The sequence below is a fragment of the Notolabrus celidotus genome, chromosome 6 (assembly GCF_009762535.1).
Source record: "Notolabrus celidotus isolate fNotCel1 chromosome 6, fNotCel1.pri, whole genome shotgun sequence".
NCBI classification, from domain to species: domain Eukaryota; kingdom Metazoa; phylum Chordata; class Actinopteri; order Labriformes; family Labridae; genus Notolabrus; species Notolabrus celidotus.
In genome coordinates this window covers 31,458,212-31,569,831 of record NC_048277.1, presented here as the reverse complement: position 1 = coordinate 31,569,831, position 111,620 = coordinate 31,458,212, and the positions used below count along the sequence as shown (strand labels likewise).

The 111,620-nt window shown below is 39.1% G+C and overlaps 9 protein-coding genes across 15 annotated transcripts; all 9 read right to left on the bottom strand.

The window, feature by feature from the left end:
• Positions 1-29,634: 29,634 nt before the first annotated feature.
• LOC117814721 (uncharacterized oxidoreductase YjmC-like) lies at positions 29,635-40,610 on the bottom strand. Its single transcript, XM_034686201.1, has 11 exons — positions 40,505-40,610; positions 35,205-35,353; positions 34,772-34,960; positions 33,875-33,936; positions 33,664-33,717; positions 33,484-33,582; positions 33,198-33,333; positions 32,372-32,490; positions 31,477-31,572; positions 31,254-31,364; positions 29,635-29,861 (listed from the first exon to the last, which is right to left on the bottom strand). Exons 1-11 carry the CDS (start codon positions 40,510-40,512, stop codon positions 29,796-29,798), a joined length of 1,089 nt encoding a protein of 362 aa, XP_034542092.1. The 5' UTR covers positions 40,513-40,610; the 3' UTR covers positions 29,635-29,795.
• Positions 40,611-46,816: 6,206 nt separating this feature from the next.
• On the bottom strand, positions 46,817-53,774 carry LOC117814573 (interferon-induced transmembrane protein 5-like). 5 transcript variants are annotated; one of them, XM_034685978.1, is made up of 4 exons: positions 53,141-53,154; positions 51,547-51,626; positions 50,403-51,093; positions 46,817-48,985 (listed from the first exon to the last, which is right to left on the bottom strand). In XM_034685978.1, the coding sequence occupies exons 3-4, from the start codon at positions 50,607-50,609 to the stop codon at positions 48,764-48,766; spliced, it is 429 nt and encodes a 142-aa protein (XP_034541869.1). In that variant the 5' UTR covers positions 50,610-51,093; positions 51,547-51,626; positions 53,141-53,154; the 3' UTR covers positions 46,817-48,763. The 5 variants fall into 5 exon arrangements, with proteins under 5 accessions (XP_034541869.1, XP_034541873.1, XP_034541874.1 ...); XM_034685982.1 differs by lacking the exons at positions 51,547-51,626; positions 53,141-53,154 and adding an exon at positions 53,685-53,774; XM_034685983.1 differs by lacking the exon at positions 51,547-51,626 and having other exon boundaries at positions 50,403-50,820; positions 53,141-53,214.
• A 1,487-nt stretch (positions 53,775-55,261) lies between these two features.
• Positions 55,262-57,599, bottom strand: LOC117814286 (pulmonary surfactant-associated protein D-like). Its single transcript, XM_034685519.1, has 5 exons — positions 57,353-57,599; positions 56,855-57,053; positions 56,611-56,679; positions 56,406-56,471; positions 55,262-56,191 (listed from the first exon to the last, which is right to left on the bottom strand). Exons 2-5 carry the CDS (start codon positions 57,036-57,038, stop codon positions 55,809-55,811), a joined length of 702 nt encoding a protein of 233 aa, XP_034541410.1. The 5' UTR covers positions 57,039-57,053; positions 57,353-57,599; the 3' UTR covers positions 55,262-55,808.
• Positions 57,600-62,495: 4,896 nt separating this feature from the next.
• On the bottom strand, positions 62,496-64,800 carry LOC117814285 (pulmonary surfactant-associated protein D-like). Its single transcript, XM_034685517.1, has 5 exons — positions 64,620-64,800; positions 64,125-64,323; positions 63,881-63,949; positions 63,676-63,741; positions 62,496-63,461 (listed from the first exon to the last, which is right to left on the bottom strand). The coding sequence occupies exons 2-5, from the start codon at positions 64,306-64,308 to the stop codon at positions 63,079-63,081; spliced, it is 702 nt and encodes a 233-aa protein (XP_034541408.1). The 5' UTR covers positions 64,309-64,323; positions 64,620-64,800; the 3' UTR covers positions 62,496-63,078.
• Positions 64,801-66,377: 1,577 nt separating this feature from the next.
• On the bottom strand, positions 66,378-68,814 carry LOC117814287 (collectin-11-like). Of its 2 annotated transcripts, XM_034685520.1 has the most exons (5): positions 68,610-68,814; positions 68,075-68,273; positions 67,807-67,875; positions 67,533-67,598; positions 66,378-67,222 (listed from the first exon to the last, which is right to left on the bottom strand). In XM_034685520.1, the coding sequence occupies exons 2-5, from the start codon at positions 68,256-68,258 to the stop codon at positions 66,840-66,842; spliced, it is 702 nt and encodes a 233-aa protein (XP_034541411.1). In that variant the 5' UTR covers positions 68,259-68,273; positions 68,610-68,814; the 3' UTR covers positions 66,378-66,839. The 2 variants fall into 2 exon arrangements, with proteins under 2 accessions (XP_034541411.1, XP_034541412.1); XM_034685521.1 differs by lacking the exon at positions 68,610-68,814 and having other exon boundaries at positions 68,075-68,543.
• Positions 68,815-69,205: 391 nt separating this feature from the next.
• Positions 69,206-71,043, bottom strand: LOC117814131 (dispanin subfamily A member 2b-like). The gene is made up of 2 exons (XM_034685260.1): positions 70,712-71,043; positions 69,206-70,044 (listed from the first exon to the last, which is right to left on the bottom strand). Exons 1-2 carry the CDS (start codon positions 70,910-70,912, stop codon positions 69,865-69,867), a joined length of 381 nt encoding a protein of 126 aa, XP_034541151.1. The 5' UTR covers positions 70,913-71,043; the 3' UTR covers positions 69,206-69,864.
• Positions 71,044-71,188: 145 nt separating this feature from the next.
• Positions 71,189-96,330, bottom strand: cat (catalase). 2 transcript variants are annotated; one of them, XM_034685258.1, is made up of 13 exons: positions 96,139-96,330; positions 94,092-94,263; positions 92,908-93,018; positions 92,555-92,685; positions 92,275-92,379; positions 92,016-92,141; positions 91,739-91,930; positions 91,250-91,402; positions 90,003-90,141; positions 89,397-89,527; positions 87,164-87,271; positions 84,104-84,187; positions 71,189-72,451 (listed from the first exon to the last, which is right to left on the bottom strand). In XM_034685258.1, the coding sequence occupies exons 1-13, from the start codon at positions 96,202-96,204 to the stop codon at positions 72,386-72,388; spliced, it is 1,584 nt and encodes a 527-aa protein (XP_034541149.1). In that variant the 5' UTR covers positions 96,205-96,330; the 3' UTR covers positions 71,189-72,385. The 2 variants fall into 2 exon arrangements, with proteins under 2 accessions (XP_034541149.1, XP_034541148.1); XM_034685257.1 differs by lacking the exon at positions 71,189-72,451 and adding an exon at positions 79,303-82,699.
• Positions 73,928-76,087, bottom strand: LOC117814130 (interferon-induced transmembrane protein 3-like). Its single transcript, XM_034685259.1, has 2 exons — positions 75,431-76,087; positions 73,928-74,766 (listed from the first exon to the last, which is right to left on the bottom strand). Exons 1-2 carry the CDS (start codon positions 75,797-75,799, stop codon positions 74,587-74,589), a joined length of 549 nt encoding a protein of 182 aa, XP_034541150.1. The 5' UTR covers positions 75,800-76,087; the 3' UTR covers positions 73,928-74,586.
• A 1,975-nt stretch (positions 96,331-98,305) lies between the features above and the next one.
• On the bottom strand, positions 98,306-111,295 carry syt12 (synaptotagmin XII; the record flags this gene model as incomplete). Its single annotated transcript, XM_034686656.1, has 7 exons — positions 98,306-99,879; positions 100,651-100,784; positions 101,189-101,309; positions 102,286-102,501; positions 108,913-109,314; positions 110,289-110,482; positions 111,226-111,295. Coding segments are annotated over 7 exons (1,311 nt in total), but the record flags the coding sequence as incomplete, so codon positions are not given.
• Between the last annotated feature and the right edge of the window lie 325 nt (positions 111,296-111,620).

Sequence of the window (111,620 nt, the reverse complement as noted above, 5' to 3'; positions counted from 1 at the left end):
CATGGAGGCCACGGATCAGGATTGTAGTTTGATGCCAATGCAGGTGTACCAGGGACAAACACCAACAGTGACAGCTTGGCAGGAGGCCCCAAGGACAGGGTGCATATTTCACACGTGTGTGTGTACATGGCAGTGAGAGTAGAGTGTTTGCATGTGTTTTTTAACCATTCATGAGTGCTGAAGGAAAGTGAGACCTTAGGCTATTGCTCCAAAAAACGAAACTTGATTATAAGAGAAGCACCAGTTTGTTTGTATAATGTAACAGTGAATAAAGGTGGTGTTATACTTTAAAATAAAAATGATGTTACATATATTTTTAACAACTTTTGATTCCTTGTAGAAAGGAGGACATCAGCTTCTTCATGCTGAAGTGAGTTCATTGAGATGGGTTGACAACTCAGGCTAGGCACACGCTACCCGACTTTTAAACAGTGGGAGACCACACACACAAGGTTAGTTCTGACCTATTTTGAACATCACAATCCTCTGAGCACACACACTAGATGATACCTCAAGACCGCTAGACCACACACTTAACATTTGTGGTAATGATACCACAGACATGAGCTCTCACAGAAGCTTGTGTGACTTCAGACGAGAATCAAACAATGAGGGCGATTGACATTGTCACCCGGTTGTCATTGTATACTGTCGTGCAGGAACAAAACAACAAGGAAAACAATCTGGGTAATGCCAGTAATGCCACAAGCAGGTCAATATTACACTTAACTCTGGGCATCGTTGTGTTTACATTCGTTGTCATGGTTGTGAGCTGCAAAAGTATGCAACATCTGGTACAGTCATACTGACATCACACACTTGAGGATCATTTGGACAAATAATTGGTTAGGATGAGTCCTGAATCAGGTCCTGCCCCCTCTTAAGCGCAGAAGGAGGCAAAACAGGCCCTAAATCTGGTGTAAAATCATCTAGGGTGTTGCCAGCCCAAGGCGGTGTTTCTCTGCTGCCTGGGTGAATAATAAGCTGATGACATGTAGAAACTTAAAAGGGAATGGTGCTATTTCTAGACCTGTACCTTATTATGATGTATTTCAAGGTTCAAAAAGACAAAAACTTGGGTTCAATCATTTTTGAATTGCTTCAATCAGCAGATGCTAGGCAGGCTTTAATGGCAGCAATATAAACTTTCAGCATAAATGCTCCTGATCCAAGTACATCAAATCAAATTTGGCCTGAAACATAACCACACGGATTAGAGATAATTCATCTCTTTATTGAAGTTAGAGCCTTTAAAAACCAGGAACAGCTGTTATCACATTCTCTGTTTAAAGCTACCAGACGTCTTTCATAAAAGCAGTAACTTTACAATGCAGAGCACAGGAGGTGCTGGTCTACCACAGATTCAACAGGTTAGTTTGTGCTATTGTGTTTGATACAGCTTAGCCTACAAAAGACCAAATTCACACCACAACTTAAACAAACTGCAGAAACAGACAAGTACAAAGAGTAGGACTAAGACAACAAGGGACTCTTGTTTTTGTTTGGTAAAATTGCCATTTTTGTCAATGTAGTCTGGTGGCTTTTAATAGAGGAATGACGGCTTGTATTTTTAAAAAAAGGGTCTGACAAAAACAGTTTTTGATAGTGATTGGAGTCAGTCAGTGCCTAAGGAAAAGTAGTTTAATCTGCCTTATTTGCACTGAAAGATGATGCATCCAGCTGCCAGCTGAAGTGATCTACGGAGGTGATTACATCATTTTTTCTCCCAATTAGTCATGCAGACCACAAAATGCATATATAAAGAAATAGGGCAGAGGTTTAAAAGAACCAGAACTTCCCTGATATTGTTTCCATATGGTAGAAAGGAAAGTCTGAGTTTAAAGACCAGAAAAAGGAGTGATCCTAAAAGCATACGTTGTTAAAGTGTGTGACTGACTGAGGCAAAAAGACTTACCCAAAGGCCCAACGGGACATATTTACAGTATACACACTGCATTTTAACATATGTATCATCAAAACAAGCAACTTCATTTGTGCTCACTCTCCAGTTTTCTCATGTGTGTGTTGACATGAAGCAGCGATAACTCACTGTAGCACAGATGAATGTAGTACATGTGGGTGTCTTACAATAGTTCATCTGTAATTACGGCTAAATGATGACTGAGATGTATGGGACAACAAATTACTGTTGTGATGTATAGATGTCAGGATCCGTCTGCTCTCCAGACATGCTGCGGTTGAGACAAGATGGCGAGTGAATCCCACACTGACACTTCATCATGTTTAACCGAGCGAGGAATGTTCGCCTTGAATACTGTGATATCTGTTTTTTACACTTAATCTTACCAAGGGTGTTTACGTTTTCTTCTTGAGCACTACCCTGAGTCACATGTTCACACATCACTGCTGCATGTCTTGCAGTTACTCTGGTGATTCGCAAACTGATGCTGTGTATTTTAAGGCTGAAGAAATCTGCTTATTGTGCTGTATTCTTTAGTCATGCATTAATGCTTACTTAAAATGCACCATGTGACATCAAAATGGAGCTTCAGTAACCTCAACACTTAAAGGTCAGTCATATAATTCTACTGAAGAAGCTTAAAGTCTCTTCAAATCCACTCTACATATGAAGCATTTTCTAAAATATGTCATTAACCTGCTTTCTTACTTATCTTCTGCCTGGGTAAGATGTTGGATTCTGAATGGTCAAAACCCCTTGACTACGGTTATTAACTTTCCCTAACATGAACAACCAGAGGCAAACTAATCCCACATCGTGTCACATAAAACCTCGGAGAAGAGTTCCAGCCAATCTAGCCTCTGCTTGTTAACACTGTAGACCACAATGTGAGGTAAAACCGTTGGTTTTCGTTAGCATCATATATCCTTCAGGGTGAGACAACACCCCTCCGCTTCACATCAGGGTTTTATCTCATCCTGCAGGGATTCTATTCAACATAACCGCCTGCTAACCATACATTATCCCTTACTTGAAGTTTGACCGTTATAAGCTTAAGAAATGATAGGGTGACCGATAACACCCTGGTGATGTCTTTAGGGTTTAGGCAACTTTGGAGGAACCAGTGAAGCTTGATATTGAATGCATACGACCTTCAGGACACTCCTATGACGTGATAATGTAATAATGATTAAATGAATGCCTTTGTATTGTTGTCTCATCTCTTAGAGACAGTATTTGTTAGTTCATATATAACCATAGATTGTGCCTCCACACTTAACGACATAAAGTTCCTATGTGCATATGTATGTGTTGTTCTTTAGGTCAATCCCAAACATCAGCTGTTGTCATCACATTTAAAGGATTTTCTGCAGGTGAACTGTTCTAATGGTTGCAGCATGAACACCAATTATAACATCTGCAGCGATTTCAATTTTCTCATGACCAACGTGGTTAAAAGGTCATGAAATATTTTAAGCAACAAGAGAGTACTTCACAGTTTCCAGAGGAAGTGAAAGTAGTGTGGAGAATGAGTGTCTTAAACCCACTTAGCTGAGTATATAATAATTTGTGAGGGACACACATGCTCACAAAAAAATGTGTGTCAGCGAAACAGCTCAACTCTGCAAATTCAACATTTTGAAAGATATTTGTGTTCAGATCCTCTCTTGGCTGAATTCCGTCACGTGTCTCCAAGCAGGTGTGGTTTGTGAGCTTAAGTTCAAATAGGTCATCGTATGGACATCTGTGTGTGTGTGTGTGTGTGTGTGTGTGTGTGTGTGTGTGTGAGAGTGTGAGAGAGAGAGTGCTTGTGAGTGCTTGTGTGTGTATGAGGGAGAGAGAGTGATTTCCCTCTCTTTTTCTGACAGATCTCAGTTTTTCTAGAAAAGTGACATGTTTCAGATGTTTGTCCACAGGTGAAATAGCCTTTCTGTCTTATCTCTGTGATCAATCATTGCAGGCCTCAGGTCGGATCAGTCACCAGCTGGCCCCGCCCCCCCTGAAATCTCAAAACATATTTATCATTCTCTTTGGTAACGGCTGCCTCGGGGGCTGCTTTCACTCTCAACTTTTACTCAGCTTTTATGTTTTCACCATTTTTTCACACCTTTGCAAACTCATTTGGCCTTTCCTCTCTCTCTCTTCCTCTTAGACGTGCGCACACACACACACACACACACACACACACACGCACACACACACACACACACACACATACTTACTTACTTTCACTTTTTCCTCTTTCATTGCCCATTTTTAAACTGTCACTGCACTACCTGCACTGTGTACAAAGGCTGTTTTTATAAAACTGTATTTTATTATATTTTATTGTATTTTAGATATTTAAAAGCTGGAAGAGAGAAACAGCATCTTGTTTTTCCTGTATGTCTCGTATATACAGTGAAAATTGACAATAAAAACCTCTGAACCTTTGAACCTCTTTGAAAATGAGGGGAAAAAATGGAAATAGCAGAACCAACTCTCCTAATCTCCTTAATTTTAAACCTATTCTTAGTTAACTAACTGAACAGCCTGATATTGTCCTGATATTTTCCTCCCAACACTTCAGGTCACACAAAAATCCACACACACACACACGCACACACACACACACACACACACACGCACACACACACACACACACACACACACACACACACACACACACACACACACACACACACACACTCACATACATGCACACACTCAAGCTAGAGTGCTGGTTTCTGCTGGAGCATGCCATTAGCGCAGCTGTGACACAATGTGCACACATTTGACCTTTGACTCGTGGAGGGGAAGGTACTCAGATTTGTGCAGCAGCAACTTCTCCTTAAATCTACTGAATACATCTCTACATTATTCATTTTGACAATCTTTTTGGCCCGGGTCCAAGTTTTAGAGGCCCTGTTAGCTTCAAAGTTGTTGATTTGCTTGTTTTGACTGGTTTCAGAACAATAGGTGGAAGAAATTAGAGACCGTAACCACCCCCACCCTCACCCCTTGTTTCCACTTGGTGTCTGTAGGTCCATAAACATACACATGATGCCTCTAGTGTCCAACGAAGGAAGTGTGTCACTTCATAGATGGATAGAAACCTGATTTAAACTACCCGGAGCAATGGAGGAGAAGCTCATTTAAATACTTCATATCAATCTGATAAAGACAACAGCTGAATAAGATAACTCAGTATCATGATGTGTGAAAACAAGATTAACAAGTTCTACTGAATCAAACAAACTCACTTGACAATCAACATCAGCAGCTGAATTGAAGGAGACAGCTTTTGAGCTAGTTTGCAACCTACTAGGCAAGCTAGCTCCAAAAACCACCACAAATGTTTAATTTATTTAATGTACTCAAGAGTTATTGAAGGGAGGAGATTAACTGGCACTTCAGGTAACAAAGAGTCTGATAGGAATGGATGGACTTTGATGGACTAAGTAGAAACAAGGTCTCAAGATTATCCCAACATTACCAAATGAGTAATGACTCCTCCTAACCCGACTCCTATCTGACACTCAATCAGGTGCATACTGAATATTTAACGGGATTATAGGAATGTCTCCCTCAACTTCTCACTCCTCTTTCGGACTATCAGTTCATCCTCAGTGTGTGTTTGTGTGTGTGTGTTTCACATAGAGATAGACGCACATCTTCCCTCAAAGTCAGGGAGGAAATAGATCTCTACTGCCCCCTTCTGGTGTCAGTTGAGAACAAGAGCAAAAGAGCTTTTTTTTAAGTTTTGATGATTTTTAGTCAGTCTTTTGCCCATAAGAAAAGAAAACTGCCCTGGCACAAAATAATCTATTTCCACAAATGAATAGCTTTAATGAAAGGTTCCTCAGACTGTGCACAGTAAGGTAACTTATCTGAGAAAGAAATAAGAAAGCACGTCTTCAGGCAGGCACACAATTAAGCCTACAAAAGGGTAAATGTGTCAGTGATAAAGCAATGATGGATGATGACTTGTTTGAATGAAGCCGCACTTTTCAATGTCTTTTTTATAACCATGAGAATACTTCCTATCTGAACTCAGATCATATCTTAACCATCATTTTAAAAGATGTCCTCATTCAAGTTCAAAACCTGGTCCTGATAAGTATAGAAACACAAGCACACACACACACACACACAGGTACACACATTGAGCTAATCTGTTTAAGCAGCTGAGCACCGGTCACTATGCATCTTGTATTTGAAGTGACACACACACATACACACGCACACACACACACACACACACACACACACACACACACACACACACACACACACACACACACACACACACACACACACATACATACACACACCGAACACTCCACACTCCAGCAAATGAACCCCATTACCTCCACATGGACTAAGAAAAGTGCTACCAAAACAGCACAGTCACCATTTTACACAGAGTGGCCTTTCACCGACACAATCCATACACACTTATGTGCACTCACACTCGCAGACACACTCAGACAAAGAGGCAGTTCTCTCCAACACGGGTGTGGCTGACCTGAGTGGGCTGCTGGTCTGAGGTGGCTCTGTTTCTGTGGGTGTATATATGTGTGTGTGTGTGTCCGTGTCCTGCTAACACACATTCAGACACACTAGGCTAAGAGGGGAAATGTTGTACAGACACAGAGATCACAAGACGCCAGATGGAGCTTTTCCCCAAAAAGGTTGAGCTGGCTCTGTTTATTCTGCAACATGAATATTATATGTGGAAATAAATTTGATTTGACCAAAAATAAACAACAAAAACACTCAAATCCCACAGAAATATTGTAGAGTTCTTCAGCACTATTTCAACAGAAACACATAAGACAGTTTTGAAAGTTGGAACATGTTTGTGTTTCTGCTGTCAGAGGGCCAATCAAGGAAACATAAAACAACACACACACCCTGACCTCTTGATGAGCAGAGGCTAATTTCCCTTGGGTTTGGCTGAGCAGGCTGAACAATTTGGACACTTAAAGAGCAGGTTTCAATGGATGGAGACAGGAATGGCTAATTCCAGCAAAGTTCTCCTGCAGGCTAGCATCGCCCTCTACTGGTGGGAAACAGCTTTACAGTACACTTCTACAGGACGTTTAAATACCAAAAAACATTGACTGCAACATTTAACTGTTGAATTTTCTTCAAGTAACTAAATTATTTTTCAAAAGAGGCATAAAAGAACAGAATTTTGTGAATAGCAGTAAAGTCAAGAAATGTGAATAATAAAAATGTTAAAAATCATTTAACAATTACGTAATTTACTTTAAACAGAAGGAGCATCTTTTTAATGTTTATATAATAAAACATTGTTTCTTTTTGTGACATATGTTAGACTTTAAATGCAGTATGCCTCCAGATTAATGTTATTTATATATTGTTCATGTAGCGAAAATATACACTGAGATTATAAATAGTTCTCCATATCCATTGTGCATTTAATACAGTTGTAGATTCTTCAGATTTGGCAGCTAAGATAGTTAAAATAGACAGATTAGGGGCTTTATGACCATGCATACAGTAATTATACTGAAGGGTCACCAATGATTTCAATCAGATTAGAGTGAGAACTGTTTTAAGATCATCGCCTTTTCATTAGGAGACATTCCTGTAAAGGTGACACATTATTTCTTAACCAAACAAAGCACATGTTCTTCCAAAATAAAATACCTGCAGTAACAAACAAACATCTCTGATTGTACTAGATATACTGAGAAAGGAAATTGCCCTAATGGAGTATAACAGATGTTTAGATTAGAGCTTAATGAGGCCTAATGGTAGTGAGAATAGATACAGTACACACTGCATTTCTTGGACATAAAACAGAGTCAGTCTTTAATCAAATACAGGAAAGTCTGATAAGCCATCAGCTCTGCTTCAAGATAGAGAGTGATTAAACTCACCACTTACACACAAACACACACCACATCATGCAGTCTCTCACGCACACACACTCAGCAGACTGTAGGACTTTCTCGCGGCTCAGGAGGGCTGATAGTCAAGGCCTGTATTTGATAACAAACAAGAAGGGACTCAAACGTCACCAAACACGCAGATTAAACAACAGTTAGCAGGAAAGAAGTGACACCTGACACAACCACACACACACACTCACGCACACACACACACACACACACACACACTCACGCACACTGGGGGAAGGTGGGGGTCTTGTGATGGTCTCGCTGTGTGGATCGAAAAGATCCAACAATCTTATATATGGGTTTTCAGATAAAACCTTGCAGAATAAACAGGTGGTTTAACTGTAGCACTATATTATGTTTATGGTATTCTGCAGCCTTATAATGGAAAAATGCAACTTTTTAAATATCATTGTAGTATTCCATTTATCCTTCACTCCCTGAGGCCTCATTTACAAATAAACTCCTGACAATCTCTGGATCATTTCAGGACATTCAGCTTTTAAAACTTAAAGAAAAGGCTTTCAAAGATCAATCAGGTGTCACAAAAATAACCCAGAGTCAGCACAAATTACCCTGAAAGAGAAGAGGAAGATTAAAATGATTATACAGGAAGTCCTTCATTATGAAAGCATCCTTTCAATGAGACCACGTTGTCAGAACAGCAGGTTACCAACACTAAGAGGGAAAAGGCTAAGCTGTCCAACAAACAGTTGAATCATGCTAAAATTTCGCTGCGTCATGCTTACATGCATATTTCCTTGTGGGTTGCTTTACAATGTGAACACTGTATTTGGATTGTTTCATTTGAAATAGTGCTGGTTAATTTAAACTAATATGTACCTGCCTAATTTACTAATCAGACGGCTCAAATACATGATTAGGATTGGTCAAAATCCCCTTTGCAGAGGTGATGCCAGGGACAACCAATACACTCAAGTTTTATCAAATTGATCTGCACAAAGGAGTCCAACACATTTCTAAAGTTTATGATGTTATCATGTACATCTATTGTTAATTGTTGTCCAGTTAACAGCAGAGAAAAGAAAACAAGTTGAGGTAAAAACTGGTGAGGGATATTAAATTACATGACAGCCAAGACAGACATGAAGAAACCACAAAACACAACAAAGAATGAGCGTTAGCATTGTAACAGGACTGGTTGGGCAGAAAGAAAATCCCAACTTGAAAATTGAATTCCAATGGAAAATTGCTAATGTTTTTCTAATTGACTCTACCATGAATGAAAATATTACGATTAACTTCAATTCGACCTGCAAGTATGCAGGCTAAAAAATATCATAGTCATAGAAGCGCTTCCAACCATCTAATCTGAGGGACTTTTTTTGGCTGTGCAAATAAATAATCTTCAAATTGATACTTACAATCAACTTAATTTGTATATTAAGTTGGTAGCTGGGTAATAAGCAGGGGATTGTATAGTGAGCTGGTGGTTATATGTAATAGAATTATATCAGGGTTAAACACCACCCGCTCACTATACATTATTCCCTACATCATGAGTTAAAGGTGACATATCATGCAAAATTGACTTTTTAATGGTTCTTTACCTGAAATATGTGTCCCTGGCATGTCTACAAACCCCCCAAGAATGAAAAAAATCCATTCTGCCCCTGTTTTGATTTCTACACCTTTCTGTAAATGTGTGTGAAACGAGCCGTTTCAGACTTCCGTGTTTTTGTTACGTAACAACAATATCCGGTCTGTCACGGAGTCAGAGCTCGGAGCTTGTTCAGCCCATAGACTGTATAAAATAATACTGAATCCCTCCCCCGTTTTTCATTACCTGCACAAATATGTGCTAACAAGGAGCTTAGGAGGGAGGCATGCTAGTTGTAGGCTTTCTTAATAAACGCAAAGGTCGGTTTTACTCCCCACGTCTGCAGATTTGAAGATATAGTGGATGATTTTTATTTGTCATGGATAAGTGCTAGCGCTAATTAGCATAGCCACATAGCTATATGTTCATAGCTGTAGCTGTAGCTGTAGCTGTGTACCAAGACACACGTCGACATACTGACAAATAAAACAACAAGAAACACTAAATCTGTGACCAATCCTTCATAAAAGGTCCCGCTGCCTTTCTGGCAGAGGTCGGGTTTACTCCCCACGTCTGCAGATTTGAAGATCTAGTGGATGATTTATCATGGATAAGTGCTAGCGCTAGTTAGCATAGCCACATAGCTACATGCTCGTAGCTGTGTACCAAGACACACGTCTACATACTGATAAATAAAACAACAAGAAACACTAAATCTATGACCAATCCTTCAGAAAGGTCCTGCTACAGGCGCCTCTCCGTCAGGATCAGATTCAGAGGGTTGAAGTAACGCGATCTCTGAGCAGCCGTGTATATTCAGCCAACATGTAAACATTAGATCAACGTGCTGGAGAGCCGAGGCACATCCACTTCCGGAGGGGGCGTGGTCAGAGGGAAAACAGAGTGTTCTGATGAGGAATGAAGAAAAGGACTTTTCAGGCATGCCAAAATCTGATTTCAAAGTGTTTTTTTGAGCATAAACTTTAAATACATGTTTTTGGGACCTCTTAGACCAATATATATTGATGAAAAAAGCATGATATGTCCCCTTTAAGATCCCTCCTTAAAAACTTGTGTAGACTCTATGCGGATCTAATTCTTCATTCAAACTTGTTGATTCTTGAACTCAAATATGCCTGCCTGGATTGCCTTTTATGATCTGATTGGTAGCTCTAACAGTAAGACCCGAACCATGTAGCCCACTGATTTAAACACAGAGTGGATTTTATTTGAATGCCCTCCTGTAATTAAAAACAATGTTCAAAACAAATGCAGTGAATGTTGTTACATCCACAACAACCTTCCTTCAGTAAAGATAAGTGCAACAAAGGCAGTTAAAAAAACACAATTGTATTGTAATCAATGGACGCATTAAAAAAGAAAACAACATGAAAAATGTGAATTTCTTACTAATGAATTCAAACCTGATGTGCATTGTCTCTGATGATATAGCTCCAGTCTCACATCTTAAGTCCATTAAAACTGAACTTCATAACCTTTAAGTCTTTGTTCTGTAACAGGCTTGACCTCACAAAAATAACAATAAATTGTACAATATGTTCATGTGGCAGTCTGGAATAAATTATGCCAATATGCTCAGTTCAGCGGGTCCAATAACACAATACGCTCATTCAGATTTACAACACAAACATCAGCACAGCTTTCCAAAGCCACTCAGTTTTCTGTCAGTCATCTGTCATCCATTGTTGTGCTCTTAATCCCACCATTGACAGTGAGGTTCATTTCCACTGCCGGGGACCCATAATTAATCAGCAGGCTTAAATTAGCCCAGGGCAATTAAAACACCCAGCAAATGGTTAATGAATTGACCTTGGTGGTCATTAAACAATTCATGGAATCAATAAGGGATCAATGGGCACCAGCGACCTCTCATGCTCACAGCAGATGGGCTTTGGCCACTTAGAGGAAACCGTAGCTGGATGACAGTAGAGATGAACTGATCGTGTTTTATTTACTAGACAGATGGATATGTATGAACTCCTCCACCCCCACCTTTATCCTCCTTCCTTATCCTCATCCTCAACTCTCCCCAAAGGTTTTATTTTTAAACCCTGAGGACACAGTGAAGTTTTAGTGTCTAATCTGTGGTTTCTCCCAACTCATCCCAAATCACTATCATCACAGCTTTTAGGCTTTTTAAAGAATTTTAAAAACGGTCATTGTTGTTATTTTTATGGCTTTGCAAGTTATGGTTGTCTAATACAATATTCAATATGGAGAATATTTTACCTGATTTTACTTATTTGGTCTAAATGTCTTGAAAAAAACTTGTCAACCCTAAATGTCGTGTGTTTGTATACTGAATGTCAGAAATTGTAAAAAACAGACCAAAAAAAAAAAAAAAACAACAACAACATTGCAATTGTATTTAAAATCGGCACAAATGATTAATTGATATTCAAAATTTCAATTAATTTGACTGTAAATTGACTTATCTTTTATCAGATCATAGTTTCATCTTCATCTTTATCATTAAGTTATTTTATTGTTTCTATACCATCTATATGTATAAATCATAATAAACCTTAAGAGACTTAAAGCTTGTGTAAAAACCACCCTTATCATGTCTTCCTAATCTCTATAAAGAACATATTAGAGACATTAAACTGTTTATCTATTCCTGACTGTCATCGATCACTTTTATACCTTTCATATCCTCCAACACTCTTCTGTTTATGTATAATTTAAGATAAAATAAAACGTAGAAAACATTTTTTGCTAATTGTTAATGTAAAATGTGTTTTCAAATTAACCCCAACATTAAATTAGTATTCAAACGCTTAGTTTTTTTTATTCACTCATGGTGTTTTAAAAAACATTAAAGGTCCTGTGAGGAACTTTCTGTTTGTGTCGGTTTTGGTGCCCCCTGTGGACAAATTAATACCTCTTTTCACTTTGCTCATCTTGTGTTGTACATATGCACGTCATGTTTTGTGACAAAAAAATTAAGTCATCCTGCTTTTTTTTAACACTCATGAATATTTGCAGAGAAGTTTTTAAAAAAAATCACAATTCTGTAGATTTCCTAACCTGACAGCTACCTCTTCGCAGCAGTTCTAGCTATTAAAATAGCGGATATAGAAACTGTCAGTCTTTTTGATAATGGTCTTGTTTACTTTTGTAGCTCATAAAGATAAATCACTGTTAAATTCAGTCTGTTTCATAACCAGCTAAAAACTCCTCATAGGAGCTTTAACAACACAGCATCAATTTTCTTCAATATTCTCTCCTCTGTCTGAACCATGGCTCCCTCCTGACCCTTGAATGTCCAGCTCTATGAGGACAAAGGAACTCTGCTTTCTAGTACACCCACCTCCCTCTCCCTCTCCCCTCCTTCTCCCCCCTCCTCCTCCTTCCCTCTCCAACTTCGACTTCTGCTCATTTAAAACTCCCCAGACTCCCCCCTCCCCCCAAACACACACAACAATACAACCTCCACCGCCCCACCCCCGCACCCTGCAGGTCCATCTTCTACAATGTCTTCTGTTTATGGTCAGCAAGTGATGATTTCTGTCCTGGACTGGCATGTGGCCAAAAAGATTTGGATGCCAAAACTTGAAACTGGGGCTTTGATCCACTTACTGTGCAGAATAAAAGAGGATGAGGAAAAAGACATACCTCCAATCATACAAGATGTTTTGTATTTTATACTTTAACATGATATATGTCCACAGTTTAATTGATTATTATCCATTTTAAATGCCTTCAAATATATTCAAACTCTTACTGATCAAGACAGATAATACATTTAGAAGACTGACTTATAAAAAATGTCAGTATCACATATAACTTTCATGAAATTGTCAAATAGTTTTCCACATTTTGTTTTAACATCACAAAAGCTTGTCCAAACGTATTAAATTTTATATATGAAAATAATACGATTATTATGTTATAGAATAAGATGAGGACCTGCTAGTTTGGCCAATATTTTATGCTTTTTTTAGACTGTTTAAAATCTTAATTATGTATTTAACTGAAAAACAACATTCACCACATTTATACCAAAAAGCATAGTCAAGTATCAAAGTTAAAAACAAACTCTAAAAGTTAGTGGAATAGAAGTATAACTGGGCAGAAAAATGAGCATACAGACGTAAGGTTAAAAACTAAATAATGTACCTAGTTAGGTTACGCTGTTGCATGCTGTAATTGAGGACTGCATCAGGTACGCCCTTCTTGGAACCTTGAAATCTTTTGTTTCTGGTGTTCCTAGGTAGATGACATAAATCAAACAGTGTGGCCAACTCCAGATTCTCACTGCCTATAAGATGTGGCTATAAATATATATATATTTTTTATCATGGCACCTGTGACAACAAAAAGAAAGATCTCAAGATTTATCCTATTATCCCAAAAATTGTTGATTTCATGCAAAAACCACAGTGCTACAGCCAATTTACAATATCCAATCAGTGTTTGTATACATGCACATGTGTTTAAATGCATCACTTGCACAGTGATGTCATTACTGCTTGGTCCACCCCCACCCAGCTCAATACACACACATAAACACACCCTCGCCCTCCTCGCCCCCCGGCAGCACCGGCCAGCTGTCTCCCCTGCTGCTCTCAGCTGACGGAGTAGAGGGTTGAGGGGTGGGGGTGGGCGGCTCGACAGCTGAGCAGATGCAGGAGCCCCTCCTGGGTTTGCAGGGGACGGGATCTTTCCCAGCCACCCCGCAGTCGTGCAGCTGCCCCGGCACCAGCTGTCCCGATGATCGCAGCAAACAGAGCAGGGATGTCCTCGCTGAGAGAGGAGAGTAGAGGAGAGAAGAGGAGGTGGTGGAGAGTAGGTACCCTGAATGGACCAGCTGACATGATCTGAACTCCACCAGCCCCAACTGACCACCACCCTCCACCAAAACTATCCCAGACAAAACATGCCTGCAAATGCACAATCTCCTGTTTGACCTCTGACCTCTGGCTAACACTCAACCACATACACAAAGCTTAAACTTACTGCCTGCAAATAAGATATTAGAAGATTAATCAGTACATTCATATGGAAACATACCTCTATAAAATCCAAGTCACAGGTCTCAGTGTATCTCAAACTCAATATATAATCCATATATTCAGTGTCTGTAAATGCAGCATATTATGTTGCTGAGGTTATACTCCCGTGTCATTTCTAGTTGGCCTCTTTTCCATTAGCTTTGGCCAGACAGGGTTTTAAATATCATCTAATCTAAAAGGTTGAAACATGATACTTTGGTTATCTGTCCATATTTCAGTTAAATCTGTTTCTCAAACTGCGCTGGAAAGTGAAATATAAGCACCTTGTGACTTTAAATTTTGGCTACATTGAGCTATACCAGGCTTTGACTGCAAACGATGAAGATACAGTCTTGTTTTGTTTTGGTCATCTTTGTTACAGAGATAAGTTTCTTAAATTCTGCTGTCCAGATAAGCAAAAACTCAAGTACGTAAAACCCAAGTATGATACTTTAGCTTCTTACAGAGAGAGGTAAAGGGTACCTTGGAGAAAAACTGGCAGATATTTAAAACAGTTTCAGTTTAGGCGAGTCTAATTTACACAGTGCATACAAGCATAGAGATGCAGATTTACCTATGGGCTCTACAAAACTGTTAGTTAACTTAAGAAATCTGCATGTTATGCCGATTTTTACAATGGAAGCAGGCCTCAGTTCCAAAGGTAGGATAACTACTATTTTTGGTAAGCTCACTAAGTGTACAACACTCATGTTGCAAATTAATATAAGGGTAGAAATACATTCTGAGGGTGGATGCGCCCTATTCTATGCTGGAAATATTTGATAATGATGCTAAATGACAGCCAGTACTCTTGCTGGAGAAAGTATTAAGTGTCTTTTATTAAGACAGTTATGTCAATAATAATAATAAAGATTTATTTCAGATGTTACATGAGTTTATTTGCCCCTGCTTCAAACTCAGTCAAGTCTTATGTGGCCGAAAACTGACAATCTACAAGAGATCATCACTATCTAAAGAGCAGTCTATCATTTATTTATTAAAAGACATTTTAGATCAACACTTAGTTACATAGTTTCCCATACAACCCTTCTGAGTAATGACAAAGATAGCAAATATGCTATTTAACAAGTCTTTTGAAGATTGAGTCAAACGCATTTTTGCAAGATTTGTTTTTACAGGTGTCCATTAGTGTCCAACATTTTCACCCTCTCTTTGGTGCCTAACACACAGTTCCCTCAGACCACAATACACTTCAAGTTATAACAACATGAGATAAGTTTATTTGTTCAGGCTGGTATAACAGCCTGACAGTTGTGCTGCTGAGGATTTTATGCCCTTTTAGAAAATATCACCGCATTTATTACAGCAGATGTTCTCATATTTTTTAAGTGCCCCTGTCAGTCATGAGCCCTTTCGTCCTTTGTCTCCTGTGCCGGGGTGCATAAGACGATATTTAACAATGTTTGAAGAGGGCAGATTCTTTCTTTCTTTATAAAAGGAGAGACACGTTCCACAGCCTGACCTTTGCTTTGGTCATGTCCACTTTAGTCACACTGAGCGTGTCCAGAACAGCTGAAGTAACAAGAACGACATATCAGTGTGCAGAGACATGATACCTCTCTCACAGCCTGAGTCATACACTTTTATTCCCCCTCCTAATTAGAGTACTCAACATCTATCACTCAGCTTTCTTACTAATCAGCTAGCTGAGTTTAATACTTGATTCTGATTGGTCGAAACAACTTCACAACAGAAATTAATTCTGGTCACAAACTTCACACATCTAATCAATCTGCAGAAAGGAGATACAGCCCGTCTAGAGAACTGTTTCTTCGTCAGGGTCTGGTCTCACCCAGTGGGGACTCTATTCAGCATAACCCCCAACTAGCTATACATAATCCCTCACTTAATTTGAATAAAAGTGGTTATAATAACTTTTTTTTAAATCTTAAAACATGGTTGAAAGGTGCAAAAACAGATGCAGGTTCTATGGGACACATTATGTATTGATGTTACTTTCACTACCTTAGATTTCTTGGCATTCTTGATGTCATTTTATCAAAATATGCAATGATATGTCACAAAACAAAAGAAAGGATTGCATACACTGCAAACAATTAGATGCAGGATTGTATTTTATTTGATGTTACTGTGGCCACAAGCTGCTTGTATACATTCATAAAACTATATCCTTTTTGTGGTACATGCTTTACCTAAACATTTTAGTCCTAAAGTCAGACAACAAAAGTCTTAAAATATAGAAAAAATGAAACTTTAACAGATGAATACCAACAAAGAATTGCAATAAGATAGAAGTTTACTGTACTGAGAGTAATGTACACACAGCAGAGTGCCAGAATATGAATCAGTTCTCGGATAACTAGAAGTTTCTGTCTTTCTGTCTCCTCATGTGCGTGTGTGTGTGTGTGTGTGAGGAGGGGAGGAGGGAGTGACCGGGTGACCAAGCAGAGCGGAGTGTGTGTGAGAGAGAGATGGAGCGGGTGAGGGCCCCAGATGGATAATGGATGGGAAGTCATGCTACTGTTGGGGGACTGGGGGGTCAGTGCTGCTGACACAACCGCCCATCCAGCTGACACCAAATGAAATTACTCTCTAATTTCATGTAATGAAACTGTAAATGAAATGACAGCCTGCTTTTAATGGAATGAAGTCAGACATGAAGAAATTAGAGGCTAATTTCATTTTCATGCTAACATTATTACGACAGAGTCCTTTTGGAAATGGAAAGCTGTCTATTATAGAACAATGGAGCTAAATAAGTAAATAAAGGAGGAACAAGAAATGAAACCCTGTATGTTAGGACTGTTGTGAGTGCAAAATTACTCTCCATCTCTGCTCATCAGAGGCGTCTCTTTCTTATCTAATCCATCATTCAGTTTAATCCAGGAACCGAGCAGGACAGGAAAACTGTTTTCCAAACCACATGCATATAAAAATAATTAAGTAATTAAAATACCAACATTTATAATTCCCAACAACTAAAATTCTAAAGGTTTTATTTTCATATTTATTATATTATTTTTGCAATAGCAGGTCAACCATTATTTGGTGTATGATAACGACAACACTATCCCACTCAAAATGTTCGGGAACAAATTTTGCTTCCTGATACCGATAAGACACCTGAACTATGTCTAACTCCTCCCATTCTATAATCATCAAAAACTACTAATAATATTATTAGAAAAACACTAATTTGCTGACGATATGCAAGCTATGTTTAGCATTATACTCTCTGTCAACGCCACACAATTGTTGTTTGTTATTATGGCATGATGATTTACCTGAAACCAGTGTTGTTGTTTTTTGCAGAAAATATTATTACCATTACTTGAATATCTCAGGTGAGAATTTCGACCTGTTTTACAGCAATAATAAATGCAAACCAGACAGCATCCTCCTGATTTGAAAATTAAAGTGAGGGCGAAAGTGCAAAAAAGCTGCAGTCCCTCAAGTGTCCACTAGAGGCTGGCTCCAAAAGTCAAGAAAACCCCATTAAAGTCCATTTTAAAATGCCTTCTTTTTCCTTTTCTTTCCTTTTTGGGGTTTTTAGCTGAATTTAAAATCATTGCAGCTTGCTGCAAAAAATGAACAAAGAAATTAGTGTATGTACAGCAGGTCACTGGTTCTACTCCCGGTCATGATCATTTGCTGCGTGTCTCTCCCCACACTCTACTCCCCACATGTCCTGTCTCCTTTTAGCTGTCCAATCTTTTTAAAGGCAAACCCATTCAAAAATATCTTTCATGACAAGGCTGTAACTACCTAACCTCTTTGATGGTTTCTAGCTCTGCTGAAAGTTGGTTAGAGTCAGCTTTTCCAATATGGCGACCGCTGTCTTTGGGCTCCATAACACTTCATCAGACACCAATAAGTGACATCATTGAGATTAAGGCTGATGACTCATTCACTCTATGATTCAGATATATTTTCAGCCATCTCATTTCCAGTTAATTTCATTTACAATTATATTGAAGCTATGTAGGTGACTTATTGTGCAGAGTTATATCAACTTTATAGGATTTCTCATGAAAATTCTCACCTGGATTGTGCGTAAACAAGTCTTGATGTTAATTTACATGTGCCCATAGAAGTGCTCACATAAACTGAGTTGTCAAAGTCCATTTAAAAGTCTGGAACCAGACCAAAGACACTCTGAGGTGTATCAAACTGGATCTAATTCTATGAAAATAAAATCAGAGAACCATAAAGAACTAAAATGTTGATCAAGTTTCACTGCTGCTGTCACAGACCGTACCCATAAACACTGACCTGCTGAAACCTGATATCCTATAAAAGATCTACTTTACAGTGAGTAAATACAAGTATTAGAGGATTCAGAGGAGGCTGCAGGTCAGGGGAGTCCTCGGGGTCAGGATGTGCCCCCTTTCAACCCTCATTATATCAGTTCCCCCAGACCAGGAGGGTTTCAGCTGTACCCATCCATCACAGAGGCCCTGGGCCTCGTTCTGGGAGCCCCTAAACTAACACCGAGTGACCGACCATGGAGAAAGGTGAGCTGCTGTCTCTGTCCCTCCTCCGTCCTGCGTCCTCCGTCACCTGTCACCTGTTACCATCGTCACACACCAGCAGCTCACAGCCGCCTGAGTGCACACACTAACAGTGGGGTGGGGGTGGGGTGGCCTTCAAAAGTGTGTTTGGGGTTTGGTTTGTTGCCTGAATCCGGATCCTAATCCTCTCTACTGTAAATGAAGACTTCTTATAGCCTGAGGGGAGGAATAAACTAAATCACAATACAGCTCCTTGTTCTAAGAGAAGAAGAGGTCTGAAGGCCTCGGAGTGTAAAGGAAAATAGCCGTCATTTTATAGGAAGGGGCGGAAATATGACCCCTTGTTTGGCTCAGTGTCAGTGATCAAAAGCTTCTTCATGCTTTGAAGTTTTATCCCATTGACCCACTCACTGATGGGATCTGTTGTGGACAGCATTATATGTAGGACAGTTTTTCATGATGATTCTTTGTTTGTTGCTCTGAAATGTCATGTGGACCAAAAAGACTCATAGAGTGAGTCATTTTCCAAAAGTAACAGAGATTGACCGTTTACGACACGATACAAGTTTTATATGAAAAGGACACAACATGTTATCAAGGGGGAATTTATTAATGAAAAACGATTTATAAAGACTCCAGACCTCTTAACTTATGCGTTACCAGAAGAAAAAATACAAAACAAATACTTTGTCCTTCAAAATAAAAGCCCTGTTGTTAGATTATTCCCTTTTTTTTTTTACATAAGCAAGTAAGTGTGCAAATCAATAAATCCAATCAAATCAAACTCAAAGCTCATGTGAGGAACTTTCAGATTGTGTTTATTTTGGTGACTCCTGTAGACACATGGAACATCTAAGGCCCACCAGCGCCTCTACTTTCTTAGGAAGCTGAGGCGCACAGGACTTGGGAGCTCAGCTCTGAACTCCTTCTACAGATGTGTGGTGGAGAGCGTCTTGTGCTCCTGCATCACTGTGTGGCATGGCAGCTGCTCTGCTGCAGAGAAGAAGACTCTGCAGAGGGTGGTGAAGGCCGCACAGAGGATTGTAGGGAACAGCTTAGCTTACCACCAACCACTGACATTTACACCAGCAGATGCAGAAATAGGGCCTCTGGCATCATGAAGGACACCTCCCACCCTGCACACAAACTGTTTGCTCCTCTCCCCTCAGGCAGGAGGCTGCGGAGCATCAAGAGCAGAACCACCAGAATGAGGAACAGCTTCTTTCCTGAGGCTGTAAGACTGCTGAACTCTGGTGGTGCTCTGTAGGTGGTGCTCTCGGCCGCTCCCAGCCATACAGACTCTGACATGAACAGTACAATAAAACAGACTACCTCAAAACTTGCACACTGTACATTTGCACATTCAATTGCACTATGCACAATATTTATATTTGTATTTATATTTTTACATTCATTGCTAATATCTTCCCTTAATTGTATGTTCTTTTTTTTGGCTTAATAAAAAACAGCATGTATTGGTATGACAATAAAAAACCTTGAATCCTTGAATCCTTGAATCCTTATCTTTATCTCTGTTGATTTTGTCCTGCACATGCACAAGAAGTGTTTCCTTGTGTTTTCAATGATTATTCAATTGTATCACTCATAAAGAATCTTAGCTCTGGAGATAGGTTCAGAAAAAGCTACCCCAAGGTAGCAGATTTTAAAATTGAATCATAATATAGCAATTCACTTGTAACAAGACCTGCTGTACGCTTAAGAAAACAATAGTCTGTCTGAGTATTAACACAATATAGCAAGAACTGAGACGCAAAAGAGTGAATGAGTTGGGCAGGCTTTAATACAAGGGTGCTGACAACTGCACAGGTGAAAGTGATAATGAGCTGCAGGTGATTAGATTGGGTTTTGGAGGCGTGGTCCTGTTCCTGAACTTGCGTTATACTAACTTCATTAATCAGACTTGAAGTGCTCATTTTGCTCAGTTGGTTGAGAAGGTGCCCCATGTACACAGGCTACAGTCTCTAGATGTGGTTCTGCAACCCTTGAACGGGGTTCCTCCATTGCTACGCAATTGTACTTACACATTCAACCCTGCAACAACATAATACTGATGTCCCAGTGTGTGATTTCACATCAAATTACAGCATTGCAAGAGTACAAGAGGCACAGCTTGTAAATACACAGTGTGAGCTCCACATCCCCAACACACAGACATGCACACACACACAGCACTGTTCTGCTCTGCTGACGCTGCACATTGCTACCGTATTCCCCCAGTCTGCCCTTTTTTGCTACCTAAATCAGAGCTAGGATGACTTTGCCCACCATTATGGCTTTGTGTTCAGACAAAGCATAACCAGGACTTACTATCCAACCTTTAAATGGCAGTATTAAGAGCCTCTAGTGGCACTGGTAGTGAGAGTAAATCCAAGTTTCAGCAGTATTTGGTGCATTTCACACCCCGCTCTCTGTCCATATTCCCTGTCTCTTCCTGTCTCTTCCAGTAAAAACTCACAGGAGCGTCTACGACAGAGTTGTTAAACATGTTAGTTTTAAAGGGAAGCACTCCAACAATTCATTGGTACACCAGAAAAATAGCCAAAAAAGAAAAGACAGATGATTTTTGATGTTGTGAAAATAACTCCAACGATGTAGACCAGACTTATTTTGAGTTTACTTAGGCTCAAAAAAGTTCTCAAAAAAATCTGTTAGCCTGGATGTGTGGTGTTGATTGAAGAAGTTTCAACTTGGTCTCAAAATGTGATCTGTATCCACTAATTTTACCTTGAACAGAAGGAATTGAGCTTCTGACATAAGGTTTCACCACTCAAAAGCAGAGATTACATCTCAGTGGAGATAACGAGAACACATTAAGAATACAGGTGTGAATGCAAAAGTAAGGTCACACTGTATGTTATCCAGATAACGAGCACGGAAACACTTTGCATTTTAAGAGCAGGTGAAAATGAGGTGTGAGACTCTGCAGGAAGCTGTGTTAGAGCTGAGGAGAATCCTTTAAAACAAAAGGAAAGCTATATCATGCTTTCCTTTACTTGGAGTTTCAGATACAGCCACTTGGGGGCACAAAAGTTGTTAGCAGGCTTGATCATGTGGTTTTTTGGGATGCATGTTTCAACCTAAAGACAAGGTAGTGACGCAAATGATCTTATACTTAGAGTAAAAGCAATCGATTAGCAGCTGGTTAGCAGTGGTCGAGGCTCATCCTCTCCCCTCTCTGTTATCACCTCCTCTTAACCCCCACCTCCAGCACAGCTCAGTCAAGGCTGCTGCTGATGGTGTTGAAACATTTGCTGAGTAATAACCACCGTCAAAGAGCTCAGATTATGACTCTTTGTTGCCTCGTGTCGTACCTGTCGCCTTCTAACAGGACACGGCAGGATGTGCGTGTAACCTGAAGTAACATGCTGCTCTGTGACGCTTCTGTTTCAGGACACCGGCGTTGCTTCCTGTGGTTGTGAGGTGGGATTGGAGTTGGCTTTGGCGCCTGAAAGTGACAAACTCTCCACAGCTCACAGGAGCTGAGACCTCACAGGAAGTGTCAGATGAGGGATTGAACTGTAGCTGCTGCTTGAGAGGAAATCTGTGAGAGAATTTACAGAGAGCAAATACAGGAAGAGTGAGGAAAGCAGGCCACCTGTTTTACAGCAACATATGACAGCACTGTCATGCACAGAGATTAGTAAAACACTTAGGTACTAATAGATGCAGTTTGGCTGATGCTTTTCCATTTCTACTTGTGCATACAAAGGACTTTTGTATGCATATCAATCCTGTGTGTGTAACTAAACTCCTCCATGATTCTAAGGTTCTCCTGAAAGACAGAAGAAAGGAACAAATTCTTCCTCCAGAGATACTCCTGCATCCTATTGTGTGAATAAATGAAGGTGATGATGGGAAATAAAGAGAAAGCGACAGGTTAAATGGACACATGATTATCCTAAGCAGAAACATGTAAGAACAAAAGTTACAGTTCAGTGTCATTAGGAGCTCAGACACAAACAATGACCGAAAACACCTCAGCTGTCTGCTGTCACATGGGTGTGAGAGTCCTGACCTCCAGAGGTGAGCAAACCACACAGAGGAGATTAAATCCTCTCTCCTGCACAGAGCGATCCAGATGTGAGAGGCAGGGAGGAAAAGAGGAGTGTTTGAAGCCGTCTTCCTGCCGGATATATGTTTGCTCTTCACTTATTTCAGTTTGACTGCAAACAGTCACACGTGGACCACCTGGTTTACAAGAGGACAGAGAGAAGCCGGTTTCACACTCAGAGTCCAGACGGGCAGTTTTCCGGCTGTGAAAGTAGTTTCCTTTTTCACTGTATAACTTTGTGACGGATAGGTGAGAAGAGACCTGAAAGACAGATGTTGTAGTCACTGCAGATGACATTATTTTTTGTTTTTTTTCATCCAACGGTAACCAAAGTGGGTAAAAGTTTGTGCTTGAGTCTGGTTGTAACAGACTACACAGGAGCGACTATGATGGTTCTTTCAGTGAATGAAGGGAGCTTTGGGTGCCTTTGTCCTTCTCATGGTCTAAAACAAGACCAAATATTTAAATCTAAAAATGTCTACTTCAGCATGTCTATTTTTACACAAGCTGATGGCATTTCTACAGACTGCACAACAAAGAAATCCTAAGGGGACTCCTAATTGTACAAAACATATGTCAGGAAATGACATAAAGGGGTGTAGGGACAAAAATTTCAACTTTTGTAAACATTTATTCATCTATGTATTTAATTATTCATTTATGCATGTACTTATTTTATGTATTCATTTATTTACTTATCTATTTATTTAAACAATATTTAAAGATATATAAAATGTATAATTTATCATTTGTAATAAAGCCTTGCTAAAATACTAAATTTTTCAAGTCTTTTTATTTTTTTATTTTTTTATGTATTTACATATTCATTTATATAATTATTTCTATTTCTTTATCTAATCATTCATATATTCACTTATTTATTTGTCTAATTACTTATTTATTTATTTACTTATTTATTCATTTTTAGTTTTAACTATATCTAAAGTTATATAAAATGTGTAATTTATCGTTTGTAATAAAGCCTTGCTAAAATACTAAATTTTTCAAGTCCTTTTATTTATTTATTTATGTATTTATTTATTTATATATTTATTCATGTATTTATTTGTTTATTTACTTATATATTTGTTTGTTTGTTTACTTATTTATTTACTCATTCATAAATGTATTAATTTTTTGTTTTAACTATATCTATAGTTTTGTAATACATATTATTTATTTTTATTGAAATACTTAATTTATCTGCTGTTGTTTTTTCTTCTCTTTTATTTGATATAGTATTTTCTTTTCTTTTTCAGTTTGTTTAATTTTATAAGGTGTGTTAGGATGTAGTTTCCTGTTTTTTAGTCTAATCTTTAAAGCTCTCATGAGGCACTTTTGGCATGCATTGTTTTTGGCGCCCTCTGTGTAACATGTTTCTTTGCTGATCATGTCAGGTACATATAGTTAGTGCTATCAGATTAAAAACATGTCATCCCACTGTCTTAAGAAGATTGTTGTCAGGCTGAGGCAAGAGGGAGGCCAGAGAAACATTTTTAGAATCCGGTATTTATGGTCTTTTTGTGGAAACTAAATATTCATGGCATTTTGATTTTGGGCCAGCATTATCAACATGCAGCCAAAACATAAGTAAGAGCTGCAACAGATGGAGGGACGTTTGCATTCCCCAGCAGTTGGTGAGATGAAGACAGCAGATGCTTTCCTTCATTTTTTTTTAACGTGGTCGGCCTTTGGAGGTATGGTAGCCCGGTCAGGACAAAGAGCCAAGGCCAAATATGTTGGCTTTGAAAGGGCAACAGCTGGGAGGAACAAACCAGGAAGTGGCTCCACTTCATTAAAGACCCAGCAGGAGATCAGAGGAGCTTTTCTAGCTCTCCTCCCACTCTCTCCATCACTGCACTCCTCCCTTCTGTCTGTCAGTGCATCAATGATACACGCCCTCTCTCAGAAGTCTTTAGCATTTCCTGAAAACATGAAGGGAGCAATATGACAGCAAGCAGAGTCTGTTTTTGTTCATCTAATCAGAAATTATTCCACCTTTAGTGAAACCAGTGCTTTAAGTTGGCCGGTACGCTCCTGAATGCAGCACCGCCAACACTTCAGATCAAGACTTCTTATCAGCTGCCAGTCCCCTTTCCTGCCCTCTCCATGCTACAGTTTCTCTTGGCGGCTCATACTAGCATCTAAATACACTACCCATAGTGCACTACATGATGCTTATGTCCTTTCATGTGTGTATCATGACTCTCACTTGTCTGTTTTTGCATTAATCAAGGTTCAGTTTAATGTGAACTAGCAAGTCTCTATAAGTCCTGCAAGTCTCTCAAATTCTGATAGGAGCATGATGATGCAGAGCTGAAGAGGGTCTTTGTTTGTGTGACACACTGAAGAAGTATTTTCAACAAATGTATGATGTGAAAATCAGCATTATCTTCTGGTATCTTTTATTAACTGGGTAATACTAAAGATTTACTGACACTGGCCCCACGACACTCATGACAAGTGAATCAGGAGAGTAGAAACATTAATTTTTTAGAGCTCTGAATAAAACACTGAAGTTAAAATCTCAGTATGCATAACATTTGTGTGACATCACTGTCTGATATTCTTATCCTGGTGTCTTAATGTCAGCAGTGTTCTATCTTTCAGTGCTATAATGTTTTAGATTGCTGAGATGAGGTTCAGTCTCAAACAGTCTCTCTCACGATCGTCACATTTCTTGTGCTTCAACAGTGTTTTCTGTGTGTACTGTGATCGCTGGATGTGTCTTGTCTCGAGTTAAACAAATACAACCATGTAGTTTATTTTGACCTTGTACCGTTCTTATATTCTATATATATATATAATATCATTATATTCTCTTTTTTTGAGTTATGTTTTTGGGCATTTTTTCCTTTCTTGATAGGATAGCTGTAGAGAGACAGGAAATGTGGGGAGTAGAGAGCAGGGTAAGTCATGCAGCAAATGGTCTCAACCGGGAGTCGAACCGGCGACCTCTGCGTCGAGGACTATAGCCTCTGTATGTGGGACGCTTAGACCGTTAGACCACCAGCACCCCAATACCATTATAGTCTATGTATTTCTTCACTTTTTATGAGAGGTACGAGAGTAATTCAGGAAAACTATTATTTTATTTGTCATAAAGTTCAGAGCCGCAGAGCTGTGAACCCTGTTTGGTGAATTAGAAACGATCAACTTTAGGTCTAAGCCCGGGGCCCCATACCTGAATTCCTTTGACTTTCATTGTCTTTGAAAGGCCTCATTGGTGGCCTTAAGGCATTAGATTTTTTCATGACATTTTTCTTTTTTTTTGATGTTGAGAACTTTTATTTGTGTTTTTCAAATATATACAGTATATAAAAAATACAACAAACATAATATGTGAATTGTAAAATCTAGTCTGAGGCGCACTTATATACTTTTTTCTGTCATCTAAAAGTGATCTGTGTCTTATACCAGTGCGACCAGTACACCAGTGTAAAATGCTGCTGTGTGGAGAGCAGAGAGACAGTGATTTGAAATCAATCATATGCCGTACTCATTATAAAATTTCATCCATATTTACATCCCAACAACCATCCTCTCAGTGTAGTGTCAGGTTCAGTACCATACATCTCTTTGTTGAGCTGTGAGTTTCTGATTCTCAGCTAAAGCTCTGTGACTTCTAAGCTCCTCTGATCTGATCCTCCTACAGTGTGAAAGTGTTCTCCACAGCTCCCTAGAAGCAGCTCTAATCTCCTGCACAGTGAATCCCTGCGGCTCTGCGGACTGACTGACCGGCTGCACCAGGATGTAAACTTCTATATCAATAGAGTTTTCCTGTTAAATGAGTCTTACTCTTTGTTACTAGTTCAGTTGCATCTTCTCTGCGTCTTCCCTCATCTGACTTGTGTCCCTCAAACAGGCTTTGTGTGTTAGAAATGATACCACGACATTCAACACTATAAGGAGCAAGTTAGTGTCCACAAGTCCAAAAACAAATACCGACCCACACACAGAAATGTCGTGCCCTTTAGCATCACTGGCTTCATCAGTAATAGTCACTTCATGATTTGCTCATTCACTGAGTGACGGACAGATCTCCCCTCAGCCCCACAAAAGAAAACACCTGTTAGAATCTGCTTAATCCTAGCCAGCGGACCCAGCTCTTGGGGCTCTTTGGGGCCCCATCTAATCCTCACAAGGGCACCAGGCCAAGGCCAGAACAGATTAGACCCCCAAAATCCATCTATCCATCCAAGCACACACACCTCCAAGTCTGCCCCCTATAACGAGCGCTTGAAACGGCCCCTTAATCCTCGGACTCGGAGGAGCCCTCTGCCCAGCGCACAGCCTCCTTCCCCCCTCAGACCAAACCATGCATCTCCTTCATACCCACTTGCAGACCCGGTCCAGGCCAGTGCAGCAACCACTTACACACCCCCACCCCAAACACCAGCACCTCCTTTCCCCTCCCCCGATGGAGCTGAAAGCCCATTGATTTGTTGATTTCTCCTTTTGTCTGCAGCCGGCCAAGTGTTAAGGGGACATCCAGGATCCAGGGCCCAGTGCCAGGACTTTTGGCATGGGAGATTAAGGTCCTGATCTGGGCATCTGTCACTGCCCAGTCTCCCTTCTCTCTTGTTCCTCTGGGCCTATCCTTCAGTCATTTTTTACTTATGTGTGCTGCTGAAGATGCGGACCAAATTATATGCAGCATACCTGTTGAACTTAAAAAAAAACCATTGTGAAATTAATTAAATATAACACTAAAACATATGCAGGCAATATCAATATACACACAGCTGTTTATTTCTGAGAGCAGATATCTAAACTCTCATAGGAATTACAACCCAGACTGTGCATAGGCAAAAACTGTCATATTATGTCCTTATGTAGCTTTTAGTCATTTTTAATTATTTTCTTCTCTTTTTTGTTTGTTTGTTTGTTTGTTTGTTTGTTTTTTGTTTGTGTTTTGGTTTCTCCTCTACCTTCTTATTTTGATTTGATTTTACTCTATTTTATCTTTGTTTAATCTTGATCTTTTTAGGGAGCCTTTTTAACATCTGGCAAGGGACTACGGATGTAAACTAGCCTTTTGGCTAACTCTGGCATATTTACAGAAGTCTTAATTAATATGCATGGTCCTTTTAAATAACAAATCATAATAGATAATAAATAATAAGGCAAAACAAGCCAGTGCATAACAGTGATGGATGGTTACCTGCAAATTTAGCAGAATATGTAGAGAATTGCTGATTATATCCCGTAATGTATGAGTGGGACAAGAAGATGAGGTAGTAAGTAGATCATTTATTAGTTTGTGGTTTAATATGCTGCTTTAATAATTAAAAAAACGTAACATCCAAATAGTACCAGTTGACACCAAACAGATAAATCAAATGTTTATAGCTTTTGAAAGCGTGACGTCTGTCTCATTTGAATAGATCTCAGAGTTGGCTTGTTTGTTCACTAACATGTACAATTTTTGTTTTACCATTCATATATCATTTATTTATTCATTGTTTTCTCTATAACTAAGCAGCAAGTACCAAACAGTTTATTCACTAATGTTAAATCTACCTGAAAATACAGCTTACTTTGTATTTGGGGGTCATGGTGAAATGCTTTACCCCTTTCCACAGCAAATGTAACACATACGATCTTCTTATCAAATATTGGGATTAATATTCAAACAAAGTGCCAATTTAAAGTCACCTAACTAACTTACAAAAACACATGAAGTGTGAATGAAAAATCCAGAAAGCCATCCATGAGAAGACCTGAGTTTATACGAACTATGTCTCCCTCTAGTGGTGAAAACTTTAAATGCAGGCTGTAGAAAGGATCTCCTCAGGTCAGTAAGGTCAAAGTATGTGAGATGTTTAAACATCAATTCTAGTCTTGATTTGTGTTATTGCTTTCTTATGAGACTTTTACTTACATTATATTCCATATAATTACATTATTCTTTTTTAGTAAGGAGGTATTGTTTATAAATGCATAAAGAACACCAACTGCTGACACGTGCACCTTCTGATGGTTCAGTGCCTGTGATTGTTTTCTAAATAATACTAATAAACTTTATATGAATAACATATATAGCTATAATAGTGTAAAAATAATTTGTTTTGTAGTTAGACGTGACGGTATAAAACATAACCATGAATAAAATCAGACATGCATTAATATAATCATAAAATAATAAGGATCTATTTCAGACTGCAGGGGGCATCTGTTATTTAAAAAACGAGTCAATCACAGCAGTCATTGGTTTAAAGGCTTTTATTTCTTTATAATACAAATGTGCTTTTGGAGTCCCTTTCAGTTAAACAGAGTTTAAACTCTGCAGCCAAACATTCTCGTGGTCAATTTAAAATGCTATTACGCATTAAAATAAGTATTTATGTGCATCATACTTTGGATTTATTTTGCTGTTATAAAAATTGCACTTGACTTGAACTTCTTCTTTACAAATAAGACACGCAAACTTCAACTCATTCACATCCTCATCCACCAGCTTTCAACAATGAATGTGCGTGCCAGTTCTCAGAGATACAGCATTTAAAAAACATTTAGAGTAATATTGATGCAGTATCTTAAGACAAAATGTATATATTGTATATATACTATATATTTTTATATAAATGTATATTTTCAGGGGCTCACATAAAAGAGAAAATATTCAATATTTTACTTTGTGTGTAAAAATTTGATAAAATCTAAATCTTCATTAAAACTTTGAGAAGGTTCAAAACATTCAAAACACCTGAAATGTGTCGGTAAAAACTTTAACACGTGATTGTCATCACATATAACGATCATGAACAGATCTGCTCATTGTGAATACAAGCAGAGGTCCAGAATCTTGATTGAGGTGACTAGTTAGAGATGATATTGCTACATGGCAGCAGCTCGGTGACACCGATCTTCTGAGCACATTCATTCTGTGGAAATAAAAAACAAACATGGAGTCGTTAGCTCAGTCTCAAAGATTCTACTCTTACTGCAAAAGTAAGACATTTTGGGAAACATGAATATATGATTTCCTGTTAAGGCCAGTCCGGAAGTTTGAATGCTCTGTTATGTTTGACGTTTAAAAGAAGCTAACCCTCACAGCCAATTAGCTTTGATTAGTATAAATAAGGAAAGCAAGTCTTTCATGGCTTTGTCATAACATTGCACATTGAGGCCGAAAACACTCTTGTATGCCGGGCCGGCCCGTGGCACAGGCAGTACAGGCAAATGCTACGGGCGCCGGCCATCCATAGGGGGCGCCGCTAAATGAGTGAGGAAGAAAATGTGAAGACAACAGGAAAAACTATATTGTTTTATCTAATTTAATTTTGGATTAAATTGCGGAATGAAGCCGGTAAACATTTAAAAGCTTGTGATTCACTTTTGATTTAAAAAATAATGGCATGCAAAGCCGTTTTTGAAGTCTTTAAGTGTTCATGATTAACTTGTTTTTGTTTTGTTGTTGTTGTTTTCCTTACACTTTGGAAGCTGGTAGCTTAATTAGATAGGAGATGTAGGCTAGGCTTAAATAAACATTTTGCTTCTGCCTTCTCAGTCATCACTTAATACATTACTGTTGCTTTGTTGAAAGTGTCTGCACTGTGAAAATTATTGTTATGTAATGACTGAATATATTCTACTACTATTACATTATGCATTTTTAAATTGTATAATTATTTTCCTGTTAAATATCACTGTTATTAACATTTTATTAATGTTCTTTTAGAGGTCATTGTTATTTTAAAACAAAGGAAACCTGTAAAACATAAAGCTGTATGTCAGTTGTCTTTCAGTGTATACGTGATGTGATTGTTGGAGTTGGTTATAATACAAGGGGCACCAGTTAAAATCTTGCCTAGGGCAACAAGTGTGTATCAATGTGTATCCCCTTAATTCACGAGTAAAGATACTGTAGAGACATCTTTGGAATGGGGATTAGATGTCAGACTTTTTCTGGTTGAGTCCCAGGAAGTTCTTCAAGACTTGGTGCTCTTTTGGTGGAATTTATTGCCCCAAAACTAAGAACAATTTGGCACAAAAATCCACCACAACATGTCTCTACACTTTGGTTTTCCTCTCAAAAGTCTAACAAAAGTGATATAGCTGAACAACTTTAGGATGCTCAAGAAGTTTAGGTAGCTAGCTTTGTACAGAGGTAATTTACTTAATTGTGGTATCAGTTTTGTCATCTAAGTGTTTCTAAGAAAGTAAGTGAGCTTATAACTTCAAAAGTACTGTTAAAATGCACATGAGTGAAATGATAGTCAACAAAACTAACACTTCTTTATTCACCTCTTTATAAGACTAATTATAGCTCTTACCATGTAGTTGACAACATTCATGTGATAAGGTATCCCGCCCATCTCATCACACTTCTTCATGTTCATCCTCTCTGGATCTCCAGCCGCCAGAACAGGCATGTGAGGGTCAGCCTACAAAGAAAAAGCAACAACCGCCCAATGAAGCTCAATGCAGTAACCATGCATTGTTTCATAAATGATAACACTGAGTGGTTGTTTCATTTCAGCAGCAGCGTGAACTCACAGGTTCCATCCCTCTTTGGATGGACAGCAGGTCGGACATCCTGTCACTGAACCCTGGAGCAAAGTTTTCTGGGTTGATTGCAACAAAACACTGACCCTGAAAACACAGAACGAGTGATGTCAACACGGTGAGCTGATCCAAAACTAACAGTGAACAGAGCCACGACATGACGTATGACAGCCTACGTCTGCCTTATTGATTAGGCTTATCTTGTAGATAAGAGCGGCTGTCAAAAACCTGCTTCAACATGTAAAACTTGGCTCCATTCACCTGTCGTGTTTCTTTGGTGTTTTTGACAAAAAGCTAACATACATTGTAGTTTCTGACAACGTAAACATGACCATATTGTAAAGAATTCACTTATTAATGTAATTAAATGAAGTGTTGTATTTCTATCATCAATATGGAGACTTCTCCTAAATGACCCTACTGCTAAGTTACTTTTTTATTGCAAAAATAAGATGATTGTTTAGGGAAACACAAGCTTATACTTAGTTCTTCAGCCACTTTGACGATGGAAACCTGACATATCTTCAATATTTAGACAATATCTTTGATTTTTAGCCGGTAGCAGCCATTATTCTAAGGCTTTGTCAACACGTGTACAAATATTTCCCCTCCGTTTTCAAACAAAATCCTGTCCACATTTGTTTGAATATTTCCTAGATGTACTTTAGATCATAGAAAGTTACTGTTATATCTCATGAGTTACAGGTAGGTCATTTTAAAATACTTACTAATTGTGTTACTTTAAGTAAGAGAAAAAGAAGCTATCATATGTGCAATGACATCATTTGCTTTTGGGAAGAAACCACCATGTGCACATTTGTGATAGTTTGTCTTCTATAAAACACATTATGCAGAAAAGGCCAAGAGAAAAAAAGATAAAACGTACCAGGTCAGCAACACGGTCTGTGACTTTCCATGTGCGAACATTGTTACTGTAATGAGCCCCCGCCAATATGCCACAAAACACTTCGACCATCATCCCCAGACCGTAGCCTTTGTAACCTCCTGAGGGTGACAACACACACATGCAGAAACTTCAGCTGATTTATGTAGAGAGAGGATGGATGCAACAAATTTACTTTAGCATACATGACATGACAAACAATCAGCACATCCAGAAACAACAGCAGTGCATCCTCCAAAGACTTCTGTCACTTATTTTTCTTACTTCTATCAAAGACTTAAAAGTCTTTGCAATGAAAAAATGTCTTTTCCTTTCTTGAATGGATCTTTGTTTCCCTAGATATTATAATCAAAACAGTAGTCACATGTGGACAAAAATGTGTAAAAAAGAACGTGATCCCTAAACTGAGAGCACGCAATTGTTTGCTGGAAAGGACAAACATTTAGAATCAAGAAGAGCCCCTTCAAAATAAGAGCTTGGACAAAAGATAAACTTTCCAGATGATTCAGAACGGGATTTTTTAGTCTGTTGCAGTTTTCTAGTGAATGAGAGACCAGATCTAACATGTATGTCATAAAAATATTGAAACACTCTTCTAAACTTGTCACTTGCAATAGAAGCTGCTTAAATTCAACAATGCAATTATGTGTCTAAGTATGGCATGACTTCACACACTTCTACATGTGAGAGAACTGTCTCAAACTGGCAGGGGCTGGCAGTGTAACTTTAATAACATGAACTTGTAGACATGTAAACTGGAGCTAGCTCTTTCCCTCCCAGTGCAGACTTTTATCAGTTGCTGTCCGACCTGTTGCTTCACTGCCTCCAATCGGCACCAGTCCTCCTCCGTTCAGAACTTTTTTGGGGTCTGGGGTCAGCTTCCCCGCAGCGTCACAGCCCCAGCCCTCAGGTATGGGGTCTCCTCTGCGATCATGGAGCTCCACCTGTGCATAAAGAATAGTGACACATTATAGCTATAACTGTGGTGTTCAAAGAAACTCCAGTGATGCATGTTATACATCGTGACACTGAGGAAAGTTATGTTCTGAATGAAAGGCATCCCTGATGGCTTATCAGTGCAAACCTGTTCTTACCTTTCCAAGAGCGACTGCTGATGTGGCCATGTCCAGAACAAAGCTGTCTCCGTCTTTAGCAGGAGCTGCCACACTGATGGGGTTGGTGCCCAAAGTGCACTACAAACAGCAGACTGACATTAGATTGAGACAGAGAAGCTCTTTAAGGTATAGACTGACTTTGAATATAAAGAAAAGTACCTCTTTTCCTCGTGTGGGAACCACCAGCGGGGATGTGTTGGTAAATGACATGCCCTGTTGTGATCAAATTATTCTTATTAGACACTTCAATCATTCAGGAAATACGTTCATATAAGCTCATGGAAGTCTACATTAAGTAATAATCAAAAATGTTTCAGTACCAGTGCAACAAATCAAAGTTAGCTGAGCTGTAGATGAATGTTTCACTCACAATCATGTTCTCTTTCAGAGCTTGCAAGGCGTAATAACCAGCAATACCGTAGTGGTTGGAGCCTAAGAGAAAAGAGACATATAGTAAATACATAGAAAGCGATAGCTGTGCAATTTTATTGTTTCATGTGTTGACATTTGTGAACCATTTTTTGAGGTAATCCAAATTCTTCAGTGGGCATTAAAGAATATTTCTGTCAGACTTTATTATGACAGAATTTTTTTATCAAATCAAATTCATTGAATTTGTTTGGATTACTCGGTCACTTTGGCACTCCTCTTCAAAACTTTTCCAAAACCTGTTTCATCAGCCCTCCTTTAATATCAATGACAGTAAACACAAAGATATTCGGTTTCACATCAGTGAGCATAGTCACGGAACTTCTTTGTTGGTGGTGTTTTCTGGGTTGTTTGGCTCATTGTGTTAAATTAAGTTGCACTGCACGCAAGAAAAAATTCCCCTCAGTGAGAGTAAAGAATATCTCATCATCATTATTTAAAATAGTATTGATGCCTTTATGAATGCTGAATAAAGCCAAACCTGCACCTGCAGCCATATCTTATTCCATGTGTGAACCTGTGTTCAATCAAAATTCATCAAGCATATAGTTTCTCTGATTTTGCCTCCATAAATAATTATGGCCACTCTGTTTCTGTTCCATCATACTCTTAGAATCATATGAAATGCATGGAGATGACAAAAAGTGCACAAAAAGCCAAACAGGATTGCAGTTACAGACAAATTGGGTGTGAACATCCCTCATCCCTCTGTTGGAGTAGTGTTCGATATGTTAATGTGTTGCAGAAAAATAGACAAATGCATGCATGTCCTTATCCAGGTGCCAAGAGGGCCTGTGTATCAGAGCTTTATATTGGGTTTTAAGAAAACAGGACTCACCATGTGCCACCACCCAGCCAACGCCGGCCTCTTTGGCTTTCTTTATGGCCAGATTCATGCAGAAGTTTCCCACCACAGGACCCAGCAGGTTCTTCCCATCCACAAGTGCTGTGGCTGCGCTCTCTTTCTCCAACACCGGCTCACCATCTTTGGCACAGATTCCTGTCTTAATGTCCTTTACGTACATGTCTGTTGAAAGAATAGAGCGACAGCAAAGACACATTAAACTACAAATGCAGAAAGAAGCCTGCAAAGATGTTGATTACAAACTGATTAAAGTAAAGATTAAATTCCTCCCTCTTTAAAAAACATAGCTACACTTTCCTGTCAATGTCAGAGTGTGATAAATTACAAGTCACAGTTTCCATTTTTTTCTCAGACAACATTACACATGCAGAGACAGAATTTGAAAAGCTTCCAGCTCCACACTGACCCATCCTGTTGAGTCCATGGCTGTAGTGGCCCCTGTGGTCCCCCTCCACCAGCACTTTGGCCAGACTGGTTGCATGATGCTGCTTGGTGCCAACAGCCATCATACACCTCTCAATGAAGCTCTGCACCTCCTCCTTCTTGATCAGACATCTGCAGAGAGAAAAAGTCCTTACTCGGATGACTTGAATTTTAGTGCTGCTGCGTGCACTAAAATAACAAAGACTTTTTAAAAGTGGAAGTTTGACTCTTAAAGTATTTAGTGTATACATGATCAGAACACGCTTTTTAAATATGACCGTTTGAAATACTCTCTCTCAGGTAGCGCTGCCTTTAGCTGCTTATCAGGTGTTCCTGCAGTGTAAATAAGTGTTATTTGCTCAAGCCGTGTGTCTGCAGTGCAGTAACACTCTCAGAAGTGAAGAAAATGTTAATTTAATCTAGTGAATGCATCCAAAATTGCATGACTAATTTTTGCTACAGTGTTTGTTTAATGCCACTCAACAACGTTGAACAGAGTTGCTAAACAAATTTGACTTTGCTAACAGAGCCCAAAAAAACCTATTAAGTAAACAGAGTAGTGTTTTGGACGATGTCCTGAAGAGGAACAGAACAGGCTGTCTGACTTTTGGCCTACAAAGCAAAGGTAACACAGAGGAACGGGTTCCCTATTTCATCCTGAACCTTTTAGTTTTGTCTCAAAAGATCTTTAAAGATCTTTATGTATACAAATACACACTACCAGTCAAAAGTTTGGAAACACCTTCTCATTCAAGGGTTTGTATTTATTTTAATTATTTGAAACACTGTAGATTAATACCAAAGACATCAAAACTATGAAAGAACATATATGGAAATATTTAATTAACAAAAAAGTGTTAAACAAAGCAGAATATATTTCATATTTTAGATTCTGTAAAGTAGCCCCCTTTTTCCTTCATGACAGCTTTGCACACTCTTGGTATTCTCTCAGTCGGCTTCCTGAAGTGGTCTCCTGGAATGATTTCTAATTAACATGAGCCTTGTCAAGAGTTCATTTGTAGAATGACTTGCCTTCTTAATGTGTTTGAGACCATCAGTTGTGTTGTTCAGAGGTAGGGTTAGTACACAATGGATAGACCTATTTGACTACTGTTGTAATCCAGATTATGGGAAAACCAGATTATGTCATAGTTTTGATGTCTTCAGTATTAAACTACAATGTTGAAAATAACTAAAATAAATTAAAAAAACATTGAATGAGAAGGTGTGTCCAAACTTTTGATAAATAAATTTAAAAAACTTCTTTATATTGCACTTATTAAGTGCTATACATCGTAAAAAACCCAACCATATAATGAACGAAGCAAGACAGGGAGACATTAAACTAGCAAGCCAATATAAGAGGAACAACTTAAAGGAACAGCTCAGTAAAAGAGAACCTACTAAAAGCAATTAAAATAATAGAACAATTTGAAATCAGTTTAAAAAATAAGAAGGAAAGGAGTGGATAAAAGAAAAGCATTAATAATGGAATGTAATATCTGTATATTATGTACACTGATGGATATGCCAAAAAAGGATATATTTTTTTAGTCTTCCCCAGTGTCGTACTCAGGCTGATTTTATTCACATATCTCAATTCATGATATTTATCTCCCTCCTCTAAATTATGGCCAGTGGAGCCAGTTTACTTTCATATAATAATTTTCATGTTGATATTTTGTAATTGAATGTCATCGTCTTGCTGCTAGACAAATCAACCTACGGGTATAAATAAAGTAACTTGAACCTGAACCTGTTTGAGGTGCAGAGCCGAGAAAGGTGGATACCTCCTGTATGCCATGGAGCACTTGTGCACAGAAAGTACTTTGAAGACAATCTGCTTAACTCCTCAGTTTCCTGTCTGTCAGATAAGGGCTAACAAATTAAGGTGGGTAAAATGGCATTAAGAAGCCCACAGGTTGCAGAATTGAAGAAGTGTTTGAGGCTTCTGATACCCGCAATGGAGGGTTCTTTTGAAGGCACAAGTGGGACATCTGCTGCAATCAGCACTAAGTGTGAAGTGTCGTCACCACAGTGGGAGAGTGAAGAGGGTTGCATGGAAGATAGTCTTTGCTTAAAATGAGATGTTTAACAAGTATGTGAATGTCTTTAAACATGGAACAGTGACTTTTTGTGAACATTCAATGCCAGCTGCTGCAGAAATAACAGAATTATTAAGTTGCATGTCTTAAACATGTATCATCCGGGGCGCCGTTGATCTAGCGGTCTCAGTGTGCACCCCAGATACAGAGATACACTCTCTGCTCTCTGCATTTCCTGTCTCTCTTCAGCTAATGTGATGATAAGCAAATTTTGTTCTACTTTCTCTCTTCCTTCTCTCCATTGTCCTTCTCTTCTCTACTTATTCCCTTGTTTCTCTTCATGGACAGTCTACGTCTGTTCAAAAAGAGGGAACAACAACCTCGTAAATTTTTGGAATCCAGCATAATTGAGTCCAGATACGGGCTGCGGGCGAGCTGGCTCTGTCTGCTAATTGGAAAAGTCTCAGTTTCTCTCCAAAATAACATGGTGTTCTGTACAAACAGCTACGCTCAAAGAAACAAAACGAAACAAACAAACAAACAAAAACATGATACGAGTTATTGAATCTCAAGTAAAACCTCGGCCCAAACTGTAGGATTCATAAATCGGCGGCTGTTAGCAGATCTTTCTCACAAGTTCTGCTTTAACTCTTGAAGTCTTGAATGGGAGTTCTTGTTTACGCAAATCAGCTGAAATCATCAGATGCAACATGTTGTTTCAGACATCAACAGCACTGTCATTTCGGTCCCCATCGCTTTGCCGTGCAACAGTTTGTATAGTTTGCTCCTCAGCTGTTTTTCATGAAAGCTTCTACATAACAGCTCAAATAGGAACACCATGTACACCCACAGACCAGATCTGCCCTCCCCTCCATTCCACCCATCACTAAATAAAACCAAGATCTGTCTCCTTCATTTTGAATCCTGCTAAACGAGTTCATCTGTGCCCTAAACTGCCTTCCAGCTTTTTCATGGTCTTGCATGCAAATATGCTCTCACTTTTTTCCCCTTTTTGCTGAGAGGAGATCAATATCTTATTAAAGATCCTGTGAGGAGATTTTAGCTGGTATGAAACAGAGTGAATTGAACAGTTATGTCTTTTCATGACCTACAGAAGGGAACAAGACCATCACAAACTGAAAGTTCCTCACAGGAGCTTTAAAGATTCATACTCCACATGTTGCCTGTACTCTTCGGCTGCTCAGTGAACTGCATTTCATCATCACTGCAACATGAATAATCACAATAAACATACTATGAAAAAAATTGCCTGAAATGTTGTACATAATAAGAATAACATTTTAGACCAACATGCTAACTTGTGGACAATTTCATAAAGCCTCAGTCAGAACAATTAGTGTGGGTGGCTGTGAGGTTAGCTAGTGTGGTGACAAGGGACGGAAATGTGGTTTATGCAACCTTGTGGTAATGAAGATCTTTTCTTCACACTATTTGAAATTGCAACTTTTTGATTCAGGAGTTATGAGATGAACAATCAAAGGTGCTGTGTTAAACATGCTGAATAGCAAAACCCCATGCATGTGGATTTGCAAACCGTGCACACTGATTACAAATACAATCCATGTGCACGGTTTGCAAAGTCACGCCCATGGATTACAAATCTATTCCCAGACGTTCACGAATCTGTCGCTATGATTCATGAATCTGTACCCACAGTTTTGCACATAGCTTGTTTTTTCTTGACCTGGCCCCTAGCGGGCTCCATACCACCCCTTTCTGAACAATGCTATCACACATTGCAGATTGTCTCATATTGTGCCGAACTACTGTGCTCAAAGTGAAGCTATGGCTAGATGTAAGTCAGCATAGCTTAGCATAAAGACTGGAAACAAGTGGTAACAGCTGGCCACATATTTGCCATGATGTAAGAGTGGAATTATTAAAGACATCAAACCCTGTTCAAGATATCATAATGTGCACTTTCCAATATGATGAAATATATAATATACACCTTCGTGAGGCATTTCCTCGTGTATATGATTCACTTTGGTATTTCATTAATTTCCCTTCTATTCTACCACTGGTATTCCTTCAACATACCACGCATCTCCATTGATAATATGAGAGGATGTAAAGCACACTTCTAGTTATGCAAAGCTTTGGTGGCTCTTGAATGTCATCAGGTCCAATGTTAGTTTTTCTCCACTCTGGAACAAAAACCAAACATAGTGTTTGAACTTTACCCTGATTAGTAATCTCCTGCAGCTGAAACTCTTTGGGTCAAATGTTCTGTACATGCGGAAAAGAATTACAAATCAAATAAATCTTCATCCAGGGTTTCACAATGGAAGAGAGACACCTTCCAGTCCTGTCCCAAAGTTGCAATGAGGCTTACATAGGCTGAGTTTGCGTTTTAGTGCTGTAATAAAAGCCAGTGGATATGGGAATGGACAGGGGCTTGACTGGTCTTGTCGCATTAACATGAAAACTTTAAAGGTGTTTAAAGAAACTGCATAGTTTTAGTTGGACGGATCTGCAATGAAACACTCAGAATTCCAGGTTCTCAAATGTAAACCGACATCAGGACACAGATGTAAACTCTCATCAAGCTGTGCAGGTTGGTGTGACTATTACTGCTTGGTGAGAGTAATTGTGATATCAAGCCATTTAACCTAAAGCAATACAGCTCATTACATTTTACTGACACAAAATGAAACAAAATGAATGAAAGCACATAAAGGGAAACATTTAAATCAGCACATTTAAGCCATTTTAAACATTATAAGGAAAGTTTATGTTGGTATGAACATTGAAATCAGACAATTGGGTCATTTAGTTTCCAAAAAGCACGCTCTACTGTTGCTGCAGAAACCACAGAGTCTCCGAACTTGCAGAGCGACTGTACTTTACTCTGTCACTGCTCTTATGTAATGTTGATTGATAACATCATCACACAGAAAAGTGAGAATGAGATCAATGAAGTTAACTCTTCAAACAGAACTGTTCAATCAAAATGCATCCACAGTTGGAGGAGTAATTCAATCACTGTGTCTTTTTTAGTGTCGAGGAGTACAAACAAAATGCAAACACTTAGAAAAGGCCACTCTGTTGTGTTTTCCTCTACTGTAAGTTTTCAAAGTCTTATCCATCATATCATCATATCATCACATTAAGTTATGTTTTTCAGTGGCTGCTCTTGCAATGCTGCTCATTCATTCTCTCCTTGACTCAATTATATCCTCATCTTCTTTATTTGGAGGCCAGTTTAGACTCTTACCTGCTCATGTTGGCTGTCCTGTTCTGTTCCTGATCTGTGCTTCCTCAGCTTGATGTCGTTACGGCTCTTTGCTCTTGTGCCAGTGATCTGCCGAACTGTCCGTGATCCACTCAGTCAACTCGCTCTTCAAGACGAGCAATGTTTGGAAACGCCCAGTGTTGACGATTCAACCAGGTATCCTGTTTGTCTGTGTGTGTCTGTGGGCTGGCTGCAGGAGGGAGGGAGGAGACGGGAGGGAGGAGACGCCGGGAGTGCTTCACACAGGCCTGCTCTGGCTTGGTAAGGTCTAGGGGCTCCAGGCTTTATGGAAACTTTGCATATGGCTGCTTTAGTGTGTCGAAAAAAGGGTGTTCCTCTGCAGAGAGTGTGTTGTACAGGCAGAGAGTGCACAGTGGATCAACAGCACCGTAATCAAATAGTCCCTATCATTATCCAGTTATTGTCCCTGCAAACAATTTTGACAAAAATATGCATGCACATAGTATTGCATTGGTTTGGCTTGGCTTTGCATTATCTATAAATTTGTTTTAAATGATAATTCCCTGATGCTTTTTGGTTACAGAGAGAAGCTTTGGGACACACTTTGCAGGAAGTATTGGGCCTATAGATGTATACATATATGAGATTAGCTGATAAAATGTCAAAGTAGAACAAAATAGAACACTTTGCTTCTTCAAATACGAGAGAGAGAGACAGAGAGAGGGCGAGCAGAGGTTGTAAAACAGGTAAGATCTCATTTTTTAGGGTTTGGACTCCCATGGTGAAACGGGAAACAGCTTTACATCAGGCCTACAAAAAGGTTTTTCCATGCCTGGAGGGTTATGGGGGAAAAAAAGCACAGCTCCATACCAGAACAACTTACAACCCATTTAGACTTAAATGTGTTCAGTTCGACAATAAGCAGGAATAAAACAACAGATAGACATGACTATAAATCTAAGTGCATATAGGGCCTGGTTGAAGTTCTTTGTCAGGTTATTTATCATTCATTACGTCACAATTCAGAACTACAACAGATGCAGTTAAAGGGATCCAATTATCAAATTTCCTTCTCTCCTCTGATTGGTGCATCTTGCTTGGGGTTACATTAAACACTGAAATGACCACATTGAAAATGACAGTTTAAATCTTGACATAATTCCAATTTAGAATTTTTTTTTATATGTTCTTAACTCACACATAATCACAAATTGCATAAAAGCATTAGCATGAAGCAGATGAAGTGTTTTGTTGAAACATATACGCCCTTGACCGTGATATTCATACATGGACTTGTATTGATTAGCTACAGTAAAGGTTACTCAGCTTATTAACTAATATTTGTTCGCTCTACTTTGTTGCTCCACTTTTGTGCTTATCTTAAGACGAACTGTGTTTGAGTTGCCTTTTGTGCTCCCAAGTTTTTTCAACCTAAAAAAATGAATGCCTTTGTTTGTGATTCTAGAGACGACACCCTCTAAAAAAAATTCCTAAAGTCGCATTGAGCAACTTTTTATCCTGCAGATTATTGTGATTATCTACGTGACTCATTCTCAGCAGTAACTCAGTCTGCAGGGACTTGTCTTGGGTACTGGAGGGCCACCAGTTCAAGTCCTGATGTGGACCACACTGTGTGAATTGGACTTGGAACTGGAAGATATTGAAACTGAATTTTCCCATCAGGGATTAATAATGTAGGTCTTCTGTTTCTTCACAAGTATATTAACGTTATCATATCTGTTTTCTGGAGAATTTGAGTGAAAACCCGCAAAAAAATTTGATTCCTGCAGAATACATACAGTAAGAAGAATGAAATTTGCCTCTGTGGATGGAGCTTTGGTCGTAGTCTTTTCAGTACATCTGGTTGTCTCTCTGTGAAGCAACCAAAGTCACTTGTATTAAAACCAACTGGGAATTTACAGACCTACAGATTTCACTGTCATAAGGGAAGAATTTAAAAAAGATGTGTGGAAACAAAGGACTCATTGCTCCCTCAAGTGGTGCTGTTCTGTCTTTAATTACTTCATCTACAATGAAAGTGGAAGTTGCTCATTTATGTCCTACCATGCAGGCTGTCTGCCTTTGTCTTTCAAATTGGCAGCAAGAAAGATACATAAAACTGAAAACAGAGGGTTATTTAATATCTAAATGTTTGAAACTGGATTTCTTTTCCTCCAGCTTTTTTTTTATTCCTGTACTAATTTATCCTTTATGTCTCTGCCTGTCTGCTCTGTCTACATGCTGTGTGAGAGGTCAGAAATGAATAACTTGACCAGACCAGTGGAGGAGGATGTGCTCTGTGCTACTTATTATACTTTTGGTGTGTACTGTCTGTGCTTTGATTCCAGAAGAAAAATGAATGAGTATGAAACCAACTGAAATTGATACTGATGCGTCTATATGAGCTAAAAAGCAAATAAGCCCATCAAGAAGAGGACTGATTATTCATATATAGTTATTTTGAATGCATGAAACTGCTGTCAGTGGGTGACGGACTAAATAACAAACATCCTACTGCAGAAACAGCCTTTTTTTTTTTTTTACATTTCCAGCAGCAAAGTTATATGATGAGTGATACATTTTAATGTTAAAATCAAGCATGATGAGATGTTTAAAAATACCACTTACTCATGTAAAGGGCAGGATTACCAAAGAGATAGGATGTACCACTTTAAATACAGAGGTACCAATCAAATGACTCAAACCAAAAGTTCCCGTACAGCAGCATAAGAAAAGGATCTCAGTACCTCTTCCATGCTGATATTTCGTGCACATTAAACACCATAAAAGTGCAAAAAGTAGTGCTGTTCAATAATATTTTTTTAATAAGGACTGATTGCTGAATTTCAAAAGTTAATCATGAATGTAATTTTACTTGCATGTTTAAAATTTCAATATATTGCATTTAAAAACATTTTTGACGTCCTTATTGACACTGGAAGACAGTTCTTACCAGTTTCTCGATTCGGGGATCAGATGAAATGTGCTTTATGATCTTGACTCTTCTATTTATTATTCAAATAAATGCTGCACTGAATAAATGCTGATCAGCAAACCCAATGTTGACTGGCCTGCAGTCATCTAATGAGTGTTATGGTCAACACTCTCAGTTTTGTTTCATGCAGGTCAGCCGCAATTTGCACACTCCAAAATATTGCTCTGCTGGCTTTTATGATGTTGTTGCCTGCTTACATCAGTCTGATTAGCTGCACCTGTATGCTTAGATCGTAGGCAGTAGCTGCTCTTTGAAGTACTTCAGTGATATGTTAAATCTCTTTGACAAAAAGTGTATATACATTTGACAGCTGAGCCAACCGGGGTTCAATGCTTGAGGTGGAATGTGCTTTTTAAAAGCACGGCTGCAGGAAGCAGCAAGGCACTGCAGGGTCTGAAACTACAGTGTGCTAAAAGGGACAAAACAGCACTCAATTAGAAAAACGTGTTAAATTTTTTCCCCTTAACTGCATTGCAGTTAACACATTAACACTCGCAGTCTTCACAAAAATACAAACATATATTTTCTAGAGACTTATAGGAGTCACATTTTGCAACAAAGCTGCTAAATGTTTTGTTAGAGAAAGAGCTGACTCCAAACTTAGCTCTCATGTGTTTCTTATCTTGAACTATGTGAGCAGGCGAGGAGCTAATGAGATGCTTATGCCCTGTTTTGTTCTGTAGAACTGCTTTTAAAAACGTTACTATCCACTAAGGAAAGAAAGAATATGCAGGGGAGGAGGAGCTTGTTGTGTGTAGATAGATGTAGGCCTGTTTTTGATAATGTGTCAACTTGGCCAAGCAGGGACAAAAGTTTGAGAACAAAGGGCGTGGAAACGAGTTTAACTCCCAAACCGCACACTCATGACCAGAATAATTAAAATCCCACAGGAGCTTCCTCTTTACTGTTTCATAGGTCAGTGTGTAAATTACTTCATGACACAGTGAATCTGCAGCCTTCTCACTGAATCAAGATAAAGTAAGTCATTATAAATGCTTCACCTTCGGCAGGGTATCAGATGTCTTCTTTTGTGTAAAAGCTCAGTAACTCAACCTGTTCTGATTCAATATGCAAATCTGGGAACATGGGAAAAGTGGCAGAATATGCAAGAGATGACTTGTGTCTTGATGGTGGAGTAATGTCGTCCATGATGTTGGATGAGTTTAGACATGAAACGCAGCTGAGCTTCATACCTGCTGAGGAGATCTGTGAACCCGGGTTGTATGGCCTGAAGATGGTTAATCTTAACCTATGTACCAGTTCATTTGGTAATAAATAGAAAAGAAAAGCTCCAACTTAACCACGTTTCATCCATGCATACAACAAACACTGTTGTAATCATCAGCATGTCTAAACAGTGGCTGCTCTAACACACTAACAGTCCTGCTATTAATGTGTCAGTGAAGATTACTGTCTCTGTTTCTCTTTGGGTGTGTGTGTGTGTGTGTGTGTTTGCGTATTATGTCCCCTGTATACACTAGCATGCAGCTAAGCCTGCATGAACAAATGCTTGTATGTATATTCATGTGTTTTCCTGATTATGTATGCTTCATGGTGATGGTGTTGGTACAATCAGGAAAAAATTACATACAAGAACACATAAAAACACATAAATATTAATACACATCTCAGCTGGAGGATATAACACGCAAACTGTACTTTTTACCTGATTGTGCAAACACCACTGCCACGAAACATGCGTTCAATGGTCTTAGAGCTCAAAGGTAGACCCTTGAACCTTACGTAGGTCAACTTTTGTATCTTTCTTTGTAAGGAATGAAAATATCTAACCCTGTAGTTTGCCATGAAGCCCATCAAGCACATTAACGTCTCACCCAGATTTCTACTCTCTGTGCTTCATGAGCTTTCCTTTTGTACCACAGCACCATCTGGTGTACAATGTGAGCTTTGCAGATACAGTTCACTGAATCTCAGGCAACAGAAGAAAGGTTTAAAAAGACAGGAGTATGCTCTGTAAAACAAGTATTTTGAAGCAATTTCATTAAAGGTAAGCCGACTGCCTGAAGAATTTTTCATAAACCTCCTTTATTTAGTTATTTTTACTCTGTTTGCTTCTTTCATTTATTCATTAATTTTGCCTTTTTAATACAGTTTTAAATGAGCTTTTATTACATTTTTGTTGGCCCTGTCTGATCATGTTTTATCATGCACTTTGGTGTTAATCTCTGCTTGAAAGATCTGTGAATTACTAAAGTTACTACAAACTCAAGATACAGAAAATGTCCTGCATTGACTACAGTTAAGTTTAAGAAGGTAAAGAGTGTTTGATGGACCCAACTCAAACAACAGGTAGTGTTTGTCTTTCCTGAACATCCTCCGTCCTCTTCTGCCCCCCAGCTTTAGCCAGCAGCTTCCAGGAAGAGCGGCCATGTTAGCACCCCCTCCATGTGCGCTGCAGGCTCCTACCCTGTAATTCTCCTCGACTCAGACATCTGTAAGCATTTCTATCCGACCACAGGACACAAAATAGAAAGTTTGTAGACGAAGGCTGTGATTTGGATGTATATAAATAAAGTTGCGAGCATAGGAGAGGCTGCTAATATGAAAGGAGGACAGAATGTGGGAGGTCCAGAGGAGCGGGACACCCAGGTCATCAAAGACGAGGGACAAGAAGCAAAAAGGGACATTGAGATGTAGTCTGTATTATTATTTAAATGACGCCTCCCTGCCTCTTGTCTGCAGAAGATGTGCAGCAACTTTGGGGAGTTGTGTAAAACAGATTTCATTTGCAGTTCAAATCTTGAAATCTCAAGGAGTTTCATCTCTTTCTGGTCTGTTCGTCTGTGTGTTGGCACATCACTCAAAAACACTGATGGCAGGGAGGAGCATTCAGGGAGGGGAACTTCAGGAGCTGTATGTTTTACATCTATAAATGTTGTTTCTGTAGTTACATGTTCCACTCTGTAATTTAACCAAAGAACAAGCTTTCTGTCCACCAGTACATTCAATGACAAAGATCTGTCTTGCCTGGAGGGTGGTTGTATGAGTATGTCTACATGATTCAGCATCAGAAGCTGAACTTTTGGTTTTTTCATTTAGTTCCAATGTATATTGCTGTCTTTTTTTGTTGCATGAACCACATCTGCACTGATGAGATGGGACCAACCTGCGCAAATATGAAGAACAAACTACAAAAATACAATAACATTATCTTAAAAGTGCATGTCATCTGGATTTTTGGATTTATGTGTCACAAATTGTGTCTTTGGTAAACATTTTCACACTTCTTTAGTGACTTCAGATCTGTTTCTGTACAAACCATAGCTTCCTCAAGCACCAAATTGATTTATTTTACATTTGGCATCTTATTCTTTCATATTCATATCACTTTTTTTTATGGTGCTCAACTGTACAAGTGCTTCTTTTAACACTGTTTCCTATTTTTTATGTTTACTGTAATGCACCATATATCACAAGATGAACTAATAGTACAGACGACAAAGTCCCAGATTCAGATTCTGAACAACAAAAGTCCCTTGATTTGATCAGTTCAAGGTAACCAGTAAAGATCTTATAAATAAAGTATTTCACAAACATGCACAATTTAATCTGCAGACTGACAGCATATGGAGTGGAAATAAACAGCAGGCCTCCTCTGTAGTGGTCTGTCTGGGCGGCCCTGCCTCACAGCTGAGGGCAACCATCCTAAAAAGGGATGATCTGTATATAGTTGGTGCAGCAGGAGGATCACAGCTGGGGTTTAAACAACCATGCCTTGTCTGTTCCCTCAAAACTGGCCTCAAACTCAAACTTATGAGGCCCAAAATAATCAAAAGTTGGGGGCAGGTGCAGCAGAAGATGTGTAAGACACATTTAGAGTAAATCATGGCTGAGAAGAGAAAGGCCCTGAACAATTCAAGTCAACTTTAAGAAAGTAAGTGAAAGTTAAGACTGAACGTCTTTCAATAAAATACTGAATGAACAGTATCTGGTTTATTAAGCTCACTCACAAGAGGTCAGTATTAAGATTACGTAAAATTCTTGACACAATAAAAACACATGAATAATGACAAAAAATAGACGTATGTGGAAATCGTAGTAAAATCAAAAATATCTGTTGAAGGAAGGAAAATAAGTGACTGCGGGTGGGAGGTGAAGGTTGATTGTCCTTTGTCAAGTGGCTTCTCATCATCGTGGCGTTCAGACTCTGGCTCCTCTGCTCTTTCTCTCTCTCTTTGTCTAACCTGACCACAGATCATTTAAGCTGTCATTGAAATCTCTATCCAACATAAATATAACAATAAATACGATCAAAATGACCCAGAGTAGCTGCTTGCTTTGTCTCTCAGCCTGGATTCAGCCCCTTGTCTTTCTGTTAGAAACTTTCTGTTTGTTGTTTCAGTCTGTGATCAATGTCACATATTAACTGACTGCGTGTGGAAAACTGTCGACTTCCTTTTACACTGATGTAGCCATTAGGGATGCACTAATACTGATGCCATACAAACTCATGGTGCTCCCAAAGAGTTTGTTTTTATACATAGTGAACATTTCTATATGTGGTTTAATGCAGGTGGTGACTTCCAGTTCTGAAAAATGAAGCCAAAATGGAAGTGGAAAAAAATGCAGTTCCTCAAAGTCCACTTGAGGCTGGCTCCAAAAGCCATGGGAACCCCTTCAGAGCCTGTGTTAAAATACCAATGAATCATATCTACAGCCTGGTCTCAAAACATATCTGTTATGATTACAGAGTTTGAAGGCTAAGAGTTATGATAAGTCATAATTAGGGGCATGGATGATTTGATTGACAGGTGGTCACGTTATGGCTGTTTGCAATGAGGCTAAGCTATGGCCTTAGCTCCACTTCTATGCTGGTCTCTGGCTGAGGAAAAAGATAGTTGAACTCAGCATTTCCAAAATGTCAGCCGTCATCTTTGGACTTCATAAAGCTTCTTCAGAAACCAATGGTTGATGTCACAGAGACCGTGTCCACATTTTATACAATCTACCGTTTAATGTCCTGTTTCATTTTTTATTTTTGGCCACATTTTGAGATTAACTTTAGTATTAATGCATCCCTAAAATGAGATTCTTCTAGTGATTAAACCAAGGCTTACATTTATAACCAGTGAATATGGTGATTTTAGTGAATCCCAGCACACATTGATTCTAGTTTCCATGTGGAAAATACTCAGTTTAAACTGGATTCAATTATTTAGGCTTTTCAACAACTCCTGAATCCAGTCAAATACCCTCTCCCCATTAGTGCCAATTGGTTGACTTTGAGACTATTTATTTCGTCCTTTGTTACCCTTTATATCCATCTACCAGCTGAACAGTTTCATGAAGTTTTGCAAGCCGTCCTCTCCCAAGAAATCATAGGACCCCTGGGACGTTCCCAGGTGGACAAGCAGGAGAACGAGTAGGACGACGGCCAGGAGAGGGATCAGAAGGTTCCAGCCGGCTGCCAGGATGTTGTACCACTTGGCTTTATCCGAGCACTCCTGGGCCAGCTGAAGGTTTCCTTGAGTCTTCTGATCCCTGGCCTTTACAGACACACACAGACACACTCACATTATTGTGCCTAAAGCAAACGGAAAGCAGACAATTTTCTATACTTATGAACAAGATGCCCTGTTAGCGTCTATGCCCATGTACACAGTAAATAGTGAGAGTAGGAGAGCAAACTAAGGCATATGATAATGTTCCATTGTGTGTTTGTTTACAACATGTTATTCCCTTGTCTCTTTATTTCCCGTTTTTCCTCATGGACTGCAGACTCAAGGTTGTGGGAGGGCAGCGTGCGCTATGAAATCCTTGAGCAACTTCTATCTGTGTATTTTGGAACGACTCAGGCTGAGTCTTTCCCCGGCACTCTCTAATTTCCCAGGAGTACTTGCCCATTAGAGGATGCCAATTATGCCGTTTTTAACTCCCTAGACGAGCAGCCAGTCACTGTCTTTAATTTGAGTGCAAAGCCTGCACTGGGCCTTTGATTCAGAGCTGCGCCCTGTGCAGGCAGATGAAAGATTAAAAAAAGGAGTATACACACCCTTTCTGCGGTGAGTTTTCTAAGTAACCTTTTTCAGGTAGTCACAGTTTGTCCAATCCTGCAATAAGACATTTTCAAGGATCTCTAAGTGGTCTTTAAGTTTTTGTAAGGTTTTGTTTTGGTTTGCGTTCCTGTTTCTACACAGCCTCATTCCTGTGGTGAAGGGCGCACCGACTTTCTACAGTGTGTACCATCTGATCAGGGACAATAACAAGTCCAACAATGACTTAAATACAATGCTTTGTCATTTTAGAACAAATGTCTTCCTCACAGAGCATACACATTGGGGATCTCATGATACACACTCTTGTTAATATTTCCAAATGCTCTTATTTCTCAGATTAATCACAGATTTCCAGCTTGTTCTTCTAGATACGCTGTCGTTGAGCTTTATTTCAAAATGCGGCACTGGCCACGACATGCCCAACATTACAAAGCTCTCCCCACCAGTTCAGCCCACTTGTTGTGTATTTCTGCCAGTTTTAACTATCATGGAGTCGCTGTCTCATCGGTTCAGGTTGCACAAGACTGGCATCATAAAAATCTAATTTTATATTGTATAATGAAAACATTTTTTTCTCTGCTGTCTATTATAAGCCTGTGTTTCAACCTTTTGTGTTTCCCCAAATAATATTCCCTTGTTATTAGTAAATGTCACAGATTAGTAGCTGAAATCAACGATCAAACGGTCAAACTGAGGTATTTTCCCATTAATATGACTTAGTTATTGCTCCCTTTCTCATTGGATTATCCTGTGAAACAGAGGGGAAAATAAAACATTGCAATCCTACCGTGTTTTTCTTACTACTTTCTTTACTTCAGTTAAGTTGATGGATTGTGTATCCCACATTTTAATGGTAAAACAAGTTAAAAGTTGCACTCAATTTAATAAAAAGAGCAAAATGTCTGACCTTGATGGAGTAGATGAGCGCCATGAATCCCAGACAGCAGAAGTTCACGTACAGGGTGTTGCACAGCGACCAGACCAGATAGTCTTTGGGAGGATTCTTGCCGATGTTACCCATGTTCACCACCGTGGATCCAGCCTGCTTACGGGCAGACTTACAGTTGGTGAGCGGGGTGCAGTCTGAGGGGAAGTTGTAAGAATGGTTATCCATGGTTAGCCTTTTGGATGGATAGTTGTTGTTGCCCACTAGCTACAGCCTCCAAGATGCCAGTGCACTGTCCCTCCTTGGAAAGTAGTGCCCCCCTCCTTGTTTGAGAGGCTTATAAAGGCCCATGGAAAGGGAGGTGACCGGGTGAGGACTCAAGGGCAGGGTCCTTTAATATACAGCAGGTCTGTCATTATGTGGTCAGGCCTGAGAGAGACTGAAATAGAGATGCAGAAAGTCAGAAAGCTGCATGAGAGAGAAGACAGAAAATACACAGGGAATAGATGCATAAGGGTGGTGCAAAGTCTCTTCCAGCTGAACACCCATCACTTCAGGGTTCTTAGATGTTATTCAGGTGGTTGAGTCAGAAAGCAGAGGACAGCTGAGGCAAGGCTGAGCTAATAGGATCCCCTGAAGATGACGGAGAGGAGTTCATCTGAAGCCATGTCTACCAGAGGCCTCAGGGAGTCTGTAAAGTGGTGTCAGAGACCTCAGTGGATACAAAAAAAATGTCAGTTTTAATGACACATTTTAAAATGAAGGACAATTCCCTCCCAAGATATGAGAAATAATCCAAACTGGATGTAGCTTTCATTCCAAATAAGTTGATATTTGTTAAGGAAAAGACCAAACAAATGTTCCCTCTTTAAAACAGTGTATGGACAAATCAAACACACCTAACACTGTAGATGGTGGCATCAGAACAAGGCAGCATCTCTTTTTAAAAAAGCGTACTGTCCACAACAAAGATGACAAATGTTTCACTAGAGAAGGTGGTTTCATTATTTGTATGTAACACATCTTTTTTTTATTTTCTTACACATTACTTAAACACAAATCTACTTCTGCTCCTGAAGCGCTTTAACACATGGCAAGAGCCTGGTCTTGCTCCTCAGTTTTATATTTTTCAGCTCAACAAAATGTAGCTTATTCACTAACTCACAGGATAAATTCAAATTATAACCCCAGTTTTTTGCAGATTTCCACTTTGGTAGGCCACTACAAGGGAATAAGAGCACCAATCTAAAAAGTGAGGCAGGACAGAGAAAAGTTTTAAAATACAGTGATAACATTTTACATTATTCATCATTTGATTTGGTTCAATTTAAGAGTGTTGACATTTGGAACAACAATGCCCTCTGCTGGATGTTCACTGAAGTCTTTAGTAATTTGGCTCCCTGTATCCTGTGCTCAAAAAGCGACCAAGATATTTCTATCAACAAAACTTGAACAAAAAAATCTTACCAGCACAAACACTGAAGAGTCAAAACAACTGACGTAAACGTAAACGCAAACCTTATGTTTTCAGTCTGGCTTTTGTGTGGGGTTTAAAAATGTATACCTTTAATGTTTTATATTGCTTTTAATGTTGTTTTATTGTTTTATTAACGTTAACTATTTTTCTTTCATTATTTATCTACTCAATTTTATTGATTGTTTTAGCCACTTCATTTCTTATCCTTGCCCTTTTTTATTTTTCATTTTAACGATTTATATTCTTAATGTTGACATGATGATTTAACTTATTTTAATCATACATTTTTTATTGTTGTTGGTGTATTAGTCTCTATTTTAAATTCATATATTTTTTTAATATGTTTTGCTATTATTTTATTTCTGCCTCTTTTTGATTTCAATCGCTGGAAAGCACTTTGGATTGCATTTGACTTGTGTCCCGTTAATCATCTGTTCTCATCTTTCATTCCGTTACATGGAAGTTACTATGTGACTTGGCACATTCACAAATAACTACTGTATCCATCTGAATCGCACTGTTCTTCATACTGTTTGCTTTTAAATAACCTGGTGCAATTTTTGTTGTACAATAACTTACCTTATCTATCAGATAGAAGTGTACATAGTGTATATACATCTGTGATAGTTGCCATATTTTATTTTATTATATTTTATTTTATTTTATTTTATTTTATTTTATTATATTTTATTTTATTTTATTTTATTTTATTTTACCTTTGTCATTGCTATTATTATTGTTATTATACTTTTGAACTATGTCAGTACATTGTTGTATTCCCCTGTCCCGTGTCGTAAGCTGCTGTAACAAAAGAATTTCCCCCAATGGGGGACAAATAAAGTATATCTTATCTTATCTTACCTTACGCTATATAAATTACTGAGCGAGGCTGAGAGGATTTTACCTGCATACACGCACAAACACACTCACACATTCACACACACACGCACAAACATGCACACACACTCACACAGTTAAAAGTTTGATTTAGGTGACTATCAAGGGTTGAGAATGTAGTTTAAAATGATATGTTAATGTTCTGATGTGTTCCCAACATACAAGTGTTTTAATGTTTATGGAAAGACCAGAAATCTTAACAGAAATACACAAATCCATGAAATAATATAATTACATTCTGGGACTTATCAAGACCTGATGTCCGCTACAAGGGACAGATGATACAAATTAAATAAAAAATATTATTGGATTTGTTTTTTTTCTGTAATATGTTTCTTTCAACCACAATACTTAAATTATCTAGAAAAAATAATAATATCACAACCTTTTTTCTTCTGGGTCTCAGGAGGATATCAGGAACGATATCTCCAACAAATCTCTAAAATAAATTAGCTTTCACTTTCGATTGCCCTTAAAGTGACTTGAAGAATTGTTACCCAAATTTACCCTCAATACAACAGATACAGGAAATGACATGCAGGATGAAAAAAATAAAACACATAGCAGAGGATGGTTTCGATCCATCGACCTCTGGGTTATGGGCCCAGCACGCTTCCGCTGCGCCACTCTGCTTCACGAGAACAGCACCTGCGAGCCTACCTCTTTATATTTTACCTTTTATCACTCCTTGAAAAATCCCTTTATTTATACGAAATCATTAAATTAGTGTCCCTCAAATGCATCACAGATATCATAAGCTTCCATGTCTTTTTTTTACCCTCCAAAATAAGAAGTAAACTTTCATGTATTTGACCACAATGACCCAATCAACACGAAAACAGTAAACCAAGCTGCAAAAAGATGAATCTACATTATGATTACATCCAGTAAAAACAATAAGGAACAGCGTTACATTTATTTAAGACAACCTCACACACTGCCAAGCAGACAACTTGAAGTTTGAAGACTTTTCTCTTGAAATGGGAAGTTAGGGAAGTTAGGCATCCGTGCCCAAAGACACTACTTTGATAAGTTTTGCAGTTCCGGTGAAATCTGCCGCTTCGTCCGAATCAACCCTTCGAGCTTGACAGTTATTTTAAGCACACAAAAAAAAAAAAGAAGTACCAATTGTCTCTTTCATATGCAGCTCCCATTTAAAGTTGACTTCAATGTTTTGTTTTTTCCATAACTTTTGGGTATAAACCAGGGAAGCCCAAGCAGACATGCATCCATACTTTTAAATTTACTCCCCGTGATAATGAGTCATATTTGAACATCACTCTGTGATATTGATACCAATTCATATGGAGTAAATGGGGCGAGGAGTTATAGTTAAGTCCAGTCAGGGTCAATGTATCACTATCAATATCAAAGAAATAATACTTAAAAATTATTCAAAAAAATATATAGTTTAGTTTCGTTTAGTTAAATTTATTTATTATTCATCGTGTCGTGCACCTTAAGGTGCCCAGCCCATATGGACTTACAAGACACTACGAAAACAAAACAAAATAGGAGCAACAACATAAGAAGAAAAAGAAAAATAGAAGAAAGAAGAGCAGTTACAATAGTGCACATGTCCAGCAATGACCTAAAGTAATTAAAAAGCACAGTGGTACACTTCAGACATTTAGCAGTGACAATATATAAAATAATATATAATATAAGATAAAAATATGAGTCCAATGCAGAAGTGCTAAAAACTGCAGTTCATTGAGGATCCGCTTGAGGCTGGCTCCGGAAGTACCAGGAACCACATACACACCAATTCAAAAAAGCCGATCTTTACAGCAGAAATAAACATGTTTACAGCCTGGTGCGTAAGACAAGTGTAGTCTGGATAGCTCATTTCTCAATCAGCACACACTGTAGGGGGGTGAATTTTATTCTAACGTGGCGATTTCAAAGATATTGAGATTACGAGTCTTCCAATGAGAGGCACAGCTGACTTGATTGACAGGCGGGAACACTGTAGCTGTTGGCTAGGAGGCTCAAAGCACGCCTCTTTACGTCACAATCGCTCGACAGCAGCAATATGGCTGCCGCCGATAATTGGCCTCAAACAGCGCTTCAGAAATAAACAGATGGGTGACGTCACGGATACTACGTCCATATTTTATACAGTCTATGATATTTACTGGCAGTGATAATATAGAGGGCCTTTTCTGTGGTGTCCATGTGACTGACAATTGTCCAATATTTTTCCTTCTCTGCTCAAATGTTTTGGCCATCACTGTTGTTGTATCAGCAAATATGTTGCTTAAAGTTTCAAGTCTGTTTGCACAATCCAATGTTCTTTTAATTTAGAAGTTTGTAATCCATGTGCTTGCAAGAGTCTTTAGTCTCATTCGTCATACAGAAAAAAAATAGGAAGTCACAAATGGGGGGTACTTTACAATGTTGAGTCAGAGGAAGGTGTCACTGAAGCTGCTTCTTTACAAGCATATAAAAGAGGAAATGTTAAAGGATAGTATATTAATATATTGGGAAAAAAATGAAACATATACACTGTTCCTGTATACTTTATTTTGTCACACACATTCTTATACTTTGCTATAATTCTTTCATACAGTTGATGGGATGCTGTGCAGTGTTATAGTTTAGGTATCAAGGGTAGTATTAGAAAACAAACAGCAATCCGCATAACTTTTCCCTTTGCGTGAATAGTGCAACTTTCCATCAACTCATTCCAATAGAATAAAACATAAATGATGTATATTTATGTATACTTAATATATTTGGAGTTGATCCTTTGAATGGGGTGGCTACTGTTAGCAGCCTACTGATAAAATATACTTTCTGTGGACCTAAGTTGCTGGCCTGTAATTGCCCCAAACAGTTACATTGCAGCAATCAACTGTAATAATTCCACAACAACATGAACATGCTAGTTGTTAACAAAATCAAAATAGGACCCTACTTTAAGAAAATCAGGAATACTCCTGTAAGAAGATACTAAACTTCAACACTTAACCTTGTGGTAAAGATACATTGTGCAAAAAAAATGAGGATCCTTTACACTGCAGAAAGACTCTGTAAGGACTGAGAACTTTCTATATCTGACATATGATGAAACCATTCAGAAAGCACTCCTGTGTCACACTCCACACACCATTTTCTGACAGCATGGTGCAGCCTGTGTCCTGGATGGATTTATCAGGCTGTCTATCCCCCCATTTGGTAAAGGTCAGAGGTCTGTTATTCATATCCACCACAAAATCCCCCTCTGTTTTTTTATTATTGACATTAATCCAAGCCATTTTGTAAACATCCCCAAAGAACTGAGTCAGTATGTTGTTCTCCTCCTCGTTCTGGGGTAAAGCCAGCTCCAAGCCTCTTTGGGTGCAGAACTCGACAGCTTTGGAGAAGGAGTCTCTCTCTTTGTAGGACACAAAGTATTTCTGACCAACTCGCCGCACAAAGTCGTAGTTTATAGCTGAGGGGAGAAAATTTGATGAAGGAAATCAGGAAATGTACAGCTAATATAAATGACATTTTAATGACAACAAACAGAAGCGTTACAAAATTGGAGAGACTTAAAAAAAAAAAAAGCACATATGTTAACAAAATGCCAACAGAGTTTAAAAGTAATGAGTTGAGTTTTAAAGACATCAGATGTTGTTCTTGTAGAGTTTGATCATAATACTTACACAACTCTAACCTAGCAACACTCTCCTTTAAGACTCTGAGGTCCACGCAACTGGAATCAAGGCCACCTGGATCAAACCGAATCAAGTTACATTAGAAAACTTTGCCTGTTGATATTCATAGATGTGTTCATGCTGGCTGATTTGTTATTGTGTAAAATAATCAGGCGCAGAAATGTGTCCAGACTAATCTCATGAAATACTTTACCTTGTTGACATGTTCCTCTGTGTCCTGGTCTGCCTACCTCTCCGGGCAATCCCCTTTCTCCCCTATCCCCTAAAGAGAAGAGAGAGTGACTTTAAACAAGACTGAAGCAAACGTTAGCTCAGCTCAGGAAACACAAAGTGATGGAAACTACAAGGAACTGATCAAGGATGGAAGTTGGGAGGTTGGATTGCAGCTATCAAAAACAAATAAATCTATTCATTCGAGTGAAGCTGACAATAATCACCTTTTAAACCGTCTACACCTGGAACTCCAGGATATCCGAGACGCCCAGGTGCTCCTGGTGCTCCCAATGCACCAGGAAACCCAGGCAATCCTTGGCTACCCTTGGGACCAGGAGGACCTTGGAGCTGACTGAGGCCAACAGGAGCCATCAGGCAGAGGACACAGAACTCAAGACACAGCCTCATCTTCTCAGTGAAGAACTGAAATATTTGATATGTAGTCGAGTGTTTAGGCTGACATCAGAGGTATTCATTATTATTATTATTATTATTATTATTATTATTATTATTATTATTATTATTATTATTATTATTATTATTATTTATAAAAACTGTACTTCCAGATAAATACAGAATAGGCAGCAAAATTATTGTCCACTGTTTCAAGTTATTCTTTGACTTCCCAGCACTAAACTGACATCAACTTTCATTAATCACTATGAACAGTTTCTATAACATTAAATCAAGTGTAAAACAGAGGTAAGGAGAAGATCACTCACTGTGTGGATGAAGAGTGGTCTGCTGGGTTTGCTTCTTCTTCACTCTGGAACAGAAAACTGACTGAGAAATCAGATGGAACTCATGAAAAAGGAATTTTAGTAAACAACAGATGCAAAGTCTCACTTGGGATGAATACCACAGAAACTAGATAAGCTAAGTCCTAAACCCTCCCTCATCCTCAACCATCTATGGTAGAGCGAAGTGAAAACAAGTATCTTTATATACAAGAGGAAATGTTAAAGGATAGTTTATTAATATATTGAAAAAATGAAATAAAATGAAACATATACACTGTTCCTGTATGCTTTATTTTGTCACACACATTCTTATACTTTGCTATAATTCTTTCATACAGTTGATGGGATGCTGTGCAGTGTTATAGTTTAGGGCAAAACAATAAAAAGAAACATACAGTATCAAGGGTAGTATTGGAAAACAAACAGCAATCCGCATAACTTTTCCCTTTGCGTGAATAGTGCGACTTTCCATCAACTCATTCCAATAGAATAAAACCTAAATGATGAATTTGTGTGTATATTTAATTTATTTGGAGTTGATCCTTTGAATGGGGTGGCTACTGTTAGCGGTCTACTGATAAAATACACTTTCTGTGGACCTAAGTTGCTGGCCTATAACTGCCCCAAAATGGTTACATTGCAGCTATAGAATGACAGCTGGAATTATTCCACAACAACATGAACATGCTAGATGTTAACAAAATCAAAATAGGACCCTACTTTAAGAAAATCAGGAATACTCCTGTAAGAAAATACTTAACTTCAACACTTAACCTTGTGGTAAAGGTACATTGTGCAGAAAAAAAATGAGGATCCTTTACACTGCAGCAAAACGCTGTAAGAACTGAGAACTTTCTATATCTGACATATGACGTAAGCATTCAGAAAGCACTCCTCTGTCACACTCCACACACCATTTTCTGACAATATGGTGCAGCCTATTTCTTGGATGGATTCATCAGGCTGCTTATCCCCCATTTGGTAAAGGTCAGAGGTCTGTTATTCATATCCACCACAAAATCCCCCTCTGCTTTTTTATTATTGACATTAATCCAAGCCATTTTGTAAACATCCCCAAAGAACTGAGTCAGTATGTTGTTCTCCTCCTCGTTCTGGGGCAAAGCCAGCTCCAAGCCTCTTTGGGTGCAGAACTCAACAGCTTTGGAGAAGGAGTCTCTCTCTTTGTAGGACACAAAGTATTTCTGACCAACTCGCAGCACAAAGTCGTAGTTTATAGCTGAGGGGAGAAAATGTGATGCAGGAAATCAGAAAACGTACAGCTAATATAAATGACATTTTAATGACAACAAACAGAAGCGTTACAAAATTGGAGAGACTTTAAAAAAAAAAAGCATATATGTTAACAAAATGCCAACAGAGTTTAAAAGTAATGAGTTGAGTTTTAAAGACATCAGATGTTGTTCTTGTAGAGTTTGTTCATAATACTTACACAACTCTAACCTAGCAACACTCTCCTTTAAGACTCTGAGGTCCACGCAACTGGAATCAAGGCCACCTGGATCAAACCGAATCAAGTTACATTAGAAAACTTTGCCTGTTGATATTCATAGATGTGTTCATGCTGGCTGATTTGTTATTGTGTAAAATAATCAGGCGCAGAAATGTGTCCAGACTAATCTCATGAAATACTTTACCTTGTTGACATGTTCCGCTGTGTCCTGGTCTGCCTACCTCTCCGGGCAATCCCCTTTCTCCCCTATCCCCTAAAGAGAAGAGAGAGTGACTTTAAACAAGACTGAAGCAAACGTTAGCTCAGCTCAGGAAACACAAAGTGATGGAAACTACAAGGAACTGATCAAGGATGGAAGTTGGGAGGTTGGATTGCAGCTATCAAAAACAAATAAATCTATTCATTCGAGTGAAGCTGACAATAATCACCTTTTAAACCGTCTACACCTGGAACTCCAGGATATCCGAGACGCCCAGGTGCTCCTGGTGCTCCCAATGCACCAGGAAACCCAGGCACTCCTTGGCTACCCTTGGGACCAGGAGGACCTTGGAGCTGACTGAGGCCAACAGGAGCCATCAGGCAGAGGACACAGAACTCAAGACACAGCCTCATCTTCTCAGTGAAGAACTGAAATATTTGATATGTAGTCGAGTGTTTAGGCTGACATCAGAGGTATTCATTATTATTAGTATTATTATTATTATTATTATTATTATTATTATTATTATTATTATTATTATTATTTATAAAAACTGTACTTCCAGATAAATACAGAATAGGCAGCAAAATTATTGTCCACTGTTTCAAGTTATTCTTTGACTTCCCAGCACTAAACTGACATCAACTTTCATTAATCACTATGAACAGTTTCTATAACATTAAATCAAGTGTAAAACAGAGGTAAGGAGAAGATCACTCACTGTGTGGATGAAGAGTGGTCTGCTGGGTTTGCTTCTTCTTCACTCTGGAACAGAAAACTGACTGAGAAATCAGATGGAACTCATGAAAAAGGAATTTTAGTAAACAACAGATGCAAAGTCTCACTTGGGATGAATACCACAGAAACTAGATAAGCTAAGTCCTAAACCCTCCCTCATCCTCAACCATCTATGGTAGAGCGAAGTGAAAACAAGTATCTTTATATACAAGAGGAAATGTTAAAGGATAGTTTATTAATATATTGAAAAAAATGAAATAAAATGAAACATATACACTGTTCCTGTATGCTTTATTTTGTCACAAACATTCTTATACTTTGCTATAATTCTTTCATACAGTTGATGGGATGCTGTGCAGTGTTATAGTTTAGGGCAAAACAATAAAAAGAAACATACAGTATCAAGGGTAGTATTGGAAAACAAACAGCAATCCGCATAACTTTTCCCTTTGCGTGAATAGTGCGACTTTCCATCAACTCATTCCAATAGAATAAAACTTAAATGATGAATTTGTGTGTATATTTAATTTATTTGGAGTTGATCCTTTGAATGGGGTGGCTACTGTTAGCGGTCTACTGATAAAATACACTTTCTGTGGACCTAAGTTGCTGGCCTATAACTGCCCCAAAATGGTTACATTGCAGCTATAGAATGACAGCTGGAATTATTCCACAACAACATGAACATGCTAGATGTTAACAAAATCAAAATAGGACCCTACTTTAAGAAAATCAGGAATACTCCTGTAAGAAAATACTTAACTTCAACACTTAACCTTGTGGTAAAGGTACATTGTGCAGAAAAAAAATGAGGATCCTTTACACTGCAGCAAAACGCTGTAAGAACTGAGAACTTTCTATATCTGACATATGACGTAAGCATTCAGAAAGCACTCCTGTGTCACACTCCACACACCATTTTCTGACAATATGGTGCAGCCTATTTCTTGGATGGATTCATCAGGCTGCTTATCCCCCCATTTGGTAAAGGTCAGAGGTCTGTTATTCATATCCACCACAAAATCCCCCTCTGCTTTTTTATTATTGACATTAATCCAAGCCATTTTGTAAACATCCCCAAAGAACTGAGTCAGTATGTTGTTCTCCTCCTCGTTCTGGGGCAAAGCCAGCTCCAAGCCTCTTTGGGTGCAGAACTCAACAGCTTTGGAGAAGGAGTCTCTCTCTTTGTAGGACACAAAGTATTTCTGACCAACTCGCCGCACAAAGTCGTAGTTTATAGCTGAGGGGAGAAAATGTGATGCAGGAAATCAGAAAACGTACAGCTAATATAAATGACATTTTAATGACAACAAACAGAAGCGTTACAAAATTGGAGGGACTTTAAAAAAAAAAAGCATATATGTTAACAAAATGCCAACAGAGTTTAAAAGTAATGAGTTGAGTTTTAAAGACATCAGATGTTGTTCTTGTAGAGTTTGATCATAATACTTACACAACTCTAACCTAGCAACACTCTCCTTTAAGACTCTGAGGTCCACGCAACTGGAATCAAGGCCACCTGGATCAAACCGAATCAAGTTACATTAGAAAACTTTGCCTGTTGATATTCATAGATGTGTTCATGCTGGCTGATTTGTTATCGTGTAAAATAATCAGGCGCAGAAATGTGTCCAAACCAATCTCATGAAATACTTCACCTTGTTGACATGTTCCCCTGTGTCCTGGTCTGCCTACCTCTCCGGGCAATCCCCTTTCTCCCCTATCCCCTAAAGAGAAGAGAGAGTGACTTTAAACAAGACTGAAGCAAAAGTTAGCTCAGCTCAGGAAACACAAAGTGATGGAAACTACAAGGAACTGATGAAGGATGGAAGTTGGGAGGTTGGATTGCAGCTATCAAAAACAAATAAATCTATTCATTCGAGTGAAGCTGACAATAATCACCTTTTAAACCGTCTACACCTGGAACTCCAGGATATCCGGGACGCCCAGGTGCTCCTGGTGCTCCCCCTGCACCAGGAAACCCAGGCACTCCTTGGCTACCCTTGGGACCAGGAGGACCTTGGAGCTGACTCACGCCAACAGGAGCCATCAGGCAGAGGACACAGAACTCAAGACACAGCCTCATCTTCTCAGTGAATAACTGAAATATTTGATATGTAGTCGAGTGTTTAGGCTGACATCAGACGTATTTATTATTATTATTATTATTATTATTATTATTATTATTATTATTATTATTATTATTATTATTATTATTATTATTATTATTATTATTATTATTATTATTATTTATAAAAACTGTAATTCCAGATAAATACAGAATAGGCAGCAAAATTATTGTCCACTGTTTCAAGTTATTCTTTGACTTCCCAGCACTAAACTGACATCAACTTTCATTAATCACTATGAACAGTTTCTATAACATTAAATCAAGTGTAAACAGAGGTAAGGAGAAGATCACTCACTGTGTGGATGAAGAGGGATCTGCTGGGTTTGCTTCTTCTTCACTCTGGAACAGAAAACTGACTGAGAAATCAGATGGAACTCATGAAAAAGGAATTTTAGTAAACAACAGATGCAAAGTCTCACTTGGGATGAATACCACAGAAACTAGATAAGCTAAGTCCTAAACCCTCCCTCATCTTCAACCATCTATGGTAGAGCGAAGTGAAAACAAGTATCTTTATATACAAGAGGAAATGTTAAAGGATAGTTTATTAGTATATTGAAAAAAATGAAATAAAATGAAACATATACACTGTTCCTGTATGCTTTATTTTGTCACACACATTCTTATACTTTGCTATAATTCTTTCATACAGTTGATGGGATGCTGTGCAGTGTTATAGTTTAGGGCAAAACAATAAAAAGAAACATACAGTATCAAGGGTAGTATTGGAAAACAAACAGCAATCCGCATAACTTTTCCCTTTGCGTGAATAGTGCGACTTTCCATCAACTCATTCCAATAGAATAAAACTTAAATGATGAATTTGTGTGTATATTTAATTTATTTGGAGTTGATCCTTTGAATGGGGTGGCTACTGTTAGCGGTCTACTGATAAAATATACTTTCTGTGGACCTAAGTTGCTGGCCTATAATTGCCCCAAAACGGTTACATTGCAGCTATAGAATGACAGCTGGAATTATTCCACAACAACATGAACATGCTAGTTGTTAACAAAATCAAAATAGGACCCTACTTTAAGAAAATCAGGAATACTCCTGTAAGAAAATACTTAACTTCAACACTTAACCTTGTGGTAAAGGTACATTGTGCAGAAAAAAAATGAGGATCCTTTACACTGCAGCAAAACGCTGTAAGAACTGAGAACTTTCTATATCTGACATATGACGTAAGCATTCAGAAAGCACTCCTCTGTCACACTCCACACACCATTTTCTGACAATATGGTGCAGCCTATTTCTTGGATGGATTCATCAGGCTGCTTATCCCCCCATTTGGTAAAGGTCAGAGGTCTGTTATTCATATCCACCACAAAATCCCCCTCTGCTTTTTTATTATTGACATTAATCCAAGCCATTTTGTAAACATCCCCAAAGAACTGAGTCAGTATGTTGTTCTCCTCCTCGTTCTGGGGCAAAGCCAGCTCCAAGCCTCTTTGGGTGCAGAACTCAACAGCTTTGGAGAAGGAGTCTCTCTCTTTGTAGGACACAAAGTATTTCTGACCAACTCGCCGCACAAAGTCGTAGTTTATAGCTGAGGGGAGGAAAATGTGATGCAGGAAATCAGAAAACGTACAGCTAATATAAATGACATTTTAATGACAACAAACAGAAGCGTTACAAAATTGGAGAGACTTTAAAAAAAAAAAGCATATATGTTAACAAAATGCCAACAGAGTTTAAAAGTAATGAGTTGAGTTTTAAAGACATCAGATGTTGTTCTTGTAGAGTTTGTTCATAATACTTACACAACTCTAACCTAGCAACACTCTCCTTTAAGACTCTGAGGTCCACGCAACTGGAATCAAGGCCACCTGGATCAAACCGAATCAAGTTACATTAGAAAACTTTGCCTGTTGATATTCATAGATGTGTTCATGCTGGCTGATTTGTTATTGTGTAAAATAATCAGGCGCAGAAATGTGTCCAGACTAATCTCATGAAATACTTTACCTTGTTGACATGTTCCGCTGTGTCCTGGTCTGCCTACCTCTCCGGGCAATCCCCTTTCTCCCCTATCCCCTAAAGAGAAGAGAGAGTGACTTTAAACAAGACTGAAGCAAACGTTAGCTCAGCTCAGGAAACACAAAGTGATGGAAACTACAAGGAACTGATCAAGGATGGAAGTTGGGAGGTTGGATTACAGCTATCAAAAACAAATAAATCTATTCATCCGAGTGAAGCTGACAATAATCACCTTTTAAACCGTCTACACCTGGAACTCCAGGATATCCATCACGCCCAGGTGCTCCTGGTGCCCCCCGTTCACCAGGAAACCCAGGCATTCCTTGGCTGCCTTTGGGACCAGCAGGACCAGGGAGCTGACTCAGGCCAACAGGAGCCATCAGGCAGAGGACACAGAACTCAAGACACAGCCTCATCTTCTCAGTGAAGAACTGAAATATTTGATATGTAGTCGAGTGTTTAGGCTGACATCAGAGGTATTTATTATTATTATTATTATTATTATTATTATTATTATTATTATTATTATTATTATTATTATTATTATTATTTATAAAAACTGTACGTCCAGATAAATACAGAATAGGCAGCAAAATTATTGTCCACTGTTTCAAGTTATTCTTTGACTTCACAGCACTAAACTGACATCAACTTTCATTAATCACTATGAACAGTTTCTATAACATTAAATCAAGTGTAAAACAGAGGTAAGGAGAAGATCACTCACTGTATGGATGAAGAGGGGTCTGCTGGGTTTGCTTATTCTTCACTCTGGAACAGAAAACTGACTGAGAAATCAGATGGAACTCATGAAAAAGGAATTTTAGTAAACAACAGATGCAAAGTCTCACTTGGGATGAATACCACAGAAACTAGATAAGCTAAGTCCTAAACCCTCCCTCATCTTCAACCATCTATGGTAGAGCGAAGTGAAAACAAGTATCTCTTTCAATGTTTGAACACATAATCAAATACGTTCTTCATCTAAAATAATGCTGAACTTTATTGCTTTTACACTCCCTGTGGATTCATGGCAATCTAAATGAGAATTAAGCATTTGTGGTGGGGAATAGTTTGTGAGGCCAGAGTGTGTTGATATTTCCCAACCTGTTGACTACAAAGATTACGCAACACACAGTTTAAATGTCTTCTGCCAAGATGTGGAGATAGTCCTGTTTAATGAATGTATGATTCCAGGCGATTGTTGATGATCTCTCTGTTTTGGTACATCATTTTTTAATAAGTTCTGTGCTCCGTATTGGTTTGGTTTCCTCTGTGACATTTTGGGTTGCTGACTTTTTCAGAACCGAATAAGGGACTAACTATTTTTTGGGGTCTCAGTGTTGCAAGACATGTATATTTGCTCTGTAGTGTTGCTAAAGTAGTGCTATTATTGAAGTTTATGTTATTAAAGCTCTCTTCACTAGCAAGGACCACGCCACACAAGGATACGAGTTTAAACATTGTGCGTAGTGTGGCCAAGCAGAAGGAGACTGAGGATGGGGGTTCTGTCTCAGCGTTGTCCTGCCAGAGCTGATCTTGACCCAGGCTGTACCTGGAATTAGACAAGGGCATAGAAGAAGCAAGCATGAGTTGAGTAGAAGGGGATAAGGAAAAAGGTTAATTGAAGTAGAGTAAGGTGAGGGAGGGTGGGTTGAAGAAACACAGACAAATGTTTGGAGTAGGCTGGATACCTTTAAGTAGGCTTGTCAGCTGATTGAGGGTGTGGTTTAGGCGTGGTCCTGCTCCTGAATTTAAGTTAACACCTTAACTTCATTTTTTCCCTAAACTGACAAATGATACCACAGACCTCCATCTGAATATAACTTCAGATATTTTTTATAACAGAAAGCAAATAAAAACATGACCAATAGATAATGCTTGCATCATTTGTTAGCATGGCCTTCTTGTACATCTGGTAGCATGGTATGTTGGGTCAAACTCACCTCCTAACGCCTGCTGAAAACTCCTGAGGTCATACAGCGCAGAAGGCTTTTGTTAAGTCTCTACTGACTGGCTTAACCCATGTCTTCTTTGTTTCCCCTGGCCTGTTGTGCTTGCATAGTCTCTTCTTTTTGCCGTTTTACCCATATTCCACTTAACACTTCTGGGAGATTTTATTGCTGTAGGATTGTCTGATGCTCGTTGGGTCAGCTGTGATTGGTTAAGAGTGTGGATTTTGAGGCAATAGCAAGATTTTATTTCATTTTTTGATAGAGCAAGTCAAATTGTGTTTGGGCCTCTGTGCCCATATTTCTGTGCAAGTTAAAAGACTAAATTGTGTGATACTGTGTTCCTCAATGAAAAAATCAAAACCTTTAAACAAACATCTCAATTTTCTTAGACTACAAAAGTGTGTGTCACGTTTCCTTCTGATGGGTAAGCCAGGAGAACAGAAGTCAGAGGGACTGATAAATCTGTTGTTGTATCAGCAAACAAATGACTCCAAGTACATTTATACAATCAACTTTTCTTTTTATTCACAAGTTCTTTGTTGTAATCAATGCACTTTGAAGAGTCTACAGTTTATTTTTTCACACAAAAACAGACAGTTTTTCACATTTTCATACATGTGTTGTGTGTAAATTGTAATGTAAAAGCACTTTGAGTGGTCTGAGGACTAGAAAAGGCACTATATAAACACACAGTTCATTTGAATAACAATCTGAGCAGTTTCCTGAAAAATATGCTTTCTGTGGACCTTAATTGCTGGCCTGTAATTGCCTCAAACGGTTACATCGCAGCAAACAACTGTAATAATTCCACAACAACATGAACATGCTAGTTGTTAAAAAAATCAAAATAGGACCCTACTTTAAGAAAATCAGGAATACTCCTGTAAGAAGATACTAAACTTCAACACTTAACCTTGTGGGAAAGATACATTGTGCAGAAAAAATGAGGATCCTTCACACTGCAGAAAGACTCTGTAAGGACTGAGAACTTTCTATATCTGACATATGATGAAACCATTCAGAAAGCACTCCTGTGTCACACTCCACACACCGTTTTCTGACAGCATGGTGCAGCCTGTGTCCTGGATGGATTTATCAGGCTGCCTATCCCCCCATTTGGTAAAGGTCAGAGGTCTGTTATTCATATCCACCACAAAATCCCCCTCTGCTTTTTTATTATTGACATTAATCCAAGCCATTTTGTAAACATCCCCAAAGAACTGAGTCAGTATGTTGTTCTCCTCCTCGTTCTGGGGCAAAGCCAGCTCCAAGCCTCTTTGGGTGCAGAACTCGACAGCTTTGGAGAAAGAGTCTCTCTCTTTGTAGGACACAAAGTATTTCTGACCAACTCGCAGCACAAAGTCGTAGTTTATAGCTGAGGGGAGAAAATTTAGTTGAATCAAAACTCAAAGAAATCAGAAATCAGGATTTTTTTCTTTAATAAGATAGGACAGTTGAAGAGAGACAAGGTGGGGAGTGTATGGTGAGGGGGGGGACATACAAAATACAAGAAAATACAATTAGAAGAAGAAACATCTTCCATTGGAGGACAAAATTTCACATGTAGGGTAACAAAAATATGCACATAAGGAGATAAAAATAGATTTCAAAACACCTTTCCTATAAAAAAAAAATCATACTTAAGTTTTAATTCAGCTGACGTAAAAACAGCTGATGTCACTTACCCTGCTGTAGCTTTGAAATACTCTCCGATAAGGCTTCAATGTCCTGACACTGGGAAGCAATGGTGTCTGTAGCAAACAGATGAAGTGAAATCATTATCAAATGGGTTATCATTTATCTGCTTTGAAATGATCGTCCACAGCTAACATCCTTCTAGCCTCCCACCCTTAAGAGGAAATGTCTCCAGTGTCTCCATTTGTGCTCTAAGTTCGAAAGAAAGGTTAAATTTGCCCAAACTGGACCTCTCCATACTTCACAGAAGCATTGAAGTTTTACCGTGTGTACACTTCCCTGGATATCCGGGGATTCCTGGAATTCCGGGATACCCTGATGCACCAAGATCCCCTGAAGGGCAGCAAGACATTCACAAGACAAAACAAATGTCAGAGCAGCTCAGCAGACTTAGAGCCAAGTACAGAAAATTACAAAGAAGATGATGTAGGTCAAGCAATTTTCATTTTATTCTGGCTAAAAGATGAACAACTCTGTCGGTCTAACAGGGACATTTCTTTTTATACAGTGTGTTAAAGTTTTTAAAACTAACCTTTGAGACCTGGTCTACCTTCTATTCCAGGCACACCGTCTCTTCCAGGCCTACCACGCGGTCCGCGCACACCAGGAGGCCCAGTATGTCCTATGCTACCTTTGGCACCAGGAGGACCTGGAAGTTGACTGAAGCCAACATGAGCCATCAGGCAGATTGTGCCAAAAACGAGAAACAGCTTCATCTTCTCGATGCAGAACTGAAATATGTACCAAGCACTGTTGAAAGGGTTTTTTTTGGTTTTTTTTACGGTTACATTAAGTGTAGGTTAACATCATTAATAGGCATATTTTTAAGTATGTAGAGTAAAAGGAAATGTTTAATTTCTCAGCAGACCATATGAGGAAGTAAATACAAAGTTTTTGCAATCTGCGTGTCTCAAGCAGTTCCTGGCTTGGTGAAAAGTAACAAGATCAATTTCAAATCTTATCCTTTAGCTTTCTATTCACTTCACAGTGCAAGAAAACATCAGCTTGTTCAAAACTGATTTAAAACATCTCAACATTAAAACAAAGATAAGGAGAAAATAACATACGTATAAATGAAGACGATCCTACTGGGTGTGCTTCTTCTTCGTTTCTTCCACAGAAAACTGACTAATACATCAGATTGATTTTATTACATAGGAATTTCAGTCCAGAGTAAACAACAGATGCTAAATCTCATTTGGGATAGATATATCAGAGAGGGAGATATTCTGGGTCCAAACCCCTCCCTCTTCTTCAACCAGAAGTGGAAGAGAAAAAGAACTACCATGAATTAAAAGTTATTCCTTTGATGAAATGATATTGAAACTTTTGTTTAGCTCCTTATGGACTGATTTAATTTCAAATCACAGTCTTTTAGCCCTTACTTAAAGGCACAGTTGAGACTCTTGATGTTAGCTGTTTGAGGTACTTATCACCAAATCATTGATAAGCACGGCCCTGACTCTCAAAAAGGTCTATGCTTAAAGAAGTCCTGCTCGTTTAAAGTTTACCTTATATGTTTTAACATTTTCATCCTGATGGCATATACATTTTTTTAACCGTACATATTCCAAAGCATGAAGTTAGCAGATCAGCAATTTTTTAGTAGACAACAAATATCACAAAACAAGATGAAGATGGAAAGAAAGAGAGGGAAAACTTCTTATGTGGTAAAGTTATTCCACTTATTTATTTACAGCTATCTTTTCAGGTATGGCAGGGCTGTTAAACAAGTGACTAGCAGGCCTCAGTGTGCTTAAGTGTCTTGACAAAATGCTTATTTGACACACAGGAAATGTGTGAGGGATGTAGAGCAACCCCCAAGCAGAGCAGAGAATAAGCTCTGCGGTTGGAGCGATATAACTCCTCATATATGATAGCTTCATTTTGTGCTTCCTTCTGCTCAAACAAACACAAGAACACAGTTTTTCTCAATCCAAATTTAATACAGCACATTAGAGCTCGACAGGTCTTGAAACATAATGCCTGACATTTAACAAGACAATTTTTATGTGTGAATCAAAACACCACAACACATTTCAAAGGTTACAAAACTGAAGGAATGAAGCGGTTAGTCATTTACAAATGAACAGTTTCTCTTAAGCAACTGCTGAGTTACCGGCCTCACTCTCAATGCAGACATTTAGTCTTGCATTTAATCTCAACTGCAGACAGAACATTTTTGAAGCGTGAATCCTCTAAAGACTTGTTTCTCAAATAGAAGTTTATGTTTTGGTTATGGATTTGAGAGAAACGGTAAGAAAGTTATGTTTTGTGCCATAAGAAGAAAGCAGAGGAACAAGTAGCACTGTTTTAGATGGTTCAGTTATAATACCTATGGCTCCTGTAACTGTTTGCAATCGAGGTAACACTGATGATGGTAATAATACAAATTGTGAATATCACGGCTGCCAGAACAGTAGCTGCGATGTTGAAGTTGCGGGCAGTTGAGGCATAATAACGAGCACCCTCCAAGTCACCAGCCCACCTCCGATCTCTGGACTGAAAGACAGAACAACCCTCATTAAGTCAAGTAGATTTTTCCATTCATTATGTTTTAGTCACTATTGTGTGCAGAGGAAAGCATGATTGTTTTTTTCACAAACTGTGATTCTTCTGAACCATGACACATTTCATATAACTGATGGTTTGGTGTAATTAATAGCAGAAAAAAAATCCCCCAAATGACTATACTTTTTGAGATACTAAACAAACAACATCAATGATGTTTCTGCATGCATAGCTGATGTTTCTAAACTCAAAGATGTTTTGATTTTTTTCTGGATCTAACCAAACATTGGGAAAAATGAAGTCCTCTCTTTTACCACATTCACCTCTGGAGATAGAGATCAGAACGCCACCAAATGTGTTTTTTGTACAGACAATTTTTTTTTTTAATGTAATTTTTCATTTTACACATATTGTCCAAAAGCAGAAAATATACAGGAAAAGCCATCAGCAAGCAGTTATCCAAGGCTGTTATGTTAAGAAGCTGGGCGTTTTTTATGTGGCCTTTTAAGAATTAACACTTTGATTATTGTGTTCTGTCTGTTCTTGTCGAGATAGTTAATGCACATAAAGACACAGTCCTTTGTTTGTTAGATTTGTTTTAAGTTCAAAAGTCAAAAATGAAAGATAAGTCATTTAAAACTGTGACATCTAAACTGACCTTGATGGAGTGGATGAGAGCCGCCAATCCGAGGCAGAAGGGGTTGGAGTAGACAAAGCAGCAGAGAGACCAGATGATGTAGTCCTTCGGGGGCTCAGTGATGATGTTCACAGTGGTGGAGTGAACCATTGTGGGCCCTCCAGGCTGTGCAGGATAACCTGCATACCCCCTCCCCTGCATTTGACCACCTTCAGGATTCATGATGGTCAGCTGAACTGTACGTTGGAAGTGCAGGCTGTAGGAAAGTGTGCACAGAGTGTGTGAAGCTGAGAGTGATGATGTGTTCCTGTCTTTCAAAACACAGTTTGTTTTTTCATCAGCTGCAAGCCATTGTGACAAAACCAACCAACCAGACCACACTCGTGTGAAGACATTCTGATCTAGCCTATTGCAGGATCAATCAGTCAGTCTAGAGCCTGCCCATTTTCTCCTGAAACATCTCTATACATGTTGAATCTTTTTACCTGTTGATGATCCAGGTGACTTTACTGTCTTTTCTTGTAGTGACACCAACAGCTAAAAAATGTCAGTCTGAAAAACAAATCAGCAGTGAGAGGATTGTTTGGTAGAAATTTTGGCTGGTGTCAGGTCAAACAATGTATTGTGATAATCAGTGAGGTAAAACACAGAAGACTGAATGTTAGCTAACTCAAATATTACAAACTGATAGCTGAAACTGTTCAGGGATTGAAACTCCCCCCGGTAAAAGAGGCTTCCTCTGCTGCAACACGTCCTGGTCTTTGTTCGTTGGCTGGCAGGAGTTTTTTAATCAGATGAGCTTTTTCTATTAACCATATCTCATTTGTGTATATCTATGAAACGCCATCGATTTATCTTTTCAGCCAGTCTTTGTGGTTTCAGAATGTAACCATTGTAGTTCATTAGTATGATCATATAGGTTTAGTTGTGGTACCTGATGGGGCTAATATCATGGCTGCAGTGTTGAACAAAAAGGTACTGAGGATTTAAGGGTGTAGTGTGTATACTTTATTTGGTCCAATGTTATGTTCTACCCTTTACAGCTGACATGATAGAAGTAGTTTTGTTTGCTAACTAAATGCAGATAGTGTATCATGAGTTTAGGGCATAAATTAAAGGGACAGTTGGTTTGTTGTTCTTAAGTGGTGTTCTTTTTAGTGTGTGTGTTATCCATAGGGAAAGCCAATCAGCTCAGCCCCTTTGTTGAGAAACTGGCCAGATAACTGACACAGTGGAAGTGTGGGCTCAAGTTTCAGGGCTTTACTTTGCCGTCAGAGAGAGCCTATTTTATTTTTTTTTTAGCGTGGACGCAACACAGACATGTTCCTCCTCCATCACACACAGGTCAGCTGTTTAGGTCACTGACACCAACATCAAGGTTTGGTTTGGAGTTTCTTAAACGTATCAAAATTGGTAGAGCTGACCCCATCCGCAGCGTCTGATAGCCTTGCAACAATTATGGTTTTGGTTCAAATTTGCTAAATTATGACCACGTCCCGATTTTAAAGACTGTTTGGTTTGAGTGAATTAAACATGAAATAACCCCAACCCCGACACGAGGAGTCAGTGTTTCAGTCATGTCCCTACATTAGGTGAATAATCCAATCTTGTTACTAGTAGTAGCAGTTGGTAATCAAGAAGTGCATTGTGCTCTTAGACACGTGAGGGTGCTGCCCCCGCTGGAAATTTAAGGCATCACATCTTAGAGGACGCAGCTTCGGCGGAGACTCCCGGACGGCTGTAGACACGCACGGGTGTGTTCTGACGGAGACAAAGTGGAGAGGAGAAGATGGAGAGGGCTGGTGTTAGCCTTTTCAATATCAAGCATGTATACAAGTAGGAGTATGTTAAATTAGTGGTGTTATCCTGATATATGGAATAGGACCATCAACCATGTGCAGTGTGCCTGAAGTCTGTCAGAGAACAAGTTTAACTAACTTTATCTCATCAACAGAGGGAATTGAATCCAAGTCTGTTAATATGTCACTGCTAAATGTGTGTTTGACTATCTCTTGCTGTATCCAGTTTACTTTTTTTATTTTTAACTCTGTTTTCATCTTTGATTCTCATAACAGCTCTTCTAGAGACAAGTATTACAAACTAGCATCTTCTAAAAACATCTCAACATTAAAACATGCATAAAACAAAGACAAGGAGAAAATAACATACGTATAAATGAAGACGATCCCGCTGGGTGTGCTTCTTCTTCGTTTCTTCCACAGAAAACTGACTGATACATCAGATTGATTTCGTTACATAGGAATTTTCAGTCCAGAGTAAACAACAGATGCTAAATCTCATTTGGGATAGATATCACAGACAGGGAGATATTCTAGGTCCAAAACCCTCCCTCTTCTTCAACCAGAAGTGGAAGAGAAAAAGAACCACCATGAATTAAATGTTATTCCTTTGATGAAATGATATTAAAACTTTTGGTTAACTCCTTATTGACTGATTTAATTTCAAATCACAGAAAGCAGAGTAAAGAATAAGACAACCTTGTGTGGAAAAAGTGCACGGTAAGTCTAGGCTGATGTAGTTGGTCTTAAAGAGGAAGGTTTTATTGGAAAGATTAAATTGATTGGCTTGTTTTTGTGTCTTTACAAAGATTTATACAAAATCTTGCACACTAATATTGCATCCTCACCATGAGAGTCAAATATCTATTACAAAGACAGGTTTTTCAGATAGTTTATGGACTTGATGACTCGCTTCATGAAAGAAATGTTCAGTGTTTTAGAAAAGCACTGGATGCAGTTTTCTCAAAAACAATGTGGAATAAGTTGCACATTTAATTTTGGTAAGCAGGCCAAACAATGTCCCATGCATCATTCCCTCTGATCAGAGATAAAAAGTAAACCAGTCCTTACAATGCTTGAGAAGTAGTTAAACTGTGAGTTCACTGTATAGTTTTCATGCGACAACTCTGAACAGTTTATAACAGTCTTTTAGCCCTTACTTAAAGGCACAGTTGAGACTCTTGATGTTAGCTTTTTGAGGTACTTATCACCAAATCATTGATAAGCACGGCCCTGACTCTCAAAAAGGTCTATGCTTAAAGAAGTCCTGCTCGTTTAAAGTTTACCTTATATGTTTTAACATTTTCATCCTGATGGCATATACATTTTTTTAACCGTACATATTCCAAAGCATGAAGTTAGCAGATCAGCAATTTTTTAGTAGACAACAAATATCACAAAACAAGATGAAGATGGAAAGAAAGAGAGGGAAAACTTCTTATGTGGTAAAGTTATTCCACTTATTTATTTACAGCTATCTTTTCAGGTATGGCAGGGCTGTTAAACAAGTGACTAGCAGGCCTCAGTGTGCTTAAGTGTCTTGACAAAATGCTTATTTGACACACAGGAAATGTGTGAGGGATGTAGAGCAACCCCCAAGCAGAGCAGAGAATAAGCTCTGCGGTTGGAGCGATATAACTCCTCATATATGATAGCTTCATTTTGTGCTTCCTTCTGCTCAAACAAACACAAGAACACAGTTTTTCTCAATCCAAATTTAATACAGCACATTAGAGCTCGACAGGTCTTGAAACATAATGCCTGACATTTAACAAGACAATTTTTATGTGTGAATCAAAACACCACAACACATTTTAAAGGTTACAAAACTGAAGGAATGAAGCGGTTAGTCATTTACAAATGAACAGTTTCTCTTAAGCAACTGCTGAGTTACCGGCCTCACTCTCAATGCAGACATTTAGTCTTGCATTTAATCTCAACAGCAGACAGAACATTTTTGAAGCGTGAATCCTCTAAAGACTTGTTTCTCAAATAGAAGTTTATGTTTTGGTTATGGATTTGAGAGAAACGGTAAGAAAGTTATGTTTTGTCCCATAAGAAGAAAGCAGAGGAACAAGTAGCACTGTTTTAGATAGTTCAGTAATTATACCCATGGCTACTGTACCTGTTTCCATTCACAGCATTTACGATGAGCACAATAATACAAATTGCGAATGCCACAGCTACCAGAACAGTAGCTGCGATGTTGAGGTTGCGGGCAGTTGAGGCATAATAACGAGCACCCTCCAAGTCACCAGCCCCCCTCCGATCTCTGGACTGAAAGACAGAACAACCCTCATTAAGTCAAGTAGATTTTTCCATTCATTATGTTTTAGTCACTATTGTGTGCAGAGGAAAGCATGATTGTTTTTTCACAAACTGTGATTCTTCTGAACCATGACACATTTCATATAACTGATGGTTTGGTGTAATTAATAGCAGAAAAAAAATCCCCCAAATGACTATACTTTTTGAGATACTAAACAAACAACATCAATGATGTTTCTGCATGCATAGCTGATGTTTCTAAACTCAAAGATGTTTTGATTTTTTTCTGGATCTAACCAAACATTGGGAAAAATGAAGTCCTCTCTTTTACCACATTCACCACTGGAGATAGAGATCAGAACGCCACCAAATGTGTTTTTTGTACAGACAATTTTTTTTTAATGTACTTTTTCATTTTACACATATTGTCCAAAAGCAGAAAATATACAGGAAAAGCCATCAGCAAGCAGTTATCCAAGGCTGTTATGTTAAGTAGCTGGGCGTTTTTTATGTGGCCTTTTAAGAATTAACACTTTGATTATTGTGCTCTGTCTGTTCTTGTTGAGATAGTTAACGCACATAAAGACACAGTCCTTTGTTTGTTAGATTTGTTTTAAGTTCAAAAGTCAAAAATGAAAGATAAGTCATTTAAAACTGTGACATCTAAACTGACCTTGATGGAGTGGATGAGAGCCGCCAATCCGAGGCAGAAGGGGTTGGAGTAGACAAAGCAGCAGAGAGACCAGATGATGTAGTCCTTCGGGGGCTCAGTGATGATGTTCACAGTGGTGGAGTGAACCATTGTGGGCCCTCCAGGCTGTGCAGGATAACCTGCATACCCCATCCCCTGCAGTGGAACACCTTCAGGATGCATGATGGTCAGCTGAACTGTGCGTTTGAAGTGCAGGCTGTAGGAAAGTGTGCACAGAGTGTGTGAAGCTGAGAGTGATGATGTGTTCCTGTCTTTTAAAGCACAGGTTGTTTTTTCATCAGCTGCCAGCCAATGTGAAAAAACAACCAGACCACACTCGTGTGAAGACATTCTGATCTAGCCTATTGCAGGATCAATCAGTCAGTCTAGAGCCTGCCCATTTTCTCCTGAAACATCTCTATACATGTTGAATCTTTTTACTCGTTGGTGATCCAGATGACTTTACTGTCTTTTCAATGTAGTGACACCAAAAGCTAAATAATGTCAGTCTGATAAACAAATCAGCAGTGAGAGGATTGTTTGGTAGAAAGTTTGGCTGGAGTCAGGTCAAACAATAATTTGTAACCAGGGAGGTAAAACATAGAAGACTGAAATGTTAGCTAACTCAAACTGATAGCTGAAACTGTTCAGGGATTCGAGTCCTCATTATTTGAGTCCGAGTCCAAGTCGAGTCCTCACCGGTAATATTAAATATTACAAGGATGGCAGCCGTCTGAATCCAAACTATTGACTGTTAGACTGGCTCTGTGGGACCTTGTGGATGTGTAGGAAACACATTTATTTCATTAACATTGGTGTTGCAGCTATTTCCATTATTTGATGTCAGAAATATTAATTAATCTTACATATTCATAATAATTTTTACTTTATGTAATTTATTTGTTGTTGTTTATATTAAGGGCAATGTCATGTGCATTATTATTATTTTATTTTAGTAAGCATTTTGATAGTTTGATGGTTTTCACCTGGATGGGCAGGTAAGATAGGAGGGGCGGACACAGGGAGAGGTGAATAGTTTGGGGGTTTTCCACCAGAAGACATTAGAGCACGAAGACGCTTCAGACTGTTTGGTGAGAAACTATCTTGTTTAATAAGACATCAGAGAATCTGCAGTTTCTCTCTCACTTCTCTGGATTCATCCTGATGTCTGTTAAAGTTTGAGCTCGTCTCTTTCCTTGATGGGTCTCTTAAATCTCCAACATGTTGCTCTGCTCTCGCTGCATTTACTGTGAAATCTTTGAAGGAGAAATGCACGGCTGGTAGTGTCTTTTAATCCTGGCAGACGTCACATGAACGCGCATGTAGGTGAACGCTCGTGCCATGCCCTCGCTCTGAACGGAATACATTTTATGAAACATATAAAATCTAACGTGAACATTAAAACAGTCTGAATCAATCTATAAGCCCGAGTCCTCCTTTCTGTCATCCGAGTCATTTTGCAAGTCAATGCTTGAGTCCAAGAACGAATCCGAGTCATTGGTGCTTGAGTCCAAAGTCAAGTCACAAGTCATCAGTGCTCGAGTCCAAGTCAAATCATGAGTCATCAGTGCTTGAGTCCATGTCAAGTCACGAGTCATCAGTGCTTGAGTCCATGTCAAGTCACGAGTCATCAGTGCTTGAGTCCATGTCAAATCACGAGTCATCAGTGCTTGAGTCCAAGTCAAATCACGAGTCATCAGTGCTCGAGGTCAAGTCACTAGTCATCAGTGCTCGAGTCCAAGTCGAACCATGAGTCATCAGTGCTCGAGTCCAAGTCAAATCACGAGTCATCAGTGATCGAGTCCAAGTCAAGTAACGAGTCATCAGTGCTCGAGTCCAAGTCAAGTCACGAGTCATCAGTGCTCGAGTCCAAGTCAAACCATGAGTCATCAGTGCTCGAGTCCAAGTCAAATCACGAGTCATCAGTGCTCGAGTCCAAGTCAAGTCACGAGTCATCAGTGCTCGAGTCCATGTCAAGTCATGAGTCATCAGTGCTCGAGTCCATGTCAAATCACGAGTCATCAGTGCTCGAGTCCATGTCAAGTCACGAGTCATCAGTGCTCGAGTCCAAGTCAAACCATGAGTCATCAGTGCTCGAGTCCAAGTCAAATCACGAGTCATCAGTGATCGAGTCCAAGTCAAGTCACGAGTCATCAGTGCTCGAGTCCATGTCAAGTCATGAGTCATCAGTGCTCGAGTCCATGTCAAATCACAAGTCATCAGTGCTCGAGTCCATGTCAAGTCACGAGTCATCAGTTATTCGAGTCCAAGTCAAACCATGAGTCATCAGTGCTCGAGTCCAAGTCAAGTCACGAGTCATCAGTGCTCGAGTCCAAGTCAAACCATGAGTCATCAGTGCTCGAGTCCAAGTCAAGTCACGAGTCATCAGTGCTCGAGTCCAAGTCAAACCATGAGTCATCAGTGCTCGAGTCCAAGTCAAATCACGAGTCATCAGTGATCGAGTCCAAGTCAAGTCACGAGTCATCAGTCCTCGAGTCCATGTCAAGTCATGAGTCATCAGTGCTCGAGTCCATGTCAAATCACGAGTCATCAGTGCTCGAGTCCATGTCAAGTCACGAGTCATCAGTGCTCAAGTCCATGTCCAATCATGAGTCATCAGTGCTCGAGTCCAAGTCAAGTCACGAGTCATCAGTGCTCGAGTCCATGTCAAGTAACGAGTCATCAGTGCTCGAGTCCAAGTCAAGTCACGAGTCATCAGTGCTCGAGTCCATGTTAAGTCACGAGTCATCAGTGCTTGAGTCCATGTCAAATCATGAGTCATCAGTGCTCGAGTCCATGTGAAGTCACGAGTCATCAGTGCTCGAGTCCATGTCAAATCATGAGTCATCAGTGCTCGAGTCCAAGTCAAGTCACGAGTCATCAGTGCTCGAGTCCATGTCAAATCACGAGTCATCAGTGCTCGAGTCCATGTCAAGTCACGAGTCATCAGTGCTCAAGTCCATGTCCAATCATGAGTCATCAGTGCTCGAGTCCAAGTCAAGTCACGAGTCATCAGTGCTCGAGTCCATGTCAAGTAACGAGTCATCAGTGCTCGAGTCCAAGTCAAGTCACGAGTCATCAGTGCTCGAGTCCATGTTAAGTCACGAGTCATCAGTGCTTGAGTCCATGTCAAATCATGAGTCATCAGTGCTCGAGTCCATGTGAAGTCACGAGTCATCAGTGCTCGAGTCCATGTCAAATCATGAGTCATCAGTGCTCGAGTCCAAGTCAAGTCACGAGTCATCAGTGCTCGAGTCCAAGTCAAATCATGAGTCATTAGTGCTCGAGTCCAAGTCAAGTCACGAGTCATCAGTGCTCGACTCCAAGTCAAGTCATGAGTCATCAGTGCTCGACTCCAAGTCAAGTCATGAGTCATCAGTGCTCGAGTCCAAGTCAAGTCACGAGTCATCAGTGCTCGAGTCCAAGTCAAGTCATGAGTGATCAGTGCTCGAGTCCAAGTCAAGTCACGAGTCCTGCAAAACGTGACTCGAGTCGGACTCAAGTACTAGAACACTGGTTAATAATAGATCAGAGAGTACGGTCTAGACCTGTTCTGTTTGTAAAGAGTCTTGAGATAACGTTTGTTGTGATTTAATGCTATATAAATAAAGATTGATTGATTGAAGTTTTGTATGTATGAGGTTGAATTGAAATACTTTCTTAGCACAGGGAAGCTCAAACAGAAACAGAAATGATGTCAGAAGTTCAGTTAGTACTGCTTGTCAGTAGTTTGATTTGCACATAAAATGAAAACATTTGTAGTTATTTAGCTAAACTTTTTTTCAGTTTCACTCCTCACACTGCTCTGAACCGAGGGAAAATGTGCTTTAAAAGGAAAGAAACAGAGACAAATACAAGCTGCTGTTAAGCTTTGATTACAAATTAATACAGGCACTAAATACACATCTCATCTGAAACAGTGTCCCAATTTAAACATTCATGGAATATTTTTTTTAAACACATTTGAGGGTTAAGAAATCAAACACAAACAGGTTATACAGCATATCGGACGGTGACACATTCATTTGTTTGTGTCCTTTCTGGGGTCTGCAAACATAATTTTAAACCTTAACTCTAAATCTGGAATAATCTGTCTTCTCTTATTTCAGAAGATAAATATTCACTGTTAATCTACCAAATTAACTCTAAGGTAACTGAAAGCACTAATAAACAGAGCAGCTAATCTCTGATCATTGAGTTAAGGTTAAAGCCATTTGTATTTGGTACTTTTAGTACAAAAAGGCACGACAGACTTTAGATGAAGTGAAAATAACGACTGACACTTCATGTGAAAACACAATGTTCAGTTTTTGTGGTCAGAGGTTCAGTCAATCGTGAGAGAAACTAGGCCATGAAAAACCTGATCATCAACCACAGTGAAAAAAATACTGCTAAAGCCACAAGCCAATCATACAAACAAAATTCAAGGTTCATGCAGTCAGGCACAACATTGTACTTGATTGTTTAAAGATGAACAGCTGGATTTGTTTGTTACAAATTTGCATTATTCCAACATATTAGTTTACACAACCTGAGAAATTATTGGCAACAATCTCATCATACTACTACTTGAAAGAAGTTGGGGTTTAACTTTATAATCCAATCAAACCAATACTGGAAGAAAAATATACATTACTCTCTTTATTTGGTAAAAGTCAAGCCCTATAATTTAGAATGTTTCAGATATATTCTATAAGGTCAAAAATGAGATACTCTGAACGGAATACATTTTATGAAACATATAAAATCTAACGTGAACATTAAAACAGTCTGAATCAATCTATAAGCCATCAGTGCTCGAGTCCAAGTCAAGTCACGAGTCATCAGTGCTCGAGTCCATGTCAAATCACGAGTCATCAGTGCTCGAGTCCATGTCAAGTCACGAGTCATCAGTGCTCAAGTCCATGTCCAATCATGAGTCATCAGTGCTCGAGTCCAAGTCAAGTCACGAGTCATCAGTGCTCGAGTCCATGTCAAGTAACGAGTCATCAGTGCTCGAGTCCAAGTCAAGTCACGAGTCATCAGTGCTCGAGTCCATGTTAAGTCACGAGTCATCAGTGCTTGAGTCCATGTCAAATCATGAGTCATCAGTGCTCGAGTCCATGTGAAGTCACGAGTCATCAGTGCTCGAGTCCATGTCAAATCATGAGTCATCAGTGCTCGAGTCCAAGTCAAGTCACGAGTCATCAGTGCTCGAGTCCAAGTCAAATCATGAGTCATTAGTGCTCGAGTCCAAGTCAAGTCACGAGTCATCAGTGCTCGACTCCAAGTCAAGTCATGAGTCATCAGTGCTCGACTCCAAGTCAAGTCATGAGTCATCAGTGCTCGAGTCCAAGTCAAGTCACGAGTCATCAGTGCTCGAGTCCAAGTCAAGTCATGAGTGATCAGTGCTCGAGTCCAAGTCAAGTCACGAGTCCTGCAAAACGTGACTCGAGTCGGACTCAAGTACTAGAACACTGGTTAATAATAGATCAGAGAGTACGGTCTAGACCTGTTCTGTTTGTAAAGAGTCTTGAGATAACGTTTGTTGTGATTTAATGCTATATAAATAAAGATTGATTGATTGAAGTTTTGTATGTATGAGGTTGAATTGAAATACTTTCTTAGCACAGGGAAGCTCAAACAGAAACAGAAATGATGTCAGAAGTTCAGTTAGTACTGCTTGTCAGTAGTTTGATTTGCACATAAAATGAAAACATTTGTAGTTATTTAGCTAAACTTTTTTTCAGTTTCACTCCTCACACTGCTCTGAACCGAGGGAAAATGTGCTTTAAAAGGAAAGAAACAGAGACAAATACAAGCTGCTGTTAAGCTTTGATTACAAATTAATACAGGCACTAAATACACATCTCATCTGAAACAGTGTCCCAATTTAAACATTCATGGAATATTTTTTTTAAACACATTTGAGGGTTAAGAAATCAAACACAAACAGGTTATACAGCATATCGGACGGTGACACATTCATTTGTTTGTGTCCTTTCTGGGGTCTGCAAACATAATTTTAAACCTTAACTCTAAATCTGGAATAATCTGTCTTCTCTTATTTCAGAAGATAAATATTCACTGTTAATCTACCAAATTAACTCTAAGGTAACTGAAAGCACTAATAAACAGAGCAGCTAATCTCTGATCATTGAGTTAAGGTTAAAGCCATTTGTATTTGGTACTTTTAGTACAAAAAGGCACGACAGACTTTAGATGAAGTGAAAATAACGACTGACACTTCATGTGAAAACACAATGTTCAGTTTTTGTGGTCAGAGGTTCAGTCAATCGTGAGAGAAACTAGGCCATGAAAAACCTGATCATCAACCACAGTGAAAAAAATACTGCTAAAGCCACAAGCCAATCATACAAACAAAATTCAAGGTTCATGCAGTCAGGCACAACATTGTACTTGATTGTTTAAAGATGAACAGCTGGATTTGTTTGTTACAAATTTGCATTATTCCAACATATTAGTTTACACAACCTGAGAAATTATTGGCAACAATCTCATCATACTACTACTTGAAAGAAGTTGGGGTTTAACTTTATAATCCAATCAAACCAATACTGGAAGAAAAATATACATTACTCTCTTTATTTGGTAAAAGTCAAGCCCTATAATTTAGAATGTTTCAGATATATTCTATAAGGTCAAAAATGAGATACTTGATCTTTGCTTCAATTTCAAAAAAAGCACACAAATGCTAGTGATCTTTTTTTCCAGATTGGATGTTCAATCAAACACATTAGCCTCAAATGATTTGATCAGAAAGAGATCCATCCATCCATTGTCTTGACCGCTTATCCCATTAGGGGTCACGGGGGGCTGGAGCCTATCCCAGCTGGCTTTGGGCGGAAGGCAGGGTACACCCTGGAAGGTCGCCAACCTATCACAGGGCTAACACGGAGAGACAGACAACCATTCATGCACACACTCACACCTACGGGCAATTTAGAGTGATCAGAAAGAGATCTTTTTTGGAAATTGAAAGCTTAACGATTTTAAAGACTGTTTGGTTTGAGTGAATTAAACATGAAATAACCCCAACCCCGACACGAAGAGTCAGTGTTTCATTCATGTCCCTATATTAGGTGAATAATCCAATCTTGTTACTAGTAGTAGCAGTTGGTAATCAAGAAGTGCATTTTGCTCTTAGACATGTGAGGGTGCTGCCCCCGCTGGAAATTTAAGGCATCACATCTTAGAGGACGCAGCTACGGCGGAGACTCCTGGACGGCTGTAGACACGCACGGATGTGTTCTGATGGAGACAAAGTGGAGAGGAGAAGAGGAAGTAGGGTGGTGTTAGCCTTTTCAACATCAAGCATGTATACAAGTAGGAGTATGTTAAATTGGTGGTGTTATCCTGATACATTGAATAGGACTTTCAACGATGCAGTGTGCCTGAAGTTTGTCATAGAACAAGTTTAACTAACTTTATCTCATCAACAGAGGGAATTGAATCCAAATCTGTTAATATGTCACTGCTAAATGTGTGTTTGACTATCTCTTGCTGTATTTTCAGTTTACTCTTTTCATTTTAAACTCTGTTTTCATCTTTGATTCTCATAACAGCTCTTCTAGAGACAAGTATTACAAACTAGCATCTTCTAGAAACACTATGAAAGCTATCTAAATGACATTTTTGAAAACACACTCAAGTCTTTTAACCTTTGCGTACACTCAGCTGTTGTAGATTTTTATGAGACATGCCCTGAGCGAATAAAAACATTTTAACATCATCCCTAGGCGTTTTTCAACCGGAGGAACTTTACCCCAGAACTACGTGTGTTTCGACCGGTGGACCCAGGGTCTAAATTGAGTTCAGGGGTAGATAATCTCCCCCTAAAAAGCCCCTGCTAGGGGGGTAGTACTTTTCAAAGGTCTCGGGGCTTTCGGGGGGCAGGGTCTGCAATGCTGAACGTGTCTGATTGGTAGATTAACCGCAGTGTTTGAATTCGGCCCGTTGTCCACAATAACATCACACACATCTGTGATTCACTTGATTTCCCTTTCTTTAGTTTGTTTTTATTTGTTCTATCTTTTTTTATATGTGTGTGTACTTTTCAAAAGAAGAAGCTGTGATTCTCTTGATTTAGCAGCTTGTAACAGTAGTCTTCTCTAAACCCACCGTGAATGTGTCTCTCCTGGTGTTACAGTTTTAAAAGTGACCCTGTGAACTGGAGACCTTCAGCTGAACGTAACTGTGTTTCAACAGCTGTGTAAACTCCACAAACACAGAGGAAGTTCCTGGGAATGCAAACTAGTTTAGTTTTTTAGAAAGATTTCAAAATCTCATCAGATATTTAATGATCGTCTAAAGACGTTTATGAGGGATGCATCCGGCTGAAAGTCTCCAGTTAACAGGGTCGCTGTTTAAACCAGAACACCGGTCGATCTCTGCCACGGCTTTTTGAGTTAAAAATGATTTTAAAGCCGTGTTGAAACATCTTTGCTACTCGCGCTTATCTCCTCTCATCAGGCAAGCCACATCCTTGTCCTCTTTTAAATATCTTTTAAAAACACACTTTTTAAAACATGCTTAACTTATCACTGACTTTATAATTTCTGCATGGTTTTATTATTGTCTACCTCCTGACTTAAGTGTAAGTGCCTGAAGAGGTTTTTTTGGGGGGGGGTTTCTGATCAGACTTAGGCTGTTTACCTTCTGGACCTCGCTGTTGAACTTGTTGAGAAGGGTCTGAACCCTGTTTCCATAGTCTGGATGGACAGCCTTCAAGTTCTCCACCTGCATGAAAAAGCACATAATGAGACATCAAGGCACTGAAAGACAAATGATTTAAACAGCTGTCATCTGTCAAATCACACCCATGCAGTCCAGATATCTGTATCTTGTATGGTATGACACTAAAGGAGGGAGGGAGTTGCCAAAAAAAATTCACAAAATCTGTTGGTTTCCATCAGCTCATGCATTTTGGAACTTTGTGGTTAAAGTGAAACAGTAACCAAACCACAGTGAAACACAGACGGTGTTCATTCAGCAGAAAGTTTTTCCAATTCTTGCACAAAGCCACAGAGGTCTGTTGTTGCGGTGGCCTGCTGACATTTACAGGTGGGGGGGTGACGCATAAAGGAAACAGATATCGAGTCAGACGCTCAGGTTAAAAAACCAATGATCCACCCCCACCTCTCCCTCCTGCTGCTGCAAAAGAAAGAGTCTTCGCAATCCAAGTCCAGAAGATTTAATCTTAATGCAATATCCACAGAGATCCACAGATGAGCTCAAATCTATGCTCCTGCTTCAGTTGTCTGCAAAGTTTGCATGCATAATAATGTTTCCTTTACATTTCTTACAGAACTCTAAAACTGTCTACAGTATGAAGTGAGAAATTTCCATTCACCTCCCCCTGAGTACACAAAACCGCTTCTTTGGTTCTCAGAAAGATTCCCCCTGTGGCTTAAAAGCAACAACGCTCAGTAAATGATGTTTTTTTCAAATATTTAAAATATTTACTCCTAGTATACTATACATCCAGATTTAGCACCTGTCAACAGAGCCTAAACTCACCACACAAGGGTTAGCTCTCCATTATATTACTGTGCTTGATTGGCCAGCCAGCTCACCTGACTTAAACCCTACAGAGAATCTGTGAGATATGGGTTGAGAGAAAGATGAGAAATTTCCAGACAACTCAGGAGTTTGTTTGTTTTTTATTTGAACTGATTCATTCATTCATTTGTCTTTTAGTCATTTATGTATTTATTTAAATTATGTAGTATTTATGGAATTATGTTCAGACTAAAATTGTGGGCGTGTCAGACTCTGAAGTTTGGGGTTTTCTTGGCAATCTGCCAAAAACTTTTGCACCACCTAAGCCAGTATATACTCTCAGATCTTGCTTTCACATCATGTGGGGACTTGTATCAGACGGCGGTTTACACGTGGCGGTGGCTCGCGTAGGCAGCGGCTGCAGCATAAGACTGTAAAAAATATGGACGTAGGATCCGTGACATCACCCATCTGTTTCTGAAGAGCTGTTTTGAGACCAATCGGCTGCGGCAGCCATATTGCTTCTGTCGAGCCAGTGTGACGTAAAGAGGCGGGCTTTGAGCCTCCTAGCCAACAGCTGCAGTGTTCCTGCAGGCAGCTGTGCCTCTCATTGGAAGACTAGTATTCTCAATATCTTCTAAATTACCGAATTAGAAAAAAATTCACCCCCCTCACAGTGAGAGGACATCTAGAAATTAGCTATTCAGACTACACTCATCTTTTGTACCAGGCTGTAAACATGTTTATTAATGCTGCAAAGATCGTCTTTTCCCCATTCATGTGTATGTGACTTCCGGTACTTCCGGAGCCAGCCTCAAGCGGATCCTCGATGAACTGCAGCTTTTAACACTTCCGCATTGGACTCATATTTTTAGACCGGAGGTTGCCGCTTGGGCTGCAGGTGTGCGAGGGCCCGTTCATCGCCGCTTGCAGCTTTAATTTATCTTGTTATTGTTCTATGATAAAATACAACATTTACACTTTTATAAGAAATTCACTCTTACTGGTTTTGATGTACGGGGCAACACTTATATGACTTTTTATTTATTTATATTTACTTATTTATTATGTTTTTATTTTTCATTAATTATTTTAATGTTCCTAATGTATCCTTTTCACTTTCTTGCAATTCTCTCGGTGTGATGTTGTCCTTTTATCTGAAAACCTCTTTTATTGTCCTTTTAATACTTTTATTTACTCATCCATTTTTATTTATTTATCTTTATTTATTTATCTTGTTCATTTATCCTTGAAAAACCTCTTAAACATTGATTATTATATGTGTTGCAGAAAAGAGCAATCAGTCTCATAAATAAGGTGAACATACTAAGAGTCTGTTTATCAGCTCACATGTGTTGAAATTTAAAGATCTAGTTAACTTTAAAAACATTATTATTTATGTTTAAAGCCAGAAACTGATTTTTACCTGAAAACTTAGAGAAGTTGTTTTTGTTTACATCTCATAAGGACGCTCATAGACGGGAATTTAATTTCAAAAGTCCATACGCACGCACTTCATTAAAGCAAATGTGTGTTTCAGTTTCTGGAATTCTCTGAATGTTGATATCAATTATTGTACAGTTTAAAATAATTTTAAAAGCTAAAGTAGTTGGGAACTACATACTTATCCTGTAAATCTGTATTTGATTGTTCAGTGTTTGTTACATTTGATGTTTTGTGAAAAGAGAGGGTGGTTACCAACGGGTTAGCCGTCTGGTTTAGTGGTAGATTATGTTGAGATTAAGGAGAGGGGCAGGTACTAGAAGTTTTTCTTCTTCCTGCTCCTGTTCGTTCATGGACAGTGTACACACCATTTTGTGAAGATGTGTATCAAATAGGTTGTGGTGTCAAACACTGAAGTGAGCATATAAAATTCTTATGAATGAATGTACAATTAGACTTGTAAAATCAAAGAACTTTTAACCAAAAGTTATAAATGAGACCTGAATGTTTATCTGGAATGTTTGTAACATAATTGCTCAATAAAAATGTACTTGAGACACAAAATAAAAAGAGAAGGAGGAGGAAAGATTCGCCACAAAACCACGGACGAGTTGAAGGCTGCCATCAAAGCATCCTGGGCTCAATAACACCTCAGCGGAGCTAAAGGATGACTATTACTAAAGATTGATTAAGACACCTCTTAATAAAAGCTTTAAAACATGTAAGGCACAAAGGTAACAATAGTGTGTGGAACAGTTAATGTTGACCCACCATGCGCTTTTGGATGAAGAGCTGAGCCCCCTTCAGGGCTCCGGCCATGTTCTTGCAAAGTCTCTGCCGCTCCTCCTCATTCAGTACCTGGGTGTAGAACGTCCGGACCTGAAATTAAAAATAAAAACCTGCTCAGAGAAGATCAAAGCAAAGCTCATTTGAAAGTATTTGATTCAGACACTGAAGTTTAAAAAATGCTCCTGCATCCTGGTCACTTTAAATCAACATTACCAGACATGTAGATAAATCAACTTATGTGAACCACTTTCTGAGTGACTGATCATTGATCTTCATGTCAGTCTTTATTTAATTTAAAGTGGTATCAACTTCAGAAATTCTTTATTTATCCCGGGGAGGGAAATTTGGTCATTATAGTATGCTCTGAAAGTCAAAATATTAATAGAAGAAGGAATAAAATTAGATACACATAGAAATAAAGTTAAATAAAATAAAGATAAATCAAATCAAATAAAATAATATATATATATAAAACAAATAATTAAATAAAAATAAATAAAAATAAAGTATGTACAGAAGCGCAGAGTAGTTTGAATAAACTTGCTTCACTTGTGGAAACCTGTAGACATAATCTCAACATACTGTATCAAGCTCTTTAAGCTGTCAGTTTCTGTTCAGGGTTTGGTGAAGGGAAGGAAGTAAAAAAAAAATAAACTCTAGTTGAGCCATGGAAGAATACAGAACTAAAGTTGTGAAAAATCAGAAAATCGAAACAAGGGGTTGATGGTGAAACTCTGTGGCGGTAAGTGTAGCAATAGTGTTAAGAGTTCATTCTCTGTGTTTTCACTGTGATAAATATGTAATGCAATCATTCAACCTACGTAAAACATTAAATCATTTATTTTCACAGCAGAAAAATGAATCTATGTAAAAACAGGATTACAGCAGTGACAATCAAATAGCTTTACTGTGATTCACTAAAGACTGGCCTCACACTGACCCCATATTTAAACCTCTTGTATTGTGTGATGTTTGCAAATCAACAAAGGGCTGCTTCCTCCTCTGTTCTGGGTGTGTCATTTTTGTCGCAACATTGAAGAGTAGGAGAAGTGAGTGATAAATCTGTGTTGAACCCAAAAAAAAAGACATATCTCTTTTAAGCACGTATTTGATATCTGCACTTTGAACGTGACAATTAAACAAGAGTGGATTCAACACAGAACATGAAAAACACAAACAAACAAACAAACAAATAAACCTGTGGATTGAAGTGTATTCCTAATTATTCCTGCCCCCTTTTTCCTTCATGACAGCTTTGCACACTCTTGGTATTCTCTCAGTCTGCTTCATGAAGTGGTCTCCTGGAATGGGTTTTAATCATAGACTGTAAATAAAAATGGACAGCGTTGCTCCGCCTCTTCCCGTTGTACAGTTCTGAAGCCAAAAAATCCCTCTCCTGGGCGCAGCCATTGTGCAGCCAGAGCCTGTGAAGCCTTTGTAATAAGCTCCGCCCTATAGCGTAACGTCACAAGACGCTGTGTGCCCTTTAAAGTTTCGTTCTACGGCGGCTGTGAATCAAAGGAAACCCGGAAGTAAAACCCGTTTTTTTAAACTCTAATAACTAACGAAAAAGAAACTTTTCAGAAAAAAGAGGCCTTGGACACAAAACAGTCAAATACTAACTACATATAACCACAGCATACGGATGTGAGAAACATTCGTACGACGTGTATTTATTTTTTAAAGTTTGACTGCTCCCCCATTCAAATGAATGGGGGAGACGGATTTTTTTGACCTATACTGCAGCCAGCCACCAGGGGGCAGTCACACTGCTGAAAGCCTCACCACCAGGGCCGTATCCGGCACGCTTGGTTTTAATTAACATGAGCCTTGTCAAGAGTTACTTGCCTTCTTAATGTGTTTGAGACCATCATTTGTAGGGTTAGCACACAATGGATAGCCCTATTGGACTACTGTTGTAATCCATATTATAGCAAAACCAAATTATTTCATAGTTGTGATGTCTTCAGTGTTAATCTACAATGATTAAGATAAAAAACATTAAATGAGAAGGTGTGAGAAGGTGACTTTTGACTGGTAATGTATGCATAATGTATGGTCAATAACAGTTGTTATTAAAATCCAAATATCCACCCAATATGTCAATAGCAAAGCAAAAGAAATAACCAGGTATCTCACTCATACTTCTTCTTCCTACCAGTCATATAAGGATCATATTTGATGAATGCCATGGCCACCGTTACGTATCTTTTACCTGTGTGACATTGTCGTCATCTGAACTGTTGTAACGACCCACATCTGGGGACACCTTGAACTTGGACTCCACACACCGAGGCTGGACTTCAGGAGCGCTGAAGCTGTTGGGGTAGTAGTTTGGGGCTCCACCTAGAGGCCAGACAGAGCAAGCATGGGTGAATCCAGTAGGACAAATGCTGCTGGGTTGAATTATGCAAGTCCTGAACTCAATGAGACAGATATTAACAGTGAGGTTTTTTATTCTTTAAACTCTATTAAGATAAGAAGAACACATTCTAATCACTCTCAGTAGCATTGGTGGAGGCTTTGTGAGGCAGTTGCTCTAAAATCTGTTCATTGTGTTGATGCATTGGAAACAGTATTGGTGATGACTTTTTATGAAAGGTGTAGAAACATCACAGTTAAGGAGTAATACATGTCTTTCTCAGTTATTTGAGAACTAAATCTGCTATTTGGATGGAACGGATGTGAACAGGAGGAATCATAACAGCAAAAAAAATCCATAAATTATACAAGATGGACTTTTGAGACCACCTGCTTATACAACAAAGCTTTCGTGCCCGTCCTTATTATTGCGTCACACTCAAGCTGGACCATGCCCTACCTTGGTTGTCAAACATGCACATTGGACCATCGCGCTGGTAGTTGCTCACACGGGTCCTGAATGGACAGTTGACTGGGAGCTGAAGGTAGTTGGCTCCCAGCCGGTGCCGATGTGTGTCTGGATAGGAGAAGAGTCGGCCCTGGAGAAAAGTTAACACACAACAAACAGAGCGTCACTTCACTTCACTGGAGGTGTTTGTGCTTTCATGAATGAGTTCACGAAATGCATATTAATTCACAGCATTAGGTCCTGCTGGATGAGATTGTGGGAGTCAGCAAATAACCAGTCTGAGATGCCTGGACAGAGGGGCTGTTATAATCATTATTACAGTTATGGAAACATTTAAACTTTTTCATGAACTATTTTTATTTTGAGGCCACTAAAAAATGTAACTTTTTAAAAATGACCTCTAGTGTCCACCCTGTCCAGGCAGCATTTGTATTCATTTTGATACTGCTCCTATCTTTTGGAATAGATTTTAAGATGATTTTATTGGTTTTTAAATCTCTTAATGGTCTTGCTCCTTCTTATTTATTAGATTTGCCTTTATCATATGAGCCAGTAAGAGCCCTCTTCGGGTAGTGGACTTTTAATGGTACCAAAAGCTACAACAAAGACTCACGGCGAGGCAGCCTTTTATCATCACGGCCCACGTCTGCGGAACACCCTACCTGAAGATCTGAGGGCTGCACAGAGCATCAACATTTTTAAAATGTCACTTTATTTACTTATTTATTATCTTTGAAATGTATTTTATTTTGGTGAGTTTAATTTCCTGTGTTGGGTTTTTAACATCTTGTTTCCTCCAGTGTTTCCTCATTTAGATATCATGAGAGCGTTTCCTCAGTTTGTTTCAGCAACCTCTTTTTTATTTTTCATTCATTTATTTATTTTATTTTGTTATTATCATTATTGTTGCATATATTGTGTTCTTAACCTTAGGATTGTGGGGTGGGTTAGGAGTCAGGGCTGGGGTTGGGATTAGGATGGGGGGTCTTTTATTTCTATATATCTTTCTTTCTTTTGAATTTATTCTATTTGAAGTTGTTTTTATGCACAGCACTTTGTGTTACAATGTCTGTATGAAAAGCACTTTATAAATAAAGTCTGATTGATTGATATAGCTTCAAACAAATGAAGGTAACACAAGTTATCAATTTTTCAGACTCGTGTTTATTTGATTTTACGTTATTTGTTCTTTTTAAATTCAATCTCAGGGGGAGACATGTCTATGGTGTGGAGCTTACCTGCAGCATCTTGTCTGGGCTTGCCTCGATGCCTGGTGGCATGTTGCTGGGATCGAAGGCCAGCTGCTCCACCTCTGCAAAGTAGTTAGCTGGGTTCCTGTTGAGCACCAGCCTGCCCACGGGGATCAGAGGGTACTCTTTGTGTGACCAAACCTACATGAGAAAACTCTGTTAGAAACAATTCTGGACAGTACTGCGGGATGGGCAGTGAGTGCCTAAAATGATTTGTTATTCTGTCTTCTTTAGCAGGAAATAAAATGTTTCTATAGGTTGTTTTCAATTTGAGGAGCTACTCCAACACAAACAAAAGTTTTAAGTTGATAAATTTGGTTTCTATTCATTAAAGAAGATAGCATTAACTTCGACATACTATAATATTCACAGACAATGCCCATTTTTCAATCTGTTAGGTGCCATCTGATATTTAATGGAGGTCCCACAGTGACTGCATCTTAACTTTTTAATAACTGCTGTAAAGGGATGTAGTACCTTGGTAAGATCAAAGGGGTTGAAGTGGAACTTCTCGGCCTCCTCAAAGGTCATGACCTGGATGTAAAAGGTCCAGGATGGGTAGTTTCCATTGGCGATGGCGTTGAACAAGTCTCCAATGGCGTAATCTGGGTTGGTGGAAGCCAGGTGGTCAGCCTCCTCGACTGGCAGGTTCTTAATGCCTTGATCAGTCTGACGAACAGAACATGGGACGTGACTACTCAGATCAAAATCTCATTAGGTGGCTCTATTAAGGTAACAAGGGGCTTCGACAGACCTTGAAATGAAACTTGCAGTAGAGACCCTCGCCATTGGTGTTGACCAGCTTGAAGGTATGAGAGCCGTAGCCGTTCATGTGACGGTAACCATCAGGCAGACCCCGATCACTGAACAAGAAAGACACCTGTACAGGAGAGAGGAGACAGAAAGCACATGAAGACTTTCTTTTCTGACAACAACTAAAAATGTATTCCACCAAACTTTACACGAACAATTACAGAAGTAAAAGAGCAACAGCACTACAACACAGTACTAACCTGATGCAGACTCTCAGGTCTCAAGCTCCAGAAGTCCCACACCATGTCAGGGTCTTTCATGTGGGTCTGAGGATTGCGCTTCTGGGAGTGGATGAAGGACGGGAACTGCACGATGCAAAGAACGCACAATAAGTAGGAATGATACACAAGTTTGGATTTTCATGTTCAATTGATGTTGAGATGAATGACACTGCTGTTTTTTTAAAAGTCTGTGTGTCTTGAGAAGCAATTTCTTTAATGTGGTCCTCTAGGACGCAATACAATAACTACACCCACTCACCAGCAAGGCGTCCCTGATGAAGAAGATGGGGGTGTTGTTGCCAGTCAGGTCCCAGTTACCCTCGTCGGTGTAAAACTTGACTGCAAAGCCTCGGGGGTCCCGCACTGTGTCTGCTGAGCCTGACTCACCAGCTGAAAATGAATACAACCTTATTCATAAAAAGCCTCAAAAGAGCATATTAGCATCAGTCTATAACTTCATATGTCGCTTTAGCAACAAGAAACTTGAAAAAATGAACAAACATCACACCCAGGATTACACTAATCCTCTTACTTACTCATATCTTTGTGTATTTTTTCATTGGGGATCCGTAAACAGTCATAGAGCGCCTTGATACTTAAAGTTAATCTTACCCACAGTGGAGAAGCGGATTGCGATAGGTGTTGTCTTGCCGACATGTTCGAACAACTTGGCCTTGGTGTAGCGAGTGATGTCATGAGTCACCTCAAAGTAACCAAACGCCCCTGTAACATCAAGAACACATCACAAGACATATGTTTTAGTTCACACATTAGCTGGTTAGCTGGTTCAAATATGTGTAGTGACAGCTCGGGCAGGTTTGGTGTTGTATAACCACGCACTGGAATGAATGCAGCTCCTTCCAGAGATGGCCAACAAACTTAACATAACATGACTTGTTCAATACTTGACTAAAGTCTGTGACCTGGATCTGAAAGCTCGCAAAGATTAACATTCATCTGGAGCTAATCCAAGCTTCCTGAGCACACATGAAAGCTCTGCTGGATAACAAGAACTGGTTTTAACTAAACAAATGTTGGACACCATGATGGAAAAATTACTGAGAATCAAGTGAAACGAGTCCTTCTCATAACTTTATCTTTAGCTCTGTCAGACCTCTGCTTAAAAGATGAGACGCAGGTTGGGATGGTGGCAACTGAGTGTTATTAACCCATTTTCATAAAGCTAGCTTTAACCAGTTTTAACAGTTTGACCAAATTAAAGATTTTACAGAAAGCCTTCCCATTTACTCTCGGTGCATTAGAGCCCAGGACCAGTTTTACAAAACTAAGTGGTTCCTTTTGGTTCCTAATTAAAAAAACATGACCAAAAGTTGCTGGGTAGGCGTCTAAGTCTTCATATCAAAAGTGTGGTCAGACATCTACTCTTGTTTCCATACACAATGAAGAGATTTGTCCTGATCTGAACACAAATATTAGCAATATGAGACTGCATTTTTAGGCAACATTGACGTCCACCTGCAACATCTGTGTCTGTATACAAAAACAAAACAAAAACAAACAAAAAAAACAAAGATGAGAATATCCAGCTCTACCAGCACCTCTCATCCCTTTGATTCAATGCTTTAACTGAGTACTTTTGAGTGTTTACATATCCCAATGAAGGACTGAAACATTGTTTACCCAAGGAGAGGGCTGATCAACAACAAAAAAACTTACTGCAGCAAGAAACCATCAGATCAGGATCCAAACTTTAACAGTTTTCTGAGGATCTAAATGTAAAAGAAGCACCTTTTAATTTCGTGTCAGCATGACACACATTGTTTGACAACACTTACCCGCCCCTTTGGCGTGCACCACTCTCTCTGGGATTCGTTCCCGGTCAAAGTGGGCCATCTCATCTGTGAACACCACATCCTGGACCAGCAGAGGGCCCCTTGGTCCTGCAGTCTGCTCGTTTAGTTTGTCTCCAATCGGATGGCCTGCCCCTGTGGTCAGAGTGTCAGGTCTCTGTGGCAAACAGGATACCAATAAGCAGAGAAATAACATAAAATAAAAAACTTACTGTAACATAAGACATGTCTCTATCTGTGCCCCAAAACGGTTGAATTCTCTTCCCCTTCACGATTCCGGTTCTCCCCCTCTGTTGAGACTTTTAAAAGTCGTCTTAAAACACACTTTTATTCATTAGCTTTTAACTTCCCCTAACCAAACTGGCTCAGATGTTTCACTTCACTGTAAGTTATCATTCTTGTTGTCATTATTACTGGAATTTAAATTTGAATTCTATCTCTCACCACTCTGATTTCTCTCTCTCTTCCTCCATTTGTGTTGTTTTTATTTCATTTGCTCTTTGTTTTCCTCATTGTCTGTTGTAAAGCACTTTGGATCAACTGTGTTGTGTGTACAGTGCTATTTTAATAAAGCTGATTTGATGTTCATGTATGTATTTGTTATGAAGCACTTTTAATGCACATGTTTCACAGTCTACATTTTTAGTGTGACTGCAAAGAAACCCAAGGATGTGTTCCCAAGTTTGAAAATCTTAAAATTACTTTTTGGTTCATTGATTTAAAGTGAAGTGAAAATTTACCATTATTTAGTCAAGAGCTAACCCTGACACCTCTATAACCTTGTTTTGTTTCTGAAGCATGATAAAGATTATTGGAGTCCAGCTGAAGGACTTGAGCTCCCTCTGGAAGAAACATGTGGTCCAGAAAGCCAGAGGAATAATAGATCAGCCTGGCCACACTCTCTCCTCTGACTTTTCTCTTATGCCCTCTGGGCGGCGCTGTTATGCATCCTCAAGGAAAACAAATAGATTCTCTAACTCATTTATACCTTCAGTTATCAGCCTGCTAAATGCTGAGAGGTAAGCTGGAACCAATTGTGGCTTATGCTATATTTGGAGTCTCAGGTGTATCTTCTTGATGCATCATTGACACTGTATTTATTGCTGATTCTGCTGATCTGTTGGCACTGACATGTGAATGTGGTTTTCTATATGTTTGTGAATGTTTGCATTTGTTGGTTTTTGTTCCCTAATTATTTAGATTGTTGCAGATGCTTCAGATTGTTGCACAGGGTAAACTGTAAACAGAATTAATAAAGTCGTCTGAACTGAAATGAAAATGCACATCCAATTCAAAAGATTGACTTCTTAATTGCATATATGTACACATGCATGCAAAACACATATGTCTGCATTTTGCATCCCAAAAAGTAAACAATAAAGACATTTGTATTCTGTGTCTTGTTTACAAACTCCAGCAACTTGTGATCTGCAAAACAGGATCCATCAAATGAACGTGTTGACATCACATGACCAGCAGAATCTGAATGAGTCAGTGCTTTTTCGAAAAGCTCACAGCTGAACTTCTGAATAAAAAAATCAACCATGCAGTGAGAGGAGGGACGTGCATGAAAACATGGGTTACTTTAGGTGATAGGGACCTTCTGCTGTGCTGTGCTGTGATTATATAACTCACAGGGTTGAAGTTCAGCCTCTGGACGATGACCTACTTCTTATCTTTGAGTTGCAGCTATGCAGACATTGAAGCTGACATTTTGGTGATAGTTGTTGGTCAATGTTGATTATGCTTTGCTATCAGACGAATGCAATCAGCATGCAGCATTAGCTTACAACTGCTGTCAGAATTGCTATAAAGCGCTTTATAACAACAATTACATCTGCAAATAGACACCTGGTGGTAGAAAACTTCATTTAAATGTCTTTTAATCTTGCCTGCAGAGTAAAAACTGCAATGTTAAAGGCTAACTCGTCCAACAAGCTAGCTAGCTTTTTGGACGTTACCTCAAACGACCCCTCACCCATTTTTCCTGCGCAGAAAAACATACTTGATGAAATGCAGGGTGACTACAGACCTGAACGCCTCTGCGCTCCCTCCATATCTTCATTTGATCAGTAGCTTTATCCCTGTTATCAGCCATCTTGACAGGTAAGTGACAACCAGACGTTTAGACGACAAACTCTTCGGAGGGTGTAACGATCAAAAGTGTTATCGTTTCTATCCCAGACAGTGCCTAGAAATTTCTTCCTGGACTTTGCTCACTGGCCCCGCCCCCTTCAGCGCCCCTCTCTTCTGATTGGCTGAAAGGGGAAAGCTGGCCTACTTTTAATGCAAGGCAGGGAGCTAAACTAGATATTTGTTTTTTGCTCATGTCAAGTATGTTAGGATGCATTTTGTTGAACAGTCTCTATTTGAATGTCAAAACTTGCTCAAGTTGTCTTTCTTTCACACATAAAATGTTTCATTTTGAAGTGTAAAATACTAGCAAAGCAAATTAAAAAGCAAATTTAATCAGAATCAGAATCAGAAATACTTTATTTATCCCAGGGAGGGTAATTCAGTCATTACAGTATGCTCTTCAAGGTTCAAGGTGTCTTTACTATCCCTAAGGGGCAATTTGTTTATTAGTCAGCGGTGACATAAACAAAACAGTACAACAAATTACACCAACAATAAAACATTTAAAACAATAACAACATAAATACAATTGCTATGAGGCATCATTAAGCAGGTTAGCTGCGACTGGGACAAAAGAGTTCCTCTTTCTATTTGGGTTAGGGTTAGGGTAAGGGTTATGATAAGGGTTAAGGTTATGATTAGGGTTAGGGTTATGATTAGGGTTAGGGTTACGATTAGGGTTAGGGTTAGGGTAAGGGTTATGATTAGGGTTAGGGTTAGGGTAAGGGTTATGATAAGGGTTAAGGTTATGATTAGGGTTATGATTAGGGTTAGGGTTATGATTAGGGTTAGGGTTATGATTAGGGTTAGGTATGATTAGGGTTAGGGTTATGATAAGGGTTAGGGTTATGATTAGGGTTAGGGTTGGGTATGATTAGGGTTAGGGTTATGATTAGGGTTAGGGTTAGGTATCATTATGGTTAGGGTTACGTTTAGGGTTAGGGTTAATGAAGAGTTTCTCCAATTAACTGGAGTGTATCAGGATAAATTAAAATTTGCATTAATTGATTTTACCAGTTGTTTTTGTGTATTTGGCATAAAATAGTAGCCACGCTGTTCCAACAAGATGAAGACTTACTCAGACGGTTACTGTTGAATTGCTTTTATTTCAAACAGCATTCACACAATACACTGTATTCTTGAGGCACATTCACATCAAGTGCTAAATAACTTCATGCATGGTAAGATGTTAGGCTACAGCTTTGATGAACCGAATGCAGATGCTGATTGTAAATGAAAATATTGCTTTATTATTTGGCACAGTAGGAAATGTTGTCTATTACATGACAGCAGGTGTGTTATTTTTGGATTGATTTTTCAAAGTGAGGTGAGGAATGCAGTCAGAACTTGACCTTCAAATGTAGAGTTTAGGCTCTGCAGTAAAAAAAATCACAACAATGCATAAGGCTGATGATGCTTTTAGAGTTATAGCAAGTATTTCACATGATGATTCACATTCAAAAGTTACAACAAAACAGCACTATTGCACAATGTTGTAGAGAATATCTCAGACGGATAAAAAGCCACCTTGACATTCTGACTTTTACGAGACTCCTGTTCACTCAAACGTCCTCAAAACTGAAAAACATTTCAGTGTCATTTAGTTTGCAGCTATCTTGAAAGAATGAGTGTGACAAGTGTCTTGTATGATCAACTCCAGATTAATTCAGAATATCAAGGTGTTTCCTTAAACATAAAGAAAGTGTAACCCCCTTAAAAGGGGTTTGTTTACTCAACATCACAAGTTAAATTCCCAGAGGTGTTCTCATAATAATTCATCAATCAGCAACAACATTGGTGTTAATATAGTGTATAAATGAAGTCTGATTTTAGTGTAATATATGAAAAACATGATTTGCAAGGAGAGTAAGTGTGAAGTAGATTATTTACACTGTTAAATATGCGTATGCAACTTGTATTGCATTAATCATGGTAAAAATAGTGATACGATGTTTATGTGATAGTTACATCCGATTTGGCCACCCTGTAACAACTGCTACAAATTACAATTATTTCACCTGGATAAGAGTACCTGGATATATTTTTTTCAAAAGCACAATAGATACTGAACATACCAAAACCTTTATTATTTTTCAGTCTCACTGTTAACAAATGACACAAGCAAATCCAATAAAGCTAACTCAACTCGGCTCTAAAAACAGCTACGCGATCAATCAAGTAGGCGCAATCGATGACTGGTTTGAAAAGACAAAGACGTTTCTTCCTGAAAGAGAAGTGATTCCACCCCTCCGCCCAGTTAGTCGTTCTTTAGACAGCTAAAACAGGCTACAACCAGAGTAGGCACCATGCAGAGAGAGAGAGAGAGAAAGAGAGAGGGGGGGGGGGGGGGGGGGGGGGGGGGGGTCACACATGTCAGGTCTGGGCTTCTTTAAGTGAAAGTCCAAACTCAAAGTACAAAATCTCAGGTCTAGACTTTTGAAAGGGGAAAATATTTATACATTTCTGTGTCCTTTCAGCCTGGTTTTCATGCCAAGGGGGAAAAGTGATTACACTGAATCTGAAAACGTACTGAAGTGTAAAATGAAGGTAATTTGGGATTTTCCATATTCACACGGAAGCCATTTTCTTCTGACGTCATGCTCAGGTTGGGAAGTTTGAATCCTGTGATAATGTTACCCTTTCATATTCAGTATTAAGCTTTATAAATATATGGTACCTGACAATTACTATCATCATTTCAACAAAGAAGTAGCAAAAAAGACAATTAGAGACAAAAATCTGGAGGGAAATCCATCCATATCTAAAATGTAAAACAACAGTAGCTACTTCTAGCATCCTCTTGGCTTCCTAAATGACATTACTATGCTAATATTATGTCAAATAAGATGTACACTAGCTATGCATTTGTTCCAAGCAAACATTAGCTTTACTAAGAAAAAATTACATCATCTGATGTGTCTTTTTATCTTGAAATATGACCAGGTTTCCTTCCAGATTTAAATTTGTCAGTGTCTTTTCAGTTGCTGGTCAGTCTTGGGGTGTTAAATTCATGACACTGATTGTCAGTGACTCAGAGTATCACATTACAAAAGTATTGGAGTTTTCCATCCTGAGCACGACGTCAGAAAACTTCAGAGGCTGCTGTGTGAATATGGTCTATAAGCTTAACGCCTCCATTACCCAAGATGCATCCCAGCCAGAAAGAAGTAAAATACATAAGATTCAGTTTGACTGCATGTTTGAACCAGGGATCAATGAAAACATCTAGTTTGAGGTCAAACACTGGCTTTTATAGATTTATAGATAAGGTGTTTACTTTATTAAGTAAATCCCCATCAGAGCGACATACATCACAAAAAGTATTGTCCCATGAGCCCATGACTCTTACTGTAGTACAATAAAATCCAAGCATGGCACCATCCTAAGGAGGAGAGGTGAACGTAAAGTGAAGAAGCAAGTGTTTTACTGAAATCAGGTCGGGCGTGGACTGGGTTTAAGAGGACTAGATCCTGCGCAGAGGGTGCCACATGGACACAGGTTTCCTCAGGGTGGCCAGCATCTGGTTCCAGTGAGTGATCCCCATCCCGCTGGCTTCAGGGCCGATGATCACGTGACCCAGGTTCTCGCCCCGGCCGTCGTCTGTTGCCTCGGCCACTGTCACCCTCAGGGAGAGCTCCTGCAAACAACACAGCCGGGTTACACAACCTGCTGTGTGAGGATGACTCAGCGTCTTTCTTCACAGTGTGAGGTCCTGCAGATCTTAACAGGATTACTTTAATGAACTTACAACATCTTACTACAGTTACAACATCTGTTTTTATTTGACAGTTTAATCTCTTTGCTGCATTTCATTTCATTACAGTTTGGCTGGTTTGGAATTTTTGCTTCAAGTATAAGAGAAATTACATCCCTGGGACTTTTTTAGATACGGCAATGTCAGTCAGTCATCAAGCTACCACTTAATTCCTTAAGTAGCTAGATAGTCATGAAGGTGAAGTTATGTTCATACCTTCACTAACCTTCAATACTGTGATTGCCAGCTTCTCTTATTGAGCCTCTATGTGGTCTACAGAATTAATTCCTTGCAACCTGTGGGGTTTTTTGCTTTGTCTGCACATTAAAGCCTTAGGTTTACTCTTAAGAGCTACTAATCAAAGATTACTTGCAGGCGCGACAGTGACTAATAATGGAAATATTATGCCTGCCTGATCCTCGCATGTTAGCATTTCACTTTGAGCATGTTAGCAACAAGCATGCAGAACTCTTCCTTTGTAGTGTTATGAACCTGAGCACTTCTGTGTTGCTAACTTGGCAGCGTTGGTTTATTATTCTGTTTGTGTTATCACATTTCACACACCTTATCTTTTCGCCTTGACCTAAATTCCCTACATGGATTGAATTGACTTTCACGCCGTGCTTTCATCATGCAGGAGAAGTTTAGTGTCACCTGCAGGACGATGGACGGCACGGAGAAGATCATGGCCTCGTTGAAGATGGGGTTCGTGTCGTCTCTTTTGGTGGAGGTCTTCTTCTTGCTGATCTTCCTCCCGTCTTGCAGGAGATACACTTTGACAAACGGATCTGATAATGAGGACAAGGGAATAAGGTTACCACCACATGTCGGGCTTCTAAAACCTGAGACACATGTACACACACACACACACTCGCACACACAGTCTGTGGAGCAGGAAGTAAATTCCTCTTTAAGGTGTCATGAATAAGAAGCATTGTTCTGTACAGACGATTACCTATGTGCAACAATAATAGTGTTTCAGTGTGTGACCTTTATCAGTTAATGCTGCTGTTGCACTCATTTGGACATTTAATGTAATGAATAAGACATTTAACCCCCATCCTGAGGTTAAACGTATCTTTGTGTTGACAATAAGAGTCTGTTATTGATTCGAAGGAGCAGATCTTTCCCACAGTTTGGACCAAGAGAAACAGAAATCACACACAACAGCAAACAAACCAAAGTCCCTGACCTGCAGTGTTCTTGCTGTTGGTCCACACCAGGTTCTTGCACTTTGCAACAACCACTGTGAGGCGCTCTGCAGTCGGCAAATAACTCAGAGACAGCAGGATCTCCCCAACTGCATCCACAGCCTGTAATAGCAACACCACAGCACAGCAGACATTTAATAAAAGACACACTGGAAGTCTGCTTTGAGGAAAAAATATCTCCTACATTGAAGGATTCACAGGATGGTAACTGTACATGTGGAGACAGGAGACACGTCAGTTGTGAGATGGAATACTTAAAGAAAGGACAAGGCAGAATACACATAAACAAAGCTTATTCAGGTGGCTTCATTTTCTGTATTTTAAATGCTCAATTTAAATGATTGAGTCATAATAGCTGTGTAAAACTAATACTGTCATGAGTTGCTTTTGTTTTGTATTTTCTTTGTTGTATTCTGTTGTTGATTTCTGGTTTTAATTTGTACATTTACCCTGTTTTTCATCCCTGTTTATATTCTGTCTTGGTTATGATTAGTGATCCTTGTCTTGTGTTGTTCCTTGTGTGTTTCTTAGTGAGCCTTGTGTGTGTCTCTAGTCTAGTGTCTCCTGTTTTATTTTTGTAGTTATTCCTCCTTGTGTGTTTGTTTTAATTTTTCTTCCAGTGTTTTCCCTCCTCTTTGATTGTCTACACCTGCGCCTCCTTGTTCTCACCTGTGTCTCCTTACTCGTTAACAAGTGTGTGTATAGAGACTGTTTTCGTATGTATGTCATTACTTTTATCTGATTTTAAAATAACTGAATAAATTACAATTGATGTCTTTAAATTGGATAACATTTGATCCTTGAGTTATGTAAAAATGATCAACTTTACTTTGTTTCTTTAGTTTTTATATGACATTACAATGTGACGTGTAGTTTCAATGAACGTCCAGCAGGGGTCCTCGTACACCACCATGCCCCCTCTATTCTGCATATAATGCTCTAATTTAACTGAGAGGTAACACATGCCTTTGGAAAAGTGTCCAAAAATCCACAATATCAATTGTTGTGAATTGTTTTCTTGTTTTTAGTAGTTTAAAATGAAATATCTCAAACTGAACTCTACTGTTTTGTATGTCACCTTATTAACATCCTGAAGATAGAGCCAGGCGTTAAACGCTCTGATGGTCAGGTCCAGGTCTGACAGCTTCAGATCTGCAACCCCAGCGCTGATGTTTCTCTCATCAGCATCGATCCCAAAAGCAGCGAAACACAGGTTGTACTCCTCCAGTGTGGACAGGTCCACGGGGATGGAGTAGCGCTCATCAAAATTCACGGTGAATGCATTCGTCTGGACCTGCAAGAAGAAGAAGAAAAAGAAAAAGAAAGTATAATAATCTGAATATATTACTTTTGTTAACATTCAGCTGTCAGATAATTCAACTCAGGTCATCTGAGGTCACCTGGGTCAATGTTAGTTCATTGCACCAATAAACAGATGTGATAAAAACATGAGCACAAAGGCTTTCTGCCATAAAACGCTGAGGTTTCTGCTCGTTCTGTAATAAAGAGAGGAGAGTGGAGTTAAATTTTAGCTTCAAACTCCTCTCTGCTGAGGAAGTAGCACCCTTGAATCTCCTGGCACTATACACTACAGAGTATGAACTTTAATGAGGACTCTGTTTTTGGCAAGACTGTATTTTTTGGGATTAACTTTTCAAAATTCAGAACCACACACTGAATTTATCGCTTTTACTGTTTTAGGAAAGATGGAGCCTGAAATCTGAGAAACATCTTCAAACTGTGCTTATAATAGTGACACTCACTCATACAGAGTTTACTTCAAACTGACGTGTTTTTCACTCTGAGAAAGTCTCTCTTTATGCACTTTGCTGCTGTTTCTACTTTTTGTTTTGATTCCAACAGTCAGACATGCTGTTGTTCCCTTGCTTACTGTGTGCAAAGACAATAAGGTGTAATCTGGAGTCATCTGATTTAAAGGAGGAATATGTAAACGGTAGTATTTTGTGGCATCTAGCGGCTCAGTTGTGGATTGCAACTAGCTGATAACTGATCCACTTCCAAGCTCTGTTAGAATCTACACACTTTGGAAAAATGCCAGAGCCCCTCGCTGAAGTCTGTGTTTATCTTATACGATAGACAGGCTACTGTAGAAACATGACAGTGCAACATGACAGACTCCATGCAAGAAAATCTGCTCCTTCCTAAGGTATAAAGAACGGATTTTTAGGTTATTCTGAGGTAATTCTACACTCGTGAAAACTTACTTTTGAAGGTTATATTTCATTTATGAGAGCCAGAGAGCTTTCTGTTCTCATGCACCAAAACGGAATCGCTCTGCCTCTGGACATCAGAATGGGGAGCTCTCAGGGTGTTTTTAAAAGTAAACTTAAGACTTACCTTTTTAATCTAGCTTTGTAATTGTATTAATTTATTTTTAGCCCTGGATTGCATCATCATCATCATCATCATCATCATCATCATCATCATTATTATTATTATTATTATTATTATTATTATTATTATTATTATTATTATTATTCAAACATAATATGTATTATCTTATAAATATATGATATTATCTGATCTATTTATTTCTTGTAATAACCTGATCTTTTTAACTTGAATTGATTTTTAATTCTGATTTCTACTCTTACTTATTGTATTAATTTTACTGGATTCATTTCATTTTATTTTTAAGTATTATTTTATTATGTCTTTAATTATTTTATCCATTTCTGTTGTTTACTGTCTCTCTGTTCTTTGGTGAAGCGCTTTGGGCTGCATGCTTTTACGTATGAATGGTGCTATAGAGTTGAGAGTTGAGGTGAGTTCTGTGCATAGATTCACCTAAATCTCCCACACTGGTGCTTTTATCCAAATCTATCTTGTACAAAATCCCAAAACATCTCTGTATGTGAATAAAATGTCTTGAAATTTGACCCATCTTAATCATGTAAAGGACAATGCAGAAAAGGAGACATTTATCGCATTCCCAGGTTGCATGATTTCTGCATTGCTGAAAACCTACCATGCCTAAAACACCAAGATGTTGAGGATATTTTTATCAACATTTCAAATTACCTAACATATTCCTTCCCTTGTTATTTCTTCGGACAGTATCAGCCAACACAATGAATCACCAGAAAAATCATCTGCAGGCCATGAAACATTATTTTTGTGTAAATCTCTTCAACTTGCTTCAAAATGATTCACATTACCCTCACAGTCTTCTCTGGCAGCCCTCACAGCGTTTACTAAGAAAAACACAGATTGGAGGCAGTTTGGCCCGACCAGCTGATAACACCAGAACCTCTCTGTCAAAAGAAGAGTCTCAGCTGCCACAGGCAAAGTGACCGTCATTTTCTATATGGCTGATGCTGACTTTAGGACCATCAGATGATGCATTGCCTGTAATAAGGGACCACAGAGCGCGAGGAAGTTACCAGGCAACTAGTGCATATGCAGGAGACAGGGGATTCAATAGTATCCCTTTTTCACAACAGTGTGAAATCCAATGAGGGATGTCTCTGAGAGCAGCAGTGAAGCTTGCATACAAATACACTTTAACAGACTAAAACAACAGCACGTGTGGTGCAGGGTCAGCATGAGGTGTCTCTGATAAATTGAAAGCAACAACTCACTGTGCCACAGATGGATTGTTCATTCAGAACGCAGGGTGTGAGATCCTGACCTTGGATCGTGTCTCATATTGTGCAACTGAACAGCATGATAATCATACACCCTGCACCTGCAGACTGTAGAAAAGGTGCTGCTGCTGCTGCTCTGTAAATATGTACAGAGACATATAAAGCATCCAAAGCAGGCAGTGCAGCACACAATCCTGCTCTCAGAGACATCCACAATGTGAGTCTGTCTGCACTGTCAGGATTATTGCTTGGGGGATAACAATGGCGATGTGTGCGGTGAAAATGAGGCAATAAAGGCTCAGAGAGAGGCATGTAGACAGAGAGAGGGAGAGTGATAGAAGAAGGGGTGACACATTATTACAAAAACAGAAGCGGGGAGAAAAAGAAATGAGGATGAAAGAGGGACGAGTGATGAGAGACAGTAAAACAAAGAATCATTCTGGAAGAAAATGAGCGACAGAAGGCAAAAAAAAGAGAGGAAGAGAAGCATTGTTGACCATCAGGGTGAGTGCAGCTGATGTCAGCATTTCTTCTGGTCCTCACCACTCCTCGACATTAAAGAGGCCGCCTCCATTATTATTACACCCAGTCCGGACGCATTAATACAACAGCACAGTGCGCCCAAGTGAAGGGAGCCCTGGAGAGCGTGTGTGTCGTCCCCCCGTCAGCCTGAACAAACTGTACAAATCCACAGTCACCAGGGGGAGAGCGAGGCTGATGACTCACACACACAGGCAGGGAGTAGAGATTTTTTTTTGTTTTGGCAGAGTGGAGCTAGGAGCAGAAGGAGAGTAGCAGGTGCAGCAGATGGAGGAATGTAAACAGTTTTCTTTTGCTGTCAAAAAGACCCTTTACATTAGTTTGATGGTTTTTATGAAATCAGTTCAGTCAGGGAGTCTAAAAAGAAGAAAGATCAAGACAAGAACTTTACAGAATCCTGCACAATCAGAATTTAGGGTTGACTTGCTGTAATCAATTTGATTTTACCTCATTTTTACACAACAAAGGTCAGTTAAGGTTACAAAAGAAACTTAGTTGTGCAGCTTCCTCAAAGCTGGCTTTACAATACTTAAAAACAACATGTGCAGCTCTGTACAATCCTTTGGAATAATGCAGCTTTTCACTGGACCAATCCAAAGCACTGCCTCTTTTTCAGCCAAGTGAACACACACACATTCACACTTGATCTCACACTTGAATTTCAGTCTTCTAGAGTGAATACTAGCGAGAGTGATGATGTTTAATGGACTAAACGATTGGCTGGTTACATGTTGTATCTAAGCTGTAGTGCAGTCACCTGGCCGGGGCTGTATCTTTGGTTAAATGCCATAAAATGTAATGCTACAATGCTCAACTACCTGGATGTAAACCAGCACGGATGACAGATGGCATCTTGTAGCGCAGCGTGGTTTGGCAGTATTTTAATCTAGAGAATGGAGATAAAGTTAGAGGTAGGCTGTTTCTAATTAAAGTGGCATGTAACCCCTCGACAGGAGTGATACATAACCTGCACAAGTATACAGATGTCAACCTGCAAGGCGGACTAAAGGATGGTGGCTCTGCTAACATTAACCACACTTTGATGTTGTCCACCTGCAGATTCTGGGATCCTGTTTGTAGCTGCGGGAAATAAATTGTGCTCAAGAGTTTTTTCTTACCTTCACAAGAGTCTGTTAGTCGCAATTCAAGTTTTTGTTGAAGAGACTGCTAAATTAGTTTCTTTGGCACACATTTTCATGGGATCAACTATCCAACAGAGCAAAATAAAAAAGAGCAAGTGTAGGAAAAACTGTGCAGAAGTAAAAGGAAAGAACTAATTAAAAGGGAATTCAACAATCTATTTGAATAAAGCTTAATAAGAAGTAATTCTGTCACTATGAGTGCTTTTACTTTGAATACCATCATTCTTAATCTTCCTGCTTTTTAGTCTCTCTCTCTGGGCCACCACCTGCACGAATTCTACATCATTAATCTTGCATTGTCATATTTAGAGCATTTTCATCTGAAATTGTGAGATTTTTAAACAGAGTGGGATGGGGAAGGGTGTAATGTCCAAAAAAATCCTTCTATATTCAAGAAATCTCAGTATCATATTAGTTCTGTCACTGATTTGGAAACAGTTTGCAAAACCTCTTGTGGTTATAATGATTTCCCTGAACTCAACACATCCTTATTGTTAAATTCTAGCATCATTATCAACAATTTGAACTCAACACTTCACAATATATACCTTTACAAGTCACCATCTAAGTAATCTTAATGGTAGATGAACAATAGTAACAGGTTGGATCTTAAAGTGAATAAGACTGATCACATCGTCCCCCGATGAAGGTGAGAGACGTGTAATCCAGCTTCCTCGCTTCATCCAGCCCTCAGGGAGCTCAGTCCAGCCAAATGAAACAGGCTCTTCTGTCAGACAGAGAAGGATTGATCTGTCAGGCTGCAGGATCAAAGCTCTCGGCCTGAGGTACGTATCAGTGACTCTGTCTAAAATTCAGCCGCGGTTAAAACCTTCAATACAGTTCAAGTGAGCCAAAGCTGCCCCAATCGCAAAAAAAGCTTCAGACTCTACAGACTCACTTCGACTTCACAGAGATCACTTTTATCTTCAGTCCTTTTCATGAGTTCAGTCGTCCCAGCTTAACTGCTAATTAACCATCTGAGAGGCTTTTCCTTTCATTTTCCCCTTCAGAACTCAAACTCTGGCCCGTTTACTAGTCTAGTGGCAGTTATGCTCAAAGTTTTCCCCTCCTTGTGTAGCATAAAAGAAGGGCCTGCTTCATCTTTAAAGGACATATGTTTGTGAGGATAAAAACATGCTCTGGCTTTACTTCAATATTTCAATAAGTGTGGAGATGGTTGCATGAGGCTTCACTCTTACAGACTAAAGAATTTGATCCTGGGTTACTATATTTACTTCATATTTCTATCCTCTATCGCTGTGAATCTAAAGCCTTTAAGGTCTGGACTCTGATAAAAAATATGGTGATTGTCATTTATCATTCTTAGGATCAGTGCGATATCCTGGATAGTGTGTGCAAATATCAAAAATACACGCTGCTGGTTTGGCTCAGTGATTGTGCGTGCCTCATGTGCAGAGGCTGCAGTCCTTAATGCAGTGGTTGTTAGTTCAACTCCCGGCCTCTACCATTCGCTGCATGTGTTCCCCTCACTCTCTACTCCCCAATGTCCTGTCTCTCTTCGGCTGTCTTATCAAATAAAGGCAAAAATACCCCAAATACCAAGTACCATTTTTCTCTGCATCAGTTTTCCTTGTGCATAGCTGCACTTGTTGCCTTACCACAGGCTGTAGTTAATGCTATAGTTGACACATTTGGTAAGAATGTGTATCGTGCCACCATCTGTGTTTTGCACATGCATGCATCAAGAAAATCAGGAACCCACTGGTTCTAAGGCCAACATTTGTTCAAAACTTCTAAGGGTGTATAAAATGTTTCCAGAACTAGAAATAACTCACCCCTAACCCACTGATTCTTTAAAGCAAAACAACAGGTCAACAAGGTTCATTCCAAAGAAAGAGAGTTGCTGATAATGGGTGAAAGCTTAGGTACATCCTGGGAAGATCACCTTAACTGGGCTGACACATTAAGACGTACAGAACAACCCTTCATGCTAAAAGTCATGCTAACTGGGAATTTAGAGATTCAGAGCTGCCTTTTAATCTCTTTCAAGCTGGAAAGCATGAAGAAAACTCAACCAGCTTTGAGGGAGATCATGCAAACTTCAGAGAGAAAATGTTCCAGTAGGCTGGTGTGGGTTCAAAGAGTCTTGCTATCATGGGACAGTTCAAACAACTATTCCATCCTGCCAACTTGCAACAAAGACTTGTGCAATATGAAGAAGTCTCTTCATCAGTGTGTTAAAAATGTGGTTAAAAGTGCCAGAAAGGTATAAGCTACAGACTTCTCAAGCTCCTCTGTTCAAAGTCTTTGACCAGCAGTATAATCAGCTTCAAACGCTGAGAAAAACCTCATCTGATCAATCCAGTGTTCTCTTTTTTAAGACATAACGTGATAGCAAGACGTGGTACACCAAAAGGCAGGCCTAACAAGAAGAGAGCACGACTGTGACCTTACCCTTGTGACTCCCACATTGAGCTCATCAGGCCCCAGAGTTACTCTGATGAAGCATCCCGGGAAATCCCCCTCCTCCCTCTCCAGCAGGTCTTTTCCCTGGTGCAGAGAGATGTGGAGCAGTCCCGTCCCATGACCCTGCCTGGACGGCTCAAACTCGAGCGTCACCTCCAGCTGGCCGACCGTGTAGTCGTGGCCGAAGTTGTTGGCGATGGAGGAGATGGAGCTGAGTGAGTCTGTGGACATGGATCGGTTGAGCTGAGCCATGCCGGTCGGGTCCAGCTCCCTGCTCATCAGCTCCAGGTGGCCCAGATCCCTGAAACCATCAGGGGTGTCGCCCAGGGCCAGGCTGGGTTTGCGACTGGAGGTGGTGGAGGTCCGCCGGTGGTTGTTGGCAGCAACTCGCTTTGGGAGGACACAGGCAAGGGATTAAAAAAGGAATTAAGACAGAGACATGAGAATCTGAAAGTTTCACACCCCAAATAAATCAGCATATCACTCGCAATGATAGCATTTTAATAATGATATCATCATTCAACACTTATTTGCATTTTGCTCTATTTTTCTGGGAAATCTGTCCCTGCAGCTCTTAAAACGTTACTAACTCCCCGAGCAAGCTGCTAAATGTTGCTGTCTTGTTGTGTTTTTATGGGAAGGTAGTGCAAAATCCTTTGTATGCACTCTTTAGGAGTTGATACCTCCTGTTTTTGAAACCAGCTCTAAGAGATGAGTCAAGTGGGCTGAAACAGTGAAGGTGCGGAGATAAACAGGAAGCTGCTACATGCAACACAGCTCCATACTTCATCAGTTTTATTTATCTATCTTAACTCAGGTTGTTTAAACTGTTCCTAGTGTTGTGTTGGCCATTACTCTAAATATCATTAAAGCTACTTCTAAGATCTGGAAACATGTTAAATTTGCAAAGAAGAAAGTGAACAAGCTAAACTTATTTAGGTGGACAAAACTTGATGAATGAATTTACAACTTGTATAGTCAAAAAGATGGAAAGAGTACTTGTTATCATAAAAGATGTGATGATCCTGTCTACAAAGACAGAACTCCACACCAATAATAACCTAGGATCATCCTCTGATGATAAGTTGGTCACGTCACATTGAGGACAAAGACTCTGAAGTCAAACTGAGAGCAGAGCAAAGAGCATGAAAATTCCAATCACATGAAACTTTGATTTGATCAGCAGCTGCAAGTTTAAATTGGACAGAAAAACTGCAGATTGTTGACCCTCTGTACCGCATAACTGTTAGTCACTTTTTACAAGTAAAGACTGATTGTTGATTTCACTACTTGAACCTCGTACCAGCCTGCCTTGTGGAAAACTTTAAGATGTATATCTTTGAGAAGCTTGAATGTAAATGTACCTTTTGTCTGACTTCTGAGAAGGAGGTTCCATATTTTTCTTGCAGATATCGATAGTCAAAGTTGGGGAAGGGGGACGGCGCGGGGAAGGTTCCAGATTTCCACAACTTCCAAATGTTGAGCCCGGCCACGCCCAGCAGCACGAAGAAGCCCACCAGGTAGATCCCCACCTCCCAGCCGGGCGGGTTACGCACCACTGAAACAGAAACCCCAAGAGAGAAGAGCTGATCACTGACATCCGCTTCATGAAGGGAAACAAGATGTATGACTTCATGACTGTCTTTTAATAGACTGAAAGTTTAATCACAGAAGAAGAATGGAGATGATAGAGAAACTTTAAAAGACCAGAAAGCAAATTCACAAGCTCACAGCCACTGAACAGTCAGAGAGCATTAGCCGCTGATTAAGTCTTTTCATGTAGCGCTGAGCATCGAGACGGCTTTGTGAGATGCATAAAGTTTTATTGAAATCAGATAATAGTTTGGGATACATTTGGACAAAACATGACACTCAGATTGAAACTGAAATGAATGAAATGTCAGAGCATCTCCACCAGTATTTCAGAGAAGCGTTACAATCCAGAGCTCAGCTGGCTTTCTTGAGATGAATTCATTCGTGGGAGGATTCTGACAGCTTTATCTCTGCTTTTTTAACACAGGAAATAAGCCAATTATTGGGCCAGTGTTTTTTGTAACACTGATGACCTTCTGCAGCAGACAGAGCCATAGATGTTATACAGCCTGTGAATAAAAGTGTCAAAAGCTGTCAAATAAACCTAAGATGTACAAACGTACATCACTCAATGAAAATCTAACAGCCTCATCCCTTACAGATTGATGCACATCTTCCACTTTTACAACACAGGGGGCAAGCATCAATCCACACAAGGAAACACATGCACATCAGGAAAACAGTCAGAGAAGGTGTGTGCCCACTCACCGCTCAGATGGTAGCCTGGTATATCCTCACTTTGAGCTGAGGACATGGTGCTGCAGCCAGCCTGAAGAAGAGAAACACAAGCATCAGTTCAAACGGCTCTTTAATGTCAGAGACCATGAGGGAGAAAAGTCAGACACATAAAGATGTAGACGGATTCGGACTAAATAAAATAATCCAAGATATTATTCATAATCACAGCTTGGTGATTCATCACCCGATAAAAAATATTGGTTTTCCTGTAAATCTGAATATGCAGCTAAAAGATGATCTCCTCCGTATTCAATGTAATTGATAAATCTTTTCATCTTGTGACTTACATCTTACAATCTTGAAAGCAAGGTCATCCTAATCAGCCTAAATCTTCTGCCGTCACTGTAAGTCACAGTCAGTTTTAC

Excerpts from the sequence above, each read along its gene's own strand:
- LOC117814721 (XM_034686201.1), bottom strand. Across the intron at positions 33,937-34,771 it reads TGGCTGGGTGGTGGCACATG|GCTCCAACCACTACGGTATT; the intron begins GTGAGTCCTGTT and ends CTTTTCTCTTAG. Across the intron at positions 29,862-31,253 it reads TGAATGTTGTCAACTACATG|AATGAATGTGCTCAGAAGAT; the intron begins GTAAGAGCTATA and ends TTATTTCCACAG.
- LOC117814573 (XM_034685982.1), bottom strand. The coding sequence starts at position 50,609 with ATGGATAACCATTCTTACAACTTCCCCTCAGACTGCACCCCGCTCACC. Across the intron at positions 48,986-50,402 it reads CGCTCATCTACTCCATCAAG|GCCAGGGATCAGAAGACTCA; the intron begins GTCAGACATTTT and ends GTGTCTGTAAAG.
- LOC117814286 (XM_034685519.1), bottom strand. The coding sequence starts at position 57,038 with ATGAGGCTGTGTCTTGAGTTCTGTGTCCTCTGCCTGATGGCTCCTGTT. Across the intron at positions 56,680-56,854 it reads AGGTGTAGACGGTTTAAAAG|GGGATAGGGGAGAAAGGGGA; the intron begins GTGATTATTGTC and ends TCTTCTCTTTAG. Across the intron at positions 56,472-56,610 it reads CAGAGGAACATGTCAACAAG|GTGGCCTTGATTCCAGTTGC; the intron begins GTAAAGTATTTC and ends GGTTTGATCCAG.
- LOC117814285 (XM_034685517.1), bottom strand. The coding sequence starts at position 64,308 with ATGAGGCTGTGTCTTGAGTTCTGTGTCCTCTGCCTGATGGCTCCTGTT. Across the intron at positions 63,742-63,880 it reads CAGCGGAACATGTCAACAAG|GTGGCCTTGATTCCAGTTGC; the intron begins GTAAAGTATTTC and ends GGTTTGATCCAG. Across the intron at positions 63,462-63,675 it reads TGTTGCTAGGTTAGAGTTGT|CTATAAACTACGACTTTGTG; the intron begins GTAAGTATTATG and ends TCCTCCCCTCAG.
- LOC117814287 (XM_034685520.1), bottom strand. The coding sequence starts at position 68,258 with ATGAAGCTGTTTCTCGTTTTTGGCACAATCTGCCTGATGGCTCATGTT. Across the intron at positions 67,876-68,074 it reads AGGTAGACCAGGTCTCAAAG|GGGATCTTGGTGCATCAGGG; the intron begins GTTAGTTTTAAA and ends GCTGCCCTTCAG. Across the intron at positions 67,599-67,806 it reads TCCAGGGAAGTGTACACACG|ACACCATTGCTTCCCAGTGT; the intron begins GTAAAACTTCAA and ends TGTTTGCTACAG.
- LOC117814131 (XM_034685260.1), bottom strand. The coding sequence starts at position 70,912 with ATGAATCCTGAAGGTGGTCAAATGCAGGGGAGGGGGTATGCAGGTTAT. Across the intron at positions 70,045-70,711 it reads CTCTCATCCACTCCATCAAG|TCCAGAGATCGGAGGTGGGC; the intron begins GTCAGTTTAGAT and ends TCTGTCTTTCAG.
- LOC117814130 (XM_034685259.1), bottom strand. The coding sequence starts at position 75,799 with ATGTCTTCACACGAGTGTGGTCTGGTTGTTTTTTCACATTGGCTGGCA. Across the intron at positions 74,767-75,430 it reads CTCTCATCCACTCCATCAAG|TCCAGAGATCGGAGGGGGGC; the intron begins GTCAGTTTAGAT and ends TCTGTCTTTCAG.
- cat (XM_034685258.1), bottom strand. The coding sequence starts at position 96,204 with ATGGCTGATAACAGGGATAAAGCTACTGATCAAATGAAGATATGGAGG. Across the intron at positions 93,019-94,091 it reads GGTGCACGCCAAAGGGGCGG|GGGCGTTTGGTTACTTTGAG; the intron begins GTAAGTGTTGTC and ends TTGATGTTACAG. Across the intron at positions 92,686-92,907 it reads AATCCGCTTCTCCACTGTGG|CTGGTGAGTCAGGCTCAGCA; the intron begins GTAAGATTAACT and ends ATTCATTTTCAG.